Genomic DNA, 144,179 nt, shown 5'->3' on the forward strand with positions numbered 1-144,179 from the left:
TTTTCTGGAATTTACGCAGCTTTTAGTTTACGACTGCCTATCTCATTTCTTGAGGTGCTAAAATGACAGGGCAGTACAAAACCCCCCCAAATGACCCCATTTTGGAAAGTAGACCCCCTAAGGAAATTGATAAGTGGCATGTTGAGCCCATTGAATATTTTATTTTTTTGCCTCAAGCGATTGAATAATGACAAAAAAAAAATTTTTTTTTTTTTTTTACACAAAGTTGTCACTAAATGATATATTGCTCACACATGCTATGGGCGTATGTGAAATGACACCCCAAAATAAATTCTGCTGCTTCTCCTGAGTACGGGGATACCACATATGTGGGACTTTTTGGGAGCCTAGCCGCGTACAGGGCCCCGAAAACCAAGCACCGCCTTCAGGCTTTCTAAGGGCGTAAATTTTTGATTTCACGCCTCACTACCTATTACAGTTTTGAAGGCCATAAAATGCCAAGATGGCACAAAACCCCCACAAATGACCCCATTTTAGAAAGTAGATACCCCAAGCTATTTGCTGAGAGGCATGTTGAGTCCATGGAATATTTTATATTTTGCCACAAGTTGCGGGAAAATTACAAACTTTTTTTTTTTTTTTTTTTTTTTCACAAAGTTGTCACTAAATGATATATTGCTCATGCATGCCATGGGCATATGTGAAATGACACCCCAAAATAAATTCTGCTGCTTCTCCTGAGTACGGGGATACCACATATGTGGGACTTTTTGGGAGCCTAGCCGCGTACGGGGCCCCGAAAACCAAGCACCGCCTTCAGGCTTTCTAAGGGCGTAATTTTTTGAGTTCACTTCTCACTACCTATTACAGTTTTGAAGGCCATAAAATGCCAAGATGGCACAAAACCCCCACAAATGACCCCATTTTAGAAAGTAGACACCCCAAGCTATTTGCTGAGAGGCATGTTGAGTCCATGGAATATTTTATATTTTGCCACAAGTTGCGGGAAAATTACAAACTTTTTTTTTTTTTCACAAAGTTGTCACTAAATGATATATTGCTCACGCATGCCATGGGCATATGTGAAATGACACCCCAAAATAAATTCTGCTGCTTCTCCTGAGTACGGGGATACCACATATGTGGGACTTTTTGGGAGCCTAGCCGCGTACGGGGCCCCAAAAACCAAGCACCGCCTTCAGGCTTTCTAAGGGCGTTACAGTTTTGAAGGCCATAAAATGCCAAGATGGCACAAACCCCCCCCCCCCCCCAAATGACCCCATTTTAGAAAGTAGACACCCCTAAATTTAGGGGTACACTAGTGAGACTAGGTAATAAATGGCGGGTGCCCTGAAACTATAAAAAAATAACTAACCAACCAGCGTCACCTGTAACAGTTATATGGTGATCACTGGTGAAAGGGTTAACTAGGGGGCAATCAGGGGGCTTTATGCGGTAGTATATGGGGGTCCCTGGCGCTATAAAAAGCTGCGGCGAACCTAAATACCTACCTGCCTAACTAGCGTCACCTGTGACACTAATACAGCGATCAGAAAAACGATCGCTTATTAGGCTGGGTTCACACTGGAGCGATGCGGGAACGCCACGAATGCGCGGCGGGTTCCCGCATCGCATGCCTCCCGGCGGCAGTTCACACTGCCCTATGCGAACTGCTGGGAGTGTCAGTGAAATGTTAATGACACCCCCAGATCAGTTCGCATATCGCAGTGCGATCTGCAAACTTGGATCGCATGGTGTGAACACCCATGCGATCCGATTCTGCTGCGGACCAAAAAAAGGGTCCCGTGCGAGTTTGCGGCGGGTGCGGCGGGTGCGACACGAATTCAGCCATACTATCTGTATAGCTGAACTCGAATCGCACAGAGATCGGATGTGATTTGCACTGCAGTGCGGTGCGAATCACATCCGTTCTCATAAACCGCTGCAATGTGAACCCAGCCTTAGTGACACTGGCGACGGGGGGTGATCACGGGGTTAAACCTTTATTGGGGGGGTTAGGGGGGTACCTTAGAACTAAAGGGGGCTAACCCTAACTGCCCTAACAGTTATTAGTCACAAATGACACCTGCCGGGTGATCAGGGGGTTAAACCTTTATTAGGTAATAAATGGCGGGTGCCCTGAAACTATAAAAAAATAACTAACCAACCAGCGTCACCTGTAACAGTTATATGGTGATCACTGGTGAAAGGGTTAACTAGGGGGCAATCAGGGGGCTTTATGCGGTAGTATATGGGGGTCCCTAGCGCTATAAAAAGCTGCGGCGAACCTAAATACCTACCTGCCTAACTAGCGTCACCTGTGACACTAATACGGCGATCAGAAAAATGATCGCTTATTAGGCTGGGTTCACACTGGAGCGATGCGGAAACGCCGCGAATCCGCGGCGGGTTCCCGCATCGCATGCCTCCCGGCGGCAGTTCACACTGCCCTATGCGAACTGCTGGGAGTGTCAGTGAAATGTTACTGACACCCCCAGATCAGTTCGCATATCGCAGTGCGATCTGCAAACTCGGATCGCATGGTGTGAACACCCATGCGATCCGATTCTGCTGCGGGCCAAAAAAAGGGTCCCGTGCGAATTTGCGGCGGGTGCGGCGGGTGTGGCGGGTGCGGCGGGTGCGGCGAATGGCTGAACTCGAATCGCACAGAGATCGGATGTGATTTGCACTGCAGTGCGGTGCGAATCACATTCGTTCTCATAAACCGCTGCAATGTGAACCCAGCCTTAGTGACACTGGCGACGGGGGGTGATCACGGGGTTAAACCTTTATTGGGGGGGTACATTAGAACTAAAGGGGGCTAACCCTAACTGCCCTAACAGTTATTACAGTCACAAATGACACCAATGCAAAAAAAAAAAAAAAAAAAAAAAAATGACATTGGTGTCACTGTGACTGGGGGGCAGGGGTAATTGGGGGGGTGATCGGGGGGTAAAGGGGGGGTGTGAGTGTGCCTGGCATGTTCTACTGTGTGTGGGATGTGTTGGTGCAACTCACTGATCCGCTCTCCTCCGTGTCGGAACGAAAAATACCGACACGGAGGAGAGAATACATCACTTCCTCTCCTGTGTTTACATTACAGGAGAGGAAGTGATGTCACCGGGGATTTCCATTCGTCGGGAGCGATCGCGAGGGGGTGGCCATGAATGAATGGCCGTCCCCTCGTCCGGGATCGCTCCCGAACGAAAACCGACCGCCGCAGGCACCGGGCGGGGGCCCGATCGGGCCCCCGACCCGCGGGAGGCAAAGGACGTACATGTATGTGCTTATGCCTGCCCGTGCCATTCTGCCGACGTACATCGGCGTGCGGCGGTCGGCAAGTGGCTAGAGGAGGTAAACCCTTGATGGGTTTACTTCCTCTTTGTCTCCCTGCAAAGCTAAAGCATAATGGGCTACTACTATGCATCACATAGTAGCCCATTATGTGTCACTTACCTGACACCGGAGCCAGCGATGTCACCGATGTCCCCTGTAGCACGGAGCGTCTATCTTCTTCCGGGTATCGCTGCTCTGGCCACTCACAGCGCCGGAGCAGTGGTAACGTCACTCCCGCGCATGCGCAGGGGAGTCGCCACTAACGGCATATCGCCATTAGCAGCGGCATGCTCAGTGCGCCTGCGCGCCGCTGTCTACGGCGCATGCGTCCTAGACAGCGCTGCCTGTCTTTTTGCAAATATCTCCTAAACCGTGTAGGTTTAGGAGATATTTAATGGACCTACAGGTAAGCCTTAATCTAGGCTTACCTGTAGGTCAAAGAGGTCTATAAGGGTTTACAACCACTTTAAAATAAAATTGCATGTCTGAAGAAGGAGTATAAAAAGACTCCGTAACGCGTAGGCAATATCGAATGCATATGTTTCATTGATAACTATTCTTTGAATACATATATTTCTGTGATTGTTCCGAAATATTACACACTCAAGAACAAAATTTTTTAAACATATGATGTTTTACACACGCCTTTAATTGTTTTTTTTTTTTTGATAATTATTAAATAAAAATGCTTTATACTTTTTTTATAAGTTTGTATGTGTCACAGTTCATACCTATAAAGTCCCGCCCTGTAAGGGGAAACTTTGTACCACATTCAAGATTGGGATGTTGGCTGATATATAGCAGAATCCTGTACAACCATCTTTTTTGATATATTTTCCTTCTATTAAGAATGTCCCAATGTTAGACTAACAGCACAGGGTAAAGAAGCAGACCATTTTACGAGCTGATATGAGTAAACGATATTTGCTGGTCAACCGACCAGGTTGGTTCATTGCAGGTTCTAAAATGTCGCTAATTTATTCTGCAGCAGTAAAGATCCACTTGGTCATTAGTTGGTTTCAGGAAGACATTGTCAAGGGCACCAGCGACAGTTATTTGAACTGATACATTAAAAGTTTGCCCAGCTGCCTGAAGACCTTGTCCCTGCACTCATTGTAGCTCTTCAATCACCTCTAAGCTCATAGTCCTATTTCTAGGTCCGTCAGAATTTTAGGTGTAAAAAGATCAATGGGGCATACACACGATCGGAATATACAATGAAAAGCTCCTGTCGGACTTTTCATTTGTGTGTATGCGGCATAACAGCACAGGGTAAAGAAGCAGACCACTTTATGAGTTGATATGAGTAAACAATATTTGCTGGTCAACCGACCAGGTTCATTGCAGGTTCTAAAATATCGCTAACTCTCCACTCGAATTTATTCCATAGGTGTTCTATCGGGTTGAGGTCTGGACTCTGTGCAGGCCAGTCAAGTGTCTCCACCCCAAACTCGCTCATCCATGTCTTTATGGACCTTGCTTTGTGCACTGGTGAGCAGTCATGTTGGAACAGGAAGGGGCCATCCCCAATCTGTTACCACAAAGTTGGGAGCATGAAATTGACCAAAATGTCTTGGTATGCTGACGCCTTAAGAGTTCCCTTCACTGGAACTAAGGGGCCAAGCCTAACCCCTGAAAAACAACCCCCACACCATAATCCCCCCTCCACCAAACAGGGGCGGACTGACCATTGGGGCACTCGGGCACTGCCCGAGGGCCCCATGCCACTAGGGGGCCCCATCAGGGTTGCCAGCCTTAATAAAATCAGGGACAGTATGTGTCTGTGTGTGTATACTGTATGTGTGCGTGTGTGTGTATACTGTGTGGCCCCATAATCTCCTATTGCCAGGGGGCCCCATAATCTTCTATTGCCCGGGGGCCCCATAATCTCCTATTGCCCGTGGGCCCCATGAGTGGTCAGTCCGCCCCTGCCACCAAATGATTTCGACCAGTGCACAAAGCAAGGTCCATAAAAACATCGATAAACCAGTTTGGGGTGGGGGAACTTTGCTGGCCTGCACCTCAACCCAACAGAACACCTTTGGGAACGAAATTAGACCTTGCATTGTGCCATAAAAATATATTAAACACTGATTAGGTCATCCCACTGTCCGCTCTACTCTTGCCTTCTATTAGGAATGTCCCAATGTTAGACTAATGCCCTGTACACATGACCGGTTTTCCCGTCTGAATAAACTCTGAAGGTTTTTCCGACGGAGTTCCAACGGCATTCCGCTGAAACTGCCTTGCGTACACACGATCACGCCAAAGTCCAATCGTCAAGAACGCGATGACGTACAGCACGTACGACGGGACTAGAAAAAGGAAGTTCAATAGCCAGTAGCCAATAGATTCCGTCTCATACTTGCTTCAGAGCATGCATCATTTTTGGTCCGCCGGAACAGCACACAGACGAGCGGTTTTCCCGATTGGAATTGGTTCAGTCGGAAATATTTAGAACATGTTCTATTTCTAGGTCCGTCAGAATTTTCAACATAAAAAGTCCGATGGGGCATACACACGATCGGAATATACGATGAAAAGCTCCCGTCTGACTTTTTCTATCGGACATTCCGCTTGTGTGTGCGTGAAAACCGCTTGTCTGTGTGCTGTTCCGGCGGACCATAACAGCACAGGGTAAAGGACCAACCATTTTACGAGCTGATATGAGTAATGCCGCGTACACACGATCGAATTGTCCGGCGTACTTAGTCCGCCGAAACGCATTTCACCGGACAATTCGAACATGTGTGGGCTTCAGCGGATTTTTCCATTGTAAAGTCCGACGGACTTAGAAAGTATTTTTGTAGTCCAATCTTTCCGCCGGACTTGGGTTTCAGCGGACAATACATTCGTCAGTGTGCTAGTCCGGCGGACTAAGAATGACGCATGCTCAGAAGCAAGTACGAAAAGGAAGCTATTGGCTACTGGCTATTGGACTTCCTTTTTCTAGTCCCGTCGTACGTGCTGTACGTCATTGCGCTAGCAAACGCCAGACTTTCTGTGTGTCCGTGTGGGGCCAAGTCCATTCGGTAGAAAGTCTGCCGGACTATCCGCCGGATTGTATGTCGGACTAAGTACGCCGGACAATTCGCTCGTGTGTAGACAAAATTTTCTGGTCAACTGACCAGGTTCATTGCAGGTTCTAAAATGTCGCTAATTGATTCTGCAGCAGTAAAGATCCACTTTGTCATTAGTTGGTTTCAGGAAGACATCGTCAAGGGCATCGGCGACAGTCATTTGAACTGATGCATAAGGCCACATACACACGGGCGGACTGTATGGCCAACTAAGTTCGTCAGACAATCCGACAGACAGTCCGTCCTACTTTCGAATGAACGGACTTGACCACACACGATGAACAGACAGTCCGCCGAAAGCTTGCGCGATGACGTGTACAGCACGTACGACGGGACTAGAAATACGACGTCCAATACACTGCAATGCAACCTTCGGCCGTGTAAATCCTTTCTGAGCATGCGCCATACTTAGTCCGTCCAACTTGCCTACTCACGAGCGGACTGTCCGCTGAAACCAAGTTTGGACGGACAATATTACGGAAATTCCGAAAGACTTAGTCCGCCAGACTGTCCGCTGAAAAAGTCCGCTGAAGCCCACACACGAGCGGATTGTCCGCTGAAACACGTTTCAGCGGACCAAGTCCGTCAGACAGTCCGCCCGTGTGTACGCGGCCTTAAAAGTTTGCCCAGCTGCCTGAAGACCTTGCACTCATTGTAGCTCTTCAATCATCTCTAAGCTCATAGAAGCCCTTTCATCTTCTACAGAAGAGGAAGAATAGAACGGAGTATCTGGAAATCTGCTCTTCCCTCCCACTGGCCAACGCAGAAGCCATAACTGTTATCGGAAAAATCAAATACCTTGTCAGCCATTTCTAAAAACACCAGGCTATAGTAAATCATATAATATCTTTTTATTAAACATCTTTTAGAAATCATTTGCACAGCTGTGAGCCGTAATCCACACTACGTTGGCTACACCGTACAGCTCACATATGCATGCATGATCATTTAAAGATGTTTAAATAATTAATTTAGATTCCAAACCTGATTAAGAGGACGTTGAGTGGTGGGTGTTTGTGAAGGCTCGTACCCCCAGTGTGCATACGTGTATTGGCCACAAGGTAAACACGTGTCACCAAACCACACGGGCACCTGCGGTGAACATATGTATCTGAACAGCAGGAACTTTGACATAAATAGCCTATATTTTTTTCTTTCGTCTCAATTTGGAACATATTAAGATGCTAATACTGCATCACCAATGCCAATTGAAACCTATTTTAAGAATACTGTCTTTTTATATTACAGCTATAGTAATCTGGAAATATATATAACATTTTTTTTTATTGTTACTTTGATTTGCATGTGTTAGATCTACTGATTTATTTACAGGACTCCAAGTTGGAGCAATTATTGCCCCTGCTGGCAACCTGGAAGCAATATCTTCTGGAAAAGGTTTAAATCAAATGTTCGGGTCTCTAATTAAATAAGTAGCCTGCAGAAGTTATATTCAGACCAGGCACGTACACTATATTACCAAAAGTATTGGGACGCCTGCCTTTACAAGCATGTGAACTTTAATGGCATCCCAGTCTAAGCCCTTGTACACACGGTCGGAGAATCCGTCGGAATGTGTCCTATCGGACCGTGTTGTCGGATAATCCGACTGTGTGTGGTATGCATCGGACTGATTCCGTCAGAATATCCGTCGGACCAAATTTTACAACTTGTTGGAAATATTTCCCGACCAACTGGTTCGATCGGACATACTCCGATCATGTGTAGAGAATTTTTATCGGACCAAGTGCCACGCATGCTCAGATCAAATTCCTACATCAAAGCTATTGGCTACTAGCCTGAATGTAGTCCCATCATAACAAAATTACGTCATCACGTTCTGAATGATCGGATTTTTCGACAACTTTGTCCGACCGTGTGTATGCAACAGTTTCGGACAAGATCCGATGGACAAAATCCGACGGACAAAATCCGACGGATTTGGTTGTCGAAATCTCTGACCGTGTGTACAGGGGCTTAGACCGTAGGGTTCAATATTGAGTTGGCCCACCCTTTACAGCTATAACAGATTCAACTCTTCTGGGAAGGCCGTCCACAAGGTTTAGGAGTGTGTCTATGGGAATATTTGACCATTATGCCAGAAGATTTGTGGGGTCAGGTACTGATATTGGACAAGAAGGACTGGCTCGGAGTGTTCACTCTAATTCACCCCAAAGGTATTCTATCAGGTTGAGGTCAGGACTCTATGCAGGCCAGTCAAGTTCCTCCACCCCAAACTCATTAATCCATGTCTTTATGGACCTTGCTTTGTGCACTGGTGCGCAGTCATGTTGGGACAAGAAGGGGCCATCCCCAAACTGTTCCCACAAAAGCTGAGAGTGTGAAATTGTCCAAAATGTCTTGGTATACTGACGCCTTAAGAGTTCCCTTTGCTGGAATAAGGGGCCAAGCCTAACCCCTGAAAAACAACCCCCACACCATAATCCCCCCTCCACCAAATGATTTGGACCAGTGCACAAAGTAAGTTCCATAAAGACATTGATAAATGAATTTGGGGTGGAGGAACTTGACTGGCCTGCACCTCACCCCGATAGAACACCTTTGGGATGACTGCGGAGACTGCGAGCCAGGCCGCCAACATCAATGCCTGACCTCACAAATGCACTTCTGGAAGAATGGTCAAACATTCCCATAGACACACTCCTAAACCTTGTGGACGGCCTTCCCAGAAGAGTTGAAGCTGTTATAGCTGCAAAGGGCGGGCCAACTCAATATTGAACCCTACAGACTAAGACGGGGATGCCATTAAAGTTCATGTGTGTGTAAAGGCAGGTGTCCCAATACTTTTGGTAATATAATGTTTATTCGTAAATATGAAACAACATTAATAATTCCTTCAAAAATAACTAATGGCAGAACTTTTTTTCTAGATGTGGTTGGTGTGAAGAGGGATTAGAACATCTGTCAGGTTTTTACTGCTGTATAAAGAGGTGGGTGTTTAGTAGCTTAGGTGGAAATCCCATCTGCACTACAGTGACCTATCAAAAAAACAAGGAAACAACCCGAAACAATGGTTCAGTGGGGTAATTATATGAATTTTCAGGCGTCCTCCACCATACATCAAAAAAAGAAAAAAGAAAAATGAAGAAAAACTCTATTCAGGCGCCCGGGATCCAAAAAGGGGCTGGACGCCTTAATAGGGGGTGGCTACAGCGGCCATGGATAGATTCATGCTATGCATGAATCTATCCATTTTGTATATAGGGGGTGGTGTGACAGAGGGGGCGGTGCCCGTGCGCCCTTAATAGCCGCACCGCTACTGGTCACAGAGCTGGTCCTCTCACATACCTGGACCGGCACCCAGGTCAGCCTGAACCGGCCGCTCCTGCCCCCTCCACAGCCCAGTGTTTCAGTAAGCGTGGGGGAGGGGGGGTCAGAGCAGAGAACCACAGACTGAGAGTCACCAGCTCTCTGCTCAGGGAGCACTGAGAACTGAGTGATCAGTGATGTTTGATTACTCAGTTCTCAGCCTTAGAGCTGGCGGGGGGACAAATGCAGCATCCTCCTATGTAAGTATGATTTTTTTTTTCCCATACCTGACATCTTCACTTTCCTGCAATCTGGCCCACATTACAATTAGCAGCTGCATGGACCTAGTCAAAATTCAAAATTTGATTTGCAGACAGGAATGGATGCATGTATCTAAACGCACAGTGCCTGCTTTTGGATCTGTGCACCCACTTCTATAGGTGAAGCTCTCTGGTGGATGCAGATGCAGCAAAAAAGTGGCTCAGCATACAGGACCTGTCTCAGGGCCTGTCTGAATGAGCCATTAGGGGAATTGATCAAAAATGGAGCAGACAGAATCTGGAGCAGCTGTGCATGGCAACCAATCAGCTCATAGCTGTCATTTTCATAGCTGAGCAAGCTCAAGATAGAAGCTGATTGGTTGCCACGCACAGCTGTTCCAGATTCTGACTGCACCAGTTTTGATAAACTCCCCTCACTGTGTTTCACATTTCTTACTCCTGACTACTGCATTCTAAGTACAGCACGTGCTTTGTTAAAATGGTTGTAAAGGCACACGTTTTTTACCTTAATGCATTCTATGCATGAAGATAAAAAGCCCTCTGTGTGCTGCAGCCCCCCCCCCCCCCCCCAGTCCCACCTATTACTTACCTGAGCCCCCTCTCGATCCAGCAATGTCCACAAGAGCCTTGGCTCTCTGGGGACTTGTACTCCTGATTGGCTTTTGGCAACAGCGGGAGCTATTGGCTGCCTTTGCTGTCAATCACAACCAGTGAGCCAATGAGGAGATGGAGTGGGCGGCAATGCGCCTGCGTGGATGCCCCCATAGGAAGCTGCTTGCTGTGGGGGCACCTGGAAGGAGGGAGAGGCCAGGGGCACCGGCGAGGGACCCGAGAAGATGAGGATCTGGGCTGCTCTGTGCAAAACCATTACACAGAGCAGGCAAGTAAAACATGTTTGTTTTTTTAAAAAGACTTTAACCAATTTCCAACCGCCGCACGCCGATATATGTCGCCACAATGGCAGCGGTGGGCAAATGGGCGTACCTGTCCATCCCCTTTAATTAGTGGGGCTAGCCGCGTACAGCGTGACCGTGCCCATGGGACCCACTAACTCGATGTCCACCTGTCTCCCGGCAATCGTGTCATGGAGCGGCAGAACGGGGAGATGGCTATGTAAACAAGGCATTTCCCCGTTCTGCCTTGTAACATGACAGAGATCTACTGCTCCCTGTCATCAGGTGCAGTGATCGTTGTCATATGAGTGGAAGCCCATCCCCCTCACAGTTAGAATCACTCCCTAGGACACACTGAACCCCTTGATCGCCCCCTAGTGTTTAACCCCATTCCCTGCCAGTGTCATTTACACAGTAATCAATGCATTGTTATAGCAGTGATCGCTACATAAATGACAATGGTCCCAAAATAGTGTCAAAAGTGTCCGATGTGTCCACCATAATGTCTCAGTCGCGATAAAAATCGCAGATCACTGCCATTACTAGTAAAAAAACATTAATAATAAAAATGCAATAAAACTATCCCCTATTTTGTAGACACTATAACTTTTGTGCAAACCAATCAATATACGCTTCAATATACAAAAATCACCTTGTTTAAAGTGGAACTTTAGTCAGAAAATGAAGTACTCCTCGATGACTTCAGGTTGGCCTCTTTTGCAGGTTTAGCCACGTAACACATTATAAATAAGTGTCTATACTGTGTAAAATCCAGTAATACACTGTCTCACCCTACTCTGCACATGCTCAGTTGATCTCCATTTTAGGCATTTTTTAGGCACTGCTGATTTGTAGAGGCCGATCTGCTGACAGCAGAGGCGTAACTAGAACCCTCAGGGCCCCAGTGCAAGAAACCATAAAGGGCCCCCCTTCCATTCAAGCCCGGGACCTTCAGTTCTGGAAGGCCGCCCATGGACATCCTCCCAGAACCCGGCCTCCCGCATGCCCCCTGTGGTGTGCATCCAGCACGTCCTGTGACTGCTGTGTCTTTTGGACACAGCTGATCACAGATTGCATAGCTCCCAACTGTCCCTGATTTGGAACAATGTTCCTCTGTCCCTCATTCCTCTTCATTTGTCCCTAATTTTTTTCTAATCTATATAGTTGTATATAAAATGCACTTTTTATCTTTCAAAAAGTGTTTCCCAGCGCAAAACCTTTCATCCAATTTCTAAATTGCTGCATTTGTACATTTTAAAAGCCAATATAAAGGAATATTAGTTGTCAAAAAAAGTCCTTGTGGATTTAATTGTTTTATATTATTATATTATTAAACTTTATTATAATTATATTATTAAACTTTTTTTTGGTTAATTCTCCTATAACCGGTTCCTGACCAGCGCACGCCGATGTACGTTGGCAGAATGGCACAGGCAGGCAAGTGGGCGTACCTGTATGTCCCTTTAAATTTGCCGCCCTGCCATGCGCGTGCTGGTTGAGACTCCCGTGAGTCCAGTCGCGGGTCCTGCGGACTCGATCGCCGCGGGGATACCCGCGATCGTCTCACGGGGAGGCTGAACGGAGAGATGCCGTTGTAAACAGCATCTCACCGTTCTGCCTAGCAATTAGTGACGCTGATCTCTGCTCCATGTGATTGGAGCAGAGATCAGTGTACACTAAATGAAAGCCCAACCCCCCCACAGTTAGTAACACATCCCTAGGAATACTTAACCCCTACACTGCCACCCGCTGGTTAACCCCTTCACTGCCAGTGTCATTTACACAGGAATTGATTGCTGTATAAATGACAATGGTCCCAAAAATGTGTAAAAAATGTCCGATGTGTCCGCCATAATGTCGCAGTCACAATAAAAATCGCTGATCGCCGCCATTACTAGTAAAGAAAAATAAATTATTAATAAAAATGCCATAAAACTATCCCCTATTTTGTAAATGCTATAACTTTTGTGCAAACCCATCAATAATCGCTTATTGCGATTTTTTTACCAAAAATATGTAGAAGAATACGTATCGGCCTAAACTGAGCGAAAAAAATGTTTTTTTTATATATTTTTTGGGGGATATTTATTATAACAAAAAGTAAAAAATAATGCGTTTTTTTCAAAATTGTCGCTCTATTTTTGTTTATAGCACGAAAAATAAAAACCGCAGGGATGATCAAATACCACCAAAAGAAAGCTCTATTTGTGGGAAAAAAAGGACGTCAATTTTGTTTGGGAGTCACATCGCGTGACCGCGCAATTGTCAGTTAAAGCGACGCAGTGCCAAATAGCAAAAAGTGGCCTGGTCTTTGACCAGCAAAATGGTCCGAGCCTGTAGTGGTTAAGGGGGTGTGGCAGGGGCGTGTCCTACGCCTACATACATTTGTTCATAGGTGTCCCTCATTCCCATCTCAAAATGTTGGGAGGTATGCAGATCGTGGTAAAGGGCCAGTCACAGCGGCACTTTACCATGACCATCAGCTGGTCACATGTAAACAGACTTGCCGGTTATGCCGGACCTTGTGACAGACCCAACCAGGGCAGAGGCTTTTGGAGGGGACTGCAGGCTAGCGTCTTGCCTACTGACTACTATGGACCCTGGCATTTGAGGGGGCTCTATTTTTTGGAAGGTGTGTGCATGGGGGACCTTTGGATTCAAGTCCATGTCTCCCCGAAACACACAGACTCTGAGAACTGGAGGACCCCGGGTACAGATTTGGGGCCTCTGTGTTTTGTTGGGGTTTAGAACCACAGCCCAAACCAGCACTGACTGCTTCAACCCCCTCCTAGACTCAGAGACCCAAAGCAGAATATTATAATCGGCTCAAAACAGCCTGATGCTGGGGTATCCTGATGTTTTATGTAATCTCTTTATTAAGGTGTTACGTGTTTAGTGCTATAATACAGTATCTCAAAAAAGTGAGTACACCCCTCACATTTTTGTAAATATTTTATTCTATCTTTTCATGTGACAATACTGAAGAAATGACACTTTGCTACAATGTAAAGTAGTGAGTGTACAGCTTGTATAACAGTGTAAATTTTCTGTACCCTCAAAATAACTCAACACACAGCCATTAATGTCTAAACCACTGGCAACAAAAGTGAGTACACCCCTAAGTGAAAATGTCCAAATTGTGCCCAATTAGCCGTTTTCCCTCCCTGGTGTCATGTGACTCATTAGTGTTACAAGGTCTCAGTTATGAATGGGGAGCAGGTGTCTTAAATTTGGTGTTCTCGCTCTCAATCTCTCATACTGGTCACTGGAATTTCAACGTGGCACCTCATGGCAAAGAACTCTCTGAGGATCTTAAAAAAGAACTGTGGCTCTACATAAAGATGGCCTAGGCTATAATAAGATTGCCAAGACCCTGAAACTGAGCTGTAGCATGATGGCCAAGACCATACAGTGCTTTAACAAGACAGGTTCCACTCAGACCAGGCCTCACCACGGTTGACCAAAGAAGTTGAGTGCACGTGCTCAGCGTTATATCTGGGAGGTTGTCTTTGGGAAATAGAGGTATGAGTGCTGCCAGCATTACTGCAGAGGTTGAAGGGGTGGGGGGTCAGCCTGTCAGTGCTCAGACCATACGCTGCACACTGCATCAAATTGGTCTGCATGGCTGTCATCCCAGAAAGAAGCCTCTTCTAAAAATGATGCACAAGAAAGCCTGCAAACAGTTTGTTGAAGACAAGCAGACTAAGGACATGGATTACTGGAACCATGTCCTGTGGTCTGATGAGACCAAGATAAACTTATTTGGTTCAGATGGTGTGAAGCGTGTGTGGGGGCAACCAGGCGAGGAGAACAAAGACAAGTGTGTCTTGCCTACAGTGAAGCATGGTGGTGGGAGTGTCATGGTCTGGGACTGCATGAGTGCTGCCAACACTGGGGAGCTACAGATCATTGAGGGAACCATGAATGCCAACATGTACTGTGACATACTGAAGCAAAGCATGACCCCCTCCCTTCAGAGACTGGGCCACAGGGCAGTATTCCAACATGATAACGACCCCAAACACACCTCCAAGATGACCACTGCCTTGCTAAAGAAGCTGAGGGTAAAGGTGATGGACTGGCCAAGCATGTCTCCAGACCTAAACCCTATTGATCATCTGTGGGGCATCCTCAAACAGGAGGAGGAGGTGGAGGAGCATAAGGTCTTTAACACCCACCAGCTCTGTGATGTCCTCATGGAGGAGTGGAAGAGGACTCCAGTGACAACCTGTGAAGCTCTGGTGATCTCCATGCCCAAGAGGGTTAAGGCAGTGCTGAAAAATAATGGTGGCCACACAATATATTGACACTTGAGCCGATTTGGACATTTTCACTTAGGGGTGTACTCACTTTTGTTGGCAGCGGTTTAGACATTAATGGCTGTGTGTTGAGTTATTTTGAGGGGACAGCAAATTTACACTGTTATACAAGCTGCACACTCACTACTTTACATTGTAGCAAATAGTGGTGTCTGGTGCTCAAGATTTTTGGGAGAGAGCAAAAAATTTTGAAAAAAAAAAAAGATCAATTGCAGCCACTGTGCCATCAAATACTGGCACTGTGCCCTGAAATGCAGCCACTGTACCATCAAGTGTTGCCACTGTGCACATCAAGCGCTACCACTGTGCCATCAATTGCTGCCACTGTGCCCAAACGCTGCCACAGTGCCATCTAACGCTGCCACTGTGCCATCTAATACTGCCACTGTGCCATCTAACGCTGCCACTGTGCCATCCAATGCTGCCAGTGTGCCCATGAAATGCTGTCAGTGTGCCCATCATAGGCTGCCAGTGTGCCCATCAAATGATGCCAATATGCCCATAATATGCTGCCAGTGTGCCCATCAAATGCTGCCTGGATCGCGGGACACCCCCCACTCACACAACCCCCCCCTGCAGATAGATCGCAGGACATTCCACTCACACACCCCCCGCAGATAGATCGCAGGACACTCCACTCACACACCCCCCGCAGATGGATCATGGGACACCCCACTCACCCCCCCCCCCCGGAGGGATCACAGGACCCCCCCTACGGATGGATCACAGGACCCCCCCTACGGATGGATTCCCATGCAGGAGTTCCGGTGCTTACCTGGTGTCCTCGTCTCCGGCATCTCCTCTCCAGTCAGCTTCCTTCGCTCTGTCCCACTTCTGTCAAAGTGCTGAGCATCCAATAAGGACGTCTGGCGCTTTGGCCAATCAGGAAACAGTGACCTGCCTCCAGATTGGCAGGGAGGCAATGCAGTGTGAAAATAACAAATATTCATTTGCGAATATTCATTTGCTATGATCACACAATTAGGTGGGATCAGAGCGCACTCTCTGCGCCCCGAACCCACCCTTTTTTGAAGCCTATTAGAGCCCCTGGCTTTAATCAGGTGCTTACAAAAAAATACACCCCCTTCTGCCCCCACCATAGGAATACATGCGTCCTGAAAGGCGCCGGGCGCATGGATAGGGAGGCGGCAACAGGGATGGGGGAGCGGCGCCCATGCACCCACAATGCATGGGCTGTCACTGGTAGCAAAGTGTAATTTCTTCAGTGTTGTCACAAGATATAATAAATGATTTACAAAAATATGAGGGGTGTACTCACTTTTGTGAGCTACTGTATGTACCTGTGTTTACCTGTACTGTCTTGGTGTGAATTGTTTCTCCCATTGTGTAATTTCCCCATTGTGTGCTTCCTAGGTGGGAATTCCCTTTGTTAGTTGAGTCACCTATTGTTTCTGTCTGCTAATCTCCCTGAATATTCCTACAGAATGTGATTAGCCTTGTGCCAACTTTAACTTATTACGTAACCAATGTGGGATGTTTACCCCCAATGTGTATTATTCGTCCTTATTGTTCATGTGGGGAGTGCCCCTGTTTTTGAAGTGTATAAAAACTTGTATTTCTGTTCAATAAAGTCATTCCTTTGGTTTTACCTTAACACCTTGTCTGCGTATGATGCTTGGGGTAAAGGGCTGGTATCAGCTACTGGTCTGCTGGAACAGTTTGGAGGGCATGGGGCACCATTTGGCAGAGGAACCTAGTCAGGATGGCAGGCGGTAGGGTTGTCACCTGCCAAGGATTGACCCGGACAGTTCAGGTTTGCAATCATGTGTCCGGGTTTCAGACAGCCTGAAACCCGGACACATTATTTAGACTGGAATATGGCTTCCCAGCAGTTGCTGGCTGCAGTTGTCTAAGCTGAGAGTGTGCTTTAACTCTTTCACAGTGCCTAGAGCCAGCATTAACACCCCCCCCCCCCCCAAACACACACACACAGATGGGAGAGGAGAGAGGGCTCAATCTGCACCTCACCCCCCACCCCTACTCCTCTGTGTCTGCCCACACTCCAAATTTCCAGCCCCAACTTTCTTTTTATGAGGCATAGCGCCGGGGATTGATGTCCAGCAGCCTCAGATACATCTGGAAAAGAGGTGCTGACTGCCAAAGGGGTGAGTGAGCTCACCATCCATCCCTGTTTGTGACTGAAGTCCCCCTCTTCTCTCTCCTGCCTCCTGCCTCTGAGTAAATACACTAAGACCCCTTTCACACCAGGGCGTTTTGCAGGCGCTATAGCGTTAGAAATAGCGCCTGCAATCCGCCCTAAAGAAGCTGCACCATTGTGTGCAGTGTGAAATCCCCGAGGGCTTTCACACTACAGCAGTGCGCTGGCAGGACGTCAGAAAAAAGTCCTGCCAGCAGCTTCTTTGGAGCGGTGAAGGAGCGGTGTGTTTACCGCTCCTCCACAGCTGCTCCCCATTGAAATCAATGGGGCAGCGCTGTAATGCCGCCGGCAAAACGCCGCTATTGCGGTGTATTGCCGGTGGTTTTAACCCTTTCGCGGCCACTAGCGGGGGGTAAAAGCGCCCCGCTAGCGGCCGAAATGCGCCGCAAATGCTGCGGTAAAACGCCGCTAAAAATAGCGTCGTTTTACCGCCGACGCTATCAGCGGTGTGGTGTGAAAGGGGTCTAAAGCAAATCAGGGTTCTCAGAGCAACCCTTACATCAGAGTTCCCCTTTACACCAGAAGCCACAGTGTTTTCCCTTACATCAGTGTTCTCAATGTTCCCCCTTAAATCTGGGTTCTCAGAGTCCTCCCTTATATTAGAGTCCCCAGAGTTCTACCTTACATCAGAGTCTGCAGAGTCCCCGGTGCACGTTTAGGAGATATTTTCAATACCTATATATATATTCTAGGCTTACCTATAGGCGAATGTCACACAAAGGGGTTTACAACCACTTTAACAATTCAGGGAACCTTACACCAATATATAGGGGGTTATTTACGAAAGGCAAATCCACTTTACACTGAAAGTGCACTTGGAAGTGCAGTCGCTCTAAATCTGAGGGGTAGATCTGAAATGAGGGGAAGCTCTGCTGATTTTATCATCCAATCATGTGCAAGCTAAAATGCAGTTTTTTTTATTTTCCTTGCATGTCCCCCTTTTTTCTTTCAGTGCAAAGTGGATTTTCCTTTAGTAAATAACCCCCATTGTGTTTACTAGATAAGTTTGAGATAAAGGGCGGTGTATACCGGAGTGTTTCCATTATTGACCAAAGTTGATATACATGTGTATCTTGTGTTTTGATACTAGAGTAAACATATTTGAACTGTTTCTTTAATATTGTGTGAGTCTCGATTTACTACCACAGCTGGTGACATGATGGGACCCAGGGTGTCAGAGGTAAGAGAGGATTTGCAGAGTCGAGGTAATCAGTGGGGTACAGAGTCTATTAGCAGCCCTTCAGGGGGTACATATCCATAGGTGACGCTTTAAAAGCCTTTACAGGTTACCACTTTAGATGTACAGAGGAGCAGGGGCGGACTGACAACTCATGGGGCCCCCGGGCAATAGGAGATTATGGGGCCACACAGTATACAAAAACACACACCAACAGTATACAATCACACAGTATACACATTCATGTACACATAGTATACACAGACATGTTTCTATTGGCTGAGAAGGTACTGAAGCCGATTTTTACATACTGTCCCTGGTTTTACTGAGGCTGGCAAGCCTGATGGTGCCCCCTAGTGGCCCGGGGCCCTCGGGCAGTGCCCGAGTGGCTGAATGGTCAGTCCGCCCCTGCAGAAGAGGTCTGGTGCTAGAATTGCTGCCCATGATCTGGCATTCGCGGTGATACCTCACATGTGTGGGATGGTCGTGGTTTGCGTGCATTCAGGGCCGCCGCACGCATTTGACTGTGTGCGCTAGCATGGGGGGGACAGGGGGCACTTTCATTTTTTTTTAGTATTATTAATTTATACTATTTGTTTTTTATTTTACACTGTTGCTTTACTTTTTTTTATCACGTATATTTCTTTCACAAGTAGTGTGAACGTCCCTTGTTACAGTAAAAGGGACGTATCAGGTATTCTTATGGAGGGATCTGGTATCTATAAGACCCCAAATCCCTCCTTCGCACTGGAAAGCATTCAAAACGCCAAGATCAGTGGTTTTGAATCCTTTAATTTTTTTTTTAAACTGGCGCCTTTAAGACTCCAGTAATCCGGAAGTGTCTTTGAATCCGGGTTACTACAGCCGAAGCTGATCCTCGGGTCTCCCGGTGGGGTGGGAGAGACCCGGGCAAGCCACGGAAGGTGGCAGGGGTGGACGACCCCCTCCCCCTGCTTGTAATAACAGCCGAGTGGCTGCTTAGCCGGCATCGGTTGTTATGACTGTCGGCTCTAACAAACGGGACCGGGGTGATGCCCGCAGCTATATACCCCCCCCCCCCCCCCGATACGATCACTTGAAGCCAAATAACGTACAGGTTAATAAAGGGCAAGTGGTTAATTACAGTGGAAGCGCGTTGCCGGCGGCGTGCAAGCTTTCCCTGGACCTGGAAGCGTTGGATCATGTACTAGGTACGTGATCCGGCGTAGCAGTGCCACCTTGCCGCCATGAAAGTAAGTTATACGGGTGGCAAGTGGTTAAATGAATTACAGCGCCATCATCCACATAAAGGAATAGGGACAATGTAAATTAAACAAGTTGAAAAAAAATTGCAAAAAAAACAAAAACCCTGCAAAACAAAGGCATAATCGCATGCTAGCTCATTATGAAATACTTACCTTAGAACGATTCCCTGCAGTGCCGCCCGCACTCCGCTCCCACGACCGACATCTTTACCGGAGTTACTTCTGGTGGCGCGGGCTCTGGCGCTGTAATTGGCCGGAGCCAGGATGACGTCACTCCCACGCATGAGCGTGTGTGCCGCTGGTCACTCCACGGGTCCTGAAGAAACAGCAAGTGCGGGCCGTTCCTTCAGTGCGCATGCGCCGATGGCGCCTAATCATGTCCCTGTTTGTTTTTTGGCTTCAAGTGATCGCACCAGGGTGATATGCGGCTGCAGGCATCACCCCGGTCCCATTTGTTAGAGCCGCCCTACCCCTAATTAAAATAAGGCTCCACCGAAATACAAAAAAGTGACCCTATTCTTTTTTTTTCAAAATGTTATCCTATAGCTCCCAACTGTCCCTGATTTTGGTCTGATTTATAGAGTTGTATATAAAATACACTATTTATGTTTCAAAAAGTCTTTCCCAGCGCTAAACTTTTCATCCAATTTTTTTTTTTATAGCACTCATAGGGAACACATTTAACCTGTTGATTGCCCCTGATGCTAACCCCTTTCCTGCCAGTGTCATTAGTACAGTGACAGTGCATTTTTTTTAGCACTGATCACTGTATTAGTGTCACTGGTCCCCAAAAAGTGTCAAAAGTGCCAGTTAGGTGTCCAATTTGTCTGCCACAATGTTGCAGTCCCGCTAAAAATTGCTGATCGCCACCATTACTAGTAAAGTTTTTTTAGTATAGTATAGTTAGTATAGTTTTTTTTTTTTTACCAAAAATATTTAGTAAATATAGTTACAAATCTAAATCTAAAGTGGTTACATATAGAAAAAGTACGGAATATTTTCCTAAATTGGGATGTAAACACAGATATAAAGATTGTACAGAGGTTTGGAAAACGTTATCACTCTACCAGGGGTGTTGCTAGGTCTACAGAAGATCTGGGGCGAGAGCTCATAGCTGCGTAGTAAAGAAAGTCATATGGTTGGGTGGGCATACACATGTATATACAGTAATGTATGTGCGTGTGTATATGTATCCCCAGAGAGCCCCCCACTTACATCAGGGTCCCCAGAGAGCCCCCCCTTACATCAGGGTCCCTAGACAGCCTCTCCCTTAAATCAGGATCCCCAGAGAGCCTCCCCCTTAAAATCAGGGTCCCCAGAGAGCCTCCACCTTACATTAGGGTCCCCAGAGAGCCTCCCCCTTGCATCAGGGTCCCCAGAGAGCTTCTCCCTTAAATCAGGGTCCCCAGAGAGCCACTCCCTTAAATCAGGGTCTCCAGAGAGCCTCCCCCTTAAAATCAGGGTCCCCAGAGAGCTCCCCACTTGCATCAGGGTCCCCAGAGAACCTCCCCTCCCCTTGGGGACCCCTGCAGAGACTCAGGGCAATGGGCCCTAGATTCGGGGCTATAGCCCCAAAAGCCACCCCCTAGCGACGCCACTGCACTCTACCCAGTAAAAAAAGGTTTTGTCTGGAGTTGGACTTTAGGCCTTGTGCACACTGGATCTTTTTGCCTGTTTTTGGCTTCGGATTTTATTTTTTTTCTAAAGTCAATAAACTCTGCAGTGTGTTATCCTATGTTGCCCTGCACACATTAGTTATCAACTGTTTTTGGCTGGGGCATTTCTTGGCTGTAAAAAAACCCCAAAAACTAGTGGGTTCTGAGAGGAGTTTTTCAGCTGTAAAAATGCCATAATGTCAAAAAATGCCTAAAAACGCCGCTCACTGGCATTTTGTAACCACTTAAGGACCAAGCCTATATCTGAGATTTCGTATTTACACGTTAAAAACAGTTTTTTTTTTTTGCTAGAAAATTACTTAGAACCCCCAAACATTATACATTTTTTTTTCTAACACCCTAGAGCAAGCAGGGGTGCCTCACCTTTTGAAGAGCGAGGGCCACTTAACTGAATTGGTAACTGGTCGCGGGCCACAATGAGCGGTAGGATGACAGGTCCGTGTCCACAGACACAGGCCACTCTAATCTATGGGCCCTCTGATCCCACCGATTCGTCCAGACGGAAGGGGCAGATCCCTTTCTATTTTTTTTTTTTTCAGGTAGGCGGGTGTAAACAGACACAAGTCTGTTTACATCTGCTGCTCCATAGAGGTGAATAGTAAGTCCGATTGGGTCTGACCAATCATGTGAAAGAGGACTAAGGCTGCTTTCACACTGATGCGTTGCTATTTGCCCAAAGCGTGGATGCAGCGCAGTGAACCTGTGGATTTTCTGTGGGTTAGCTGCATTTTGCCATAAACTTTTATTATATCCTGCAGGTGTGGCGCACTTTCTGAAGGCGCAACAAACCCGCAGGTAATAACAGACATCTATGGCTCAATGCAGTGTGAAACCAGCCCAGTAACCACTGCAAAACAGATAGATCCATATCTACTTTGAATTTAGTAGTAAACTTACCTTTAACCACTTCCCGACCAGCGCACGACGATGTACGTCGACAGAATGGCACGGGCAGGCATATTGGCGTACAGGTACGTCCAATATTCGATGCCGCCCTGCCATCGGGAGCGCGCCGCCGGCGGCGCGCTCCCGCGCTGGTCGGGACCCCCGTGAGTCCGGTCGCGGGACCCGCGGACTCGATCGCCACGGGCATCCCCGCGATCGTCTCACGGAGCGGCCGAATGGAGGAAATGCTGTGTAAACAACATTTTTCCATTCTGCCTAGCAACTAGTGACGCTGATCTCTGCTCCATGTGATTGGAGCAGAGATCAGTGTACACTAAATGAAAGCCCAACTCCCCCACAGTTAGCAACACACCCCTAGGAACACTTAACCCCTACACTGCCACCCACTGGTTAACCCTTTCACTGCCAGTGTCATTTACACAGGAATCACTGCATTTATATAGCAGTGATTACTGTATAAATGACAATGGTCCCAAAAATGTGTCAAAAATGTCCGATGGGTCCCCGACAATGTCGCAGTCACAATAAAAATCGCAGATCGCCGCCATTACTAGTAAAAAAAATAATAATAAAAAATTATTAATAAAAATGCTATAAAACTATCCCTATTTTGTAAACGCTATAACTTTTGCGCAAACCAATCAATAATCGCTTATTGCGATTTTTTTTTACCAAAAATATGTAGAAGAATACGTATCGGCCTAAACTGAGGGAAAAAAATGTTTTTTTATATATTTTTGGGGGATATTTATTATAACAAAAAGTAAAAAATAATGCGTTTTTTTCAAAATTGTCGCTCTATTTTTGTTTATAGCGCAAAAAATAAAAACCGCAGGGGTGATCAAATACCACCAAAAGAAAGCTCTATTTGTGGGAAAAAAAGGACGTCAATTTTGTTTGGGAGCCACGTCGCACGACCGCGCAATTGTCAATTAAAGCGACGCAGTGCCGAATCGCAAAAAGTGGTCTGGTCTTTGACCAGCAAATTGGTCCGGTCTGAAAGTGGTTAACCACTTGCCGACCGCCGCACGCCGATGTACGTCGGCAGAATGGCACGGGCAGGCATAAGGGCTTACATGTACGTCCCTTGCCTCCCGCGGGTCGGGGGCCCGATCGGGCCCCCGCCCGGTGCCTGCGGCGGTCGGTATTCGTTCGGGAGCGATCCCGGATGAGGGGACGGCCATTCATTCATGGCCACCCCCTCGCGATCGCTCCCGGCGAATGAAATTGTCCGGTGACATCACTTCCTCTCCTGTAATGTAAACACAGGAGAGGAAGTGATGTATTCTCTCCTCCGTGTCGGTAGTTTTCGTTCCGGCACCGAGGAGAGAGCATCGGTGAGTTGCACAAGCACTACACTACACAGTAGAACATGCCAGGCACACTCACACCCCCCCTTTACCCCCCGATCACCCCCCAATTACCCCTGCCCCCCCCAGTCACAGTGACACCAATTGCTTTTTTTTTTTTTTTTTTTTTTTTTTTTGCATTGGTGTCATTTGTGACTGTAATAACTGTTAGGGCAGTTAGGGTTAGCCCCCTTTAGTTCTAATGTGCCCCCCTAACCCCCCCCAATAATGGTTTAACCCCGTGATCACCCCCCGTCGCCAGTGTCACTAAGGCAGGGTTCACATTGCAGCGGTTTATGAGAACGAATGTGATTCGCACCGCACTGCAGTGCAAATCACATCCGATCTCTGTGCGATTCGAGTTCAGCCATTCGCCACACCCGCCACACCCGCCGCACCCGCCGCAAATTCGCACGGGACCCTTTTTTTGGCCCGCAGCAGAATCGGATCGCATGGGTGTTCACACCATGCGATCCGAGTTTGCAGATCGCACTGCGATATGCGAACTGATCTGGGGGTGTCAGTAACATTTCACTGACACTCCCAGCAGTTCGCATAGGGCAGTGTGAACTGCCGCCGGGAGGCATGCGATGCGGGAACCCGCCGCGGATTCGTGGCGTTTCCGCATCGCTCCAGAGTGAACCCAGCCTAATAAGCGATCGTTTTTCTGATCGCTGTATTAGTGTCACAGGTGACGCTAGTTAGGCAGGTAGGTATTTAGGTTCGCCGCAGCTTTTTATAGCGCCAGGGACCCCCATATACTACCGCATAAAGCCCCCTGATTGCCCCCTAGTTAACCCTTTCACCAGTGATCACCATATAACTGTTACAGGTGACGCTGGTTGGTTAGTTATTTTTTTATAGTTTCAGGGCACCCGCCATTTATTACCTAATAAAGGTTTAACCCCCTGATCACCCGGCGGGTGTCATTTGTGACTGTAATAACTGTTAGGGCAGTTAGGGTTAGCCCCCTTTAGTTCTAAGGTACCCCCCTAACCCCCCCAATAAAGGTTTAACCCCGTGATCACCCCCCGTCGCCAGTGTCACTAAGGCTGGGTTCACATTGCAGCGGTTTATGAGAACGGATGTGATTCGCACCGCACTGCAGTGCAAATCACATCCGATCTCTGTGCGATTCGAGTTCAGCCATACAGATAGTATGGCTGAATTCGTGTCGCACCCGCCGCAAACTCGCACGGGACCCTTTTTTTGGTCCGCAGCAGAATCGGATCGCATGGGTGTTCACACCATGCGATCCGAGTTTGCAGATCGCACTGCGATATGCGAACTGATCTGGGGGTGTCATTAACATTTCACTGACACTCCCAGCAGTTCGCATAGGGCAGTGTGAACTGCCGCCGGGAGGCATGCGATGCGGTAACCCGCCGCGCATTCGTGGCGTTCCCGCATCGCTCCAGTGTGAACCCAGCCTAATAAGCGATCGTTTTTCTGATCGCTGTATTAGTGTCACAGGTGACGCTAGTTAGGCAGGTAGGTATTTAGGTTCGCCGCAGCTTTTTATAGCGCCAGGGACCCCCATATACTACCGCATAAAGCCCCCTGATTGCCCCCTAGTTAACCCTTTCACCAGTGATCACCATATAACTGTTACAGGTGACGCTGATTGGTTAGTTATTTTTTTTATAGTTTCAGGGCACCCGCCATTTATTACCTAGTCTCACTAGTGTACCCCTAAATTTAGGGGTGTCTACTTTCCAAAATGGGGTCATTTGGGGGGGGTTTGTGCCATCTTGGCATTTTATGGCCTTCAAAACTGTAACGCCCTTAGAAAGCCTGAAGGCGGTGCTTGGTTTTCGGGGCCCCGTACGCGGCTAGGCTCCCAAAAAGTCCCACATATGTGGTATCCCCGTACTCAGGAGAAGCAGCAGAATTTATTTTGGCATGTCATTTCACATATGCCCATGGCATGCGTGAGCAATATATCATTTAGTGACAACTTTGTGAAAAAAAAAAAAAAAAAAGTTTGTAATTTTCCCGCAACTTGTGGCAAAATATAAAATATTCCATGGACTCAACATGCCTCTCAGCAAATAGCTTGGGGTGTCTACTTTCTAAAATGGGGTCATTTGTGGGGGTTTTGTGCCATCTTGGCATTTTATGGCCTTCAAAACTGTAATAGGTAGTGAGGAGTGAAGTCAAATATTTACGCCCTTAGAAAACCTGAAGGCGGTTCTTGGCTTTCGGGGCCCCGTACGCGGCTAGGCTCCCAAAAAGTCCCACATATGTGGTATCCCCGTACTCAGGAGAAGCAGCAGAATTTATTTTGGGGTCTCATTTCACATATGCCCATAGCATGTGTGAGCAATATATCATTTAGTGACAACTTTGTGAAAAAAAAATTAAAGTTTGTAATTTTCCCGCAACTTGTGGCAAAATATAAAATATTCCATGGACTCAAAATGCCTCTCAGCAAATAGCTTGGGGTGTCTACTTTCTAAAATGGGGTCATTTGTGGGGGTTTTGTGCCATCTTGGCATTTTATGGCCTTCAAAACTGTAATAGGTAGTGAGGCGTGAAATCAAAAATTTACGCCCTTAGAAAGCCTGAAGGCGGTGCTTGGTTTTCGGGGCCCCGTACGCGGCTAGGCTCCCAAAAAGTCCCCCATATGTGGTGTCATTATTCAATCGCTTGAGGCAAAAAAATAAAATATTCAATGGGCTCAACATGCCACTTATCAATTTCCTCAGGGTGTCTACTTTCCAAAATGGGGTCATTTGGGGGGGTTTTGTACTGCCCTGCCATTTTAGCACCTCAAGAAATGAGATAGGCAGTCGTAAACTAAAAGCTGCGTAAATTACAGAAAACGTACCTTAGTTTTTAGATGTGACAACTTTTGCGCAAACCAATAAATATACAATTATTGACTTTTTTTTTACCAAAGACATGTGGCTGAATACATTTTGGCCTAAATGTATGACTAAAATTGAGTTTATTGGATTTTTCTAATAACAAAAAGTAGAAAATATCATTTTTTTTCAAAATTTGCGGTCTTTTTACGTTTATATCGCAAAAAATAAAAATCGCAGAGGCAATCAAATACCATCAAAAGAAAGCTCTATTTGTGGGAAGAAAAGGACGCAAATTTTGTTTGGGTACAACATTGCATGACCGCGCAATTACCAGTTAAAGCAGCGCAGTGCCAAATTGTAAAAAGACCTCTGGTCATTTACCAGCAAAATGGTCCGGTCTGAAGGTGGTTAATAACCGTCTTCTATTCTGGTATCTCTGGCTGTTGCTGTCCCAGGTGGAGTGCGTTTGGTTTGGCAGGCACTATACAGGAAGCATTGGCTTATGTGGCTCTGCTCCGCATCCACTTGCTTCCACTACCAGTGGCTTCATTCACAAAACTGCTGCTCTGGGATGGCTGGTCGGCAACCCGTGATATGGGCTTGCCAACCTGCCATCTTAAAGCAGGAGGTCGAGGGCCACATCAGAGGGCTCCGTGGGCCACATGTGGCCCCCAGGCCACTGGTTGGGCACCCCTGCCCTAGAGAATAAAATTGCGGTTGTTGTAAAAGTTTCTGTCACACCGTATTTGCACAGCGGTCTTACAATAACACTTTTTTGGGGAGAAAAAAGGTTTTTGCATTAAAAAATAGTAAAGTTAGCACAATTTTTTTTTATATTATGAAACATAATATTACGCGAGTAAATTGATACCCAACATGTCAAGCTTCAAAATTGCACCAGCTCGTGGAATGGCGACAAACTTTTACCCCTTAAAATCTCCATAGGCGACGTTTAAAAAAAATTCTACAGGTTGCATGTTTTGAGTTATGCCGTGTACACACGATCGGAATTCTTGTCGGAAAAATCTTGGATGTTTTTTCTGACGGAATTCCGCTTAAGCTAGGCTTGCATACACACGGTCACACAAACGTTCGCTGAACTTTTGACCGTCAAGAACGCGGTGATGTACAACACTACAATGAGCCGAGAAAATTAAGTTCAATGCTTCTGAGCATGCCTCGAATCGTTTCCGAGCATGCGTAGGAATTTTGCGCGTCGGAATTGGTACAGACGTTCGGAATTTCCGATCGGAACTTTTTACGACCGAGAAATTGAGAACATGCTCTCAATCTTTTACTGGCGGAAGTTCGGCCAGCAAAAGTCCGATGGAGCATACACAAAGTCGCATTTTCCGTCAAAACGCTCTCATCTGTCTTTTTCTGGCTGAAATTCCGATCATGCGTACGCGGCATTACAGAGGAGGTCTAGGGCTAGAATTATTGCTCTTGCTCTACCGATCGCGGCGATACCTCACATGTGTGGTTTGAACATCGTTTTCATATGCAAGCGCTACTCATGTATGTGTTCGCTTCTGCACGCGGGACGGGGCGTGTTTTTTTCTTATTTATTTTACCTTTAATTTTTACACTATTTTAAACACAAAAAAAAATTGTGTGTCACTTGTATTCCTATTACATATAATGTAAACATCCCTTGTAATAGAAAAAAAAGCATGACAGGACCTCTTAAATATGAGATCTGGGGTCAAAAAGACCTCACTTCTCATATTTACACTAAAATGCAATAAAAAACAAACAAATTGTCATTTAAAAAAAAATTTAAAATGCCTTTTTAAGAGCTATGGGTGGAAGTGAAGTATTGATGCCGCTTCCACCCTGCAATGGTATGGAGACCGGTGGGGGCCAGCTGCCCCTCACTCATCTCTATACCCAGACAGCAGAAGGACCCGATCTCCTCCCCCTGCTGCCGACGGCTCCGGTAAGCCGATAAAAGTGATCTTGTGGCAAATCCACCGCAGCGACCACTATTACCGGAAAACGGACCGCCCGCCAAAGAAAAGGATATCGGGGTTATGGCAGATAGCTGCTGCCATAACAAAGATATCCCCCTTAAAATTTAGGACGTATATCGGCGTGCGGCGGTCCAGAAGTAGTTAAACATTTTTGATCCCATTAAAAAAAAAAACGATTAAAAGCGCTGAAAAACTCACTACAAAGCTACCCGCGTTTTTACAACATTATTATACCATCCAGTGTGCAGGGGGTCTTATAGTCAAACTCACAAAATGTAATCACAGCATAAAAGTACAGACTTATCCTAGAAAGCTATAACAATCCTTCCCAAATCAGGCTAAAACTAAACTCACAGAAGACTTTTGAAGAGTTATGCTCTGTGCAGCAGCCATGAAGAATGGGCCGCGCATGGCGTGGAAAGCGGGTGTAATTGCCGCACTTCTCAGATGTTTGCAATAAGTAATAAAAACAAACCATTAAGCTAACCCCTCCACTGTCAGGAAGTATAAAACAGTTCTTGAAATTTTGCAGTTACTAAACAAAAGCTTTTCATAAACTCGGTTTCCTGATCTTCAATAAACATTAACATCAAACTGCCACATGGCAATTAGTTGCCCCTTGAAATCAATAAAAAAAAAAAAAAAACAATTATGAAAGAAGCCGTATAGTACAACTGTCTCATCGTGACCCCCCTTTCCAGGAAGGTCAAAATGTTCAAGAATATGAAATGTGACTGAACATGACCTGAAGAGGTAAAAGGAAAAAAAAATAATTAAAAATCGGACTTGTTTTTATTTATATAGCATTATCACCATATAACTCTATAGAGTAAGGACATGTGCGATTCGGTTCGTAACAAATAGATTTGCATACGAATTTGTTAGTATTTGTACATTTGGATCAATCCGAACATCCGAATAGCTGAAAGAACCAAAATACGAAAATTACGAAATTGGGAATAAGCAAAATAACGAACACGCGAAAATACGGATTTACAAACGGACAAACTTACAGTAAAAGAAGGAAAATTACATCTACAACGAATGCATTTCGTATTTTCAATCCTTTGTCTGTTCGTAGTTTCATATGTTCGTATTTTAATTTGTGTGTTTGTGATTTTGTTTCTTCGTCTGTTCGAAATTTCGTATGTTCTTATTTTAATTTGTGTGTTTGTGATTTTGTTCCTTCATCTGTTCGTAATTTTTTTTTATTTGTATTTTCGTTCGTGTGTTTGTGATTTCGTTTCTTCGTTTGTTTGTAATATCGTATGTTCGTATTTTCATTCATGTGTTCATGATTTCAGTTCTTCGCCTGTTCGTAATTTCGTAGTGGTTCGTATTTTCATTCATGTGTTCGTGATTTCGTTTCTTCATCTTCATAATTTTGTATGTTTGTATTTTCATTCGCGTGTTTGTTATTTAGTTTCTTCATCTATTGGTATGTTCGTATTTTCATTTGTGTATTTGCGATTTAGTTTCTTTGTGTATGTTCGTATTTTCATTTGTGTGTTCGTGATTTAGTTTCTTCGTCTTCGTAATTTCGTATGTTCGTATTTTCATTTGTGTGTTCATGATTTTGTTTCTTCATCTGTTCGTAATTTTGTATGTTCGTATTTTCATTCGCGTGTTTGTTATTTAGTTTCTTCATCTATTGGTATGTTCGTATTTTCATTTGTGTGTTCGTGATTTAGTTTCTTTGTATGTTCGTATTTTCATTTGTGTGTTCGTCATTTAGTTTCTTCGTCTTCGTAATTTCGTATGTTCGTATTTTCATTTGTGTGTTCATGATTTTGTTTCTTCATCTGTTTGTAATTTTGTATGTTCGTATTTTCATTCGTGTGTTCGTGATTTTGTTTCTTCATCTGTTCGTAATTTTGTATGTTCGTATTTTCATTCGTGGGTTTGTGATTTAATTTCTTCATCTGTTCGTAATTTTGTATGTTCGTATTTTCATTCGTGGGTTCGTGATTTAGTTTCTTCGTCTTCGTAATTTCGTATGTTCGTATTTTCATTCGTGTGTTTGTGATTTTGTTTCTTCATCTGTTCGTAATTTCGTATGTTCGTATTTTCATTTGTGTGTTCATGATTTTGGTTGTTTGCCTGTTTGTAATTTCGTAGTGGTTCGTATTTTCATCCGTGTGTTCGTGATTTAGTTTCTTCATCTTCGTAATTTTGTATGTTTGTATTTTCATTCGCGTGTTTGTTATTTAGTTTCTTCATCTATTGGTATGTTCGTATTTTCATTTGTGTATTTGTGATTTAGTTTCTTTGTGTATGTTCGTATTTTCATTTGTGTGTTCGTGATTTAGTTTCTTCGTCTTCGTAATTTCGTATGTTCGTATTTTCATTTGTGTGTTCATGATTTTGTTTCTTCATCTGTTCGTAATTTTGTATGTTCGTATTTTCATTCGCGTGTTTGTTATTTAGTTTCTTCATCTATTGGTATGTTCGTATTTTCATTTGTGTGTTCGTGATTTAGTTTCTTTGTATGTTCGTATTTTCATTTGTGTGTTCGTCATTTAGTTTCTTCGTCTTCGTAATTTCGTATGTTCGTATTTTCATTTGTGTGTTCATGATTTTGTTTCTTCATCTGTTTGTAATTTTGTATGTTCGTATTTTCATTCGTGTGTTCGTGATTTTGTTTCTTCATCTGTTCGTAATTTTGTATGTTCGTATTTTCATTCGTGGGTTTGTGATTTAATTTCTTCATCTGTTCGTAATTTTGTATGTTCGTATTTTCATTCGTGGGTTCGTGATTTAGTTTCTTCGTCTTCGTAATTTCGTATGTTCGTATTTTCATTCGTGTGTTTGTGATTTTGTTTCTTCATCTGTTCGTAATTTCGTATGTTCGTATTTTCATTTGTGTGTTCATGATTTTGGTTGTTTGCCTGTTCGTAATTTCGTATGTTCGTATTTTCATTAGTGTGTTCGTGATTTAGTTTCTTCGTCTTCGTAATTTCGTATGTTCGTATTTTCATTTGTGTGTTTGTGATTTTGTTTTTTCGTCTGTTCGTAATTTCGAATGTTCGTATTTTCATTCGTGTGTTCGTGATTTAGATTCTTCGTCTTCGGAATTTCGTATGCTCATATTTTCATTCGTGTGTTCATGATTTTGTTTGTTCGTCTGTTCGTATGTTCATATTTTCATTTGTGTGTTTGTGATTTTGTTTGTTCGTATGTTCGAATTTTCATTCGTGTGTTCATGATTTTGTTTCTTCGTCTGTTCGTATGTTCATATTTTCATTTGTGTGTTTGTGATTTTGTTTGTTCGTATGTTCGAATTTTCTTTTGTGTGTTCGTGATTTTGTTTCTTCATCTGTTTGTAATTTTGTTTCTTCGTGTTCTCAAATCGTTCTTTTGAATGGACAGTGTAAATGTATCTTAAAGTGGAGTTCCACCCAAAAAAAATAAATGTAATTTATGTGCATAAAAAAATGTAAAAAAACATTTGGAGAATTTTTTCTTTTTTTTACTCACCTCTTAATGCCTCTTGCTAGGGAGTCCCTTGTAATCTGCCTCACTTCCCTCGGCACAGGAAGGGAGATCGTTACAGATCACCAAGTAGTGTCCTTTCACACGTTGCATGTCGGGCTCTCCCCAGCAATAGCTCCTTGGAGGTTGAACAACTCCTTGTTGACAGACCCAGAATCTTTCACCCGCATGGCTGGCCACCTGGAAGATTATTTTAGACTTAATGATACTGATGATATCTCTCCTCAGGTCCTTTGGACAGCCAATAAAGCGGTATTACAAGGCCACCTAGTTGAACTAGCAGTCACCAAAAAAAGACAGACAGGTGCGTTGATCCAGACTCTTACCCGTGATTTAAATAGATTATACCAATCCCATTCCCAAACACATTCCCCAGACACCCTACTACTAATTAACCAAAAGAGAGCCAAATTGGACACTATACTCTCAGAACGCACGGAGAAATCCTTACACTGGTCAAAAGCCAAGTTTCTATTGCATAGTAACACAGCCTCGGGTATGTTCTCTCGTAAACTCCATCAGTCCCTGCAACCCACCCATGTCTATAAATTAAAAAACAACTCCGGCCAAATGGTTACACATCCCAGAGAGGTACTACAAATTTTTACGTCCTTCTACCAGACTTTATTATCTCCTCCCTCGAAAACCCATAGCTCATGATCTAAACCAGTGGTTTGAATCCCTACGCCTCCCAGCCCTTTCAGAATCACAACTCAATAGCCTAAATGCCCCTTGCACTGACCAGGAAGTCATATCCACTATAAAATCACTTAAATCTTCTACCGCCCCTGGCCCAGATGGCTACACCTCTTTATATTACAAAAAACTTGCCCAGATACTTGCCCCCAAGTTAACGAAACTTATAAACCAGACACTATAAGGACACAAACTTCCAGATGAAATGCTTTGTGCCAATATGACATTGATACCCAAACCGAACAAGGACCATTCTCTGCCCCAAAATTATAGACCTATTTCGGTTTTGAATAATGACATAAAAATTTTAGGGAAAATTTTAGCAAATAGATTAGCCCCTATTATCACTACTCTAGTCGGCCCAGAACAAACAGGCTTTATTCCCAATAGGCAGATCACTGATAACATCAGATTGGCCACGAATGCTAATACAGGACGCAAATCTTTTTTCTCGTAAAGTTTTGATTCTGGGATTGGATATCCATAAAGCCTTTGATAGTATCCTATGGCCTTATTTGGACATGATTCTAGCTAAATTTGGGTTTGCAGGGGAGTTCGTGAATGGGTTTAAGGCACTGTATCCCAGACCCCATACTAGAATAAGACTCCCTGGTTGCTCATCAGATTTTTTCCCTTTGGGCAGGGGCACCCGGCAGGGATGTCCCCTGTCCCCCCTGGTGTTCGCCCTTGCCTTGGAGCCCTTGGCCAGGGCGATCATATCCACACATTAGAGGGTACTCGAAGGGGGATGGGGAGTATAAGATAAGTTTATATGCGGACGATGTCCTCCTATTCTTACCCGACCCACTGATATCGCTCCCTAACCTTCTTGGGATCCTCTGAACCTTCCAGGGGCTCTCGGGCCTAGGTGTTAACCTGGCTAAATGTTCTGCCCTCCCTATCAATTTCTCCCCACAAGATATTTCCAACCTCAAAAACTCATTTGGCCTCTCCTTGTCTAACCATACATTGCAATACCTTGGTATTCACATAGCCCCTTCCCTAAAAGACATGTATAACGCCAACTACCCTCCAGCCTTTGTTGGGATCAAACGATGACTGAGGTTGTGGTCGACATACCGCATTTCCCTACTGGGTAGAGTGGTAGCTGTTAAGGTGTTGATTCTGCCAAAGCTGTTGTATTTCTTTAGAGCCCTCCCTTTATATGTCCCTCACCAATCCCTTACTTTGATACAGCGTGACATTAACGCCTTTATATGGCAAGGTAAGAGGCCCAGATTTGGGAAACCCCTGGCGCATCGTCCTCTGCCACAGGGTGGGTTGGGCTTGCCCGATATATGGCTGTATTATCTGGCGGCAAGACTAGCTAGGCTTGTGCAATTCGTTTCGTAACAAATCGAAATTCGGCCGAATTTTTACAACGAATACGAAAGAAATATAACGAATGAATTCGAATGAATTCGACATGATTCGAAATTATTTCAACCGCATTCGAAATTATTTCAACATGATTCGACATTATTTCAACCACATTCGAAAATATTTTGTGACCCGACTTTAGGGCCATGTATCTCGGGGTCACTTGGTGCTAGACACTTCAAATTTGGATATGTTATCGAGCTAGTACTATTGTGTTTGCATACCAAATTTGGGGTTTCTAGCTATAAGTGACCCCGATATAAATGGCCCCAAAATCGGGTCGCAAAATGTCATTCTCTGCTCTATTAACTAATAAGATTTTGCGACCCGATTTTGGGGCCACATATCTCGGGGTCACTTATAGCTAGAAACCCCAAATTTGGTATGCAAACACAATAGTACTAGCACTACAACATATACAAATTTGGAGTTTCTAGCACCAAGTGACCCCGAGATATATGGCCCTAAAATCGGGTCAAAAATATTTTCGAATGTGGTTGAAATAATGTCGAATCATGTTGAAATCATTTAGAATCCGGTAGAAATATTTTCGAATTTCGTTGAAATATTTTCGAATGTGGCCGATTTTTCGAATTCGGTAGAAAACTAAACGAAATCCGAAAACGAATTTAAGGAAGTTAACGAATATAACTAAACGAAATTAATGAATTAACGAATTAAAACGAAACAAAACTAAACAAATTTTTTCCTTTTGCACATGTCTAAGACTAGCCCAAACAGCGCAATGGCATGCCCCCACTGCTGGGGTACTGTGGTTGCAATTTGAAACCCAATCAATACGCCCATACTATCTCCCAGGCACCCTGTGGCAAGAGGGACCCCTTTAATAATATAGTTAGCTGGTCTCTTTATCTTTGGTCACTCTATTACCTTAAATTTATATTACGCCCCACTAGACCTCAGTTAGCATCATTTTGGGGGGATAAGAGATTCCCCCTAGCCTTTGAATTACCTAGTACCTTCCAGTGGTGGACCCAGAAATCTTTAATTACTTTACAAGCACTTTATAATAATGCCAATTTTGTCTCTTTCTTACAACTTCAGGCACACTATAATATTCCGAGGGTGGAATTTTATAAGTTCCTTCAAGTTCGAAATTTTTTTTCAGTCACACTACAAAACCCCTCATGACCCTACAACCACACAATTTGAATCCATATGTTATAGTCACTCCAGGGATAGGGGCATTATTTCAACTATATACAAGTACCTAATTGGGACTCAACAGCCAGAGAAATCACAGGCTATGCGCCTTTGGGAATCTGATTTGTCCACTGAATTCTCTTCTGAGGATTGGCGGGATATGCTCCTGAATATGCATAGATGTTCTCGTTCGATAGCTATAAAAGACACTACAGTGAAACTACATACGCGGTGGTATCTCACACCAGATAGAGTTCACAAATTTTATCCGATGGTCCCTAATCTGTGTTTTAGGGGGTGTCCAACGGTTGGTACCCTACTTCACATTTTTTGGAGCTGCCCTCAGCTCCAACCCATCTGGGATCAGGTTTATACCACGGTAGCTACCATCGTGGGCTCTGGAGTCGAGCTGACGCCCTCACGATGCTTATTGTTTGCCTCAATTCCAGGGATCCGCCAGCCCTCTCAAAGATTGATCAACACCTTGTTTTGCGCCATTCATTGGACTATAGCACTAAATTGGTGCTCACATTTGACTCCCTGGTCCCAGGTCCTTCGGAGGATGGAATCTGTTCGCCTCATGGAGCGGATTCACCAGACGATCATGGATACCATGCACATTCATACTGCTAAATGGGCCAAATGGCCTCTGTGCACAGGGCCCATTGGTGTGGTGCCTCTCCCACCCCCTTTCCCCCGATGGTATTTAGATTTAAGACAGATTTGAGCACCCCAGTGGGGATGGGATGTGGCTCCCAATATCACTGTGACTTGTTACTCCAATCATATGGTATTGGGCTCCCATACACACTGAGCTAAGATGCGGCTCCTCATAGAGGAGTTGGTTTACTTCCTTTATTGTTTCTTTGGTATATGGTCAGTCTTGTTTGTCGGTTCATTGTTGTGTCAGCTCTCTGACAATCTGTCAGATAGACTTACGTTGTATCTCACATTGTAAACAGATTAATGTATGTTTATTTTTGCTACGCTTCGTTTTCCTCTTGAGATACTGAACCCTAACATCTGACGTGAAGTATCCTATTTAATGCACTCTGATATAGCAATGTAACTATTTCATGTTCTGTTTTTTTTCTCACCCAATAAAAATGTTTGTAATAAATCTTCTGCACTTGTTGTTTTAACTTTGGATAGTAATTTTTTTTTTTATTGCCAGTAAATCCCTTATACAGCCCACTTCCTGTTTCTCGTGTGGTCATTGGCCTAGGCTTAAGACATCATGCCCAGTTTGCCAGGAAGGGAGGAGAGGTGAGTCATAAGAGGCCAATGAGAGCTGCAGAGCTGGAGGCATGCCTCTGTGTGTCTGTGTAAATCCAGGAAATGAACAGGCAGCCGCTTCAGCTGCCCTCAGTTAAAAGTGGCACAGCCAGACTCAGTGGTGGGAGACAGGCTTCTAGATAGGCGAGGTCATCTCAAGGTTTCTTTTTTTGGCTCCCCTGTAATCCGCGTAGCAGGCTGTGATTGCTTTGGGCTGTTCTGGGCATTGCAGGTTTTGATTGCTTCCCCCTGTTTTCTGGAGGATACCAGAATATAGTGGGTGGGAGGAGGCAGATCAGCTGCCTGAATATTTTAGACATGTGCACTGCCGAAAAATGTGTTCGTTTTTGTTTTTCGTTTGTTTTCTTTTCGGGTCATCCATTATGAGCGAAATTCATTATGATCGGAATTTATTATAAATCCGAAAATTTTAAAATCAGAAAATTCGAAAATGCGAAAAGTCGGAAATCGAAAATAACATAATAAAATCCAAAATAATAAATAACTGATAATACCTATTACTAACTATTAAATTATAGGTATTGGAATTTCCATTCAAATTTGGCTGTTAGTGAACGGAATGAATAAAAAACTTATCCGAAGTTACGAATCATCCAAAATAAGGAATGCCACGTCTAAACGAATGGAACTTAATGAATAAATAATAACAATAATAAAAAGTTTTTATTATTTATTATTATTAATTTTTTTAAGTTTCATTAGTTTAGAAGCAACATTCGTTATTTGAGATAATTCGTAACTTCAGATAAATTCATAGTAAGTAGTAGTTATTATTAGTCAGTTGCTATTTCAGATTTTTGCATTTTCGGGTTTTCAAATTTTCCTTATTTTCGGATTTTCCTTCTTTTGAATTTTTGGATTTTCATTCTCATTTTCAGAATTTTTTGAATTTTCAAATTTCCCAATATTCAAATTTCGGATTTTTGTTCTTTCGAATTTCCATATTTTCGAATTTTAGTTTTCGTAAAAATCTGTTAAACGGGTTTGCGTAAATTCGGATATTTCCGAATTAACTAATTTGTCAAATTTCATCAAAAAAGAATTTGGAATGAAATGAATTGCACATATAAGAGCTGTGAAAACGTGGAATAGACTCCCTCCAGAGGTGGTTCTGGTCAGCTCAGTAGATTGCTTTAAGAAAGGCCTGGATTCTTTCCTAAATGTACATAATATAACTGGGTACTGACATTTATAGGTAAAGTTGATCTGGGGAAAATCCGATTGCCTCTCGGGGGATCAAGAAGAAATTTTTTCCCCTACTGTAGCAAATTGGATCATGCTTTTCTGGGGTTCTTTTCGCCATCAACTCTGGGTATAGAATTGTGTATATGGGATTGTATGATATTTTTTATTTTATTTTATTTTTGTGGTTGAAGTAGATGGATTTGTGTCTTTTTTCAACCTGACTATGTAACATGTCTAGAATATTTATGTAGCTTCAGCCAATCTCTGCGGAAAAGTGTCAAGAAGGAGGTTGGGGAGTAAATAAATGGTTTGGAGCCTGAGGCAGTCCTGGTCTTGTCCAGGCTGAGAAGTTCCCAGCCTGAATGGCTGCTGCCCTTCTGGGCAGCCAAGCTGCAACTTTCGGTTGGTTGCAGGCTGATTGGGAAGTTGAGCTTGGAATTTCTTTGATTTTTTTTGTGCATGCGTTGCCCTTCCATGTGCTCCTTCCTACAAAGGCCAGTTATAGGCGAGGGCAGTGGCCATTTGTTTACTGCTGAAATATTGGTGAGGGGATGCACTAGAGACCTTTGCTGCCACGTGCTATATTCTGAGTGTCCAGTGCGCCCTTCTGCCTTTAAGAAATGATGAGCTCCCTCCAGGCTCACCTGCCCTCTGCTGATCCATTATAATGCATGTACGTCCACTATGGAGGCTCTCAAAATTTAGAGTTAGAACTACACAAAGTACTGGCGTGCCTTGCTCTGTAGCTTACGCATGTATTTGCAAATGCGTGCAAAACGAAACCCCATACTGTTAGACAGGACAATTTGGTTGGTTGCAGACTGGTCAGGTAAGTTGAGCTGGGAATTTTCTTTGGTTTTGTTTTGCATGAGTTGCCCTTCCATTTGTTTGTTAAGGCTACAACTTTACCTGTGTTCATCAAGGTCCCAGCTGTGGCAGAGATGGGGGGTTTGTTTGCTAAAAGTCTTTGGAGCTGATCAAGGGATTTCACTGAGCATCTGGTCTGGAGAGATCACTGGGAAAATGTCTGATTGGTATTGGAAGGAGGCATCCAAGTATCCAGGGACATTGTGAGCCTTGAGAGTAGGATCCTGGTGGTGATAGTTTGCCGCTACTGTCTCCTGTGCATCAGTACTAGTGCTTGCCTAGTGCTTGCCTGGCCTGAGACGTTTGGTGTCTCGTGATGTCCATTTTTTTGGGCCTTTGCTATAAGGACTATCCTAAGTAGTAGGGACAGGATGTAGAGTGTCCTTTTATCATTGTTCACCTTTCATGAAGTATCCCACAGCTCCCTAAACCCTATGCAAGTTACCAAGTCTTAGCCCTTGTACACACAGTCGGACATTCCGACAACAAAATCCGTCGGATTTTGTCCGAAACTGGTGTTGCATACACACGGTCGGACAAAGTTGTCGGAAAATGCGATCGTTCGTAACATGATGCCGTTATTTCGTTACAATGGGACTACGTTCAGGCTAGTAGCCAATAGCTTTGGTCTAGGAATTTGATCTGAGCATGCGTGGCACTTTGTCCGATCGGAATTCTCTACAAACGATCGGACAAAGTCTGATCGGATCATGTTGTCGGAAAATTTTATAGCCCTGCTCTAAAACTTTGTCGGTCGGATATTCTGACGGAAACAGTCTGATGAAGCCCACACACGGTCGGATTATTCGACAACACGGTCCGATCGGACATTTTCCGTCGGAATGTCCGACCATGTGTACAAGGGCTTAGATGTTCAGGATTTGTCGAATGAGCAAATGAAATTTCACCTATTCGCCTGTGCTGGACCTCCTACTACTGCAGCTGAAAGTCATTCATTTAGTGGTGGAATCACTACCACCACTAAAAGAATGACTTTGTGGCCCACATACTGGCTTATTATTATGCATAATAAAAAAAACTTCCTGGTATCCCAGGTGGCGTCATTGATCAGTTGTTGTCACAGTACATGGCATCAGGCATGTACTGGCCATTGGGGCTACTGGGAGTTTCCCAGTGGGCCGATGGCTCAGTGGGCCACTCTGATGTAAGGGGGCTGGTGATGGGCCACTCTGATGTAAGGGGGCTGCTCATGGAACACTCTAACGTAACGGGGTGCTGATGGGACACTCAAAATGTAAGTGGGCCAGTCTGGATGAAGTCCAGGGCCAAATTTCTGTCCCAGTCCAGCCCTGCATGGCATGCTATGGTCCAGAGGGGCACATGCTCACTGCACCGCTCTTTCCTGGCCAGCCTGCAGGCTCAGATAAGGGTCTTTAAGGATTTTTGGTAGGACCTCATGCTTTTTTTATTTTTTTTTTTTTTATTTTTTTACATGAAGATTATTTTCACAAAGTCTGCTGCTTCAGTGTTTTTAGGCTTTTTTGTCATTAGTTACTATGGTATACTGAAGTATAATTACATGCATTTCACAAGCGTCAAAGGCTTTTATTGACAATTACATATCAATTATGCAGAGAGTCAATATTTGCAGTTTTGACCCTTCTTTTTCAAGACCTCTGCAATTCCTCCTGACATGCTGTCAATAAACTTCTGGGCCACAGCCTGACTGAAGGCCACCCATTCTTGTATAATCAATGCTTTTGTGGGTTTTTTTTTTGTTCAGCCGCCTCTTGAGGATTGACCACAAATTCTCAATGGGATTTATGGTCTGGGGAGCTAACTGGCCATGGACCCAACATTTCAATGCTTTGTTCCCCAAGCCACTTAGTTATCACTTTTTCCTTATGGTAAGGTGCTCCATCATGCAGGAAAAGGCATTGTTCCTCACCAAACTGTTCTTGAATGGTTGGGAGAAGTTGCTCTTGGAGGATGTTTTTCTAACATTCTTTATTAGTTTTTCTAAGTAAAATTGTGAGTGAGCCCTCTCCCTTGGCCGAGAAGCAACCCCACGCATGAATGGTCTCAGAATGCTTTACTGTTGGCAAGACATAGGACTGATGGCAGCGCTCACCTTTTGTTCTCCAGAGAAGGTTTTTTTCCAGATGCCCCAAACAATCGGAAAGGGGCTTCATCAGAGAAAATGACTTTATCCCAGTCCTCAGCAGGCCAATCCCTGTCCCTGATGTTTTTCCTGGAGAGAAGTGGCTTCTTTCCTGCCCTTCTGGACACCAGGCCATCCTCCAAAAGTCTTCTCCTCACTGTCCATGTCCTCACACCTTCCTGCTGTCATTCCCGAACAAGCTCTGCACTGGTGGTTCCCCCGATGCCGCAGCTGAACTAACTGTAGGAGACGGTCCTGGCGTTTGCTGGACTTTCTTGGGCACAAATGCAGTGGAAATGTTTTTTTTTAATGGGGTTAAGTTAAATTTAATGGCAAAAAGGGACTATATATTGCAATTCAAAGTCTTATTAAAAAAAAAAAAAATACTTCCCACTAAATTTTTTACATCTTACTTTTCTTGCACTGGTACATTTTCCCCAGGGCAGTGGCCAGCTACACTTGCCTTTTTTGTTTTATAACAAAAACTTGCAAACGGAGTCGGAGAAACCCAGAAAAAAAAAGTCTCAAACTTCAATGGGGTTCGGGTGCTATGTTTGTGGGTTCTGTATTTTTCAATTTTTAACCACTTCCGGATCGCCGCACATCGATATACATCCTGACATTCAGGCCCGGATTGGCCATAGGGCAAATCGGGCATTTGCCCGGTGGGCCGGGGCTGCCGGGCCGCATGTCCTTGCTTGTGGGGCCAAGGCAGGCTGCTCTTTAAAACCGCACGAGTCCCCTAACCTTTCCGCGGCCGCCCGGCTGCCGGTTCAGCTTAGGCTCAGCCATCGGCACAAGGGGGACTGAGGAATGAAGGGGGGAGGAGCTAGAGGAGAGGCCTCTCCACGGCTGCCAGTAGAGTTAAGCCGTTGGGGCGTGACTATGAAGGGGAGAGGAGCCTGATGCAGTACCGGATCAGAGAGAAAGTAAGTGTGGCCAATTGTAATAGGAGGAGTAGTGGGGTGGCTGCATATAGAAGAATCATTCTCTCCATCTTCCTCTCGCAGTCTTTGGATGCCTGCTTCTGCTCCTCTCCCTCTTGCAGGCTTTCAGGTACTGCGGGAGGAAGATGGAGAGAATAATTCTTCTATATGCAGCCGCCCCACTGCTCCTCCTATCCTGCTCATCTCTACCCCCCCCCCCCCCCCACAGTGCCCTCTACCCCCGCAAAGTGCTCTCTAACCCCCCCACAGTGCTCTCCACCTCCCCCATGCTCTCTGCTGTGCCCTCTGCCTCTCTCTCCCTGTGATATGCACCTCCCCCATGCTCTCTGCTGTGCCCTCTGCCTCTCTCTGCTGTGCCCTCTGCCTCTCTGCTGTGCCCTCTACTTCTCTCTCTGCTGTGCCCTCTGCCTCTCTCTCTGCTGTGCCCCCTGCCTCTTTCTCCCTGTGATATGCACCTCCCCCATGCTCTCTGCTGTGCCCTCTGCCTCTCTCTGCTGTGCCATCTGCCTCTCTCTGCTGTGCCCTCTGCCTCTCTCTCCCTGTGATATCCACCTCCCCCATGCTCTTCGCTGCCCCCTGTGCCTTCCACTTCTCCCCCAGTGCTATCCAGCCCCCCGTGCTCTCCTCCTCCCTCCTGGGCTCTCCACCAAACCCCATGCTCTACAGTGTCCCCCTGTGCCCTCTGCCTCTCCCCCCCTGTGCTTTTTTTACCTCCCCCCCATGCTCTATGCTCTCCTCCTGTGCCCTCCGCCTCTCCCCCCCGTGCTTTTTACCTCCCCCTGTGCTCTCCACCTCCCCCCCCCCCATGCTCTACGCTCTCCCCCTGTGGCTCTTCACCTCCCCCAGTGCTCTCCAGCCCCCCCAGTGCTCTCCACCTTCCCCCATGCTCTCCACTGCCCCCCTGTGCTCTCAGTCTCTCTCCCTGTGCTCTCCACCTCCCCCCATGCTCTCCGCTGCCCCCCGTGCTCTCCACCTCCACCCAGTACTCTCCACCTCCCCCATGCTCTATGCTGCCCCACTGTGCCCTCTGACTCTCCCCCTGTGCTCTCCACCTCTCCCCCTGTGCTCTCCACCTCCTCCCATGTTCTACACTGCCCCCCTGTGCACTTCACCTCCCCCAATGCTCTCTAGCAACCCCAAGTGCTCTCCAGCCGCCCTGTTCTTGTCACTTCCCTCCTGTGCTCTCCACCTTCCCATGCTCTATGCTGCCCCCCTGTGCCCTCCATCTTTCCTCCCATGCTCTCCACCTCCCCCATGCTCTACACTGCCCCCCTGTGCTTTTCACTTTCCCCTGTGATCTCCACCTCCCCCCATGCTCTATGCTGCCCACCTGTGCCCTGCGCCTCACCCCCTGTGCTCTCCACCTCCCCCCATGCTCTACGCTGCCCCCTCTACCTCCCCCCCTGTGCCCTCCACCTCCCCCCATGCTCTACGCTGCCCCCTGTGCCCTGCACCTCACCCCCTGTGCTCTCCACCTCCCCCCATGCCCTGCACCTCACCACCTGTGCTCTCCACCTCCCCCCATGCTCTACGCTGCCCCCTGTGCCCTCTGCCTCTCCCCAGTGCTCTCCAGCCCCCCCCCCCCTGTTCTCCCCACCTCCTCTCATGCTCTCTGCTGCCCTCCACCTCCCCCCAGTGCTCTACAGCCCCCCAGTGATCTCCACCTCCCCCGTTCTCCCCATCTCCTCTCATGCTCTCTGCTGCCCTCCACCACCCCCCCCCCCAGTGCTCTACAGCCCCCCAGTGATCTCCACCTCCCCCCTGTGCTCTCCAGTCCCCCCCATGCTCTTCGGCCCCCTTGTGATCTCCTCTTCCTCCCTGTGTTCTCTGCCTCTCCCCTGTGCTCTCTGCCCCCCCATGCTCTCCGCCTTCCCCCACAGTGCTCTCCAGCCCCCCTGTACTCTCACCCCACCCCATGTTCTCAAGGTTCTTCCCTGTGCTCTCCCCCCCTCCCCTTTGCCGGATTTCCCCCGCCCCTCTCCCGGGGGATTCATCAGGATGGAAAGTGGGAAAGGGACCGGTTATGGTGTCATGGGCTGCTCATTCCAAAATGCCCGGGCCCATTTTTTGACCCAGTCCGGGCCTGCTGATATTGATGGGGGGGATATTGTTGTTATGGCAGCAGCTAGCTGCCATAACCCCAGTATTCTTGTCTTGGACCAGCAGTCCGCTTCAAGATAAATGTGGTCCCTGCAGCGGATTCACTGCAAGATCACTTAACGGCGGTGGAAGAGAGACGCCGCCCCCACCACCACCACCACCACCACCACCACCACGCTCGCTCCGGTGCCCTTCGCCACTTACCGGAGCCGTTGGCAGCAGCATGGGCGATCAGATGTTGTGCCTTCCTTGGCATATAGACGAGTGAGGGGAAGATGGCCCCCACCAGTCTCCATGACATTGCAGGGCGGAAGCGACGTCAAAACATCACTTCCGCCCATAGCTCTTAAAGGGACATTTAAAAAAGAAAAATTTTAATTCCAATTTTTTTTTATTGCATTTTAGTGTAAATATGAGATGTGAGGTCTTTTTGACCCCCAGATCTCATATTTAAGAGGTCCTGCCATGCTTTTTTTTTTTATTACAAGGGATGTTTAAATTCCTTATAATGGTAATAAAAGGGACACAATTTTTATTTTTTTTAAACAGTGTAACAATAAAAAATAAAAGTTAAAATAAATAAGAATTTTTTTTTCCCCAAACGCGCCCCTTCCCACCGAGCTCAGGTGCAGAAGCGAACGCAGACGGGAGTAGCACCTGCATATGAAAACGGTGTTCGAACCACACATGTGAGGTATCGCCGTGATCGGTAGAGCGAGAGCAATAATTCTAGTCCTAGATCTCCTCTGTAACTGAAAACACGCAACCTGTAGAATTTTTTAAACGTCGCCTATGGAGATTTTTAAGGGTAAAATTTTGTCGTCATTCCACGAGCGGGCGCAATTTTGAAGCATGACATGTTGGATATTAATTTAGTCGGCGTAACATTACCTTTCACAATATAAAAAAAAATTGGGCTAACTTTACTGTTGTCTTATTTTTTTAATTAAAAAAAAAGTGTATTTTTTCCCCAAAAAAGTGCCCTTGTAAGACCGCTGTACAAATACGGTGTGACAGAAAGCATTGTAACGACCGCCATTTTATTCTCTAGGGTGTTAGAAATTTTTTTATAATGTTTGGGGTTTCTGAGTAATTTTCTAGCAAAAAAAAAAAAACTGTTTTTAACTTGTAAACACCACATCTAAAAAAAAAAAAAAAAAAAAAAAAAAAAAAAATGAACACACACCCACACCGAGTGAACTAAACTTTGCTCTGTTCGCTCATCACTAGTGCTGAATAACAACAAATAGATGGCAAGGATTTTGGGCTGATTATTAATTTTGGTTGGTCATTGCTATCCATGACCGATATAGGAGGTATCATAAAGAGTAGGAAAAAAAAAAATACCCTGATCTACCCCACCAGCTGCTATACCAAAATCATTAAATAAAATAAGTCTACCTTTGAGCCTACCAGCTACTTTTGAAAAAATCCATAGGGCAATATGCATCAGGGAGATGGGGCTGTATTATATCATCATACCGGAGAGACTGAGAAGGATTTTATCTAGCTGCTTTAGGATGATCTAGCAATACTTTGAGGGCATTATATTATATGATATGATTTTTTAAATAAATATATATAAATATATATATATATTTATTTATTTTTTATTACCTTAGGCAAAAGGATCCTGGCAAAAAAAAAAAATCAGAACGTCGCCCAGCTTATATTTGGAAGAGTAACGTTTGCCTGTGCTATTTGTGATGTTTCTTCTTCAGCTTGTGGAAATCTTTCTAAAAAGGAACTCAATCAGCAGATAAGAGACAGGAAAAGGAAAGGAAAAAGAGATGATCTGCACTGGCCTGTACAGAATGTAATATCATTACACAACCTGTGATAAGGAGTAGAAGTCATGCTTTGTCCCTGGACACCCCCCCCCCCCCCCCCCAAAGCAGTTGCACCTTTTGCAAGCTCTATAGTTGCAACACTAGCCAGGATTAAGATTTCTGTACAGATTTTAAAATGTCGTCCACATAAAATGTATAATCTTACGTAACTTTAGAATTGGGCCAAAAGAAGTTGCTTAATCAGTTGAAAGGAAAAAAAAAAAGAAAAAAGGAAGATGTGGGAGACCAGGGTTATGAAACTAATTCCAGCAAGATGATGGCCACAAAAGAGCACAGTTGCATTGCTAGCAATACAATATTTTATCTAGGGCCGCTACATCAGTGGTCATCAACCTTGTCCTCGGGGCCCACTAACAGGCAACGTTTGCAAGATAACTGAAATCCATCACAGGTGATATCATTTGCTGCTCAGTTACGGCAGTATTCTAGTGTACTTCTCCCCCAAGGTAATGCATAAAACCTGGCCTGTTAGTGGGTCCCGAGGACAGGGTTGATGACCACTGCACTACATGATAGGGCTGTTTTGGTACCATCTTCAAATAAAATTTTCTGTCTCTTCATGTACACTGTGATGACCCTGGTTTTTAGGACCTACCTTGAAGAAAGCCAGCAATTGCACAATTTCAGTACTAGGTTATGTAAAAGGTGACTGCCATAGCTCCATATGTTGCTAGCATTTATGGCCCCGAGGGGTGGGAGCATGTTGCGGCTGCTGCTGAGGCTCTAGGAAAAGTAAGTTGGGCATAGCTAATGGCACACACTGTGCTGGGAAAGACATCCTTCACATGCCTTTGGCGTGTTAAAATTGGGGGTTGAGCAGTGGCGGCCCATCCATGTGGGGCACAGCCCCCCCCCCCCCCAATCCATGTGCCCGTTCCCTAATCTCCACGCAGGGCACTGAATGCATTGATTTCTATATGGGTTTTTTTTTTTCACGTTGATTAGAGCCAGAGGCTCCAAAAAGGGTGAGCTCGGGGCGCAGTGAGCCCACCCACTTGTGTGACATTAGCGAATTAATATTTATGTCTTCCTGATTCTCCTCCTGGAGTCTTAGGATGTGTCTCAGGACCCAGTCTCCTGTTCGGATGGGATGAGAAGCATCCAGTGACCCCAGTAGCAGCAGTCTCTATTAGCCCTACCCTGGATTCAGTAGTGTACCGCCACCTCGTCCTTCTCCCCGCACCTCTACCGCAGTATAATGTAAGGCCGTGGATCACGTGAAGAGGGGGGTAGCGGATTAAGTGCGAGAGGATCCTCGCCTATCAAGCCCCGGGTGGGGGGTGTAGCGCCAGTGGATCACCGCTGTGATTGATCGAGAGGGGGGTTGTGGGTGTGAATGAGGGGGCCAAGGTCTGTTTGCCATCCCACCTCCGAAATTTTGACCACCAGCTGCCGCTGGTGTCAAGGTGACGCCGGATGTGTCACTTGTTTTTGCGGGGTCAGCCAGCTATTTACTGGGTTCACGGTCCTGGGTCAGGATCATTTTAAGATGAAATGAGGCACTTTGAAAGCAACATTAGGGTACAAGGACTTTGTACTGCTAAATTATTATATACAGTAACCTTCCTATTAAAGAATTCACAGTATGGATATTTTATATTAAGATTGGTCCACCTTGGATCAACGTAACTACGTATATAGCATACCTGGCTAAATGAAAAGCATTCTCTAGATGGTGCCAGTGCCGAGTGGCTGACCTCCTGTGTTCAGAAAGCAGCTGGACAGCAATTTAGCATGGGACCTAAGAGCAAGTGGAGATAACGGCTGTAGTGGTGTCTACTTCACCGATTTCCAGATTCTAGGAGGCCAAGTCAGGTATGGTAAATACTGTACATAGTTACAGCTTGGTTCAATGTAGCTATGCAAAAAATACCTGAAATTCTTTAAGAAATGATCTTGGATTGCACTAAAGCCAAGATTAGAATTCACAGAGCAAGTCTTACTTATTTAAAATAAATTCAATTTGTAGTAACTGCTCTAACCAATCTCAGTGACATAATAAATCTCCAGGCAAATATTAACCTCCCTTCTACCCCCGTCTAAGTGATCAGTGGCAAAACAAAACACCCTTAATGCCCCTTTTCTCACCTAAAGCTGTGACCACTTGGCACGCCAGTCCTGAGGATACTTTTTTTTTTTTTTTTTTTAAACAGGAGGTGGCTTCCTTCTTCAGGTTTTCATGTCAATGGGAGTGTTATGTTGAGACTTTCCATTGGCTTTCCAGTGACAGGGGGACCACAATGGCACAACTACAGTGCTGGATTAACCGCCTGCACCAATATAGCAGTAACTTTATATCATGCTTAGTTATTCCTAAATCGTCTTTCCCTCAATTGCTGTGCATTGGAGAGACTTTTCCCAATTTCCTGTGCATTGGGGAGACTTTTCCTAATTTCCTTTGCATTGGGGACACTTTCCCTCATTTCCTGGGCATTAGGGAGACTTTCCCTCATTTGCTGTGCATTGGGGAGACCTCCCCTCACTTCCTGTGCTTTGGGTAGACTTTCCCTCTTCATTGGGGGAGACCTTCCCTCACTTCCTATGAATTGGGTAGACTTTCCCTCAATTCTTGTGCATCAAATGGAGACTTTCCCTCACTTCTTTTCCATTGGGGAGACTATGAACTCCTGTGCACTGGGGAGACTTTCTCACTTCCTGTGCTTTAGGGAGACTTTCCCTCACTTCCTGTGCATTTGGGGGAGACTTTCCCTCACTTCCTGTGCATTTGGGGGAGACTTTCCCTCACTTCCTGTTGATGATAAAGCGCTCAATTGTGGACAGAGTTCAGAAAATACGTTCAGTAAACTGGTAAAGGGTTAGAACCTCTGTCTTCCTGCCCAGATGACAACCATTTTTCTAAATTTGTATCTGCTCTCACAGGAACAGGCAATGCCCCTGTTGAGGTCACAGACAAAAAACAACACACACAACCAATAGTATTTACTCTTAAAGTTGACCCAAAATGAAAAAAAAAATAAAAAAAAAGGGAAGTTGTGTGGAGTTGAGCTTTAAAATACAAAAAGGTTTCTAAAGCGGCATGGGTTACTTTGAAAGTACCACCGGATATTTCATTTACATTCCCAGCTTTGAACCTTTTAACAAATAACAGATCTAGTGTAAAATTTATTGGACATCAGAATATTTAAAACTTCCACAAAAACAGAGACTGAAACATACATAACATTAGAACTGAAGCCAGAACTCCATCATTTATTGGCCAAATCTTGACATTGCAAAAACAACAACAACAAAAAAACAAAAAAAAACAGAATGAAATAATATAGAACAAAGAGCAGTGCCAGAAAACTGGTGAAAAACTAGGAACTATAGACTCACACTAGTGACACCAAGTTTGGTAGGTTGGAAAAGACTCAGCAATAGTGATGGTTATATGCCCTGAACTAGCCCTTCAATGTTGAAGTACCTCTGTTACTTGACTTCAGTATTTCAAATCAAATTAGTACATTGCGGCTTTGAAAATACTCATAGCTACTTTTGTAGAGAGAAAAAATTTGCACAGATTGTCTTTTTGCCATTCCAAAAAAAAAAATTCATTTTGGTCCCCCTTACACACACACACAGGGATACAAACTACCCAACAGCAGAGTGAAGCCTACTACTGATATTGTATACATTTTATTCACGTTTGTACTAGTAGGTGTACCTCACTATTTGGTCATGGTGCATTATTCAGACAGTGAAAATTAGACGGTTACCAGCTCTTAAGGACCAAAAATTATTTGTACTTTTATACACAAGCGGGTGCAAGTTCAGCAATGATATGTATGCATAAAAAAAAAAAAAAAAAGTGGAATCCTGACATTACATGCTGGATGGATACACTGGGGTTGGCTTACCAAGGGCTGTACACTTTGCAAGGCAATTTCCCGGGAAGAGCTTAAGAAGTGTGATGGATTTTCACTTTACTAAGAATACCCAATCATGTTCCAGAAAAAATTTGATTGGATGATGGAAATTCACTAAGCTCTGGGGCAACTTCCCTGGCAAATGGAAACAGCCTATTTTGCCTTTAGCAAAAGCAACTCAACTTTTTCATAAGGCGCTTCTAACTTTTATCATCTGATTTTTATCTAGTAAACTATGGCTATTGTGTAGGAGGTGATATATGGGAGAATATTAAAGTGAATGTGCCCCGGGGTAAAGTAACACTGGCAATAGCAAAACAATGCAACAGCAAATCAGCCTTCAGGAGTTGTGACCATTTTTCTTTCCCCAGCGGACTCCCACCCCTGAAACTGTAAAGATGGCTCACCATTTCTGTGACCACTTCCAATGTCATAGGGAATCCTTCCAGCATACGAGTCTGTTATAATTGATTTACTCATTACACCACAACTATATTACTAAGAATGTACACATGTAGGTGAGGATAGGATGAAGAGCTGTGGCAGTAAGATCAAGTATGAGTAAATGTCAGATGATTGGGAGACATTCTACTGAGGTGGAGCCATAACATGCCCCCCAAGGAGAAGGTTGCCAATATTTTGGGTAATTTATATACACTATATTGCAAAAAAGTATTGGGACGCCTGCCTTTACACACACATGAACTGTAATGGCAGTCTTAGTCCGTAGCATTCAATATTCAGTTGGTCCACTCTTTGCAGCTATAACAGCTTCAACTCTTCTGGGAAGGCCGTCCACAAGGTTTAGGAGTGTGTCTATAGGAATGTTTGACCATTCTTCAAGAATGGGGATCACGACTTTGTGCAGGCCAGTCAAGTTCCTTCACCCTAAACTCGCTCATCCATGTCTTTATGGACCTTGCTTTGTGCACTGGTGCGCAGTCGTGTTGGAACAGGAAGGGACCATCACCAAACTGTTCAAACAAAGTTGGGATCATGAAATTGTCCAAAAATGTCTTGGTATGCTGACGTCTTAAAAGTTACCTTCACTGGAACTGAGGGGCCAAGCCCAACCCGTGAAAAACAACCCCACGCCATAATCCCCCCCTCCACCATACGATTTGGACCAGTGCACAAAGCAAGGTCCATAAAGACATGAATGGGTGAGTTTGGGGTAGAGGAACTTGACTGACCTGCACCCTGACCTCAACCCAATAGAACACCTTTGGGATGAATTAGAGCAGAGCGTGCAAGCCAGACCTTCTCGTACAACATCAGTGCCTGACCTCACAAATGCACTTCTAGAGGAATGGTCAAACATTCCCATAGACACACTCCTAAGCCTTGTGGTCAGCCTTTCCAGAAGAGTTGAAGCCGTTATAGATGCAAAGGGTGGGTCAACTCAATATTGAACCCAATGGCCTAAGACAGGAATGCCATTAAAGTTTGGGTGTGTGTAAAGGCAGGTGTCACAATACATTTGACAACATAGTGTAGTCAGTGGCGGACCGTCCATAAGTGACAGATGGGCGCCTGGTCCCTAATCTACATGCAGGGCACCGGACGCATGGATTTCAAACGGGAGATTTTTTTTTTTTTTCTTTGGCACTGCTCAGAGGAGTCTTGAAACCTCCTTACTCCCAAATAGTGTGGCTATGGCCTTAGACAGACAGCCACACACTGATCACTATTATCTGACAGTCCCTGCCCCTAGAACTCCTGTGATGCATTTTACCCCAACTGGACCTAAAGTGGTTATAGTGGAGACCTCTGGCCCATCCAAAACTAAAATGTCCATTAAATGCCCAGCGCCTAAACAACCGAATGTAGGACTATGCAAAAAGCAAACTGACCAAGATGTAATTTGCATAACCTCTTCACTAGGGTTACAGGCAGCATTTGAGGGATAAATACAATGCAGTTGTATGTGTTGACTGACAGCTCATTCTAGAAGTGTTATATTTTTCCTAAGTTGTATGTTTTGGTGAAGTTTTGAGGGCAATGAAAGTATATGTAAAAGGCAAAACTTTTCTTTCTAGCTTTACATAATGTTAATGGCATTGGTCAATGGTCTTCTTTCATGTCTGTCTCTGCTGGGAAGATTCACCCCTCCGTTTCATCTTCGTGAACATGGCCACCAAGACAAAAAGATGACTGAATAATTTTTTTTTTTTTTTAACCATGACAAAAAAATAAAATAAAAAAGGTGAAAGAGAAATCTTGTGAACCGATAAATTTCTATACTCTCTGCTTGTGCATAGGGAGTGGTTATGGGGAGGAGTTCTAGAGACAAGGAGGAAGAGGAAGAAGAGACGAAGAGGAAGCATTCTAGAGACGAAGAGGAAGCATTCTAGAGAAGAGGAGGAAGCATTCTAGAGAAGAGGAGGAAGCATTCTAGAGAAGAGGAGGAAGCATTCTAGAGAAGAGGAGGAAGCATTCTAGAGAAGAGGAGGAAGCATTCTAGAGAAGAGGAGGAAGCATTCTAGAGAAGAGGAGGAAGCATTCTAGAGAAGAGGAGGAAGCATTCTAGAGAAGAGGAGGAAGCATTCTAGAGAAGAGGAGTTCCAGAGATAAGGAGGAGGAGAGGGGTTCTAGAAGAGGAGGATGGGGAAGGAGGAGAGAGAGAGATGAGGAGTTTCTGCATTCCTGGTAATGCATCAGAAATTAATAAGGCAGGGCTGACACCACATGCTTTAAAACTCAGAGCTGAAAATAGTGTTGTCATGCAAAGAGATTACTGTGTGACCAACCTCTTCTAAAAGGCAGCAGCATCATTTTTTTTTCCTACAAAAGTATCACTTCACATCACACGAATAAGGGGGAAGTGTATTTAATTGTTGGAAATTATGGAAGCACATTTCAAGTACACATTTGATCATAATATCAGCTTCATCATAAATTTTATGGAAAGTTTTTTATATTCTGCTTACAACCCCTTAAAGCCATGTGTAGCAGACTTGAAAACAAGTCAGGTATCTTATCTTGGTGTGTATCTGCTCAGCACCATGTCAGATTAGCAGCTATTGAATATTGAGAAAAATGTTAATTATTCAGACTCTCCATATATTATTTAAGCTGTATTGTATTTTAGGAGCTTAAAAAAAATAAAACAAACAAAATAAAAAAAATAAAAAAATAAAACCAAAACCAAAAAATAACACCAAAACAAAAAACGAAATAAAACCAGAACAAAAAACGAAATAAAACCAAAACAAAAACACACACAAAAAACAGCAGCTCCAGCATATGGCCACAACCCTATAACTACGTATTGAACAGCACAGTACTTTACTGATCAAGTCTACTGGTTCTTAGATGTAGCAGTAAATGTGGGCCAGCTTTTTTTTTTTTTTTTTTTTCCTTTTTATCCAAAAATGTATATTTTATGTAGCTTTTAAAAATGTAAAGGCCTGGCTAGCCAACACCGCAGAATGCCTGAGAATTGCACAATACGATAACCTGTTCTAGTAATTCCCAATATTAAGGTCTTTTGGGCTTTAAACCAAGGACTTCAACAGTAGCATAGAAAAAAAAAAAAAAAAAGTAAAATATTTATCATCATCATCATTTTTTTTTTACCTCCCACGTATAACTTTCAACTTAAATACATCAAATCTGCATTAGGAAACGTATTTACAAACCCTATATTTCTTTTGGATTACATATAAATACAAAACAGCTAATTTTTTTTTTACCTAAAAAAGTGGTTATAATGGAAAATAAATACAAAATAAGAATCTGACCTTATACTTCATGTGCTGGGTACAAAACCCACATAAAATGTACATCTAAAAAAGGAAAAAACAAAAAAAACAAAACAAAAAGGAATATTTCTCAGATTAAAATATTTGTTTCCCAACTTCATTAAATATATATTCAAAACTTTTTTTTTTATAGCATTTTCATTACATAAATAAAGTTTTCGTTGGGAAATATTAAAGTGTCAGCTTTTTTTCTTTTTGTTTTTTTGTGAACGTGTTCGAGTGTGTGTTTATTTTGTAGGTCTGTACTTTGTTTTGTAGGTGTGTACTTTATTAGCGGCACCCACACCCTTCTACAACCATGTCCTGGTAGTTTCTTAACACGACTTTTTCATTTTCATCTAGGTAGAGCATGGAGATGGCGCTCAGTTCTGTCGGGACGCAGCAAGCTTTTGGGATGGACGGATTGACGGAATTTACCAAAGTCTGTACAATAGCGTGATTTGTGGAGTTAAAATGATCTGCCAGGGGAAAGGGGCATTCTCCGTGGCAATAGAAGGCATGGTACCCAGGAGGGGCCACAATCCAGTCATTCCAGCCAACGTCACTGAAGTCTACGTACAGTGGGTGTCTTCTGCAGCTTGACTTGGGCCGTTTTCTTTGCCTGTTCCTAGCTTGGCGTTTTTCTCTTTTGTGGAGAGGGAGTCCTTTGCCATCGTGGCTATAAGTCACTAAAAGTGGCCTTATCTGGGACCATTGGTCTTCATTGGGCAGTATAGATCTGCTAATCCTCACATGTCCCTTAGTGAGGTTTTTCTCGCCGCCCAAATGAGTCACTTCTACAACAAAGCCATGGTTAGGCTGTCTTTGTGCAATCCACCTTATTATAGCTGGTGTGACATCAAAGCTTTCCCATCTGCTTACATTATGATGGATCAGTCGGGTGTCCAACAGTCTCGTGACGGGCCCCCTGGAGGCAGCAGCAGCTGGCTTGACAATATCATAAATATTAATGCGGAGAGTCTTATTGCTGTCACTTTCAATTGGCTCTTGAACCTGCTCTCGAAATATACGAAGCTCAGCTGACGTGATCAGCTCTTCACTAGGGATGGAAGATAAGTTGAAGAAGAAACGCTGTATGGTATTCTCTCCCGAATCAGGAAGCTCAGCCATTGATTCTAATAGGGATAAAAAATAAAAAAAAGGAAAAAAAGGAAAGGAGTTAGGACTTTTATGTAAAGCCATCAATGTTACATGTTTTCAGGCATTTATAGTGAAACCTACAGCCTCTGGTTCAAACAAAGAGAAAGTGATCCCAGGTGTCTTGATTGAAAACAAATCGCATGCATGTGACTTTGTGGGTTGAGCACACCACCACTGGTGAAGTCCAATCAGGAAGTAACGCATACGGAGGAACGGAGGTGACGTTACCCGCAGCCACCGCTATCTTGGTTTTTCATGCTGTTTAACCAGGCACTAGGTTTATAGTGCCATACATGCGAGTTGTATTTTATTACCTTTATAAATAAATACGTTGAGAGGGAGAGCACTATATATTGCTTTTTTATTACATGCGACATTGAATTGGAGCTGGTATATCTTTCTGGTGCATATTGGGGTGCTGCAATTGATCCCAGAGGTGACCCCGTTGATGAAGGGGGAAGGCTCTGTAGACCCTCTGTAATTAAAGGGTCCACCAAGTGAGGTGGGCGGCTAATCAGACCAGTGGTGGAGGTGTGCGCAACCCACGAAGTCACATGCATGCGATTCGTTTTCACTCAAGACACCTGGGATCACTTTCTCTTTGTTTGAACCAGAGACTGTTTACATTCATTTTTATGTGTATTATTTTTTAGCGCTGCATTTATCTGTTTTTATGTTTTAATATAGGGATTTGAATATTGACCCTTAACGTCCAGCTGCTGTTAGTATTTTGTATTTATTGCGCTGATTTGTTTTTCTGTTTATGATTTATAGTCAAACCACAGTAGATAAGGGGGTGTAAAAATAGCACCAGTAAAGCCTACCGAATGGACTGGACTGATGGACCTCTTGTACTTGTGCTCTTGCATAATTAGTTTGGTTGGAAAAAAAGACAATCGATCTAGTGCAATCAATAAAAGGGGGAAATATAATAATACTATACCCACAGTTGATCCAGAGGCAGACCAACCCCCCCCAAAAAAAAAAAAAAACAACCCAGCAAAGCATGATTCAATTTGTTCCAGCATTGGAAAAAATCCTTCCTGATCCCCACCAAGAAGCAAAATCGGACAGTTCCTTGATCAACTTTACCTATAAATGTCAGTACCCAGTTATATTATGTACATTTAGAAAATAATCCAGGCCTTTTTTTTTTTTTTTTTTTTTTTTTTAAACCAATGTACCAAGCTGGACGGAACCAGCTCTTTACTGAGGAGCCAATGAGATCCGTTCAGAACTAATGACATTACAAGGCATTAACCCCCTAGATTTTTTAGGGAGTTTGGACTTTTATAAAAAGGTATGAATGCTATGTGTTTTCAGGCATTTCTAGTCAAACCACAGTAAATAAGGAGTGTAAAAAAAGCACCAGTGAAGCCTACAGAATGGACCACTTTACTTAGGAGTTCCTTGCAGAACTGTTCTCTACTGAAGAGCCAATGAGATCCTCTAAGAGTCATTGCAAGGCATTAATCCATTATCCATAATCCATTAAGTCATTGCAAGGCCCACATGTACAGCAGCCAGTCCGACAGAAGCTGGTCACTAAGCCGGCTTCTGTCGAAGGAGAATGCCCAAAAAAAAAAAAAAAAAAAAAAAAAAGGCTCCACCCCCCCCCCCCCCCCCATAAGAACACAATAGCTCAATGGGGGAGATCGCTGTACTGAAATCACAGTTAGTACAACGGCTGATCTCGAGCTCTTTTTTTTTTTTTTTTTTTCCCCCCATTCAACCCAGCGAGAAAAAAAAACAAATAGAATGTGCTAGGCTTTAGAGAGACAGATGATCAATGTATACAGTGGTTGGCTGTTATGTTTGCATAAAGCATGGGTGCATAACCTATGGCCCTTCAGCTGTTGCAAAACTACAAGTCCCATCATGCTTCTGGCTTTGGGTGTCATGCATGTAGCTGTCAGTCTTGCAATGCCTCATGGGACTTCAGCTGAAGGGGGGGGGGGGGGGGGGGGGCAAAAGGTTGAGCACCCATGGCATAAAGGTAGGCATGACTGTATTGAGACACCAAGCCATCTTAGATCTATGGGAAGGATGACGCCCCTTGTACAGGCTCTGCACTTTTCATCATGCAATTATTTTAGAATGTGCTACCAGAAGCAGCATGCCCTCCACTGTGTATTCACAGCTGCTTTTCAATTGTAAAGACCAAAAGACAAGAGTAATTAGAACTGGTTTCAGGCTTCTTGAACTTAGGTGACTCTCTCTTTCTCAACATACCCCAGCACATACTTCCTCTATAGTTATGTTAAATATCATGAATTTGCTACCACTTAAGAAATACTTTGCTACCAGTGGATCAGTACATGGTTTATTTAGAGAATGCTTGATGACCCAAAATGCTAGGACACTAGGAAAAAGATAAATAAATTCACAATTATAAACACCCATGTTTAGACTCCTATGGCCCTCCATTGTCTGATCGGGTCCTGATAACACAGCTCAATACAAAGATCTGCAAAATAAAGAGAACCACTCCTCATGTTCTGATAAAAAAAAAATAAAAAATATATAATAACCCTGTAAATACTATGGACAAGAAGCTACAGTCCTAGCTATACCACCACTGGTGATTGCAGCACCATATGCTCCCCTTTTACACATACCCTTCTTTCCAAGGATGGAAGTACACTATTGGGGGCGGGGGGGGGGGGGGGGGGAAGAGATTTACTTAAACTGGAGCACTCAGAATCTGGTGCAGCTGTGCATGGTAGCCAATCAGCTTCTAACGGCAGCTTGTTAAATTAAAGTGGTTGTAAACCCTTTACAACCATTTTAACCTACAGATAAGCTGCTTTCACACTGGGGCGGTATTTAGGCGTTACAGCGCTAAAAATAGCGCCTGTGTAGCGCCTGAAAAAAACCGGCCCCTTTCACTCCAGTGTGAAAGCCGAAGGGCTTTTACACTGGAGCGGTGCGCTGGCAGGACAGTGAAAAAAGTCCTGCTAGCCGCATCTTTGGAGCGGTGTATTCACCGCTCCTACCCATTAAAATCAATGGGACAGCGCGGCAATACCGCCGGCATAGCGCCGCTGCAGCGGCGCTATGCGGGTGGTTTTAACCCTTTTTCGGCCGCTAGCGGGGGTTAAAACCACCCCGCTAGCGCCCGCAGACCGCCGCTAAAGCGACGGTAAAGTGCCGCTAAAAATAGCGGCGCTTTACCGCCAACGCCCGCACCGCCCGAGTGTTAAAGGGGCCATAAGCATAGATTAAGGCTTACCTGTAGGTGCTTGAAATATCTCCCAGACCTGCACGATCTAGGGGATATTTTCAAATCAGATAAAAGCAAAAAGGTAAAAACGCTGCGCTAAAGAGAACAATCCGATAGTAAAAAGCTGCCAGCACCATAAAGCCTGATACCAAACTCCAAATAGATAATAAAAAAATATAAGTGCAGCGCTAATGATAAATAAAAAAGACTTTAGTGAAAAATCCCTGGCAACTGGCCAATCCCCAGACGACGTCCTATCGTGACGAAATGCATAGGGAGGTGCCTGTGGCGGTGACAGAGATTGATGGGACATAGTTGGTAGGTGGACTGAAGCCTGTGGAGATGCCGCGAATTCCGAGACTGTTTACTATTACGCTGGTTGATGATGATCCATCTTGTAAGTGCAATTCTTTTACCTTATTAAAATTTGCAAAAAATACTACGCTATGGAAGCCATCTCTGTTTTTGTCTCATGAGCGAAACCGTTATTTCCTCAGCTGTAGAAGCCGGTATAGGTTGCGGGGGAGACCTGAATTTTTTTCCCTAATGCTTGGTGAGACTATCTTTATGGCAGTCATCTGCAGCTGGTAAGAGGCTTTGATACTCACTTTGGTGCGATTGACCTTGGATTCGATATTTTCAAATCGCCGTACAACGATTTCTCCTGCGCATGCTCTGGCGTTAGAAAGGGCGCGCTGTGCCGTTTCTAGCTCAGGTCGCGCCATTAAAGGCGGCTCCCGAGCGCATGTGCGGGAGTGACATCACGTGACTCCGGCCAGTCACAGAGCCGGAGTTTGCGGCCCTGGGAAGAAGAGGGGTGAAGAATGGACGCTCGCTATTAGCGAGGAAGACTGGGACATCGTGGGCTTCTCCTGTGTCAGGCAAGTGACACATAATGGGCTACTATGCAATGAATAGCAGCCCATTATGCTTTACCTTTGCAGGGAAACAAAGAGGAAGTCACACCCATCAGGGTTTACTTCCTCTTAAAGCTACGCTTGTAAAATGACCCACACCTATACAGAATTTATAATTAAAATCTTCATACTTTTGCTTTGTCTTTGCTGGCATTAAAGAGGCAACAAAATGATGGTCAGAGTGCATTTTTATATTTTTAACTTAAAAATTAAATGTTAAATGTGTCAAGGATGGTCAAATTTATTGCAACTAAACCTAAAAAGGCAAAACGTATTTCTATGTTTATATGAGTAAAACCATACCTCCCAACTTTCTGAGATAGGAATGAGGGACATGTATTAGTAAAAGTATGTAGGCATAGGACACACCCTGCCACACCCTCTTAGCCACTTGCCGACCAGCCGCCATCATTATACTGTGGCAGGTCGGCACGATCCCGCAAATCGCTGTAACTGTACGTCAGCTTGTGGGATCGGGATAGCTGCGGGGGTGCCGATGCTCGTGGCCGGCGGTCGTGATGACTGACGGCCACGAGAGGCCGCACAGGGACGTGTGTGTGTGTAAACACACAAATCCCCGTTATGAGAAGCAGATCGTGAGTTCCTAATAGCTAGGAACCATGAGCTGTCATTTCCTACTCTAGTCAGTCCTCTCCCCCTACAGTTAGAAACACACACAGGGAACACAGTTAACCCCTTGATTGCCCCCTAGTGTTGACCTTTCCCTGCCTGTGACATTTTTTTACAGTAATCAGTGCACTTTTATAGCTCTGATCGCTGTATGAATGCCAAAAAAAAAAAAAAAAACGATCGGGGCTGCTTTGTGCAAAACCACTGCACAGAGCAGGTAAGTAGAGCATGTTTATTATTTATTTTAAGCTAAGCTTTAGTAAAACTAACTGCCCACATTCTTAGACAAACCACAGAATGATATGGTAGTATTTCCCACCCCCCTATGATCTTTTTGCCTTAAGAAAAACACTGTACTTGCTTTTTTTAGGGCACTAACATCATAGTGGGCAGAAAAAAAAAATCATACCACATAAACCATGGTACCCTCTGCCATTCAATGGATGGTCTTCCCAATGGAACGACTATGGTGTCCAACACATCCAATAACCATTTCATTAAACAGAATAAATATAACTAAACAGAATAATTTCCTTGCCATAAACTGTCATTATCTGGATCAAATTCAAGATGTCGTTATCTCCATACAAGTATTATATAAGTGAGCGACAGGTCTACAGATAATATGATCACTAAAGAAATGCATTAATCTTGAGAATGTTGCACATTAATTAGCAAGTCACCACCCATAAGTGAAGTTAGATTTCATTCTGTTCAGCTCAAAAGACAAGTTTAATGTCAGGTGGGATTGAAAAGTCATTGTAGGTAGCAGATCACTTTGTAACTGCTCTAAAGAACCCCCCCCAGCAACCTCTGAGGAACCTTAGTTGAGAACACCTGCCGTAGATAATAGTATTTGAAATTTAATTTTTTAGAGATTGCCTTTAACTTTTGAGTCTCTGGGACAGAAAGTAACGGCATATTTAGGTGTATCTCAAGTATAACAGATATCCTCATTTCCCCAGAACCCGATAAGGCGCTACTAAATATGGGTATAGAGGGCTTTCTTCCACACTGTGGTCACCCATGTTCTACTGGCAGCCAGATCATTAATAATTAGCTATTGGAAAACCAATAGGGTGCCTAGAAGCACTAGAAATTGTACATATTCATTACACCTTCAAAACCTTACTAGCCAACAAAAATGGTGCCAGTGTTCGGTCAAAAATAGCCAACGCCTTAACTTCCGGTTTCTTTAAACCATCAGTAATTAGGGATTTTGACAAATTGCAGGTTGGACACAACACCACAACCGAATGGAGTTCGGTTCGCGATATTATGAGCGGTGATTGTTACTCCACACAGGAGGGCACTCTTTATTATTGATTGGATGCTGGGCAAATCATTTAGCCTGCGTTCACATTTGTGTGTGTTGGGCACGCATGCAAAATTGCTTTCCTGACACCACAGAAACGTGCTGCTCTTTAGCAGATACACAGCAGTGCTATTAAATTGTTTGGTACCTTCATGCCTCTACTGCAGTCTGCATATTCACATACACCAAAAAGTCACGGTGCTGTGGCACCATGTTATTTTGAGAAAAGGGTTCCACCTCCAATTTGCTTACCTTTTGCAGAACAGGCTGATGTTAGGCATAACGACCACAGTTGTAGAAAGAACTTTCAAGCATGCCCCTATGTACAAAATGTTTTTTGTGTAGCCATTTACACACACATACATATATATTAGTCAAGCAAGGAGGGAAAAGCGGGGGTCACTGACAATATAAGAAGTGTGTGTGTAAATATATATATATATATATATACATACCGTATATGCCGGTGTATAAGACGACCGGGCATATAAGACGACCCCCTAATCTTACTGTTGTATAAGCATTTTTTTCTTGTACTTACCGTATAAGACGACCCCCTTCCCAGGCTTCCGACGCTTGATATTCCGTCCGTCCTTGCTGAAGCAGGAGCTGGCGCCATATCCTTCTTCCTGCTTTTGCTGGAACCAATCACAGCAAGCGATGTATTCTATTAATGAATACAAAGCCTGCTTGGATTGTCAGAGGCTGTATCATCATCAGCCCACGCCTCTGACTCTCAAAGCCAATCCGAGCAGGCTACAGAGTAGCCTGCTTGGATTGGCAGAGGTTGTTGCTCCAATCCGAGCAGGCTCTGTATTCATTTGAATACATCGCTCGCTGGGATTGGCTCAGCGGTATATACTGTATGTAGCCGAAGCTACATACAGTATTACCGAACCCTCAGCAGGCATCGGAGGGGCTGATCCGGCGTATAAGACGACCCCCGATTTTCGGCCAGTTTTTTTAAGTGTAAAAGGTCGTCTTATACGCCGGCAAATACGGTATATATAAACTACGGCAATTTAGAGGCTTTTTATTTTCTTTATTTGCCCCACACAATTTTGGTCCCATAGCCTTTTTAATGGGAGCCCCTGAAAAATCCACGAACACACATTTTTCAGGTGCTCCCATTAAAGTCTATGGGGTAGGAACATACAATTCTGTCCGAAAAAGAAACGTATGCACATTTTTGAGCTTCATGTGACAAAGAACAGGTGTTAATTGGTCCACTAAGAATAGTGAGATTCTTTATCAAGAGGGATGTCACACTTTGGGAATCGCGCAAGGAAACGGTCATATGTGAATGGGGGCTTACTGCAGACCAGATAAAAGAACTGCAGGTGAACCAGGTGATGAGCTGGTTTGGGGAACCAAAGCACCAATGTTTTATCAGTCTCTTATCAGTGTTGCACTTCATAGACAAAGCTCAGGTTCATTTAAAAATTTCTGTATGCAAACTTTAATTCTTTTGGGTTAAGGAAGAGGCAAATCCAGTAAATTACATTGAAAGTATAGTCACATATATGGCCATCATAGTGTTGTAGAAAAAGAACCAACATGTTTAATCTTGCAATCTATGGTACACATTTTTTTCAGCAAGGATGAGACATACTTCGATACAAAATCAGTTTTCCATATATTCCTATGGGAAATCCACTAGAGGGCACTCTATAGAGAGCTGTCTAAATGAAAGGCTGACAAGCACTGTGGCTGTATGCATTCAAGAACATCTAACAGGTGGGAATCCAGAAAGATGTAAATTTTAGGTGCTGGTGTTTACCAGATAGAAAAGTTTATTTTGTTATATACAGAAATGTAAAGTACACACACATGCATTGTGTGTATAATTTATATATAAAAAATAATTTTTGATTCCCGGCAGATTTTGTACGTTTGCCCACTAAGAAATGAAGTGTCTAATTTTTTTTATTATAGGTGTATTTTAAATGATAGAGACAGAATATCAACCAAAAATCCAGAAGACACGATACAAATGTTAAAAATTGAGTTGCAGTCCATTGGGTAAAAATAGGATTTTTTTGTACTCCCCATAAAATCCTTTTCTCTGTAATTCTCCGACCGACAAAGCTCCTCTCTTAGCCATTGGGTTGTTACGCCACCTTTAGGAGTGGACTAGGCATTACATGTTATGTAAAACACAGAACTTTCCAGTTCCGTCCAATGAGCGGTCCCTTAGGTAACAACCCCACAGCCTGCCATGCAGGCTCAGTACATCAACAAGCAGTATAACGTAAAGATAAAAAGGATGGGCGGGTGCTGTGTCGGTCGGAGAATTACAGAGAAAAGGCTTTTACAGCGAGTACAAAAAATCCTATTTTCTCTTATATTCACTGACTGACACAGCTCCTCTCTTAGCCATTGGGACATCCCCAAGCAGTGCCAAATGAGGGGTGGGAAAACAGCATAAAAACTTCATCCATCATGGCAAGAGGGAACTAGTGTAACCTTACCCACAAAAAACAGTGCGTGGAAAAAAACACCACAAAACCAGGGTACCCTCAACCGCACCAAAAACTGCGGAAATTAATGCAACAGTGCAAAAAAAACAGGAAAAAGAATGATTGCATACACAATTGCAACGATATAGCTGTCTGCAAAACTTTGTGGCCAAAACAGGCAGCCGATGCACTGACGTCTACCTTGTAGAACTTGGTAAACGCGTGGACAGACGACCAGGTCGCCGCTTTACACTTGAGTGACAGACGCTTGGTGTCGGAAGGCCCAAGACATTCCGATTGCCCTTGTGGAGTGGGCCGTGACTGGAAAGGGAGGCACCTGCCCCTTCAAGGCGTAGGCTTGTACTACAATCGGTCTGATCCAACTGGAAATGGTGGCCAACGAGAGCGCCATGCCTTTCTTTGGACCAGCCAATGAAACAAAACGAACTACTTCCGAAAGGGAGCCGCGGCAGACAAATATACCTTTAGAGCCTGAACCACGTCCAGAGCGTGAAGGGCCACCTCCTTAGGATGTGTTGGCTTGGGACACAAGGACGGTAATACAATGTCCTCATTGATGTGAAAAGCCGAGACCACCTTCGGCAAAAAGGACAGTTGCGGCCACAACACCACCTTATCCTTGTGGATCACCAGATAGGGCGACTTGCAGGACAAAGCCGCCAGTTCCGAAACCCTCCTGGCCGATGTGATGGCCACTAGAAAGACCACTTTCTGGGAAAGAGTCAATAGGGGAATGTCCCTGATATTTTCAAATGGTGGTTTTTGAAGCGCCGATAACACCAGGTTCAGATCCCATGGGGGTAACTGTGGACACACCGGAGGGACTACATGTCGCACCCCCTGAACAAAAAGTACTCACTAGTGAGTGAGATGCCAAAGGTCGTTGAAAAAAAAAGACAGCCGAGGCTGATATTTGTCCTTTAAATGATGCTGAATGCCAATTTCTGGTCCACCCCTTTCTGAAGAAACAGCAGGATCCTGGATATAGAAAAGGAGCGCGGATGCCATCCTTTCCCCTCACACATGGAGATGTAGGCCTTCCCGGTACGATGATTTATCTTCCGAGAAGAAGATTTCCGTGCTCTGAGCATAGTAGGGATCACCGAGTCCGACAGACCCCGGTTCCCCAACCACTGGCTCTCAATAGCCATGCCGTTAAAGCAGGATGGCAGAATCGGACCTTAAGACAGAAGTTCCTCTCGCAACGGCAGTCGCCATGGGGCGTCTGCCACCAGGTGCACTAGGTCTGCGTACCAAGGACGCTGAGGCCAATCTGGGGCAACCAGAATTACTGGGATCCCCTCGACTTCCACTCCGCGAAGCAGACGTGGTAACAGTTTTAGTGGAGGAAAGGCGTAGATCAGCTGGTACTGATCCCACAAAGTCATCAGTGCGACTGACCCGCCTGCCCAAAGATCTCTTGTCCTGGACACTAACCTCTGGACCTTCTGATTGCGACAGGAGGCCAGAAGATCCACATCTGGCGTGCCCCAATGCAGGCACAGTAGCCTGAATACCTCCGGATGCAACGCCCATTCTCCTGGGTCCAGCATCTGTAGGTAGTCCGCCTGCCAGTTTTCCACTCCCGGGATGTAAATGGCCGACAGGGCCGGTACATGTCGCTCTGCCCACTGAAGTATGTGAGCGACCTCCCGTGCGGCGGCTGAGCTTCCGGTTCACACCTAAGATGGCCGCTGACACAAACCATGAGGGACAGAGCAGAAAAAAATGGCGGTGATAAGCGCTGCAAGAGACACAGGCACAGCCTCCTCACAGGCACCCCCAGGGACAAGAGAAACAGGACTCAGGACACAGCAAGCCAGTGCAGCCCCCCCACAGATGAGAGCCCTCCCCAGAGAGCCCCTGCACATGACACACACACACACTGCTCAGCAGCCACATGCAGCATCCCCCACAGGGAGGGGGGAGGGAAGATAGGGACAGGGAGAGAGGAGAGGGAGGTGAGGGACCCCCGAATCGACATCCCAGGGAATGCCCAGCTGCTTAGCCCCACTGAGGCAGGGAGAGCTGTACTTACCAGTCCTGAAGAGCTGGGAGACATTCCATTACAAACCCACTCACTGATCAGTACAGGGTGGCTGCTGGCCTCGGCACACTGCGAGGCAGACATCAGTAGCCCGGTCATATGTGTGCCCCGGAGCAGAGCTCTGGTCTGCGCACGCTCGATGGTCAGGCTGGGGAGACTACAAGGATAAGGGTATCCAGCCTGTCACCCAGCTGGCTATTGATAGCAGATCACAGGATCTATCATCTTGCACAAAAAGCAAAGCTTCTGCAGAAAAAAAAAAAAAAAAAAAAAAAAAGAAGACAGACCGATGGGCCAGTCAGGGTTCCTAGGTCCTTCTCCTTCACTAGGCAAAATAAAACAGATGACTGCATGGCAAGCTGTGGGGTTGTTACCTAAGGGACCGCCCCTTGGGCGGAACTGGAAAGTTCTGTTTTACATAACATGTAATGCCTAGTATTCTCCTAAAGGTGGCGTAACAACCCAATGGCTAAGAGAGGAGCTGTGTCGGTCGGTGAATATAAGAGAAATAAGTATTTGATCCCCAACCAACAATAATTCTGGCTCCCACAGATTGGCTACAGTAGGTGCTCATGTGGTACACAGATTAGTCCTGTCAATGTAAGAAGGTGCTCCTACTGGTTATGTGTATAAGAGACACCTGTACACAGAATCTCATTCTTCTATTCAAACCTCATCGTGGGCAAGACCAAAGAGCTGTTAAAAGGATGTCATGGACAAGATTGTAGACCTGCACAAGGCTGGAATGGGCTAAAGACCATCAGAAAGAAGATTGGTGAGAAGGATACAACTGTTGGAATGATTATTTGCAAATGTAAGAAATACAAAATAACTATCAATCATCCTCAGTTTGGAGCGCCATGCAAGATTTCTCTCCATGGGGTAAGGATGACCATGAGAAAAGTGAGGGATCAGCCAGAACCACACGGTAGGAGCTTGTGAATGATCTCACGGCAGTTGGGACCACAGTTACCAAACAAACCATTGGTAACACAATACACCGCCATGGATTGAAATCCTGCAGGGCCTGAAAAGGCCCCCTTCCCCAAGAAGGCACATGTACAGGCCCGTCTGAAGTTTGTCAATGAACATCTAAATTGATGATTCAGAGAAGGACTGGGAGAAAGTGCTGTGGTCAGATGAGACCAAAATTTAGCTTTTTTGGCATTAACTCCACTCACTGTGTTCGGAGAAAGAAAAATGCTGACTATGACCCCCCCCCCCCCCCCAAGAACAACATCCCTACAGTCAAGCACGGAGGTGGAAACATGATGCTTTAGGGCTGTTTCTCTGCTAAAGGCACAGACTGACTTTGCCACATTGAGAGGCCAATGGATGGGACCATGTATGGTAAAATCTTGGATGAGAACCTTCTTCCCTCAGCCAGAACACTAAAGATGGGTCATGGATGGGTCTTCCAGCATGACAAGGACCCAAAACAACAAAAGGAGTGGCTCAAGAAGAAGCATATTAAAAGTTATGGGGTGGCCTAGAAAAAGTCTCCAGACCTTAATCCTATAAAAAAAATAAAAAAATAAAAAAAAATTTTATGGAGGGAGCTGACACCGAGTTGCCAAGCGACAGCCGAGAAACCTTAAGGATATAGAGAAGATCTGTAAAGAAGAGTGGACCAAAATCCCTCCTGAGATGTGTGCAGACCTGGTCACCAACTACAAAAAACATTACCTCTGTTCTTGCCAACAAGGGTTTCTCCACTAAGTACCAAGTCATGTTTTGCTTGGGGATCAAATACTTATTTTACTCACTGAACTGCAACTCTATTTATAACATTTGCATCATGTGTTTTTCTGGATTTCTGATTGATATTCTGTCTCTATCATTTAAAATACACCTATGATAAAAATGATAGACCTTTCATTACTTCGTAAGTGGGCCAACTTACAAAATCTGCCAAGGATCACATAACTCATTTCCCCCACTGTGTGTAATAAATATATATCACACACACACACACACACACACACATTTACATTTAAGATTGCATCGAGACCTTCTCAGAATGTTCTATCAAAGCAAAGATTATTATCTTGTAAATATATATCTTGGCTCTAGGTTAAAGACGATTAAACACTAAGACTCTGTAAACTCCGACTCCAAAGCAGAGCTGGCCGGAATGAATCACACACCAAAACTCAACTGTTTATTACGGAACTGTTTACTTTCATACCTAGAAATACACAAACCACATAAGAGGAGCACGTTTTACCAGTCTCATCCTTAACAAGCTCAAGCCTCTTCAACAGAACAATCAGAGAACTCCATAAAAGGGCTTTTGGTGTAATTAAAGTGTAATCATGGCTGATTATATGTTAAAGTTGGACTTCAAGAGATCCTTAAATTAAAAAAAAAAAAGAATGAAAAGCGACCCGGCCATAATAAAAGTCTTTAAGGAAGGGCCATACCTGTAAAGAGGAGGCTGAATACTTCTGCTGCAGCCCACACCACTCAACACTGCTCTATTGCAGAGAAGTGGTTCTCCCAAGTCCACCATGAAACCATTAATTCCAGGAGTTCCAGAATTCCATGGCTCCAAGCAGTTATGGTTCTTCTCTGACTTCACATCACTGCTGTGTCCTATTCAAGGGACCCAGGAGATCAATATTCCAAGAAGTGTTGGTTTTCCAAGTAGATTTCACTTACACAGCCTACTGCACTACTTTATTTTTAGACAACTGGTCCTCTGAAGTCCACTATGAAACCATCCCTTCCAGGAGTGTCAATCTGTGGCTCTCAATGATTCCTCTATCTGACCCAACATCCCTACTATTATACTATTCAAATGAGAATGTGGCCTGGTGCACCCAGTGATGTTCCTCCATCCCTTCGTTAATATCTCCATACAACCAATTTATTTGTCCTGGGACTTCAAACGAGGAACAGCACATACGACCAATGAATAACTAGTTTCCAACATTGTTGTTTAATAAATTAATATTGCATTCATAAAAGGAGGATACAATTGTAACAAACTGATTTGTAATGATTCCATATTAATGCTTTTCATACATAAAGATAGTGTTGACCATATACAAGCCAACTGGCAATGCATATTTAAACAAAAATTGCACCGATAAACTCAACACGTTTTGCGACTTTGTTCTTCCTTCAGGAGTAGATGCACACACAATATAAATCAACTAATAGATATGACCATTTTTGAAAACATCAATTGCCAGGGGAGTCTCACCCAGGAGCTGTGGAAGTAAGATTCAGCGAGAACTCGAGGAATCAAACAGGAAGCAGATTCAAAGTGGATGGGCAATCCATGATGGCATATAAAGTAGTTGCAGGAATCAAGAGCTGTGAGGCCGCGTACACACGGGCGGACTGTTCGCCCAACTTAGTTCGTCAAACAATCCGACAAACAGTCCGCTCAAAATTTGCATGAACGGACTTGACCACACACGATGAACGAACAGTCCGCTGAAAGCGTGCGCGATGACGTGAACGGCACGTACGACGGGACGAGAAATTCGACGTCCAATACACTGCAATGCAACCTTCGCCTTGTAAATCCTTTCTGAGCATGCGTGAAACTTAGTTTGTCGAACAAGCCTACACACGAGCGGACTGTCCGCTGAAACCAAGTTTCAGCGGACTGTCTTACGGAAATTCCGAAAAACTTTGTTCGTCAGACTGTCCGCTGAAACAGTCCGCTGAAGCCCCACACACGAGAGGACTGTCCGCTGAAACACTGTTCAGCGGACAAAGTTGGGCGAACAGTCCGCCCGTGTGTACGCGGCCTGAGCCCAACTGTTGCTCGTCAATATCCTCATGGACTTTTCTTTTTAAATGTTTTTGTTTTATTTAGGGATCGCCCGTTGGATTGTATATGGTCAACGCTATATTTAATTATGTATGAAATGCAATATGGATTTACAAACCAGCTTGTTACCATTTCATTCTGTGTTTTATGCAATATTTATTAATTTATTAAACAATGTGCTGGGCCTCAATTAAAGTCCCAGGACAAATAAAATGAGTTGTATACTGTATCCTATTTGGGGGAGCCAGGAGATCGACGTCCCTGAAAGTGTTGGTTTTCCAGCAGACTTCACTTAAAATACACACAAAAAATAATAAAAAATTGTCAAGTCTTTCAGGAAAGCCTATACCTGTAAAGAGGCTGAATACTTCTCCAGCCCACACCACTCAACACTGTTCCACTGCAAACAGGTCCCCTGAAGTCCAATATGAAACCATTACTTCCAGGAGAGTCCATCTGTATAGCACTCAATGGTTCCTCTCTCTGATTTAACATCTCTACTGTACCCTACACAGGAAACTGGAGGAGATCAACATGCCTGAAAGACTTGGTTTCCCAGCAAACGTCGGGGGAACACTTGTCTGAAACTGAGCACTGCTTGGTGGTATGGGAGGCAGAAGTATTCAGCCTCTTCTTTACAGGTATGGGCTTTCCTGAAAGATGTAAAAACTATTACATGGAAAGGTTTCTTTTGATGGTTCCTCCCTTTGATTTCATGTCAGTAATTTGCTCTATTCATGGACTCAGAACATCAACATTCCCGAAAGTGTGGATTTCCAAGCATACTTTAGGCGTCCAGCTGTTGGCAGTGAAGCACTGCTTAGTGGGCTGCAGGAGAATTATTCAGCCTCTTCTTTACAGATATGGGCTTTTCTGAAGGACAAATTACATAAAAGGGGGTTTGATGTCACTACTATATCTCATTTGGAAGACCCAGGAGATCAACATTTCTGAAAGTGTTGGTTTCCCAGTAGAATCCACACACACTAGTTCCATATAAAAATACACCAACAAAAATAATAAGTCTTTGAGGAAAACCCATACCTGTGAAGAGTCTAAATACTTCTCCTGCAGTCCACATTACTCAACGATGCTCCACTGCAGACAACTGGTCCCCTGAAATCTGTCACTTCTGTATCATATGCGATGGACCCAGGAGGTCAACATTTTTTAAAGTATTGGTTGTTAGTTGCCCAGCAGGCTATAGGGCACCAATTAACTGCAATGGAGTGTTTAGTGGCGTTGGCTGCAAGAAAAGCGTTTAGCCTCTTCTTGACAGGTATGGGCTTGCTGGAAAGACGTATCACTTGAAAAGGTTTCTTTGATTGTATTTTTCAATAGAACTATGCTAAGTACATGAGATTGTCTGTTTGACTATGTGTAATCCCCTGAACAGCTGGATGCAGACTAGAAGCCAATCAGGCTCCACTCCAGTCCACATGGGCTGGCAGAAGCATGCTGAGAGAAGGCAGGAGCAGAGTGATTACGACTCAGCACAGTGTGTTGTTCCTTTATTGCTGTCCAATCAGCAAGTCTGGAGTGGGTTACACAGCTGGTATTACTAATATTGCTGGAGGTTGAGGATCTGGCTATATTAACTAATTGAGGGAGTGCCTGATCATAACTATAAATCCTTTGACAGTTAAAACAAATTCCCAAAGTATTTAAATCCTCCCCTCCCAACATAGCAATGGCTACCTGCTCGCTATGTCTAGGGGTGCTGGAATCAAAAGCAATACTTACCTTACTCGCTGCTCTGGCTGGCTCTCTCGATATGTGCAATCTGTCCTGCGCTGCCTCCTCCTCCCTAAGGCACTTCTGACCACAGCTCCCAATGGTCCCCAATTTCGAGGGACTGTCCTTGATTTGGAACAAAGTCCCTCTGTCCCTCTTTCTGGTCTGATCTTTACAATTGTATATAAAAAGCACCATTTATCTTTCAGAAAGTGTTTCCCAGTGCTAAACCTTTCATCCAAATTCTAAAATTACAGCATTTGTAAATTTCAAAAAGCCAATATAAAAGGAATAGTAGTGGTAAAAAAAATAAAAAATAAAAAAGAGCACTTATATTTTTTGTAGAATTCTCCTCCAAGTGGCAGGGCAGGGGGTGTGTCCCACGCCTACATACTTTTGCTACTAGGTGTCGCTCTTTCCCCTTTCAAAAAGTTAAAAGGTGTGCCCCAGCCTACTTCACTTACAATGCAGGGTTAATAGGCAGGGATTATAACAAGGGACTGCAAACACCCCAGAGAACAAGGTAAAGGAGAAGAGCACCAGAACCAGCTGCAGAGATGAGGGCAAGTAAGCTTGTCCTAGACCTAACAAGCATTTAACCCTTGCAGTGTGTGAGAGCCCCAATTCAAAGGGTACATTTTGCTTAATTCATAAGACCCCTTTCACACGAGGCAGTTTTCAAGCATTTTAGTAGCGCCTGTAAAGCGCCTCCCCTGCCACCCCAGTGTGAAAGCCTGAGTGCTTTCACGCTAGGGTGGTGTGCTTGCGGGACGTAAAAAAAAAATAAAATAAAAAAAGTCCTGCAAGCAGCATCTTTGGGGCTGTGTAGGAGCCGTGTATACACTGCTTCTAAACCACCCCTGCCATTGAAATCAATGGGCAGCACTGCCGAAGTGCCTGCAAAGCGCTTCGGCAGCGGTGCTTTGCAGGCGGTTTTGACCCTTTCCTCGGCCGCTAGCTGGGGTCAAAAGTGCCCCGCTAGTGGCCAAAAAGAGCTGCTATAACAGCGGTAAATCGACGTGCTGACACCAACACGCCAGCAGTGTGAAAAGGGTATTAAGTGTCCACTCATGCTGTTCCAGGTGTTGCATTTAAATACACAATGATCCATGGTGCAACAACGCGTGTTGTATGAACTTTATGACTAAAGGCCTATGTAAAGAGGTCTTTGATGGATTATATAAAGAGATCAATTTTTAAATGCCAAGACGTCCTGGTACCGGATTTTTGCTCTCTTCATTGGATTTTAGGCATTTAGTATTATGTGAATCTGGGCACAGATGTCTATCTCATCCGGTGTATCCTTATTGGATTTTCATGTTTCAACACTTCCTTTGTTGTATGAGCAGCCATTTGTTTCTGATGGGACCTCAATGCACATACTGGCACCATAGCTCCCAACTGTCCCCAATTTCGAGGGACTGTCCCTCTTTCCGGTCTGATCTATATAGGATATATGGAGAGATTATACACACACACACATACATATACATATACATATACATATATATATATATATATATATATATATATATATATATATAAAAAATGCACTTTTTATCTTATGCGTTTCCCAGCGCTAAACCTTTCAACTGATTTCTAAATTGCTGCATTTGTAAAATTCCAAAAGCCAATATAAAAAGGAATAGTAGTGTTAAAAAAAAGCACTTGTACGTTTAACAAATCTTGTTTTTTTTGCACAATTCTCCTTTAAGGGGGCGTGACAAGGGGCGTGTCCTATGCCTGCATACTTTTGCTGATAGGTGTCCCTCATTCCATTTTAAAAAGTTGGGCGGTATGCTGGCACTCATAGGGCATGCACAGGGGGTGTGCCAGGTATGCCTGGGCACACCTTAATCACTATGTGCATTGCCAATTCCTCCTACTCCCAAGGCTTTCCTCCCATTGTTGGCCCACCTGCCTGCAGTGCTGTTGGCTTCCCTCCTCTCCCCCCCGACTGCTGCAGAGGAGGTTTCAGGATGGAGGAGAGCAGGGGAAGGGGCTATTAAATAGTTCCTTTTCAAAATGAACACTGAACACTCGCTCACTGTGTTCATTCATAACTGAAGCACACTAAACTGTGTTTACTATTCTTCAGTTTGTGATTGAACAGGAATCCCCTTCGCACAGAGCACTTCTCATTCATTCACTGTCTCGTGCAGCTGGGGCTGCAGAGAAAGGCATGTGTGTTTGAGTTTTGGGGTGCACACCCCAAGGGCCAGTACACACCAAATGCAGTTCTGTGCACTTTTTTCCTGCACTAAAACTGCATGCACAGTGTTTTCCATGTATTCCAATGGCTCTAGTTTTTGCACCGAAAACGAACTGCATGGTGTGAACTAGAGCGATTTGAATACATGGCAAACATTGTGCATACATTTTTAGTGCAGAAGAAAAAAAAAAAAAAAGTGCACGGAACTGCATCTGGTGTGAACTGGCCCTTATGCAATAGGCCGCGCACACCTATGCTGGCACTAACCAAACTCACCATTCCCGTAGCGCACAGCAATGCATATAATAGAGATTACTGGTGCAGACTTGCAGTTTGTTGAGGAGAAATTAAACAAGGTATGTTTTTCGGTCTGCAAATGGGCATTGAGGGGCCCATAGGAAATCAATGAACCCATTCATCTCAACACATGTTGATGCACCAAAAAAAGATACACCAAAAAAAAGAAATCTACATGATTACGGACTGAACAGTGTGAATAGGCTGCAAAAGGATAAGGATGCCTTTCATCCATAATGAGGAAAACCAAAGCCTACCACACAAGGAAAACGCTCAACCTTTTTAACATGGTCGAAGCCTTTAAACAACATAATCTTAGGGAACCCCTGCTTACAATTAGTATATTGATAACCATCCCACTAACGCACAGTGAGCTAAGGGAAAGAATGCACTTTACATTTGTGGTCAGTGGAAAGAAACCCCCCCTTACAGATCGTTAAAAATATCATTGCGTCAATGGCAAGTTTACCTGAGAGGTAGAAATTGCTCCTTGCTCAATGAAGCTCTAACAATCTATGGTGGATCCCTAGGGTTCCAATGCACCCTGGTAGAGAAAGATGACAGGGTATCTCATAAGTGGTGCCTGCCACTGGAGTTTGTGTTGAGATGAAGATCAGCAAAATTTGCTATTGGCTGTACAGCATGAGGACCTGCCGTGTTAGTTACAATTTAAATTAATAGAGAATACATGAAAAAAAAAAACAGCCAAGTGTGGGACTTTAACAGTGTCAGTAAATAAGGAATATAGTATTTTTGATTATAAAATATTTTATTGTCATTAAAAACATTTAAAAAAAAAAAAATCCCTCATTTGCATGTCAAGTTCAAATCATATTTGTACAAACACTACAGCGCTACATGTTTCGCTTCAAATGAGCTTCTTCTGGAGATTCTAGAGTGCTGTATGAAAATGATTACTAAAAAAAAAAAAAAAAATTTATATATATATATATATATATATATATATATATATATATATATATATATATATATATATATATACACACATACAAACATGAGACACATGCTGGCAACATATATATATATATATATATATATATATATATATATATATATATATATATATATATATATATATATATATATATATATATATATATAAAATGTCATACAGCACTCTAGAAAAATTCCTGAAGAAGCTCAAAGCGAAATATGTAGAGCGGTAGTGTTTGTACAAATATATGATTTGAACTTGACATGCAAAATTAGGGTTTTTTTATGAAAAGTTTTTAATGACATTACTAAAATATTTATAAAAATACTATATTCCTTATTTACGGACACCGTTAAAGTCCCACAATTGGCTGTTTTTTCATGTTGTCTTCATATATTAAAAAAAAAAAAAAAAAGGGGGATATGGTGTCCTCTGAGCCGGTAACCCTCCCTCCATCTTTCTTGATGAATTAAAATAGTTTAGGTAGACTTTTACATTACTTAACCATTTTGGTTATTCGGAGAAATCAAAATCTGACTGCGTGTGGTCAGCTTTAGTGTCATAACACACGGTTACAAGTTGATCTTCTAGCATTCTCCAACTTCCTGACGGTTTATGACTTTTTTTTCCAGACCCTAAAGCTGCCTCAGGCCAAGGGTGTGTGCGAATTCTGGAGCACAATTACACTGCACATAATCAAGCTTTTGGTTAATTATGGGACTGACAACTCCACTGACTATGTACGTACAGTACACCGACCAGCCACCCCAAATCAAACCTGCACTCATTTTATCAAGCCCCATCATTTTCAAGATCAAGAGTCACGACAGTTCAAACAGAGAAGGTTGGGAGGGAAGCATATTCCACATAAAGAACCAGAGATTAAATAAGGACAGTAGCATTAAATCGCCATATGCCACACTTTCAGATAGCATGTGAGGCAATACGTATAGACACTAAATATGCGTGTATAATAGACCAAAAATAATTGATATACTATGCGAGAATCAAAATATATGTGAACAATGTCCAATAAAGTGAAGGGGAAAAAAATCCTTTTAAAACAAATTATAGTCCTTAGTGTTCAGATGAACACTAAACCAAACAAATTGTAGATATCCAAAATGTGGTTCAAAATAACTGACACTTGAACTGGATAACGATGTGACAAAAGAAAACCCATGCCCAAACTTGATAAGGGATCCACCACCAGAGAGTCAAAAGGCTTACCGGAGCAATTGAACCCAAACCAGTGCACCCAATGGGTCAATCACGCTTGTAGGGCCACACACCCAGGAGAGACTGTCACAGAGGACACGACTTCCAACCAGAAGACCAACTCCAACAATGGACATCAATGGGATAAATAATGGACAGAAAGCCACAGGGATAGTTGCTCCAATAAAACATTTATGAAAAGGAAAAAAAGTAGGCACATAGTGTAATCCCATTTTAATCAGAAGTAATTTATTCAATAAAAAAAGGAGGAGGAGGAAATACACTCAGAGTAGATAAAAAAACGCTTTGGAACAAAACTGACTTCAGCAGAGCAACCCGACGCGTTTCATCTTAAAATACATCATCTGAGGTCTTTAGATCTTTCACACTTTCAGGTAGTTCTGACAAGCAGAGGGGCAGCATATGGAGAACAGAAAAGTGGTGTTTTTTTTTTGTTTTGTTTTTTTAAATATGGGGTCTATGTAGTAGTAACACTTGTGGCATGGATAGACCTAGCATATCATTGTTATAGGATTGGAGTATAGGTTTGATCTGGAGCCATCAAACTGATGTAGATGGCCACTTTTTCAATGTCACATCCATAATTGTTCAAAGCAATGTTCCCTCATTTCTAATTGTTCTCCAAAGCTAGCTACGTGCCCTGGGATCAAGGTGAATTTATGCTCTGGATCAAGGCAATCTGGCTACAGGTCACTATAAACAAAACTATGGGTCAGATCTACCACAATTATAACATGTAAAAAGGACTTTAGTAAACTATCCAATTAGGCATGCCCTTGCACTACATACTTGTTGGTAGATCTAAAGAAGAAGACTGTACACACAGATTGTAACATGCATTTTGAGCTTTAGGGCTACAGAGAATTAGGTTAAGGGCCTTCCATATTGGATACAAAATTGATTAGATCATTGAGGTAGGGCAATTATTGCAAAATGTTGGTAAATCTGAAGTGGATTTTACAGGAATTGTAACACGTATAGTGACCCTATAACTTAACAGGACAAATCCCGGTCACAATGACGACAAAAAAAATAAAAAATACATTTTAAAAAAGCTGTCTGGAGACCCAGTAATTAGTATTGCTTCACACCACTTTGACGCCGACATCCCTATATGTCTTGCATAGGACTTAACCAGAAGTCAATGCAAGTCGTGATGAAGTCACCCTAAAGTAGCGCACACAACGATTAGAACCGTTCCATTGCCGTTAATAATCATGCGACTTTGTCGCATGACAAGTCGCGGCAGTGTGAACGAGGGCTTAAAGTCTTCCTTCAAAGTTTTTTTTTTTTTTTTTTTTGTAAAATCTTTTTTATTGAGTTTTTCAATAGCATAGAAAATTGCCCACACCCGGGCCAACAGTACCCACGCAGGGGCAACTTCCTTCAAAGTTTCATTGACCTTCCAATTTCCTTAGCCACCACTAGCTGGAGACCAGAAAAAATAAATAAAAGTAGTCAATGACCAACACGGCAGGCTCTTCAGTATAACCAAGTATAACTAAGGTCTTTGTATGGGGGGAATGTTTCAACTAACAGCAATTATTACTATTTGTTGGTTATATACGTAGCACCAGCTCCTGAAGAGCATGCGCCATGTGTTTTTGAAATTTAATGTTTCACCTAAACTGCAGTTTGGTTTTGGTTCAATAACTCCAAATTTTGATCTCAGCATCAGTCTGACTAGACTACAGGATGTTCTGCCTAGCCACAGGGGGCGCTGTCACTTCTGGCAGGTATGGAAACAGTCTGGCTGGGTGCTTTAAGGTTATTTTCTCTCGGAGCCCGTCCAGTGGGAGTGTCACTCTTGCTGTGCTTTCTGGGAGAGGCTACTTAAGATGCGGATGTCACGTGTTTCGGGGTTTTGGTCCAGAAGTATGTTCTGACTGCATGGTCCTGGTCCTCCTGATCAGCCTCCAGGACGTCTATGGCCTGGGGTGCGGATCCACCTGACTTTATGTCTCGGGTCTGGCTAGCCCGAGGCAAGGAAACTAAAAGGAAGGATTTAGAGGTGGTCCGGTGCCATCTCAAGTTGTGGTGAGGCCCAGCAACTTTGAAGTTGTCCAGGGGAGGACTCTTCGGGAGGAGGCCACGCGGGGGTTGACTTCTCAACAAGACCCTGGTAAAGCTGAAGGACCTAAGCGAATTCAATCTTGTGCGGTATCGCCGGACTGGCTGCAAGATTCAGGTACCACACGAGCATTCTACAAGTTTTTCCCAGTTTCCTTACACATGTTCTATAAAAAAGTCAGTGGCAAAGACTTTAAGATTTAAGCACACTGATGGCTGCTAGGCCTGGTGAGAGAAGGACTATCCAACTAGGGTGGAGGATCCAGCGGTGAATGGCTATTCTCTGGATTTTATTCAAAGTTCTTTTATACTGACTTTGACACTTAGCTCCTGTACACACGGTCGGAGATTTCGACAACCAAATCCGTCGGATCTTGCCCGTCGGATCTTGTCCGAAACTGTTGCATACACACGGTCGGACTAAGTTTTCGAAAAATCCGATCATTCAGAACGTGATGACGCAATTTCGTTACGATGGGACTAGGTTCAGGCTAGTAGCCAATAGCTTTGATGTAGGAATTTAATCTGAACATGCGTGGCACTTTGTCCGATCAAAATTCTCTACACATGATCGGAGTATGTCCGATCGAACCAGTTGGTCGGAAAATATTTCCAACAAGTTGGAAAATTGGGTCCGACGGATATCCTGACGGAATCAGTCCGATGCATACCACACACAGTCGGATTATCCGACAACGCGGTCCGATAGGACACATTCCGACGGATTCTCCGACCGTGTGTATAAGGCTCAAGAGTACCTGGACTTTCCACCTAAACCCTCTGATCCTATACTGAGACTGTTTAATTACCTTTTTTGCAAATAAAAATCCCTTTAAGCGGATCGGTCGTCAGTCTCTATAGTTTTTGGGCCATTTACCACAGGAAACCCCTAGACGCATACGAGGAACAGAAGGTAACGGTAAGCCCAATAAAGCCAGCCACTCATTCGGGAGTCAGTGCTACATATGTGTGTGCACTCACAGGAGACACGATGCAGCAGTTACATATGTGTGCATGCAGAGGACATTATGCATCAGTTACATGTGTGTGCATGCAAGGGACACTGGGGTCGATATACTAAAAAGGCAAAAAACAGCAGTTGCTCCAGAGCATAGTAAATGAGCAGAAACTCTGCTGACTGCCAACATCCAATCGCATGCAAGGAAAAATGCATTTGTTTTTCTTTTCTTGCATGTGATTGGGTATGCTTTGTAAAGTGAAGCTTTACCTCATTTGCTAAACTCTGGAGCAACTGCACTTGCAGAGTGCACAGTCCATTTGCCTTTAGTAAATCCACCCCTATGCATCAGTTATGTGTGCATGCAGAGGACACTATGCGTCAATTATGTGTGTGTGTGTGTGTGTGTGTGTGTGTGTGTGTGTGTGTGTGTGTGTGTGTGTGTGTGTGTGTCTATGCATAAGTTATATGTGTATGCACACATGGGACACTATGCATCAGATATGTGCGCATGCACATGGGAGACTAAGCAACAGGTACATTAATTGTTTACATGTGTATGCATCAGTTACATGTATGTGCATGCGGGGGGACACCATGTATCAGTTACGTGTGTGTGTGCGCGAGCACGTGTGAGGGGCACTATGCATCAGTTACCTGTGTTTGTGCACTATTTATATGCATGCAGAGGACACTATGCATCAGTTAAATGTGTTTGAATGCAGGGTGCACTTAAGGCCGTCTAAGGCAGGGCAAAAAGGGCAGATGCTCTGGGCCCTGTCATTGTTGGGGGGCCCAAAGCAGCTGCCTCATACTTGCCAACTATGCCAGTTTAAATTCCCTTGAAGTTTTAGTCCTGTGCTGTGTCCCGATATCTTAGTGTGCAGTGCTGGTATTAATGCTGCCCAGCTCTGCCCTATTGTTGTGTACAGATGACTCACCTGCAGACCTTGTTTAGATGTAAAAAACCGCCATTCATATATAAAATAGCTGCAGCCCACAGCATTGATATGTAAATAAAGGTGGCATTCATATGTATATCATGCTCCCCTGCAGTGAGGAGATGACGTTCTGTAACCTCTAGCAACCAATCAGTGAGCAGTATTACTGTACAGTAATCTATAGCAACCAATTAAAGAGCAGAAATAATTTGCTGTGACTTCTAGCAACTAATCAGTGAGCCGTAATGTGTGCTGTAACCTCTAGCAACCAGTCATTAAGCAGTAATGCTATGCTCTAACCACTGGCAACCAATCACAATAGCTGACTGATCTGATACAGTAAACGGAGAGCAGGTGGAGAGTGAAATTGCATGGAGGGGCCCCAAGAAAATTTTTGGCCAGGGTCCAATCACTATTAAAGACGGCCCTGGGTGCACTATGCATCAGTTATATGTATGTGCATGCAGGGGTACACTAAGCATCAGTTACATGCGTTTATGAATTATTTACAGGTGTATGCATGCAGGGTGCACTGTGTGTCAGTTACATGTTTGTGCATACAGGAGGCACTATGCATCAGTTACATGTTTGTGCATACAGGGGGCACTATGCATCAGTTACATGTTTGTGCATACAGGGGGCACTATGAATCAGTTACATGTTTGTGCATACAGGGGGCACTATGTGCTAGCCACAGTGGTTACAAAGGGTCATAGAAATTATATAAAAACAGTCAATGGTACAATATGTATCTAAATTAGATGCACTTGAACAAGCTCACGTATATTGTAGTGGCATCGCAAGCAAAACATTCCATAGAAGTAGTAAAAAACAAAAGACAGAACTGTGTCTCTAGAAACCTCCTGCTTAAAATGGCTGGTCTTGTTGATATGCATCAATATTACAATTGTTATAGATACATGATTGACCTTCTCATAACACCCCTGAGGAAAGACATTGATACTCTTAAAACGCATCGGGTGAACCCAGAGAATTTCATAGGGCAATCTGTGTGGCGAATCTGTGTACAGCAACTGTACTCATTCCAATGCATTTTACTTTTTTTTGTATTACGTCTAATAAACTAATTTTTTTCAAATAATCCACTTAGTCAGTGCCTTTAAAGTCCACTTAGGGGTTATCTTTTTTGTATTTAACTAGTTTTGACGTTGGCACCCCATAGGAACATGACTACCCATACAAAATCATTTCATTAACCATTTAGGAGGTGACTTAGATAAAAGGGGGAGGCGCCACCGGGTACCCCTAATGGACGGGCCACTACAGGCTAACAGCATGAGAATTAAATATAATCAATGTTGATTGGGAGAGTGAAGTGCTACACTAATTTCTAAAATAAAGAAGAATTAAAGTGTACATTTGGTAACTAGCTACAAGAAGTAAAGTCCTGAGAAATACATATGTTCCAAAATTAAAAAGACAAATTGGTATATGGAAAAATAAAAAATAAATAAAAAAAGAAGGAGAAATACATATGTTCCAAAATGTAAAAAAAAATATAAAAATCGGGAATATAAAAAAATAAAAAACAAATACAAAAAAATATAAAAATGTTCCTGACTAACAGGAGCCTAGGTACACAATGAAAGCCTATAAAGCAGCCAGCCAAAAGCCTGGGAAGCAAGGAGTACATTGCAGATTTCCTACATGTGAGGAGAAACAGCAATCCAAACACTTTGAGGAAGTTGAGGAATTAGTGGTACATGTGGCAGCAAACTTTAAAAGACATCCTGTGGGCTACTTAGTACTCACAACAGAGAAGGCTGAAAAAATGGGCCAGTACAACGAAGAGACCCCCTCCCGTTCCTTCACTTATTTCTCAGGCGTCTGCCAATAAATGAGGTCATGGACAGACATACATGGACAATTTTTTTTAAAAATTTATATATATATATATATATATATATATATATATATATATATATATATATATATATATATATAATAAAATATATATATATATAATAATATATATATATATATATATATATATATATATATATAATAAAATATATATATATATAATAATATATATATATATATATATATATATATATATATATATATATATATATATATATATATATATATATATATATATATATATATATATATATATATATATATATATATATATATATAATAATATATATATATATATATATATATATATCTCTCACCAAACATGAGACACATACTGGCAACCTTTAATCCTAATTATTTTGCATACTTGTAAAAAAAAAAAAAAAAAAAATAATAAATCTTATGACTGTGAACATGAAACGAGCACATTAACAGGAAGTAAGAGAAGCGAATATCAGCACATTGAGCTTGGACATGAAATCATCTGTAGAACACATGAGACCAGAACAACACGGAGAGAAAAAAGTGAAGAGATTCGGAGAAGAGTAAAAAACAGAATTCTATACATGAAAAAAGTAGAACAGCATCATTCATTCCTAGCATGTCAGGGTAGACATCCCTAGTAGGTGTCTGTAGGCACTCATAGCTCCCAACTGTCCCCGATTTGGAAAAAAGTCCCTCTTTCCTCCTCAGGCGCTGAGAGCCTGAGCCGGGTGTTCTCAACCCCACCACAGCCCAGCGCCCCAGGGGGTGCAGAGCAGACAGTGGTGACTGAGTCATCCGCTCTATTCTCAGGGAGCCCCGAGAACCAAGTGATTGGCTGTGTTTGATCAATCGGTTTTTAGTCCTAAAGCAGGCAGGGGACAGATGCAGCATTGGGCCAAGCCCACCCACTTGTGACATTAGTGAATATTCACCATTGTCTTCCAGCTTCTCCTCCTGGCCAATTAGGACAGGAAGAGTACCCCAAGACTGGACTGGCTGGGAGGAGAAGCTGCCAAAGCCACCCGTGACCTGGATAGGGTAAGTGCGGACTTCACCGGGGGGGGGGGGGGGTGTTTGCCTCTACTGCCCCCCTAAAATAATAGGAGCAGCAGCCGCCATTGTTCTCTTTTAAAATGTATTCACCATCAACAAGAAAAGAAGACTGACATAGCCCACCAAAATATTTGACCACAAACACCCCTCTGTCAATCCTTATGTTCACTGTATATCAGTAAAGAACTGTAAATCGCCCCAGATTCCTCCATCTGCACAAGCAAGGAGGATGGAAGCACAGACGGCAAGCAATAGCCAACTTGCTCAGCTATTGCAACAAACTTGTGAAGCCTGGAAAGTCTGGCTTCACAAGTTTGTTGCACAATTGCAGCAAGTCCGCATTGTAGGACTCCAGATCAACCTTTCTTTGAAAACATTCTGCAAGCCTGATGAAAGTTGTGGTTCAGTTGTGGTGTACAATAGTCATCCCACCACAGGGGTCATTGTTGCTGAATTTTCACACTTTAGACTTGCAAAGCTCATGCTGTAGACTCGCCACAGAAACTTTGCTCTCGTTAGAAACTTGCCACGCAAATTTACTACAAATCGGAAAAGCGTCAGCTAGAACTTGTACTTCAAGTGCTCTGCAAGTGTACAACTTGCCAATGAAAAATGTGCAGAAAGTTAACAAGAAGTACAATTCCACACTGTCACAAAATTTGTGCAAGTTATCCTTTGCACTCTGGGAGATGGAAGATGGCGGAAGCAGGAACCCCCGACCACATCGTGAAAAGAGGATATTCTGACAGCAGGTCTCTTCATTATTTTTTTAAATTTTAATTTATTATAAGTACTCATTTACACAGCGCTTTACACATATAGATTGTACATTCACATCAGTCCCTGCCCTCAAGGAGCTTACTAAGGTCCCTAACTCACATTCATACATACACATACTTGGGCCAATATAGAGAGGAGCCAATTATCCTACCAGCATGTCTTTGGAGTGTGGGAGGAAATACCGGAATACCCAGAGAGGAAACCCACACGGAACCAAAATGTGGCCAGTACCTGCTGAATTAGCCGGATTACAATCCATCATTACGTAGCATTAGTTGGTGGTGGGGTTGAGCTTGAAGCCTTACTGCTCCAGTAGCTGGAGTGGATTTGTTATTCAAAAACAGACCATTAGTTAAAGTAGTTGTAAACCCTTACAACACACTTTGACCTACAGGTAAGCCTAGATTAAGGCTTACCTGTAGGTCCAAGAAATATCTCCTAAACCTATACGGTTTAGGAGATATTTGCTGAAAGACGGGCACCGCTGTCTACGGCGCATGCGCCGTAGACAGCGGTGCGTAGGCGCACTGAGCGCAGCACCGTCAGCGGTGAATATGCCGCGCGTGGCGGCTCCCATGCGCGGGAGTGACGTCATCGTGGCTTCGCCGAATGACAGCGGCGGAGCAGCGAGACCCACCGAGAAGATGGATGCGCCGGACTACAGGGGACAGCGGTGACTACTGTGCGATGCATAGTAGTCCATTATGCTTTACCTTTGCAGGGAATGAAAGAGGAAGTAAACTCATCAGGGTTTACTTACTCTTTAACCTACAATAAAATCATGCAGCTCATTGCCTTGTATGTTTGAAGAAGACCTGATGACTGCAGACAGAGAGACATGGAGGAGGGTCTTACAGAGTAAGATCTTAGGGAACTATGGTAAGAGTTATTTATTTTAGGTACTGATATAGCACTGTCAATTTACTCTGTGCAATATATATATATATATATATATATATATATATATATATATATATACACACACACACACACACACACACACACACACATATATATATATACACACACATCATTAACATCAGTCCCTGCCCTCAAGGAGCTTACAATCTACAGCCACCTACACATAGTACAGTACACTAGGACCAATTTAGACAGGAGCCAATTAACCTACCCGGTCTTTGGAGTGTGGGAAGAAAGCAGAGTACCCGGAGGAAACCTGCACAGGGAGAACATGCAAACTCCAGGCAGGTAGTGTCATGGTTGGGATTCAAGGAAATAGAACTAAGGGATGGGACTATAGCAGTGCAAGGAACAAACCAAAAGTAAAATATGTTAAGTTAAACATTTCAAAATGTATTCTATATTTAAAATGGAGTCATCATTTTATAAAGACATGGGCTTAAACCTAAGGATATGGCTCATAAATTAGTTTAAAGCGGCATAGTGTTGAATCCAGTCATGTTTCACCCTATGTATTGGGCTTCCTCAGGAGATGCTATCTGCATGGGGTGTCAGCCCTCCTGTATTTCTGAAATGGCACTTAAGCCTCATACACACTATAGGACTTTGTACAAACTTTTTCTTGGATTTTTGTACAAAGGGCGTCGGCCCTGAACTTGTATTGCATACACACAGCAGGACTTTTTCAGCCAACTTTCACCAAATTATGTGTTTTTTCTGCTCTTTACCGCCACCTTTGGTCAACTTCTGTATTGTTGTCTGATCTTTTGCATTGGTTCTGAGCATGCCTGTTTGTACTTTCTACAAAAGTCCTATGGTTTTCTGTACACACGATCAGACTTTGCTCCATCTGACTTTTGTTGCCAGAAAGTTTGTCCGCTCGCACAGCCAACAAAAGTCAGATGAAAACCAAAAAAGTTTGTCCGATGGAGCGTGCATACGGTCGGATGTTGCTCCAAAACAGCCAATTTGCATGTTTGTTGTCAAAAAGTCTGATCGTGTGTATGGGCCTTTAGAATGAAAATGTATGAATGTATTAAAAAAAAAAAAAAAAAACCTCAATGAAGTGCTAAATCCACGGATCAGCCTACAGGTGGCCAGGAGGCAAACGCGGACTAAATTAAAGTGATCGTAAGTGCTCATGCACACGGACGTTTTAAAAAACTGGCTGCAAAGCTAGCTCCGACGGAAAGGATACACAATACATTCAAATACAACACCCCACAATTCATTCAGGGGCAGATCAGGATGTTAATGTATATGCAAACCCAATTACTAATATCTCATAAAATCCTTAACTTCTTAGCATAGTTTCCAAAATCAATATTAAATATTTAAATGTGCAACTTTCATTACCATAATACCTGGAGATCCCGCCATGAAGGTCCTTGATCACCCACTTCCTGTTATAGGATGATAACCCTTTGTCCTTCACCAACTATACCCTTGTGTAGTCACCCTGCCACAGTGGTCACCAATAAAGACTAAAAGTGGTCATTTTAAGACGCATTACCTAGGCATGGTCCACTCTTGCCACCGTCTGAAAACATGCCATGAAAAATGCAGTTCAGTCATTGCTGAGGTAGATGAATGTGGACAAGTAAGGGCTGCAAGAGATCAGCATTACTGAGATGCCGTAAAGTGTGACAAAAAACAAAACAAAAAAAAAAAAAAAAAAAATTTGCTTTGGCAAACTCAGTTGGGGTTTACGTCTACTTTAACCTCTTGGCACCGACCACAAGCAAATACATGGCCTTGGCGCCGAGCGCTCGCAGATTTTGCTTACATTAGTGCAAATACAGCTGTGCCGAGAGCGTGCGCGCTGCGCATTCCCTGCACTGATACTGGAGGACTGTGTACAAGGGCTAATAAAGAATGCCCACTGAGGAAATCATATACCAGCAAGCTCTAATACAATGAATCCACCCATTGCTGATGGACTTGTTCAACCATTATCCATTTTGACCATCTCCAATGCATGTATCCAATTACTGAGCGTGTGCTCACATAATGGCAACACAGCTGGAATTTGGTTGCCAATGCTTAAAAATGTTCCCCCATTTCAAGTCCACATTGCACAGAGCAACCAAACATTTCCGTTCAATCTCTAACCTGCAGTAGAAACCAAACGTTTTCAGTTGTCTGGTCTCATACCAACCTGATCATCTAGTGTTGGGGGGGAAAAAAAAAAAAAAAAAAAAAACACAACTTGAAAGAAACCTCAGATTGTCTATAGCTAGTGTAAAAAAAAAAAAAAAAAAAAAAAAAAAAACAATTAGCCACAACATAAATCAAGAAAGACCTTGTAGTGACCATTTTCTGGTAATAACATGGATTCCTACAAAGAGATTTCAAGACCATAAAACACTCAATGATTTGAAGGGCTGCCAAAGACAGTGCAGCTAAACATGTTATTAGCAGCAAAGCCAGGAGTAGTAATCAGTGTTTACTGCGGAATAAAGTGCTCATGTCACACACCTGCTTAGTATCTACAGGACTAGGCAAAGAAAGATCACCTTGGATTTTTCAGGTCTCCAGATATCTGTATGAACATTTCTATCCATAAAAGGTGCGTGTCCTAAGCTGCCGAATGAAATGCAACTAGGGTTGCACGGAACACTAGGGTTCTTCCAGCATTTGCTAGGGGTTCCATAAACAACTTCTGCTTTTCAGAGGAGTATCCACTAAATTATTATTTTTTTTAGCCAAAAGAAAGATTACATCCAATAAAAACAACAAATATAAAAAGACACATTCTTTACACTGACAATCGTGCTTATGTATCATAAGCTGTAGATACAGTAAAATTATTTGCAGTGGTTCCCTTAGGCCAGAAAGTGAATTCAAATAGTCTTCCATGTTAAAAGTTTGAGAAAACTGGTCCAGATTGACCAAAAATTAAGTATTAAAGCTGCAAAAACTCAAAAGCATAGCGACAGCCTGATGGAGGAATACATCACAAAAGGTACAAGTGGTCTTAACAGCGCTATAACCCGTCACACTGCCAGTTAACAGGCACAGGTTGGATCCCCCTCGTTAATCTTATCTGTTGCGGCTGCAGGGTCTCACTAGGAGACAGGTCCCAGATCAGAATAGGTCACAAACAATGAAGAACCCACTCATTTCGAGTTTTCAGAAACAGTATGGCAAATTCTCACAATTACATCAGTAGTTGACAGCACCTTCCCCAACCCTATAGCTACCCCCAACTAGGGTTTCTTGACATCTATTGTATGGACAACTTCATGATTTCCCAGCGGGGAAATACCTCAGACTTCCAGGGCTACATGCTTATTAATAGAGCCCCAACCAATCCCATGGAGGCCAACCGCCCACATGGACTCCTCACTAGCTCGCATTTCTGCCCAAACGCTCAATCTTATGCCGCGTACACACATTCGAAATTCCGGCCAGAAAAAAAAGACAGAGAGCAGCTTTCCATCTGAAAATGTAACCGTGTGTATGCTCCATCGGAATTTAGCTGTCCGAATTTCCGCCAGCCAAAAATTGATAGCATGTTCTCAATTTTCCAGACGGAAAAACTTTCTATCGGTAATTCCGATCGTGTGTATGCAATTCTGACACTCCAAAAAAAATCACGCATGCTCAGATTCAACTATGAGACAGAAGCTATTGGCTACTGGCTATTGTACTTCCTTTTTCTAGTTCCGTCATAAGTGTTGTACGTCACCGCATTCTAAACTATCGGAATTTGGTGTGACCGTGTGTAAGTAAGACAGCTTGAGCAGAATTCCGTCTGGAAAAACCATCAGAGCTTCTTCCTACGAGAATTCCGATCGTGTGTACGTGGCATTACTCTGCACACACTTTTATAACCTAAGAGGATACCGCCAAGTGGCAAATTGAGAAATGTCTACCATCCCATTACAAACCTGCCAGAAACTAGAAGCGATATAAAGGCCCTACTATTGCATTATTTTGAAGGTCTATGTTTTGTGTTTTTTCCTTCTCAATTCCACAAGTGTAAAAACCAACAGGCTAGTGCAGCAGCCAAGCAGCTAGCTTTTTTAGTAGAAAGCACTACCAAATCCTGTTAGAGGCTGCCATGCCAGCTGCTGAGGAGATCTGAAGATTATCTCAATGGATAAAATTATTATTCAAGGTTCAGTAATTCAGTCTCGAGACCTTGGTTCCCCTAAAAGGCATTGCATATTCCTTTTCTGGTCCCTTTGACCCTTACTGGAATAAAGTTTTGTAGTATGTCACATCCATTTTTCTTCTTACGGTTTTTCACCACAAACCAAGGATGCCGTCATGTTGAGATCCACTGAGTTGTAAAAGCTGCCTGCCTAGTAACGAGATTATACCAACATCGTTACAATACTATTGGATAGCAACATCAATTGGACAACGTTGTAGGCTCAGTGCTGTCTTGCCACCTTCCCTAGAAATCTTAATATTCATTGCCTGTGTCTAGTGCTTCATCTTTGTGCCCAAGTACAACACACAATGAGCTCAGAAGCAGTCATGCCTTGTGTTCTAGAACAGGGGTCTCCAAGCTTTCTAAACAAAGCGCTGGTTTACTGTCCATCAACCTTTAGGAGGGCCAGTGAGAGTAGAAAATACCCCAGAGTCAGTGGGTGTAGACAATGTTTTAGGCTTGGTGGTCAGTGGAAGCAAAAAATGATATAGCGTCTGGTCAGCAGGAAGAGGAATGGTGCCCGTATCAGTGGGAGGATTGGTGCTTCATCATTGGTGTCCATTGAGGGGGGGGGGGGGGGGGGGAATAGTGACCCATCACTGTGGCAGTGGAAGGATTAGTGCCCCATTATTGGTGTCAATGGAAGTAAAAATTCCCCATCATTGGGGTCAGTGGAAGGAAACATGCCTCGGGGTAAAAGTGTCCCAAGGGCCACTTACAGGAAAGCAAAGGGCCACGAAAGATACTACTTGGCCTCCAGAATAGGGGTTGGGTACAAGGCTATCACTCCCATCATGTACAGAAAAAAAAAAAAAAAAAAAAAAAAAGGTTGAGAAGCCTAAAGGCTGGAAGCAAGGTCCTTCATGGGTTGTACCATTTGGTGCAAGAAAGAAAGATACTCGCTATTACACATCTACAGTTTGGAGACCACTGTTCTTGTATAACAGCATGCACGAAGATCCTCCTATTAGCATATTACAACCATATTAAAAAGGCACAAGGACCACTGGAGATCAAACACTGCACCTTACCTGTGCATTTATTTTTCACTAATGGTTTTGCCTAGGAAACCAAAATCATTAAACCCTACTCAAGCAAGCCCTCCTTACTAATATATAGGGGCGGGTTTATAAAGCAGAGAATTCAGCAAACAAACAGTCTATGGAGGTAAATCTTCCATGTTCATGTATTCTAAATGGAAGTGGCTTAATTCTCCACCAGAGAATGTTTGGTAAAATTCACACTTGTCTTAAATATAGACCCCCCCCCCCCCCCCCCCCCCCAAGGGATAACAACAGATATTTTGGTAACACCAGTTACCCCTTTACGATATCACATGGTGATGTGATGTGGAGCGAAACCTGAGGTACAGTTTATCCATGGGGTTAGTCATCCTCGGAATGTCTCCTGCAAGGAACCAGACAAGGCTCTATTCACACTTACACGACTCCAAAGTTGCGCCAACTTTGGAGTGCAACTTTGACACAACTTTGGATGGGTGCAACTTTGATACCACTTTGGCTTTAACCAGTGATAATGGACAACTGTTACACACAAGTTGCATTGTATAACATCCAGGTATGACTTTCATGCAACTTTTGGAGGGTTAACATTGAAGTCTATGACCCTCAAGTTGCATGAAAGTCGGACCAAAGTAGTGCATGAACTACTTTAAAGTCGCAGCAACTTTAAGTCGCACATGGTTATTATTGGAAAAACCATGGGGAATGACTTGTCATGCGACAGATGTCCAAAGTTGCATGACAAGTCGCACAAGCGTGAATGGAGCCCAAGAGATACTACTTGGCTTCCAGAACAGGGGTTGGATATAAGGCTATCACTCCCATCATGTACATATAAAAAGGTTGAGAAGCTTAAAAGCTGGAAGCAAGGTCCTTCATGGGTTGTACCATTTGGTCAAAGAAATAAAGATACCCGCTATTACACGGCCACAAGGACAGAGGCCAGTTTGAAGGCCTCTCAAAGTGCCGGCATATACCTTCCCATGTATTTACCTGCAATCTTCCCAATTCAGCCATGGCCTATATATTCTCAGCCAAAATGTCTGCTAGCATTCCGAAGTGAAAAGTACACACCTAGTAATAGCCTTAGCAGGAATAAGAATAGCCTAAAAACCTTTTTGGGTTTGTTTTTTGCAAACTGCAAAATTAGCCTTTAAAATTAGTAAAGCATTTGCTCCTGGCAACATATATAACTTGCTAAAACACATGCTGCCAGACACATGGCATATTCAGTATACATGTTAGTAGTGTTCAAAAGGTGCAAACCATGAAATTCTTATGCCCCGTACACATGTTCCGATTATCGTAAGACAGATCGCTCACATTTTGTTGCATACAACTAAGATCGAATACAACAGTGCAAAACGAGTGTAAGATTTGTCATATACGATTCTGGAAAAATCTTCCGTTGTGCGTAGCTACGTATTTTAAATGATGTCAAACACGTGTGACCCGTGTGTCCTTCTGGTTTATTTTCGATCATGCGTGGCGTTTTCCGAACGACTTTTAATCGGAAGCATACTGTACGGACTACACGATTGTCGTACCATGGGCTGTCATCCGACCAAAGTTTTCCCGTTTGTCCCTTTCGGATTTGGTTGGACGGACTGTCGTGATCGGCTGTCGAAAGCTGTGTACTAACGATCAGATTATTGAAGGATCTGTACGAAAGTGACTTTTGTGGCCCGATAATCGGAATGTGTGTATGGGGCATTAAAATAAAGTCTTTACATTTTTATTTTATTATTTATTTTTGTTTAATAAATGAATCACAACCACTGGTCTTTTAAAAGGAAACAATCAAGCTATAAAAACAGAAAAACTCAAATAATAAAAATAGTAAAAATACTAATATTAAAAGTAATCTAAACTCTAGAGTTCAGGGGTTATACCCCAAAACACAAGTTAGGTCAACATGGACATCTCAAATTTTTACACATCAACTTTTTTTTTTTTTTTTTTAAGCCATTAAAAGTCTCTGCATCTATTAATACTAAACTAACAAACTGCCGCTGGTTGCTAGTTACATGAACGGCCCCAACGTATACAATGAAGCCACTAGAACTATATATAACATGGATCTATAGCCAGGAGCTCAGCAAGGATGACAGGAATTAAGCCGCAGATTGCTGTACCCCATACTAGACCTTAAGTAGGGAAAAAAAAAATATACAATTTTGGAGTTCTGTCAAGATTTACACAGTGTATCCGTTGATATTGTTGCGTCTGCTGATTACAGGCTCTCCGTAACGCCATCAATGGCCCTCTGTTCACCTAGGGGTTTTTTTTTTTTCCCCAAAGCCCATTTTATAAAGAAGGCAGAAATGTTTCACTATTGCCCTGCATAATAAACAAATGCCTCTTCTTGCTATTGAACAATAAATCTCCAACCCAATAAAAATAATTAAAGGGCTGCTAAACATAAATGACACAATGTTTTGTGTGAAACACTTTTTAATAAAATCCATATATAAATAGGAAAACATTTCTGGACCTTATCAACACTTTAGGTATTTAAAGTTACACAGCGGGGGGAACAAAATCTCATGACATGCAGGCTACTTCCTATCCAGTGTTCCATGGAAGAATGCTTCCAGATTTAAAAGGATTTCTTCACAATTGCCCGATGTGTTACCGCACGCACATTAGCGTACTGTATTTCATGCATTACCGCAGCCTGTTCGTTTTGAATGAGCTGCCAATTCATTACAACATGCAAACTGGACACACACTTTTTCCAACACACTACCCCCCCACCCCAAGGTACAGATGGTTCAGGTTTGTGCATTGGCAAGAATTATTGAGGTGCCATTCAAAATGAAGGGCACTGCGATATACCATAGGTCACGTACTACTGTGGCAACGTGGTAAAATTTGTGTTACTAAAAAGCATAGCTGCGAAACCAGCCTTAAAGGGTTAGTTCACTTTTAAATTTGCAGTTTTCCTGACAAAAAAAAAAAAAAAAACAATATTTTCCCAGCATTCCCCACATATTACATACATTTTTTTATAATATATATATATATATATATACATACATACATACATGTCCCCAGCACATTACATACCACTCCTCCATGTATTACAACATCCCTAGCACATTATATACACCACGTCTCCAAAAAAATGCCATATGTATTCCAGCATCCCCAGCGCGTTACATACCACTCCAAAAAAATAAAAATAAAAAATCATCCCTCATGTATTCCAGAATTTCTGGCAAATTACATACCACTCCAAAAAAATCCCCCATGTATTCTATTCCTGCATCGCCAGCACATTATATACCACTTTAAAAAAAAAAAAAAAAAAACCCTCATGTATTCCAGCATCTCTAGCACATTACATACCACTCCTCTAATAAATCTCAGGTATTCCAGCACCCCAGAACATTACATACTACTCCTCAAAAGAAATCCCCAATGTATTCCAGCATCCCCAACACTATGCATACTATTTCTCCTCCGTTCAAATATTTGCTCCTGTCCTCCTCCATACATGTAGGCTGTCCACAGCCTGTCCGAAAAAAAAAACCTTAGTAGCCATTACCCCTTCTGCAAAAAGGCAGACCTGACCCAGTGTGACCTTTTTGTGGAACGCCAGGCTGAGAATTAGAAGTGTGCCCCCAGTGGCTGCTCTGGCTCATTTAAACACCAAGCCTGTACAGTGCATTCTGTACAAGCATACAGTACAGTGCACACTAAGTGTACAAGCCTGTACAGTGCAGGCACTGCTGCTACAAAGGGGCATTGGGCCTGCCCTGCTTTGGTGGTGGGGGGGAGGGGTCATCTACCAAGGAGCTTTTAAAGACAGGCTGTGCACAGGAGGGGAGAAGGACAGCAGCAACTATGAACAGAAGGGAAGAGAAATGGCGTGTAATAAGTTGGGAGTGTATGAGGGATTACCTAAAAACTGGCCATTAAAAAGGTGGCCTAACCCTTTAACCTTACTTCAGCCTGTAATTGCCATGACCATAGAACAATAGAAATATAAAAGGAATGTATGCCCAACTTTGAACTAGGGAACATCCAGAAATGTTAATTACTCTGCAAAAATCAATCTTCTGCCTTTACAAAGTAGAAAGCATCCCAATAACTCTCCAGTTACACCCCCCAGCTCAGATCCATTCAGTAATAAATTTACTCTCAAATAGGTTTTTTTTGGCGGTCACATGACTGCTCTGGCCATTCTCTGTACAGTGGAGGGTCTGCCAATGGTGCCGATCCCAATGGGAGGCCATAAATCCCAGGATTGCCAAGCATTGTCGCTTGAGAGAAGAGTTCCTACCACAAGCCACAGAGATCGAGAAGGAAGCCAGCGAGAGATTTGTGGTCACATGACCTCAAAAAAAAAAAAAAAAAAAAAAAAAAGAAAAGAAAAAAAGTGCCTCATTACAAATTAGAGCAAAGCTAAAGGTGAGCACAAAGTAGAATTTCTGTATTCAGAAAAGACGTAATCCATGAGTGTATATGGATGCATGAAAGCATTGGTGTATACCCAAATACAGCTGTGCACAACTATTAATTTCTATGGCTGGCTGAATGTGCCACATACCACTAATGGGACACAATTCCTCCCAGTGGCACCAATGATAAAAAAAACACTATTGCACCCCCCCACAGACACCAAAGGGGCACAACTGCCCCCCACAGACACCAACAAAGGGGCACAACTGCCCCCCCACAGACACCAACAAAGGGGCACAACTGCCCCCCCACAGACACCAACAAAGGGGCACAACTGCCCCCCCACAGACACCAAAAGGGGCACTATTCTTCCCACTGACACCAACGATGAAACATTATTCCTTCCACTGATGCCAATGATAGTGCACCATTTTACCCCCCCCCAATGCCAAAGACACAGCGTTTGCTAGATGGACTTGTGCCTTGTTTCAACCTATGTAACTGCTCCTAGTCTCACAAGATTTGGAGCAAGGATGTAGTATGTCACTATTGCCCACCATGTCTACTGCCCACCATTGCAGCAAGCTGTACCTGAGCTTGTGCAGTGCACGTATCTCCTTGCTTCATTCACGCAGTAGTTGCTTGATTATTCCTACACCAAACATTGGTGGGGGGGGGGGTCCTCTTAAAAGCCCAAGTTCACCTTTTACAGAAACTGGCCAATACAGATGAGAGGCTCCATTAGTTTTTAATGCACTGTGCAGTTTGTTAAAGTACACGTAGATGCAGATACCCTAGCTGTAGGCTATTTCTATTGCCCATAATCCTGCCAATGTTTGCATTCTTACATCCTGGCACACAACAACAACTGCTTACGTTCACCTCTAGCATCGCAGGAGCAATGACATTTCTGGTCTCAAAAGCCATGCATGCACAATGACCTCTCCCCATCAACCTAACCTAACAGCTTCTGAGCTTAGCGTTGCTGGGAATAGGTGATGAGAGCCGACTGCCGCTCTGTTGCTCAACTGGTTCCCGACGGGCTCACGCAGATATACTGTGGCAGAATGGGTCCCCTGGGCGAAATCCCATACAGGTACGTCATTCCCTTTGTTTCTGGCCACCAAAAGGTGCCTGCCCCATTAATTCTGGGCCATACAGCAGTGCACACCCTCGCTTCTTAGGTCTTTTACCCATCAGCGATTTGGGGAGCCTCATTGGGGGCTGACAAAAATGTTGTCAAGGGGCGACTTATTTTAGACAAATTTATAAAAACCCCACCCTCAGCCTTTGGGGGAAGTGGATGTATACATAACATCCCCTCACTGTGTAACAATTTTTGAAAGAATGTGCCGTGAGCTACATTGTCAGCAAAAGACCCGTAAATTGCTGCCAATCTAGCTTGGCATCTCTAAGCGTTCCTACCTTATATATATGGAGGAGTGCTGGTGACAAGAATTACCACGCCATCGCTACTTCCTGCTCTCCCCCCCATGAAAGTTCTGTAACAACAGAAACTGGAAACGCGTTGGGTTTGGGATACCAATCAGAGTATTAGTGATTCTTGTATAAGAATTTTTTGTGCAAATTTCTATGATTGTATATTTCATTGGAGACTTTTTTGCCTGGGTGTCTCCTTTTTTACCATTTTGTACTGTATAAACATAAGTATACATTTAGAATACGCAATTAACCCCTTGATCGCCTCCTAGTGTTAACCCCTTCCCTGCCAGTGACATTTACACAATAATCAGTGCATTTTTTTTTTGGACTGATTGCTGTATAAATGCCAAAAGGTCCAAAAAAAAAAAAAAAAAAGTGTCAAAAGTCTCCGATCTGTCCGTTACAATACCACAAAAAACAAAAAAAACAAATGGCAGCTCACTGCCATTACTAGGAAAAAATTAAATAAAATTGCCATCAATCTTTCTCATAGCTTGTAGACACTATAACCTTTGCACAAACCAATCAATATACACTTATTGCGATTTTTTTTATTTACCAAAAATATGAAGAATACATATCGGCCTAAACTGATGAAGAATTATTATTTTTTTTAATTTACAAGGATATTTTTTATAGCAAAAAAAAAATAAAAAAATAATATATATATATATATATATATATATATATATATATATATATATATATATATATATATATATATATATATATATATATATATATATATAATTTTTTATTTTTTATTTTTTAATTGTCATTTTTTTTGTTTATAGTGCAAAAAATAAAAACTGCAGGGGTGATCAAATACCACCAAAAGAAAGCTCTATTTGTGGGGGGGGGGGGCGCAAATTTCGTTTGGGTACAGCATTGAACGACCGCGCAATTGTCAGTTAAAGCGTCGCAGTGCCAAATTGTAAAAAGTGCTCTGGTCAGGAAGGGGGCAAAATCTTCCGGGGCTGAAGTGGTTTAATATGGTCCTCCCGTGTCTGCTGGGAAAATTTACACCTCCAAGAGTGTTGGTCTTGTGTGTCCCCATGCAGCTCTCACCATTTTCCCCAGCCAACCTCCAAGTCAGCCCTTCTCAAGCAGGGTTCTATTGAACCTTAGGGTTCCTCCAGGAGGGTGCTAGGGGGTTCAATGAGTAATTACTGCCTCTAAGATGAGTAACTACTGACACCATTGACCTTTTTAACTATCTGTAAGGGGAGATTCTTCCCAATGTCCACAAATGTCTGGAGCATTCTTTCCACTGACCCCCATACTAATATACTCTGAGCTGCAGATAAATAAGTATCAGGCGTTCCCTGAAAACCCTGTAAAACTCAAGGGTCCCGCCATGATAAACAGGTTGAGAAAGGTTGATACACATTAATACTGTGTCCTGTAGTGATGCCGAGGTGGGTAGGAGGAACCCGGGTTTACAGCAAGGAACACAGAAACTCAACCCAATGTTCTTGTGACAACATTTGCATTTCCCTTAATTTTCTGTACGAGATCTCCCCAGGAGGAAACCAAAATAAAAACATAAACAAAAAAAAAAAAAAAAACACACACACACACACACACACACACACACACACACACCCCAAAATGTAGGGTTGGCTTTATATACACTTCTAGAGTGATTTAAATTAACATCAGAAATTCTGAGAAATTGTCTGTCAGAGCCTTTCTTTCTATCTATCATTGCGTCTAGGACACATGTTGGTGAGGGTGATGGGTTCATGTACCTTTGGGAAACATGTGCATGAATTTGGGGCAGGAACCCTGCATATAAAACACGCCGAGGCCAGATTTGGGCATTCCATCCTCAGTGCAGCTGAGCTCTCTCCCACCATTGCACCGGCCACATAGACAGTGGCCAAAGACTTTTGAAGCCGGCTGGGCAAAACCCAATGGGGACACTAGTCCCTCATAATGTCTGCTCCCTCCTTGTGTTTGACAGCAGCCAGTGGGTTTGATCCATAGCCAAAATCAGGCTATTGGTCCACCCAATGCCTGCGGTCAATCACAAGGACTAAGCAGACATTATGGGGGGGGGGGGCGGGATCTAGTCCCTCAGCTTGGCCTTCAGGTTCTGCCCACTGTTAGCATCTCTGGTTGTTATAAGCTTGTTAACTGTGAAGCCCAGAGCCTCCTAAACAACCACAGAGGTGGGGGTAAACATGCCACTCTGCTACACATCATACAGGGACAGGTACTCTGCCCGTCTACTCTGTAGGCCAAGTTTAGGTTGGTCTTGATTACCTCCAGCTTCATTATCTACACACTGGAGGTAATTATTTTGGGGAATTTGGTGCAGCCAAAGTGCTGATACTAAGAATTAGTATAAATAAGGGAAACCTCAGCATAGGTGCCGAAGTTAAGAAAAAAATAACTAAATAAAACACCAGGTTACTGCAGGCGACACAAGTGGCTAAAAGTATGAGGTAAACATAGTATAAAAATACAATTTTAGTAAGTATCAATAATGGCCAAAATAGTATATCTAGACAATTTTTTATTTTATATAACACACTAAAAATTACTTTACATGAAAGACATAGTGGTATTTTTGAACTTAGAAACACGTCCATATAAGTGGCACCATCAGCTGTATCATCGCCAACCTGCCCAAGTAGGATCGAGCATATGATGTATACAGCTTTAGGTGGGTGGGTGGGGAGTCCCTCCAAAAAAATAAATAAAAATAATATGTGATGTTAGGGCTTTATTGAATTTCCTTCATTAAGTCAACAATTTACTTTCAAAATTTCTTAACATTTTGTCAAGACCTGCTGTCTGAATGGAATCCCAAACATATTAAAAATGTTTCATCGCAATAGGTTATGATTTTCCTCAAGCAAAAACCACATTCAGAATTTTATTTAAAAAAATAAAAATAGATTTTTCAAAGAATAGTGGGAGTTAGATCGATTGAATGTTCTCAAATTAAAAATTCTACTGGTGTGTGGCCAGATTAAAGCCCAAACCTGGGAAACTTGAAGTTTTCACCTGCATTGGGCCTGCACCAGCACTGCAAGGGTTGCTTGTTTAGGTCTGGAGGGAAGACATTTTATTTACCCAACCCTCTGCAATGCTAGGCTGGTCCTTGCAGAGCCTTCTCCCCCACACTTCAGTGGTCTAATACCCTAAAGCAGTGATGGCGAACCTTGGCACCCCTGATGTTTTGGAACTACATTTCCCATGATGCTCAAGGCCTCTGCAGTGTGGTTGAGCATCATGGGAAATGTAGTTCCAAAACATCTGGAGTGCCAAGGTTCGCCATCACTGCCCTAAAGTCAGGATGACGACACCAAGGGACAGTCTACTGTTGAAGTGTAGGGGAGCGCCATCTGCTGGGGGGAGCATCAGGTGAGTAAAGTTGCTCCTCCTCTCCAATAGACCTAAACAAGCAGCTAACCCTTTCAGGGTGGGCACAGCCCCACTGCAAGGGATAATTTTCAAGTTTCCCAGGGTTGGGCTATAAGTTCTGACAAAAAAAAACCCCCACGACTAGTACTGTCTCAATTAGGCGATCACTCATGGCCTGCTTGGAATACTTGCAAGATTACAGGAAAGGATTTCTACCCAATAAAAAGATGCCGTGTGAATAGAATCTTCCACATGTCCGTACAATAATCATTTCATCTGCGTTCAGAGATGCACCAGAGCCAAGAACACAGCTGCTGCAAGTCCATTATCAGGCTGTTTTGGAGATTTATCTTATATCCTCAGAGAGACCATCCAAAGACTCAACAGAAGACAAAAAAAGTCATTGTAAAAAAAAACAAGGCATTTACAAATTGTCTAAATATCTCACGAGGATTAGATAAGGATTAGAAAACGCTACAAACAACCTCAGATCAACTGTAAATTAGAGGATTTGCTTTGCGTTTAGCATTAAAAGATGAAATCTTTCGGTGGGAATTCTTGAGTTTGGAACTCAAACCGAGGGACTCACGAGGGTCAAAGGAGTGGATAAACTTCACAAGGTAGAAATTAGCGGTGAAACTGAAGCTTCACTAATCGGAGATGAAGGCAGCACAGGCTCCACACATGTAAAACGTGTTCAGAAGCAATTAAGAACCAGCTTTATCAAACCTTAAACTGCCAGGACTTAGCAAAGCCCCTGGAGTGGACCATGGAGGCAACAAGATATCTGATGGAAGGGTGGGCATTGGACTCATTTACACAAGCGTTGAACTGAGCAAAGCCCATGTAGAAAAGATGGGCAATGATGGAAGAGTGGGCACACACTTAGGGGCTCATTTATACAAGCGTTGGCTCTTTGAAGAGCAATCTTTGGTGGATCGGTTTTTAAAGGGCGTTTGACAGGTGGCAAGGAGGTGTCATGTTTGGTAAATCAATTGAATGGGCCACATCTGTTGGGCGGTATTGTCCAACGAACGCAACAGAAGAAATCCTTTTTGCCACGTTGTGATGCAAAGAATCACGCCCAAGGAATGTGTATACCCCTGTACGACTGCCTTTGCAGTGTTTTTATTGCCCCAACCCCCCAAACGCAATTATAAGCTAAGCCACAGGCAGTGCTGCATTTCTTCTGCTCCACATTCACATACGCGGTAAACATGCCACGACTGTGTTGCAGCTATGATGTTCACCAATCTTTTTTAGTAAAAATGAGAACCACATGAAGTCTACCATGATGGCGGCACTGTGAATCCACAGAGTAGAATTGGCTGCAGGGAAGACAGTTCTAGACTCCTTGGGCTGGCAAATAGAAAACCTATACTATAGCTGCTGATACCACCCTGGATGAACTTCCATATCACCTACCACACTGGGTGTTTAAAGCCCAACTCTAGAGATGAGAAGAAAAAAAACAAAAAAACAACACACTACAATAGCAGGGACACCCACCCCACCATAAATGCTCAGTCTAGAGGAGCAGAACTAAGTAGTAATACTTACCTTATTCCCTGCTCCAGTGGCGCGAATGGTTCCCCCAGCAGACTCAAGGACAATCCTGGTGGCAGTTGCATGCTCCCCCCCCAGCATGTATAATTCAGGGTTAATATCCCTGCATTGTACACAATGGCGCAGAGGGACCATCCAAAGACTGATGCTTCGAGGAGGTGCTGGATGTGGTACATAATCCTGTCCGTTTCTGTACCTAGATAGTGTGGCCCCATTGCAAGGGTGGATTTTTTTTCCCCTAATGGCTGGAGTTGGGCTTTAAAGAGGAAGTAAACCCTGATGAGTTTACTTCCTCTTTTTTTCCCCTGCAAAGGTAAAGCATAATGGACTACTATGCATCGCATAGTAGTCCATTATGTGTCACTTACCTGACACAGGAGCCAGCGAAGTCGCCGCTGTCCCCTGTAGTCCGCCGCATCCATCTTGCTGGTGGCGTCTCGCAGCTCCGCCGCTGTCATTCGGCGAAGCCGCGATGACGTCACTCCCGCGCATGCGCACGGTAATCGACAAATGCGGCAGCTCCATTCTTGGAACTGCCGCGTTTAGTGCGCCTGCGCGTCGCTGTCTACGGCGCATGCGCCGTAGACAGCGGTGCCCATTTTCGGGCAAATATCTCCTAAACCATATAGGTTTAGGAGATATTGCTTGGACCTACAGGTAAGCCTTAATCTAGGCTTACCTGTAGGTCAAAGTGGTTTGTAAGGGTTTATAACCACTTTAAGGGCCTGTTCAAATCAGCAGCATGCACCACCGTACGTCACATTTTTTTTTTTTTTTTTTTTTTTTTTTTAAGAACTTGGAGGTCTGAGAACACTCACGACACCTCTATGTAGACCAGTGATTCTCAACCAGAGTACCTTCAGCATTGGGCCGTTTCTGCCTCTCAAATAAGTTCCCACCGACACCATTGATCTTTTTAGCTATCTGTAAGGAGGTAATTCTTCCCAATGACCACAAGTGTAAGGAGCGTTCTTCCCACTGACCATCACACTAATGTATTATGAGTTATAGATTTCTAATTTTTAGCAGGGGTTCTCCGAGAGCGGAGAACCATTTCAAGGGTTCCTCTGGGTTGAAAAGGTTGAGAAAGGCTGATGTAGACAGAGAGGACTCTAGTAATGATGCTGCGGCAGCTGCCATGTAGCAGACAAACTGCACCTAAAATGTACTAAAACCTTAGCGTATAAATACATAAAAGTATAACTCCGCTATATATATATATAAAAAAAATACACATTATATTATAATAAATATATATATATATATATATATATATTAGTAAAAATGCAATATTACAAGGGATGGTGGGGAAGCACTATGTACACTGCATCTGGAAAGTATTCACAGCGCTTCACATTTTCAACATTTTGTTATGTTACAGCCTTATTCCAAAATGGATTAAATTCATTATTTTCCTCAAAATTCTACAAACGAAACCCCATAATGACAATGTGAGAGAAGTTTGTATTAAACCTTGGCAAAATTTATTAAAAATAAAAAAACTCCATGTACATAAATATTCACAGCCTTTGCCAAGACACTCCAAATTGAGCTCAGGTACATCCTGTTTCCACTGATCATCCTTGAGACCTTTCTACAACTTCATTGGAGTCCCCCTGTCAGTTGATTGGACATGATTTGGAAAGGCACACACCTGTCTATAGAAGGTCCCACATTTAACAGTGCATGTCAGAGCACAAACCAAGCCATGAAGTCCAAGGAATTGTCTGTAGCCCTCCAAGACAGGATTGTATGGAGGCACAGATCTGGGGAAGGGTACAGAAAAATGTCTGCAGCATTGAAGGTCCCAATGAGCACAGTGGCCTCCATCATCCATAAATGGAAGGAGTTGGGGACCACCAGGACTCTTCCTAGAGCGGGCCATCTGGCCAAACTGAGCGATCGGGGGAGAAGGACCTTAGTCAGGAAAGTGACAGAGAACCCAATGGTCACTCTGACAGAGCTTCAGCATTTCTCTGTGGAGAGAGGAAAACCTTCCAGAGGAACAACTATCTCTGCACCACCTCACTCACCAATCAGGCATGTATGGTGGAGTGGCCAGACGGAAGCCACTCCTCAGTAAGACACACATGACAGCCCGCCTGGAGTTTGCCAAAGGCACCTATAAGACTCTCAGATCGTGAGAAACAAAATTTTCTGGTCTGATGAAACAAAGATTGAACTCTTTGGCCCGAATGGCAAGCGTTATGTCTGGAGGAAACCAGGCACCGCTCATCACCTGGCCAATACGATCCCTACAGTGAAGCATGGTGGTGGCAGACTCATGCTGTGGGGAAGTTTTTCATTGGCAGGAACTGGCAAAATAGTCAGAATCGAGGGAAAGATGAATGCAGCAATGTACAGAGACATCCTTGATGAAAACCTGCTCCAGAGCACTCTGGACCTCAGACTGGGGCAAAGGTTCATCTTTCAACAGGACAACCACCCTAAGCACACAGCCAAGATAACACAGGCGTGGCTACGGGACAACTCTGGGAATGTCCTTGAATGGCCCAGCCAGAGCCCAGACTTGAACCCAATTGAACATCTCTGGAGAGATCTGAAAATGGCTGTGCACCGACGCTCCCCATCCAACCTGATGGAGCTTGAGAGGTCCTGCAAAAGAAGAATGGGAGAAACTGACTAAAAATTGGTGGGCCGAGCTTGTAGCTTCATACTTAAAAAGAAGTGAGGCTGTAATTGGTGCCAAACATTCTTCAACAAAGTTTTGAGCAATGGCTGTGAATACTTATGTACATTGCAAATTTATTAAAAAGAAAAAAAAAATCCAAAGATTTCAAATAAACGTCTTTCATGTTATCATTATGGGGTATTGTTTATAGAATTTTGAGCAAAATAATGAATTTAATCCATTTTGGAATAAGGCTGTAACATAACAAAATGTGGAAAAAGTGAAGTGCTGTGAATACTTTCCGGATGCACTGCATACTGTAAATAGCATCCATCTCGGGTTTAATTTGATTTGAGTAAAGTCTTGCTGTCATTGCCCAATAGGAAATATTTGCCTTTTCCTTACAGGATATATAAAACCAAAAATGTAATGTATCGCAGTGCAAAAATCCTGAGATGCATGGTGGCTGCATTAGTTCAGAAAATGGTGGCATGGTGGCTGCATTTAGCACAGAAAATACTTGTTGATTCTGCCAGAAATAATGCGCCATAAACGACTAACCCGCCCTATGCACAGTGGCTGAGTGGGTCGCACTTAGTCAGCCTTTAAGCACTGGGGTGCTTGGTTCAAATATGGAATAGGACACTGCCTGCATGGAGTTTGTATGTTGTCTCTGCGATTCCACCTACACTACAAAAATAACTGCTGGCAGGTTAATTGGCCCTAGTATGTGTATGGATGCATGCAGATTGGAAGCTCCTAAGGGCAGGGACTGGTGTGAATGAGCTTAGGAGTGTTCGGATCCTACAGTAGTTTGAACTGGCCTGAATGATCCTGCCAGAAAGCCATCAGTGCTTACCACCAATTATCAGCAGCGTTTCCCACCCTACAGCCAGTCATATAGAAGGGGCGTGCAAACGTGTGACTGCGGGGCAGGTAGTGACTTGGCTGCTGATGCCTGGCTGCTTCCTGGCGGTATAGCTCAGGTGGGTTCAGAATGGGATCCAAAAACAGGCCTGAGCTCATCCCTACTGGTCGGTTAACTGGCTCAACTGAGTGTGCCCAAAATGGCTGCCTCACCTCCAAAGCGCTTTGACCCCCAATGGAGAAAAATGCCAGAGAAATACAAATGAAATGTAATAAACAATTTTTAAAACAGGTATTACTATAGAGCTGACAATTTAGACAGCACAGTACTTACTGTACATTCACTTCACTCCCCACCCTCAAGGAGCTTGTAACCCAAGGTCTCTATCACATCTATACATACACATACCAGGATAAAAAAAAAACCTACAAGCATGTCTTTGGAGTGCGGGAGGAAACCGGAGTACCCAGAAGAAACTCACGCAGGCCAAAGGAGAACATGCAGATATAGTAGCCTGGTTGGGATTCTCAAAACAAAGACCCCAGTGCTGCAGGGCAAGAATACCAACCGCCTTATGTACACTAAATGTTTAGACCCAGTGCATGAGGCTCTGGCGTTTAGATGTGGGAAGAGGCCACAGGTGCAACATCAAGCCCTGTTGCCAGCAGCCTGGCAAACTCTAGGAGAGGCCCCCATTGGGGGAAGCCTTGGCAAACTCTAAGAGAGGCTGGCAGATGCTGTGGCTGAATAGTGGTAGCGGTACTTATTAGTGCCATATGCGCCCAGGGACAAATGCTTGGAATGAAGACTGCTTGAGTTTTTTGAGCATTCTCACACAATGGGCGTTTAGCTATGGGTGGAAGATACAGGTGTACCACCCATCCGTAGCAGCTGTCAGACCTTCCATAGTTTAACAGGCCGCCAGCAGCAGGACTGGATGGTGCACACCTGTGCCCTCCGCTAAACTCCCAGTTCGCATGAGGTCCAAGCCACTGCACTGCCCATGTAAAGAAAGTCATGCCTGAAGTCCAGCCTGGGTGACATACACTATATTACCAAAATTATTGGGACATCATCCTTTATGCATACATGAACTTTAATGGCATCCCAGTCTTAGTCCGTAGGGTTCAATATTGAGCTGGCACACCCTTTGCAGCTATAACAGCTTCACCTCTTCTGGGAAGGCTGTCCACAAGGTTTACGAGTGCGTCTATGGCAGTGATAGCGACCCTTGGCAACCCAGATGTTTTGGAACTACATTTCCCACGATGCTCCACTACACTGCATCATGGGAAATGTAGTTCGAAAACATCTGGAGTGCCAGGGTTTGCCATCACTGGTTTATGGGAAAGTTTGACTATTCTTCTAGAAGCAGTCGGGAGGTAAGGCACTGATGTGGATGAGAAGGCCTGGCTAGCAGTCTCTGCTCTAATTCTAAGGTGTTCTTTCAGGTTAAGGTCAGGACTCTGAGCAGGCCAGTCAAGTTCCTCCACTTTAAACTCGCTCATCCATATATCTTTATGGACCTTACTTTGTGCACTGGTGCGCAGTCATGTTGGAACAGGATGGGCCATCTCACAAAGTTGGGAGCATGAAATTGTCCAAAATGTCTTGGTATGCTGAAGCCTTAAGCGTTCCCTTCACTGGAACTAAGGGGCCAAGCCCAACCCCTGAAAAAAAAAAAAACCCACACCATAATCCCCTCTCCACGAAATGATTTGGATGAGGGCACAAAGCAAGGTCCATAATAACATGGATGAGCGAGTTTGGGATGGAGGAACTTGGCTGGCCTGTTGAGTCCTGACCTCAACACCTTTGGGACGAATTAGAGTGGAGACTGCAAGCCAGACTTTCTCGTCCAACATTAGTGCCTGGCCTTGGATACCTCCACTCCTAAACCTTGTGGACAGCCTTCACAGGCATCCCAATACTTTTGGTAATATAGTATATATGGCTCCCTCCAGAGATACGGTGGAGTGAGTGACCAACTCGTAGCCAACTCAGGAAGTGCGTTATTCTTAGGATCGCCAGAATACTTGAATAGCGCAAGCAAAAAGATAAGCCTGAAAAACGACAACCTCTTCTAAGGACCGTTAAGCCGCAATATATTACATTGTAATTTTTGAGTTCTTGCATTTCGCAAGTCTCTGATTAACCACAACTAACCGAGGCAACAAATTGATTTTATCCACAGTTTTCTTCTCCAAAACATGAACATTTCTCACTGGACATGATGGATACTGAGCACTTGAATGTGTCTCACTGGTCACAATGGCCACCTCAAGGGTCATCAACAAAAACTATTACTATTTTTGAACATATTATGTTGCAATAATTTGCCTGAAAGACTTTTTAATGATCATGATCGAAACACTAAAATTAGCAAACTGCTGCCAACACATGCCAAGTCAGAGAGAAGGAGAAAAGATCTGGCTTGGATCATCTACAACCATAAAGCTACTCAAGAACCACAAGTCCCAGCATACCCTTTTTTTACGCTGGGTCTTGCAATCCCTTAGTAGATACAAGGCTGCAGACTTTCTTTGCCTGGAAACGAACTGTGGGAAGGGGTTTTTTTTTTTTTTCTTTTTTGTTACCTTCATGGTGGAAGCTCCTGACTGTATTTGCTCGGCTGGCTGCACGCTCCTTCTGATAATCCATGGGGGGCTTGTCTTGGTTCTCAGCCAGCTGGGCCGAGTGCAGGTGGTACAATTCCAGCATGTAGTGAGGGATTACAGCGTCTTGGCCAGGGGTCGGCCTTCTCTTCAAACCAAACATGTTAAGCAAGCGAAGTTCAAACTGGTTGAGGATGCCCTGTGACTCCTGGGGAGACGCCCGGCCAGACTCGGTGTACTTCCTCCTTTCCACTTCAGGGATCAGACCGGTGCAACAACCCAGCAGCACCTGATAAAGCAGCAGAAGGAGCAGAGAGCGGATCCCAGCTACCATGGTCAACCTAGAGTAGAGGCAGGAAGAGACACAGACATAAGTAACCGCCATAGGCCAATGCAGGTAGATAGATTGTTAGTATGGTGGTCTTCAACCAACAACTTGGAAGACACACGGAGCACTCAGCAAGCACTTAGTATGTGTTTGAGTACTGCAGGCTGATTTAATAAGGTAGTGCAATAGGTATGTGCAAGGTGTCACCATCAGGTTTCCTTTTGATGTAGACAAATTGCTTAAAAAAAGAAAGAAGAAGAGAAAAAAAAAAAGGGGGGGGGGGGATGCAGCATGCTGTAATGTTTGAAAATGCATATGGAAGCAACACATTGGTGTAGGCCCACTGAAATCTATTTAATATTTCTTGGATATGCATTTAAATTGCATTTTAAAGCTCATTTGATTGCATCTGGTGTAAGCGAGCTCTAATATATTTTATTTCAATTTTTAAAATCTATTTTACACCAATGTGTTGTATCTATATGCATTTATTTTTTTTAAATAGCAGCATGATGCATTTTTTCTTTGCATGTGAATACATCGCAAACACACTTGTATTTCTAATAAAAATGTAAAAATAAAACACACACACTTAAAAAAAAAAGGGGGGGGGGGGAGGAGGAGATATATATATATATACACACACACATAATAATAATAAAAAAAAATATATATATATACATATACACACACACACAATAAAAATAAAATTGGTATGCAAATAATGTTAATAATCATTGAATATAGGGATTACAATGTGAACAAGCCCTAAGCCAGATCACTATGGGTGAATGAAACCTGCACTTTACACCACTATATTATATAAGTCTGCATTGCACATACTTATCTAACCAAGAAAAATTGCATAATTTACACCATACCGTACCATTAAAATAACTTAAAACTTTTCCAAAAAGTATAACTAAAAGGCAAAACTTTGCGTTTTAGATTTGGATAGAGCAGTGAGGAGGGGAGGGGGGTTAGAACACCTGTTGGATTTTTATCGTTGCTTGTGTCCCCATTAGGGAGATTCGCTCTCCTGATCACCTGTGTCACCGTAATGAAACGAAGGGTAAATCCAAAACTTTAGAGAGGAATAAAGGAGGAAGTCTTCCAACGGGGGCAACTGTTTCATGACACCTAGGAGGGGGATTGCCCTCACTTTGAAAAGATATCCTCTCACTTCCTGATGAGCAAACAGGAGGTGAAGGGAAATCTCCCTAATTAACACAGGTGGCAAAAGAAAAACCGGCAGCAGTTTTAACCCTCCCCTATCCAAAATGGAGGGGGAGGGAAGGTTTGGCTGAAGTATTTATAGTACAACTTCCCATATTTAGCACTTTTTATAACTGCTTATGACTTTTCTAAGTAAAAACTGTGGACCTCTGCACTAGTAGAGCATTGAGTACGTCATCTAAATAATTTAAAAAAGGGAACAAGTGCAAAACATTCTGCAAACTTTTTTTTTTTTCTTTTTCGGGTTAATAAGGAAGTTAAAAACAATACAACCAAATGTGAAGATTTAAAGGGAAAGTAGAAAGTACTATTTCTAGTGTGTGACTGTTTTTGTTCGTTTTTTTTCTTGTGGTATAATAATACTAGAAAAGTACTTTTACTTAGTGTGGGCCTTTTCTCTTTGTGGCAATAATAATATAATTATTTTTTCTCATTAGGAAAACTGACCGTCCCCAGCAACCATAACCACCATCAGAAATATAAATGATCTGCATTATTTATATAATTATACCTGTATAATAAAAGCAATCCCATAAATGGTATTCGGAATTAGTATTCTAGAGGTTGTCTATTTTTAATTACAAAAGTAACATTAAGCCCAGGTTCACACTGACAGCGTTAATTAAATCGTCCGAGTTCAGCTGAACTCTCATGATTTCATTCCAGCCTTCGGCGGCGATTTCAGAGACATCTCTGCGGGTTTCTGCACTGATGTCTATTGAAACCGCACCCCGAAGTCACCAAAAGTAGTACAGAAACGACTTTTGGGAATTAAATTTAGGGTTGCCACCTCATCCCTTTAAACTCAAACACATATGAATTACACAGGTTCTGTGGCTGATTAAGATGGTAATTAAACACACTTGGTGTCTTATCTGCATTAAAGTGGTTGTAAACCCTTACAAACCACTTTGACCTACAGGTAAGCCTAGATTAAGGCTTACCTGTAGGTCCAAGAAATATCTCCTAAACCTATAGGGTTTAGGAGATATTTACTGTAGACAGCGGTGCGCAGGCGCACTATCGCCGTTAGCAGCATACCGCTGCTAACGGCGATATGCTATTAGTGGTGGCTCCCATGCGCACGCGCGGGAGTGACGTCATCGTTGCTCCAGCGCTGTGAGTGGCCGGAGCAGAGATACCTGGAAGAAGATGGAGGCTGCGGACTACAGGGGACAGCGGTGACTTCGCTGGCTCCTGTGGCAGGTAAGTGACACATAATGGGCTACTATGAGATGCATAGTAGTCCATTATGCTTTACCCATCAGGGTTTACTTCCTCTTTAAACGGGCCTCATAATCTGTGTAATTCATATGTGTTCAGGTTTAAAGGGATGAGGTGTGAACCCTAGTGCCATTGCCGGCAATAGCCGCCGATTTGGCATGCAATCGTTGCAGTGTAAACCAGGGCTTAGGCTCGGTTCACACTTGTGAGACCCCCAAGTCACATTAAATCCCATGTTAGTCAATGAGAGCGGTCTTAATCAGCACTATTGAAGTCGCTCCAACTTTAGAAGAGGTTCCTGTACTACTTCAAGCTGCCTTCTATCCGACTTGTGTCCATATACTTTAATGGAAGTCGCCTCCAAGTCGGATCCTAATCTATACTGATGTGAATGCACTGTGGGCGCTATGTAATAATAATAATAATAGTGATCTGGATCTGACATTACAGGAAGATTACCTAGGCATTTCCTGCAGTGTAGTCTCTCCCACACATTAGTCGCATCAAAGTAGTACTCAAGTGGCCAGCAAATCACCAGGAAGTCGCCTGGCAAAGTTGCACGACTTTCAGGTCGCAGTAGCGTGAACCGAGATAGTTTCTGAACATTTAGGAAATGAACGCCTTGGGAGTTATTTACTAAAGGCAAATCCACTTTGCACTACAAGTGAACTGGGAAGTATTGTCGCTTTAGATATAAGGGGGACATGCAAGGAAAATAATAAACGGCATTTTTGCTTGTACATGATTGGGTGATAAAATCAGAAGAGCTTCCCCTCTTTTCAGATCCTCCCCCCAGAACTAACGTGAGTGCACTTGTAGTGCAAAGTGGATTTACCTTTTGGTAAATTACCCCCAGTGACCTAAAACTAGTACCGGTGCTCTGCCGAGATGTGTCCCCCCCCCATCGGAGAGTGTCCGCCCTGTACTGCGCAGGCGCAGCGCTTGCGCAGTACAGAGGACAAGGAGACGCCGAAAGTCTCCGAAGATGAACGGCGCCTGCGCACTTAATAGTTTCTGGCTTGAGGCCAGGTTCAAGCCCCACCATGCAAGTGGTCATAGATGATGTAAAACAGCACTTAGTAACAGGGCCCCTCACCACGCTTTGGGCACGGCCTTGCTTGGCAAACTTTTATTCTAACTCTATGTCCACCTGCATGGTGGGGCTTGAACTTGGACAGAAGGTACCATGAAGTGCGCAGGCACCGTTCATCTTCAAAGACTTTCGGCGTCTCCTTGTCCTCCGTACCGCGCAACCGCAGTACAGGGTGGCCACTATTAGACGGGGGGACAGTATTCGACAAGACACCGGCAATAACTTTCTGTGTGCGTTTCAGAGATACTCTATTTCTAGATTGTAAGCTCTAACGAGCAGGGCCCTCTAGTCCCTCCTGTATTGATTTGTATTGTAAGTGTACTGTCTGCCCTCATGTTGTAAAGCGCTGCGCAAACTGTTGGCGCGATATAAATCCTGTATTATAATAATAATAATATTCAGAATAAAAAGAAAATGGGGAAAAAAAATATTCAGGCCAATGCTAATTAACTTCACTGCTTATAGTGCATCACTTATTTAAATCTAGAAATAAGACGCAGGTCTAGTAAAAGGACGCCGTGAAAGACCTGCAAGGAGGGTTATTTAATGCTTCCCCCACCCTAATTTTTTTTTTTTTTTTTTGAGGAAACCTGTATTGAAAGACATACACAGGCTGCCATTGCTGTACTGCTTTCCAAAATTCTAGGTACCTTGTTTTTTTTTCTGACCTCAACAGTCACTGACCTGGAACAGGCAAGCAGCCAATGAAATAAGACACCCCCTGCAAGCCAATTCCAGGTCTTGCTGAAGCCACTGGATCGGTATGACAGCCAGACGAGTAGTATTGTTCAGAAGCAGAGTCCAGCAATGGCAGCAGGGCTCCTCAGGCAGATGAATTGTGGGGGGTGGGGGGGGGGAGCCGCCTGCACGTGTGCTCCAGTCTGTTTCCCCTCTACACACAGAAGGTGTTGTGTCTGAGTGCAGGATTAGATCACAAGGTTACACACTGTACAGGTGTTACCAGCCCTCTGCAACTACAAGATCCTTTATTGGCCACAGGAGGGAAAAATCAAAGAGGACAGAAGGGAAAAAAAAAATCAAAAAAAAAAAAATCAAAGAGTCACAGCAGAAGGGAACTCTTTAGAAGTGAGAGATCCTCTGGATGATAATGGACTGTGCAGTGCAAAAGGGGCCAGTATTATAGGTGATAAATATTGGTATATAGAAATATTATTATTATTTAGGATTTTTATTGTGCCAACAGTACAATGCAGAACTAAAATATTTATATAGATGCATAATATGCATGAATATATTCTCAGCTCCCAAGCTAGGAGGATCTGACATTTGTAACAAAAAAATGATGATCATGCATATTATATTGTCAGCTGCCCCAAGCTGGCTGGATCTGTCTCTAGAAATCTCCTCTAATGTCCCATTGGTCTGCTATTGCATTGTATAGAGAAATACATGTTTAACAAATATTTATATATTGCAACATTTTATGTAGATACATAATTTGCAATGATCATAAATCTACTGTCAGATGCCCCAAGCTGGGTGGATCTATCTCTAGAAATCTCCTCTAATGTCCCATTGGTCTGCTATTGTATTTGTATACAGAAATACATGTGTAACAAATATTTATATATTGCAACATTTTATGTAGATACATAATATGCAATGATCATAAATCTACTGTCAGCTGCCCCAAGCTGGGTGGATCTATCTCTAGAAATCTCCTCTAATTTTCCATTGGTCTGTTGTTGTGTTTGTATACAGAAATACATGTGTAACACATATTTATATATTGCAACATTTTATGTCGATGCAAAATATATTCATGATCGTTGCATATTATGCATCTACATAAATGTTGCAATATATAAATATTTGTTACACATGTATTTCTGTATACATTTATGTTGATACATAATATGCAATGATCATAAATATACTGTCAGTTGCCCCAAGATGGGAGGATCTGTCTCGACAAATCTCCACTGTCTATCCTTTCCCCTCAATCTGGTATGATATTTGTATAAAGAAATACATTTGTAACAATTATTTATATATTGCAACATTTATGTAGTTGCATAATATGCAGTGATCATGAATATATTATTAGCTGCCTCAAGCTGGGTGGATCTATCTCTAGAAATCTCCTCTAATTTTCCATTGGTCTGTTGTCGTGTTTGTATACAGAAATACATGCGTAACACATATTCATATATTGCAACATTTATGTCGATACATAGTATGCAATGATCATAAATATATTATCAGCTGCCCCAAGCTGGGATGATCTGTCTCTAGAAATCTCCCCTGTCTATCCTTTTCCCCTCAATCTGGTATGATATTTGTATAAAGAAATACATTTGTAACAATTATTTATATTATGCACCATTATGTATTTGCATATAATGCAGTGATCATGAGATAGATCCACCCAGCTTAGCTGCCCCAAGCTGGGTGGATCTATCTCTAGAAATCTCCTCTAATTTTCCATCGGGCTGTTGTTGTGTTTGTATACAGAAATACACGTGTAACACATATATATTGCAACATTTATGTCAATACATAGTATGCAATGATCATAAATCTACTGTCAGCTGCCCCAAGCTGGGAGGGTCTGTCTCAAGAAATCTCCCCTGTCTATCCTTTCCCCTCAATCTGGTATGGTATTTGTATAAAGAAATACATTTGTCACAATTATTTATATATTGCAACATTTATGTAGTTGCATAATATGCAGTGATCATGAATATATTATTAACTGCCCCAAGCTGGGTGGATCTATCTCTAGAAATCTCCTTTAATTTTCCATTGGGCTGTTGTCGTGTTTGTATACAGAAATACATGTGTAACAATTATTTATATATTGCAACATATATGTTGATGCATAATATATTTATGATCGTTGCATATTATGCATCTACATAAATGTTTCAATATATAAATAATTGTTACAAATGTATTTCTTTATACAAATACCATACCAGATTGAGGGGAAAGGAAAGACTGGGGAGATTTCTAGAGACAGATCCTCCCAGCTTGGGGCAGCTGGCAGTATATTTATGATCATTGCATACTATGTATTGACATAAATGTTGCAATATATAAATATGTGTTATAAATGTATTTCTGTATACAATACCAGATTGGTGGGAAAAGGATAGACAGGGGAGATTTCTAGAGACAGATCCTCCCAGCTTGGGGTAGCTGATAATATGCAATGATCATGAATATATTATCAGCTGCCCCAAGCTGGGAGGATCTGTCTCTAGAAATCTCCCCAGTCTATCCTTTCCCATCAAACTGGTAATTGTATAAAGAAATACATTTGTAACAATTATTTTTATATTGCAACATTTATGTAGTTGCATAATATGCAATGATCATGAATATATTATTAGCTGCCCCAAGCTGGGTGGATCTGTCTCTAGAAATCTCCTCTGATTTCCCATTGGTCTGTTGTTGTATTTGTATACAGAAATACATGTGTAACAAATATTTATATATTGCAACATTTATGTAGATGCAAAATCTATTCATGATCGTTGTATATTATACAACGATGTATACATAAATGTTGCAATATATAAATATTTGTTATAACTGTATTTCTGTATACAATACCAGATTGGTGGGAGATTTCTAGATACAGATCCTCCCAGCTTGGGGCAGCTGATAATATGCAATGATCATGGGGCGACACAGTGGTGTAGTGGTTAGCACTCTTACCTAGCAGTAAGACGGGTCGCTGGTTTGAATCCCAACTATGACACTACCTGCCTGGAGTTTGCATGTTCTTCCTGTGCCTGCGTGTGTTTCCTCCGGGTACTCTGGTTTCCACCCACACTCCAAAGACATGCTGGTAGGTAAATTGTCCCTAGTATATGAAGGGGGACCTTGGATTGTGGGCTCCTTGAAGGTAGGGACCAATGTGAGTGTGCAATGTATAGGGATAGGGGCAGTTGTAGAAACTCACTCAGGTTGAACTGGATGGGCTGGTGTCTTTATTCAACCTTAATAACTATGAATATATTATCAGCTGCCCCAAGCTGGGAGGATCTGTCTCTAGAAATCTCCCCTGTCTATCCTTTTCCCATCAATCTGGTATTGTATTTGTATAAAGAAATATATTTGTAACAAATATTTATATGTTGTAACATTTATGTAAACATATATAAAGGGCAATGATCATGCTTATATTCGTGCCAAGCTGTCCTTGGAAATTGCCCCTGTCTATTCCTTTCCAGTCATCCGTTACTGAATTTGTATAATGAAATTTCTAAAGATATTGATGTAACTTTTATGTCAATTTATAATAGGCAATGGCCATGCTTATTTTGTTGACTGTCCCAAACTAAGCCCAACTTATCCCTTGAAATCCCCCCCCCCCACCCCCCTTTTCAATGTCTCACCTTTCCCATCAATTAATTACTGAATCTGTATCCCAAAAACATGAATGTATTAAAAGAACGCCTGCCTTGCAGCACCGGGGTCCTCTGTTCATATCCTAACCAGGAGGCTACCTGCATGGAGTTTGTATGTCCATCCCTGTGCTTGTGTGGATTTCCTCCCACACTCCAAAGACATGCTGGTAGGCTAATTGGCCCTCCTATGTCTCTGGATACATAGGAGATAAGAACTTTAGATTGTAAGCTCCTAAGGGCAGGGACTGATGTGAATGTACAAACATTGGATTGCTGGTGCTATATAATTACCTGTAATAGATCATTGTATGTAAATATGTAGTATGTAATGTTATGTTAGCTGCCCCATTATGGGAGGATCTGTCCCTAGAAATACCCCTGTCTGTCTATCCAATTACTATTACTGATCTTGGGTTGTTACATTTTATATAAAGAATTCCATCCATGGTCTAACTATCAATGTATTGTAACTTTTATGTAAATGTATAATAACAGATGGTCATGCTTATATTGTCAGCTGCCCCAAGCTGGGAGTAGCTGTCCCTGGAAATGTCCCCTGGCTTTCTGTCTATTCTTCCCCATCTATTATTGATATTGGGTTACATTTGTTTAAAGAAATCCATTCACAGCAAAACTATTTTATATCTTGTAACTTTTATACTACTATAATAATAGGCAATGACCATAATTATATTATCCACCCCAATCTGGGAGTATCTGCCCCTATTCTTCCTGCCAAATGTATTTATGTAATATAACTATATGATGTGCAGTGGCCATGCTTCCATTGGCTGCCCCAGGCTGGGGGGCTCTGTCCCTAGAAATCTCTCCTGGCTCTATTTTACCTTTCCATTCAATCTAAGGCTGGGATTCACACCTATGCATGTTTAGTGCTTTTTTGCAGATTTGCACTACAATCCATTTATCATGGTTTCCTATGGAACACATTCTGTAGTACATTTCAGCACAATGAAAAAAGTACAAAAAATGCATAGATGTGAATCCAGCCTAAGACTGAATTTGTATAAAGCAGCAGGGCCCTCCTATCCCCTCTGTATTGAACTCAGTTGTAATTGCACTGCCCCCCACCCCTTCTTTATATTGTAAAGTGCTTCACAAACTGTTGGCGATATATAAATACTGTATAATCATAATAAATAGAATAACAGAAAAAAAAAGCATGTATTGGAGGAGATTTACTAAAACTGGTGCAGCTGGGGTAGTAACCAATCAGCTCCCAGGTTTATGTCCAAGCATAATTGAACACACTGAAGTTACAAGCTGATTGGTTACTGTTGTAGCTGCACCAGATTCTGTGGGCTCCAGTTTTAGTAAATCTCCCCCACTGTAAGGCAATGATCATGCTTCTATTATCCCTTGTCCCAAGCTGGTTGAATTTGTCCCTAGAAAAAAAGTTCTGTCTAGAACCTTTCACTACAAATCCCACTACCCCCCCCCCCCACACACACACACACACAAACACACACACACATCCATCTAGTACTGTATTTATATACATAAATACAATATGTATTGCAATAATTTATGTGAATACATAATTGGCAATAGTCATGTTTTATATTGTGGTCTGTCCCAAGTTGGCTGCATTTGATTGGAAATCCCCCCTGGCTCCCTGACTATCCTTTAAAGTTTAATCTAAAAAAAAAAAAATATATATATATATATATATATATATATATATATATATATATATATATATATATACAATTTTAAAAAAAAATATATATATATATATATATATATATATATATATATATATTTTTTTTTTTTTTTAAATTGTGTATATATATATATAAGAAATACATGTACACAGAAATTATGTATTGCTACATTTGTGACAATGCCACTTGCAATGGACATTCTTATATTGTGAGGATCCTCCTTATTGGTAGGATCTGTCCCTGGAAATCTCCCCTGGCTCCCTGTCTATCCTTTTGAACATCAATCTATTATGAATTTGTATAAAGAAATATAATATATACATATACTAATATTTGAAACGATAACGTATGCAATGGGCATGCTTATATTTTCAGCTGGGATGATCTGTCCCTGGAAATCTCCCCTGGCTCTCTGTCTATCCTTTAACATCAATTTATTAGAAAGTTGCATAAATAAATGTATAATACAAAAAAAAAAACAAAAAAAAAAAACGTGATATACTGTAACATTTGAGAGCAATGGCCATGCTTATATGCTTATATTGTCAGCTGTCCTGAGCTTGGAGGATCTGTCCTTGGAAATCTCCCCTGGCTCCCTACCCATCTTTTAACACCAATCGTTTATGAATTTGTATAAAAAAAATAAATGTATAATAAAAAAAAGTGATGTACTGTAACATCTAAGACGATATCTTATGCAATGGCCATGATTATATTGTCGGCTGTCCCAAGCTGGGATAAGCTGTCCCTGGAAATCTCCCTCTGGCCTCATGTCTATCCTTTAACATCGATCTATTATAAATTTGTATAACCAAAAAACGTGTAATAAAACAAAAATAAAATAATATACTGTAAGATCTGAGACTATATCCTATGCAGTGGCCATGCTTATATTTTCAGCTGCCCCAAGCTGGGAAGATCTGTCCCTGGAAATCTCCCCTGGCTCCCTACCTATTATACATTTGTATAAGGCAATGCATGTGTAATAATACAAATCTATATAGTCTCAAATATTACAAATATATATCATATACAAAGGCCATGCTTATATTGTCGGCTGTCCCAAGCTGGACCTAGAACTGTCCCTGGAAATCTTCCCTGGCTCCATGTCTATCCTTTAACATCAATCTATTAAAAATGTGTATCAAGTAAAACGTGTAATCAAACAAAAAAGGGATATATTGTAACAGCTGAGACTATATCCTATGCAGTGGTCATGCTTCTATTGTCGGCTGTCCCAAGCTGGGAGGCTCAGTCCCTGGAAAAGGTATAGATGTGTATGGAATGTCATCCTTTGAGGTGTCCTGATTGTGTCCCTGGCAGTCCATTGCTGTCCATTACCTGTGTGCTGGATCTGGATGAGAGTATTGGGCTCTCTGTGTGTCCTCCACATCACTGGCTGCCCCTTGTCCTCCTTCCCAGGACTGCTGAGCGATCCCCCGGGCTGGTCCTGAGCACAGTCCTCCTCTTTTTATACATGGTACAGATGGAGGAAAGCAATCTCCTTCCCAGGCTGGGAAAAGTCCCGACTTTCTGTCCTGAAGTCAAAGTTCCTGGTCAGCCTATAAGGTGAGCTGTGATCTTCTCCAGCTGGGGGGACTCATCTCCATACAGTGGTGGGGTGGGAGGCTGACCCTCTGCTGTGCAGGCTCTCTATCCCATGTGCAGCAACAAGCAGCCTTGGAGGATAGTCCTCTGTCCATGACCGGTGAGCTTGTTCCCTTTGCTCACCAGCAATGTGTTTCTCTTTTTTTTTTTTTTTTTCCAGTCTCTCTCTGATGTCATAGAAGCTCTCTGCCAATCAGAAGCTTGACAAGGGAGCTGGCAGGGCGTGAAGGTAAGCTGAGTGTAAGGAGCAGCGCTGTGATCTCCCCCCTCCTCCCTCTGCTCCTTCCCTGCTATCAGGCTGTAGAAGAGATGTGCCACCTGCCGGAGAGACTTGGAACTGCACTCTAACCCCTACCTGACAGCTTAAAGCAGAATTAAGCCCAAAAGCAAACATTACTGTACTTTTATAAGCAGTTACAGCAACAGTTTTTGTTTTGTTTTGTTTCTTTTGGGATAAAGGGTTTTACATATATGAATAAAAGATGACCATTTGTAAGCATCCCCTGTCGGTGGTAAATGGTTTGTTTCATCCCTCTAATTGCTATATGGCAGGATTACCAGATGAAAATAAAGGAAAGAAAGTCAAAAAAAATGCAGCCACCGCCTGTAAGAATTAGACCCCTTTCACACTTGTGCGACTTGGCCTGTGACTTGGGACTGCAAAGTCGCATGACCAGTCGTACCCCATGAATTCCAATGGGTACCGTTCATATCTGTGCGACTTCAAAGTAACCCCCTGTACTGCTTTGATCTGACTTTGATGTAATTTGAAGTCCACAGACCTCAAGATAACACAGACGTTACCTTAAGTTGTGGCAAAATCACAACAAAGTCGCATGACTTTCAGGTTGCACAAGTGTGAAAGGGGCATTAGCAGCAGCGGCCCATTCATATGCGCTTGGCCTCCTAATCTACATCACGGTGCTGAATGAACGGATTCCAATGGGGTTATATATATATATATATATATATATATATATATATATATATATATATATATATATATATATAACATTTTTTAAATATATATAATATTTATATAAAAAGTTTTTAAGCACATGTGTGTGTGTGTGTGTGTATATATATATATATATATATATATATATATATATATATATATATATATATATATATATATATATACATCATGTGCTTAAAAAAAATTATATATATATAAATATTATATATATTTAAAAAAATTATATATATATATATATAAATAATAATAATTTTAAATATATATAATATTTATATTTTTATATATACTTTTTTATATATACTGCCAGAAAATGTATTTTTTGGGGGGGGGGGGGGGGGGCAATTTATCGGGTAAATGGCTGGTGTTGGTGCAGCAATCCTGGCACCATGGTTGTTATGGTGTCAGGATGATTGAAGCGCATTATTACTATTATTACATTGTTATATAAAATGAAATATTTCAACTCACCATAATGCAGAATTGGTGGGAGCCCCGAGCGTGTCATTTGCCACCGTCGCCTGCCACATGTTGTGGAGTGTCACTTGCCACATTGCCTGTCACCAGATGCGGATTATCACTTGATATGCCACCTGTCACACATTGCGGATTGTCACTTGCCACGTCGTCTGCCCCCAGATGCGGATTATCACTTGATATGCCACCTGTCACACATTGCGGATTGTCACTTGCCACGTCGTCTGCCCCCAGATGCAGATTGTCACTTGATATGTCGCCTGCCACACATTGTGGATTGTCAGTTGCCACGTCGCCTGCCATACGTTGCAGATTGTCACTTGCCTGCTACATTTGTCACTTGCTGTGTCACTTTCCTGCTAAGGTGGTCTCTTGCTGTGTCCAGGCAGCAGATTACCATCATCTCGCTGCTGCCCGCGGCTGCCTGCACAGTGCGGGTGGAACTGCAGGGATGTAGGGCGGGTGGTGAGAGATGATGTCATCTCTCTGCTCCCCCTGCCCGTCGGCTCCCTGATTGGCCAGCAGCCCGCTCACACACCGAGCCACCCAGCTGCTCACCCACTCTCTCAAACGCCTACTCACCAACCGAGAGTCCCGCCCGCTCTCTCACTTGCAGAGCCACCCACCCGCTCTCTCCCGCGGAACTGCCCACTCCCTCACCCACACACTCTGTGAGGGCAATTGCCCCATTCCCCCCCCCCCCCAGATCCGCCTCTGCTTCCAACTGTAGCAGGTACACAATACTGGTTGGCTGCTTCAGCTGACTTGTAGACTCATGGTAACCACTTGTACACTACATTACTACAACTATTGGGATGACTGCCTTTACACACACATGAACTTTAATGGTATCCCAGTCTTAGTCCGTAGGGTTGAATATTGAGTTGGCCCACCCTTTGCTGCAATAACAGCTTCAACTCTTCTGGGAAGGCCGTCCACAAGGTTTATAACTGTCTATGGGAACGTTTGACCATTCTTCCAGAAGCACATATGTGAGGTCAGGCACTGATGTTGGACGAGAAGGTCTGGCTCCAGGACTCTGCAGAAGTCAAACATTCCCATAGATGCACTCCTAAACCTTGTGGACGGCCTTTCCAGAAGAGTCAAAGCTGTTATAGCTGCAAAGGGTGGACCAACTCAATATTGAACCCCACGGACTAAGACTGGGATGCCATTAAAGTTCATGTGTGTGTAAAGGCAGGTGTCCCTATACTTTTGGTAATACAGTATATCTTCAAAGTGCATAAACTCTTGGTACTGCTATCTTCATCACATGCTTGACAAAGGGGTCCTGCGTGACTCTGAAATGTACTGCATTCTCTTCGTGTTGTGATCATGCAATAAATAATCTGTTTGGATGCTACTTCGTGTCAATCCATGGTGTGCTGGCAAATATCTACCTTGTGACTTGAACCAGTATCCAGCTGGTTGTTGCTGCAGCACCCCAACTTTGAGAGTTTATCCAGGAATGTGTGCAATGGGAATATGAAGTATTTCATACCCCAATGCACTCGGTAATCCAAAGCTGTAGAAATGTGCCAGTTAATTGCATTGCACTCCTTTAGTAACTACAGACCAGGCAAGGACAAAATTTCAAAAGTTTTACTTATAAAGATGGTGCAAAAACATCACAAAGTCCAACATGCGAGAACCGTTCTTTTATCTACATCCCTAATCCTAACTCTAACTGCTACCCCAGCATACCTGGAAAGATAGAGTCCATGTAATGGAAGAGTCCACCAGTGACATTCCCCAGTGGTTGGTGTCTTTGGGGACAAACCCTAGGTCCCAATCACCTCCTACATCGTGGCAGTTGAAGAGTAAATAACACTCTCGCTTGTTAATCTTAAGGCTCCAGGCCAGCGGCTCTCTGGCTCTTGACCACTTTCCCCATTTTTATATCACAGAACCAATGGTTTGGATCCAAAGAAAGCCTGTCAAGCAGAAAGATTGGAAAAAACCTTAACCCTCACCCTTCCGCCCGGGGCAGCATCTAACTTAGTTCAATTGCAACCCGTGCACATGCATAGAGCACTTACACCCGTAAAGTGGTTGTAAACCTCAGACATAAAATATGAACAAATATAACCCTCTTGCCAGGGCTGGGCTCAGCCCTTCCTTTTCTGAGCTGGCCACTCAGCTGTCGGCTAATTGCCAGCTCCTATCTCTCTACAGTTACTCACCTGTTGATGATATCCTGCTCCTCAGTCCTGCCTACTTAAACCATCCAGCCCAGAGGATCTCTGCCTCAGCCTTGGTCAACATCCACAGAGACTATCTCCTGCATTCCTGTTAAAAGACTTGCTTGGCTGACAGCCCTTCTGGCTCCAGATCCTGCTTGCTGTTTTACTACGCTCATCTCCGACTTTCTGACGCTTGGCTTGTCTGACTATCGGTTCCGGTCCCTGAACTCTGGCTATGTTTTGACTATGTTTGTTCTATTTACTTTTATTATTAAACAAGTGTGATTTAACTGTACTTCTGTCTCGGTTTAATTTCATGGTTTCTGACACCTCTATAGCATGAGTCCCGTGATCCATGGCCCTCTGGGAGCCAGGCTATGCAATGGGGGTTGGCGGCAGGCAGAGAAAGCTGGAACAACCTACTGCCACCCTCTGATCACCAGAGGGCGCCCACTTCCCTTCTTATAGCACCACTACCCCCTCCGCTCTCTGTCTTCACAAAGGAGAAGAGGAGGGAGGAAAACCAGGTCAGTGACAGGATCTCATAGCACTGGGGAGGTTCAGGCTGCAACCATCACCCCCCCCCCCCCCCCCAGGTGAAAAGTACAGATTCTCCCACCCAAATCACACCTTGTGGCACGAAACACATCAAATTTTCCTTCTTGGCACAAATACCTCCACCCACTCCCAAATTTCACCCCCCCCCCCCTTCCAAGTGCATTTGTAGTGCAAAGTGGATTTGCCTTTAGTAAATCAACCCCATAGTATTGCAATCACCGCCATTTTATTCTCTAGGGTGTCTGAAAAAAAAAAAGTAATGTTTGGGGGTTCTAAGCAATTTTCAAGCAAGAAAAAATTATTTTAACTTGTTAACAACAAGTGTAAAGATTAGGCCGTGTCCTTAAGTGGTTAATGCACATTTTTCCTTCCATTAGCTCATTCCACTGTTCTGTGCTAGGGGAGCACTTACTGTACACTCTCGGCACCGGTAGCTGATGATAACCGTTAATGACTGAAAGCCAATGGATGGGGCTTTGAATCATGTGATGGCTGCAACAGCCAATCACAATGGTTACTTGAATAGAAACACCGCCTACAGTCTTTCAGGACCACTTAAATGGCCAATGGGAGCTGAAACCAAGGGGTTAACCTGAAAAAAATAAAAATAAAAAATAGTGTTTTTGTTATGCAGGACTTGCATGGGTCGAATTCCGAACACATTTTCTTTTGAAAATCTAAATTTTTGTGTTTTTGTGATCCGATGGTACTGCCATTGATTTAAAAATTACACCAACCAAGCCTTCAATTTCACCAACCGAGCCTTCAATTTCACCTCATGTTCCTACAGAAAATTATTTTCGTGGCCGGGAATTTTCTCTTTTGGGATTTTTCTTTTCCTTTGCTCATGCGCATTTCTTTTTCAATTTTATATTTCTCTCATGATTCGCCCATCATTGATCAGAAAATCGCTAATTTTTTTTCAAAGAATTTCCACTTTGGAAAGATTTTCAAAAGTTAAAATCTTTTGGTTTTCGACCCATGTATGACCGGCCTTACTGTTCATTTTTATTGACCCAGAACTTTCCTATGACACACTGCAGTGCATGGATACGGATGGGTCTGATTTTTGGTTTGATATGACAAATCGGTGTATGTTGTGGTTTTCCTGTTTTAGCTGACCGAATTATACCGCTGGGACCCACTTAGATGTGAATTCAGCCATTCAACTGAGTTCCGTGTGAAAGGGCCCTAAACCCTTAATTTTTAAGCACTTTCAGCAGCTGATGTAATCACTTACTGAGCATTAGACCTGTACAATTCGTTACATTTCGTTCCGAGTTAGTTTTTTCATGAAATTCGACAAATTAACAAAAGGCCATTTAACAATTATTATTTTTTTCGAAAATGCGAAAAAAAATAAGAATGAAAATCCAAAAGTTCAAAAGAAGATAAATCCGAAAAAATAAGAACGAAAATTCTAAAACCCGACCATTCGAAAATATGAAATAATAACTAGCTGATAATAATTAACTATTACTAACTATTAAATTATAGTTATTGGAATTTCCTTTTAAAATTTTGGCTGTTTGGCAGTGAACGTAATGAATTCATCAGAAATAACGAATGCCACATCTAAACAAATGGAACATAACAAAATAATAATAAAAACTTTATTATTATTATTTTTTTTATTATTAGTTTGTTATGTTACATTAATTTTTAGATATGGCATTTGTGATTTTGGATCATTCGTAACTTTGGATAAATTTGTATTCGTTACGTTCACTAACAGCCAAATTTGAAAGGAAATTCCAATACTTATATTTTAACAGTTATTACTTAGTTCTTTCGGATTTTCGTCCCTATTTAAATTTTTTTTGAATTATCAACATAATGAATACCGCATCTAAACAAATGGAACATAACTATTTAGAATTTTTCCGAAGTTATGAATTTATTCAAAATGACAAATTTTGATCATAACGAATGACCCGAAAAAACGTATGAAATTAAAACTAATTTTTCAGCAAAGCACACGTCTACTGAGTATGCAGCTTCTTTATATATTAATCCGTCCCCGTGTTCCGCTATAAGTTGGTGCTCTGATCACTGCTCCAGGTTACTTTTTTCAGGGTGACTACTTTCTCCTGCAGCTTCCTATGGAGCCACCCTTGCATGCAGGGACTAGAAATGTCTCCCTACACTGTTAGCATTGGACATGAGCAGAACAAAAAAAAATAGTTTTCGTTATTTTAATAGTTTTTTTATTTTTTATTCTTTATTTATAAAAAAATTTTATCATTACAAAACTAAGAGGAAGAGAAGAAACAACACATTTAAAACATAAGGGAGAGAGCACCATTATACCCCTCACCCATTACATCTAATAACACAATCACCTATACACATTCTTTACTTCCTTATTTCTTGTTATCCATTTCCCCTGTCCCCTCATAACTTCCTACCCTCCTTTCCCTTTACCTCCCCTCTTTCCACCCCCCACCCCTTTTTAAATATATGGCACCAATGGGCAAAAGAGGACCTCCTACCCATCTTCTCTCTACAACCTAAACACCTCACTATATTTCCTCGTTAACTTAAACATTTTCCATCTCTCCCACCTTCCCTGGGTGGCATTGTCTATCCCGAGACATTCCATCCTGTATATATCGTCTATTTTCTCATTTGGGGGAATTGTCCAAAGATTAAAAGATATTGGGGGGACATATTAAGTTATGTAAAAGAGATAACTAATACCCAGGTTCCCGAAAACCCCTGGGTGGGCATAGAAGGAAGTAGAAAGTCCCACGATAAAAGAATGGCTTAATAGTTTTGTTTTTAAATTCATTGAATTTTGTTTTCTGAATTTTTTTCTCTTTTTTTTGTTTTTTTTAAAAGGAAAAAAAAGTCACACAAAACCAAATTATCAAAAACTCACGTTCTTTGCATTATAATAACAAAATTAACAGACTCTCAGGTCTCTGCCATCCTGACTATACGATGATCCAAAAAACAAAATACGGATATAACCTAAATCTATGCAAAAAAAATAAAAGTGAAAGGGAGAGAGAGAGGGAAAAAGAAAAAAGGGGAGGGTAAAGGGAGGAGATAGACCCTTATTCCCCCTCCACTAGTGCATACCTATAGTCCTTGGAACAGGTAAAGAGGGACCAATTGGTCAATGTTTGTTAAATGTCTCCTCTTTTCCTTGCATAGTTGCAGTCATATTTTCCATGGCATGTATATCAGCTATCTTAGTAAGCCAAAGCAAAATCGAGGGGGGTGATTCCTGCTTCCATAGGGCCAGTATGCCATTGAGTTTTTATATTTACGCTTTGAGAGATCTGAGAGGTAGAGAAGATATCTGGCCCGGGTTGGAATCCCAAATCAAGTTCAGTGAGTTGTTTTGTAATGTCTCGCACTTTAGAGCAGAACCTCTCCAATTTTGGGCAAGATCAAAAAATATGCAGCATGGTTACCCTCTGCCTCCCTGCAGCACCAGTAGGTGTTTGTTGCGTCGGGATAGATTTTATGTAAGAGAGATGGGACCCTGTACCACCGTGTAAGGATCTTATAGCTCAGTTCTTGATATTTACTAGCCACTGAAGAGTAGTGAGTACAGTAAAGGATATGTTCCTGCTGCTCATAAGAGAATGTGGTGTCCAGATCTCTCTCCCATTTCCGAAAAAATCCCGGGACAAATCCCTCGGGAGGTTGTATTAGAACTTTATAGGCCTCAGATACCCCATGTGCAGAGGGAGCCTCTATCGGACATAAATTTTCTAATACCCTAATACCCCTTTTATGGCCAATTATTTCCATATAAGCCTTCAAAATGGGCACTAGATTTTTCCTGTTTGGCTCCCATAGACTTCAATGGGCCTCGCCATTCGAGTTAGAACACTTCCCCTGTTCGTGAGCTCTACTGTGATCCGAACAGGGGGGTGTTCGGCCCATCCCTGGTCTCTAGTCTAAAAAATTAGCTTATGCTTATATCTGCAAATGTGTGCAAAATAAACCCTCTGTTTTTAACGTAAACTGTTGAGGTCAAATTGGTTGTTTTGCAGGCTAGCTGGTAATTGTGCTGGGAAATCTTTGTTTGTGATGTGCATTACCCTTCCATGTGTAGCTTACTGTAAAGGCTAGTTATAAGTTTGGGTGGTTGCCACTTTTTTTGTACAGTTGATTAACTTGGATGCATGGATGCACTGGATGCCTTCCCTGCCATTGTGCTTTTCCAGGGTGACCCATGTGTCCCTATGCCTTTGAGGGGTGAACGCCCTCCATGCATCCCTGCCCTAATCTATCCATGGCTATATGTGCTCCAACTTGGTAGACTGCAAATTATAGGGTTAGGACCGCAGTACACAGAGCAGCCTTGATGTAGGCACTGTAGCTTATGCATATATTTGCAAATGTGTGAAAACTCTAGACGTGCACTGCCGAAAAATGTGTTCGTTTTTCGTTTTTTTATTTATTTTTATTTTTTCCGTTTTTCAGGTCATCCGTTATGATCACAATTCTTAAATTCGTAAATTCGAAGATAAGAAATACAATCTGAAATAATTACTAATAATAACGTAACTATTAAATTATAGGTATTGGAATTTCCTTTTTAAATTTGGCTGTTGGTGAACGTCAGGAATACAAATTTGTCTGAAGTTACCAATTATCTGAAATAATGAATGCTACATTTAAACATATAATAAAATAACAATTATAAAGACTTTTTATTATTATTATTTATTAATAATTTGCTCCATTTGTTTAGACGTGGCATTCGTTATTTTGGATAATTCGTATTCGCTGCGTTCGCTAACGAATGCCACATCTAAACAAATGGAATTAATTATTAATAAATAATAATAATAAAAAGTCTTTATAATTGTTATTTTATTATTATTAATTAGTTACATTCCATTCATTTAGATGCAGCATTCGTTGTTTCAGATAATTTGTAACTTCGGATAAATTGGTATTCGTTCCGTTCACTAAGAGCCACATTTGAAAGGAAATTCCAATACCTGTAATTTAATAGTTAGTAATAATTACGTTGTTAGAAGTTATTTCAGATTTTTTAATTTTCAGGTCTTTCGGGTTTTCGAATTTCTGAATATTCAAATTTGTGTAGGGGCAGCTCCTGAAGAGCACGTGCTATGCGTTTTTCAAAGTTAAACTTCTGCTTAAACCGCAGTTTGGTTTAGGTGCAATTGTCTAAATTGGACTTCAGCATCAATCTGACTGGACTGTGAGATGTTCAGCCTGGCCACAAGGGGCACTGTCTCTTCTGGCAGGCATGGAACTATGGTCTGGTTAGGTGCTTAAGTTACTCTCTCTCTGAGGCGGCCAGTGGGAGGGGCACTCTCTCTGTGCTTTCTGGAAGGGGGTATTTAAGATGCGGATGTCACGTGGTTCGGGGTCCCGGTCCAGAATGATGTGCTGACTTCATGGTCCTGGTCCTCCTGACCAGCCCCCAGGAAGGCTATGGCCTGGGGTGCGGATCCACCCGACTTTAATGTCTCGGGGCTGGCTAGCCCGAGGCAAGGAAACTAAAGGAAAGATTCTGAGGTGGTTGGGTGCCGTCTCCAGTTTGGGAGAGACCCAGTGTACTTCAAGCATTCCAGGGGAGGACTCTTCAGAAGAACACCACGTACAGGTTGGTTTTCTTAGCAAGAGCCTGGAAGGGCTGAAGTAACCAAAAGAATCCGGTCTTGGGTCTTGTGGATATCGCCAAGCAGGCTGAGAGATCCAGGTATCCTACAAGTGTTTTCAAGTTTAGTTTCCGGCAGCACTAGCTTCCGCTGTCCTCTCTGACTCCTCTCTGTCTAGCAAACTCTTTTTTAACGTGAATTGTTAGCCGGGTCCAATTCTTCGCTTTGCTGGTTGGCTTCTAAGTGTGCTGGGAAAGCTTTTGTTTGTAAAGTGTGTCTCTATTCCATCTCCCTGGAAAGCTGAAATCAACCACTGAGCACTAGATGGGGGGGGCTCTCCTGAAGGAGAGGAAGGAACCTAATGGCCACCCAAGTGCTGTGACCAAGGCGGTGTGCTGAAACGCATTAACTAATTGTATCTTTTTACATGTACCAATAAACGTTTTAATTTGGATATGGACATGGAGTACCTAGTTTGACTAATAGCCACACACCCTCTCCCTAGACTTTAAGCTAGGCCTGAGGACCCACACCCTCAATCCTAAGTGAAAGGAAAAACACATATATACAAAAGAACATAGAATAAAAATAGGTACACATGCATTGGCAAGGCCATGCGGCCTGGTGACAGAAATTGCCCCAGTCAAGGCCAAAAGGCTTGTGTGATAGTTGGCCATCATCAGTGGAAACCATGGCTTCAATGGAGTAGGGCTTCAGACCCAATGAGACAGAATAACTAAATAGGTTAGGGGAGAAGCTGTGCGGTGGAGCTTAATTTTCTGAAATATCACTTAAATCATAAATCTGGATCACAAATAAGTCCCTTCCTTCAAGGAACCCCCTTTTACCATGTGCAGTCTCCCTTTTGAGCAGGTACACTTCTTAAAATCCTCTATAATTAATATTCCCTGGAAGGCATATATCTAAAAGATGGCACATCCAATGAATATGTAATGCAATATATAAATTTTAATTAATTTCTGGCAGAACACCACTTAACCGGGACTATGGGGGTACAAAACCCTTCAACAGTCTGGAGTGTTCAGTGCTTTTATAGCATAAAAAAAAAAACATCATTACTAGATTTCAGTGGACAGTTATCCTGTAGCAATAAATATACTGACTAAAAACCATTTAAAAAAAATACTACATTTAGGTTTTTTTCCCCCCATTTACCAAGGTATGATAACCCCCATATAAATCCCTCCAACCCCCTTTTTTTCCCTTAAAGGAGAACTCTCCATAATCATTGTTTACAATATTATGATATATTCATGGTTTGGACTATACGGGATTTGTCTATACAAGCACTTTTTTTTTCGTCCCCCGGAGATTGGATTGACAGTACTGTTGAAAACAACATTTGGGATAGCTATCCTTGGAGGGAAAAGAGGGTAGGGGTTGGTTAGATTTTTATGGAGGGTTGGTATAACTTGGAATCTTTATGTATTTTTGTACAATAAAATATCTCTAAATGGGATGTGGGGGCATGGCCAATTTTTGGTGAGTGAAGATCAATTTAGACAGGCCTAGGCCTGTTTGTTTTGATCTGTGTGGGGCTGGGAGTGGCTCAGAGTAGACTGTGACAAACAGATCGTGTCACTTCTTGGTTACCTCCCTCTGGCTTCTAGAGGATTCTAGAAGAGAGGAGGGGCAGAGAGGTGGAGCTGTCTGAGGTGTTCCAAGGAGCCCTGACCAATCCCCAACTAGGATTGGCAGGGGGCAGGCCTCCAGAGTCAGCCCAGCTGGGGAGTTGTTGTCAGGTAGAAGTACTAAGGATGGAGTACTAGGCTGTCAGGGGCCTTTGAGGCCGATCCCCATTCTTGGGGGGGGGGTATTGACCTTGGGCCTGGGACTCGGGTGCAGCAGGAAGGATCTGGGCAGAAGGAATGGAGAGGACAGCGGAAGCTAGTGCTGCCGGGCAAGTCTTCAGGAGGTAACCACCAGAATATGTGCAGCCAGGAGGGCTGGTGAGTGACTATGCTATCTGAAGTACTGGATAGGCATGCCAGAGAGGACTGAACAAATTATAAAAAAATGCATATATTTTAATATAATATAATATAATATAATACATATATATATATATATTCTTTTTTAAAATTAGGTCTTTAAAAAAAAAAAAAATAACAAAAAATAACTGCAGAGGTGATCAAATACCCCCAAAAGAAACCTCTATTTGTGGGATAAAAATTATAAAAATGTAATTTGGTTACAGTGTTGTATGACTGTGAAATTGTCATTCAAAGTGCATCAGAGCTTAAAGCTGAAAATTGGTCTGGACAGGAGAGGGGTTTAAGTGCCCAGTAAGCAAGTGGTTAAAAAGACATGTGATACCAAAATCTCATTATCATTCACAACACAGAATGCAATTGAAAGGTCAATGTAGTATTTTATTGAATTAAGATCTTGATTGCTTTTGCAACAGGATAATTGTTTAGTGAAGAGACTAGAATCGGTGCATTCATTTTATTTGCCTTTGTGACAAAATAACGCTTATTATTATTATTTTTATTATTATTATTATTATTATTATTATTGTAACTGCTTTAACAAACTAACTTATATAAAAAATGTTTTTGCCAATCCCATTTTACACTTTATAAAAGCTGAAATGAATGTTACATTTAATGGTATATTTATCAATGTTTTCACACAAGATTCACTTTTTTTTTTTTTTTTTACGTAAATCCACATGAGTGAATTTTGGCTGAAAGTTGTGGGAATCGATGTTAAAACATAGATAAGTAGACCGCTTAATGTGTTCATAAAAATAAATTATTAATACAATTTTTGTTAGTGTTTCTACTTCTAGAGCCTTCCAATCCTATTTACAAACCATAACCCGGAGCATGACAGCATGGCACTGTGATCGGCTCATGTTTGGAGAGTCTCTATATTCTGTCTGAAGCTTCATCGCTTTTCCATAAGCTTTCATAAACATGACTCGGAGTTATTGGTCGATACGATGTGACAGGGTTAGGATTCACATTTGGCATGAAAAATGGAAAACCCAGCTTCATTCCAAGTATTCTCAATACGGTCATTTTCCCAAGATTTCATTTTCATAAGTTATTAAATTTTTCCAATCATTAAGGTGAACTTTTTATTAGATTGTGGCACATTTATTGGTATCTGGCCACATTTTCTATTTAAATTAATTTTCTTATAGGATAATCTAAATATTCTGCCACACACTGCACGTTTGCTAGATTTGTGTGTTATCTATAAGTTTCTGATATCCATCCGTTGTCTGGATAATGTGCAATACCCACCTACCCCTCCTATATAAAAATTTTTTACCTTCTTTCCTATATGTATTACTATTACAATTTTGATTTAAAACAAATAGTTGTTGTTTTTTTTTTTTTCTATGGTACTAAAAAAAAATAAAAAATAAAAATGACTAAATTTTTACTTTTTTATTTATTTTTTTGTATGTAAGAAAAGTTCATAATATTGCTAACAGTAAGCAAATTTATATGTGAGAATATTTTTAGGGAAAAATTGTTTTATTTTTTATTTTATTTTTATTTATTTTTTGTAACTACAAATTTAATTAGGATGTTTCATTTATTTAAAGTATTAAAAAATAAAAAAAATATTTAAAAGTAGTATTTTAGAGTTAGCTCAGTACTTTTCAGTTTAATTATTCCATTTTAAATTAAGGGGATACATTAATAAAATGTGTCGTTTGTATAATCTATTGGGGACGTGTGTGTGTGGGGGGGGGGGGGAATATATATATATATATATATATATATATATATATATATATATATATATATATATATATATATATATATATATACATATATTTATATTTATTATATACAGTATCTCACAAAAGTGAGTACTCACCTCACATTTTTGTAAATATTTTATTCTATCTTTTCATGTGACAACACTGAAGAAATGACACTTTGCTGTAATGTAAAGTAGTGAGTGTACAGCTTGTATAACAGTGTAAATTTGCTGTCCCCTGAAAATAACTCAACACACAGCCATTAATGTCTAAACTGGCAGAAAAAGTGAGTACACCCCTAAGTGAAAATGTCCAAATTGGGCCCAAAGTGTCAATATTTTGTGTGGCCACCATTATTTTCCAGCACTGCCTTAACCCTCTTGGGCATGGAGTTCACCAGAGCTTCACAGGTTGCCACTGGAGTTCTCTTCCCCTCCCCCATGACAACATCACGGAGCTGGTGGCTGTTAGAGACCTTCTGTTTGAGGATGCCCCACAGATGCTCAATAGGGTTTGGGTCTGGAGACATGCTTGGCCAGTCCATCACCTTTACCCTCAGCTTCTTTAACAAGGCAGTGGTCATATTGGAGGTGTGTTTGGGGTCGTTATGTTGGAATACTGCCCTGTCACCCAGTCTCTGAAGAGAGGGGATCATGCTCTGCTTCAGTAGGTCACAGTACATGTTGGCATTCATGATTCCCTCAATGAACTGTAGCTCCCCAGTGTTGGCAGAACTCATGCAGCCCCAGACCATGACACTCCCACCACCATGGTTGACTGTAGGCAAGACACACTTGTCTTTTTACTCCTCACCTGGTTGCCCCCACACACGAAGAAATGACACTTTGCTACAATGTAAAGTAGTGAGTGTACAGCTTGTATAACAGTGTAAATTTGCTGTCCCCTCAAAATAACTCAACACACAGCCATTAATGTCTAAACTGCTGTCAACACAAGTGAGTACACCCCTAAGTGAAAATGTCCAAATTGTGCCCAATTAGCCATTTTCCCTCCCCGGAGTCATGTGACTCATTAGTGTTACAAGGTCTCAGGTGTGAATGGGGAGCAGGTGTGTTAAATTTGGTGTTATCGCTCTCACTCTCATACTGGTCACTGGACGTTCAACATGGCACCTCATGGCAAAGAACTCTCCAAGGATCTGAAAAAAATTATTGTTGCTCTACATAAAGATGGCCTAGGCTATAAAATGATTGCCAAGACCCTGAAACTGAGCTGCAGCATGGTGGTCAAGACCATACAATGGTTTAACAGGACAGGTTCCATTCAGAACAGGTCTTGCCATGGTCGACCAAAGAAGTTGAGTGCATGGGCTCAGCGTCATATCCAGAGGTTGTCTTTGGGAAATATACATATGAGTGCTGCCAGCATTGCTGCAGAGGTTGAAGGGGTGGGGGGGGGGGGGTCAGCCTGTCAGTGCTCAGACCATATGCCGCACACTGCATCAAATTGTTCTGCATGGCTGTCATTCCAGAAGGAAGACTCTTCTAAAGATGATGCACAAGAAAACCTGCAAACAGTTTGCTGAAGACAAGAAGACTAAAGACATGGATTACTGGAACCATGTCCTGTGGTCTGATGAGACCAAGATAAACTTATTTTTCATTCAGATGGTGTCAAGCGTGTGTGGGGGCAACCAGGTGAGGAGTAAAAAGACAAGTGTGTCTTGCCTACAGTCAACCATGGTGGTGGGAGTGTCATGGTCTGGGGCTGCATGAGTTCTGCCAACACTGGGGAGCTACAGTTCATTGAGGGAATCATGAATGCCAACATGTACTGTGACCTACTGAAGCAGAGCATGATCCCCTCTCTTCAGAGACTGGGTGACAGGGCAGTATTCCAACATAACGACCCCAAACACACCTCCAATATGACCACTGCCTTGTTAAAGAAGCTGAGGGTAAAGGTGATGGACTGGCCAAGCATGTCTCCAGACCCAAACCCTATTGAGCATCTGTGGGGCATCCTCAAACAGAAGGTCTCTAACAGCCACCAGCTCCGTGATGTTGTCATGGGGGAGGGGAAGAGAACTCCAGTGGCAACCTGTGAAGCTCTGGTGAACTCCATGCCCAAGAGGGTTAAGGCAGTGCTGGAAAATAATGGTGGCCACACAAAATATTGACACTTTGGGCCCAATTTGGACATTTTCACTTAGGGGTGTACTCACTTTTTCTGCCAGTTTAGACATTAATGGCTGTGTGTTGAGTTATTTTCAGGGGACAGCAAATTTACACTGTTATACAAGCTGTACACTCACTACTTTACATTACAGCAAAGTGTCATTTCTTCAGTGTTGTCACATGAAAAGATAGAAGAAAATATTTACAAAAATGTGATTCAGTATGTGTATGTATGTATATGTGTCTGTATGTGTGTATATATATATATATATATATATATATATATATATATATATATATATATATATATATATATATATATATATATATTATTATTATTATTATTATATATATATATTTTTTTTTTTTAGATAAAAAGTATTAAAGCAAATCCTAAACATTTTTTATTATTATTATTTACCAAAATGCACACAAATTGTCAATTCTGCTTCAATAAGAAATTCAATGAAAAATCCCCAGAAAGGAAAGCTTACCTTGAGCAAGTCGTATTCGCATCACCCTGGGAAGCTGTTACCAATTCCCAACATATTATACATTTTTTTTTATTTCTACCCTTATTCCATATATACCTTATTTGAAACGGATGACTTCACTAAAGCTAAGTTACAAGTTTGTGTCAAGTAGATTTTATCCAAATATCAAACAAGTTAAAAATGCTTCACAGAAAAAGTGATTCATAGCAGGTGTTATAATGTCACTTGTGCCCAAAGGATGTTGCAAGAATTTAACCTGCTCTTGGGATTTTACAGTAGGTCAAGTGAAAATATTATGAGGATTATTAATACTTCAAAGACACAAACATAAAATATTTTAAAGTGTTATAGTGAGGGCTTTAATTTTAGTAAAATACTTAATAAAAAAAAGTTTTTTTTTGTTTTTTTTTATTCTTTACGTAAACCACTTAGTCTTTTTTCCATGGGTTTAGTACACGGAAGTACTTATATTCTTACATTGTAAATGTCCTGCTCTGCTAACATGGTAGACTTTGTATCTTTACACACATACCTTCTTTTTTCCTTTTTCTTTTTTTATTTTACTTGAGAACCCCACGATATACTCAGATTTTAAGTTGCAACAAGTGTCAGTTAATCCAGTACTAAGCAATGACGGTAAATGAAATTTGTCGAATTTTTGTCCCCACAAATAGAGCTTTCTCTTGGTGATATTTGAACACCACTGATTTTTTATTTTTTTGTTTTTTTTTTACAAAAAAATGACCGACTATTTTGAAAACAAAAATAAAATAATTTTACTTTCTGCTATAAAACATAGCCAATAAAAAAAAAATGTAAAAAAATAAATAAAATGTCTTTATAAATTTAGGCCAAGTAGAAATGTAATAGTCATTTATTTGTTTTCTTTAACAGCCATGTGCCGAGCAGGCGTGCCAGGTACTACATATGGATGTATTGTAAATGTGTATGCTGTTCTTGACAATTACTCAATTAGATTGTATAGTGTATATTTACAGTTCTTGTTTTGATCTGTTGTATATTAAGGCTTGTGTATGTGTGTAATTTTTTTAAACGTTGTTAAAAATAAAGTATTAAAAACAAAACAAAAAAATCCCAATAAGCATATATCGATTCACACAAATGTTTATAGTATCTACAAATTATGGTGTGTGTGTGTGTGTGTATGTATGTATGTATGTATGTATGTATATATATAAATATATATATAAATATATATATATATATATATATATATATATATATATATTTACTGGAATTTTTATTCATTTTTTTTTATACTAGTAATGACTTCAATCAGCATCTTACAGGAGGACTGCAAAATTGCGACGGATATTCTGACCCTCTGTGGGAACCAGTAACACTAATACAATGATCAGCGCTAAAAATATGCACTGCTACTGTACTAATGACACTGGCTGTGAAGGGTTTAACCATCTAGTAATCAAAGGGTTACAAATGTGCCTAACCAGTGTTTTATGTGTGCACTTTTAATAAGGGATGCACTGGATTTTGGTCCCTGCTTTGCAGAGAAACAAAATCGAGCACATCCCAGCTGACAGGACAGAACTCTACCTTGCTTACATAGGCAGAGCTCCATCCACCCTGTCTCCCTGCTGATCAGCAGGTGTTGGTGGTCATCCATTGGCCGGCACCTACTGATCGGCTTCTGCTGTGACTAATCACAGCAAAAGTGTCACGTTGGCGGCTTGCGCTCAGCCCCCTACCTAGAAGAGCAAAATCACGTGTGTTTATATACCTGATTTGGAGCAGAGTGGCTGCCCTGTAGTAGTAAAGATACTGGGGAGGTCGCTAAATGATTAAAAAAGTAAAACTGAAGGCAACATTTTATTTTTATTTTTTTATTTTGGGTAAAATAACCCCTGTCAGATTCATTTGGTCATTTGTGTCTCATTGTGGAGAATTCCCTCCACTTCCTCTCCCATAAATAAAACAGGAAGTGAAAGGAAATCCCTCCAACATGAAGAATTTTAGTTACCTCCAAACAGCGGCATTGCTAGGTCTACAAAAAATCTGGGGCTAGAGCCCATAGCAGCATAGTAAAGAAAGTCATGCACTTGGGAGGGCATACACATGTATATACAGTAATATACGTGTGTGTGTGTGTGTGTGTATATCCGCAGAGAGCCCCCCACTTACATCAGGGAACCCAGAGAGCCTCCCCCCTTGCATCAGGGTCCCCAGAGAGCCCCCCCTTGCATCAGGGTCCCCAGAAAGCCTCCCCCTTAGCATCAGGGTCCCCAGATATCCCCCCCACTTACATCAGGGTCCTCAGAAAGCCTCCCCTCCCCTTGGGGACCCCTGCAGAGACTTGGGGCTATGGGCCCCAGATTCGGGGCTATAGCCCCAAAAGCCACCCCCTACCGATGCCACTGCCACCTAATCACAGTATAGGAGTTCATTTTTTTGACCTGTATAAGTTGCAGTCATGGAATTCCTGAGGACACCAAAAAAAAAAAAAGCACTTACGGAGGTGAAAGGTATATTTGTAGTTTTGTTCTAGGATAAAAAAGGGAGGCATAAGCGTGAAATACACTTGTTCCTTCCAAAAACAGCTGCTTCACAGACACAAGAAATGATACAATTTTCTGAGAATTGGATTATAAGCATAATGGAAAATTAGATGAAATAACTTGCAGGACACCTCATCTTTCTAAAGTCCTCAAACACATCACATCACTCCTTGTTCTCTCCAACGTTTTATTTTTTCATAAAATTGTATTCTAGATCAGGATAGCCGATATTACCATCTTTAATGGCATCAAATAATTTTATGTATGTCTAAACCCAAAATCTGAAATTCAATGTATTGCAGCTTAATGGTCCTTAGACCTGGTGGGGGCATTGGTATTTTCTTTTATTTGCACCTGGTAATCCTACCAGTAACACATTTTCATCCTAGGGTGACAACACTTGCTCATTGTATTGTTTCTATTGAGGATGAAACAATGGCAGTTGGCAGGGAACACGGGTATCTAACCCTCCAAGTGTCAGGAGTGTGTGCGCTCCTGCTCCATAATGGTTACTGGTTCCAGCATCCTGGTTTAGGTTGTGGCATTCTCCTTTTATATCTTTCCACCTACAAACTGATGTGGTTAGTCCCTGGGTGGAGACCAAAACTGATTTAAGCCGGCCAAGCCTGCAGTCTCATGCTTGTGATAGAGTGTGCAATACCTGATCAAGCTACCTGTTTGTCTGCCCTGCTCTGCTAGATTGGATAACCTCGTTGATGACCTCGGCTTGGATATTGACTAATCTCTGACCTCTGCCTGCCATTGGCTTCGGATTTGGACCCTGGCTAGTCTGAACATTGCCAGTCTGCAACCGCAAATAGCTGTTTGCTTTGCTCGGTTTGCGCCTGCCCTGGTGTGGTAGCTAGACACTATAGCATTGTGTATAAGTCCTGGGTACAACCAAGGATCGGTAGGCCTGCTTGCCTTATAGGAAAGGGGGCTGCTATAGGTGAAGAACAGAGAAGCCAGCTATAGTGTTTGCCCACCTGCATTAGGGGTGAGTGTGAGACCAAGATGTGCTGATGTCAGAAAACATGAATCAGACAGATATACAGTTAAATCATAATTGTTTAATAATAATAAGGTAAACAGAGTAAACATAGTAAAAACATCCAGAGTTCAGGAACCGGAATGGATAGTCAGACAAGACAAAATGACAGGGAGCCAGAGATGAGCGTAGTAGAACAGCAAGCAGGATCTGGAGCCAGAAGGAATGTCATCCAAGCAAGTCTTTAACAGGAACACAGGAAAGTGTCTCTAGAGATGTGACCAAGGTGAAAGCAGAGATCATCTGGGTTGGACTGCTTAAGTAGGCAGGACTGAGGAGCAGTATATCATCAACAGGTGAGTCACTGTGGAGAGAAAGGAGCTGGCAATTAGCCGACAGCTGAGCGGCCAGCTCAGAGAAGGAAGGGCTGAGCCCAGCCCTGACAGCTGAATGCTGAAGGGGCTGGTGGAGTCTGCAGCACAGGAATGGAGAGGAGGTAAAAGTTATGGGAAACCATAGAGGCAAGAATACTACCTCTTCTCTTGCAGGAGATTTTTGGCTGGAAATTTCTAAAATAAACTATTTTATTTTAATGTGAGTGACTTGTATAACGCTACCTATGCGAACTGAATCACTTCAGGGCACTTTCTTGCCACCAGAGTCCATCTGTGGCTTTTGTGTGGTCCTTACCCCGTAAAGTCCTGACACGCTTATAACACATGCAACATTGACATACACATACACATATTAAGGCCAATTTTGTTTAGACAAGGTCTAATTAACCTACCAGCATCTCTTTGGAGTGTGGGAGGAAACCGGAGTACCCGGAGGAAACCCACGTAGGCACAGGGAGAACATGCAAACTCCAGGCAGATGGTGTCGTGGTCGGTATTTGAACCAGCGACCCTTCTTACTGCTAGGTGAAAGTGCTAACCACTACACCACTGTGCCGCCCTCCAAAGAAAGAAGACTATTTCCTATTTCTGTTAGGCACTTCATTATGGTTAAACATCATTCAAAGAGCAACTTTTCTTTTGCACCATGTCTGGTCTTGTTATGGTCCATATTTGTTTTGTTTTGCATAGAGCATTTTTTCCTGTGGGTGTGTGTGACCCCCGTGGAGTGATTACTTGTTTCTCTTCACTGTGACACCCTTTCTGTTTCAATATTTTTATTAAAAATTTGTCCAAGAATAGGATCCACAACACAGGTGGTGCACTTTAAAACATTAATACCAGGTATAAAAAGGGGAATCAAATATTATACCTCCAGCCACTCCCGACCCAAGGGGATGCCAGATAAAGTAGGAATTTGACATAAAGAAAAGAGTCTTATGGAGAAAACAGCCACCCCACTCGGAAAACCTCCCCCTGGGAAAAATATTAGAACCCAAATTTCGCCGCCACCCACCGGTACCCCGGAATGGGCCGTGAGTAAACATAATGAGCAACCACAAATGGTAGCAACACAACTAGATAAAAAAAGGAAGTGTGAATCCAAGAACGGAAAGGGGGAGGGGGAGAAGTAGAAATGAAGGAAAGGAAGAAGAATGAGAAAAAGCAAAAGGACTGTCCGAACACCCGCCTCCACCGCCCACATTCCTCAGTCAGCTGTAAGTTGGAGATACTAAATCCAAGGATCCCAAACACGGTCAAACTTAGCAGTTAGGGATGAGCTCTGGCGTGTTCGCATATTCCACGTACAGAGCCCACCAGCGATGTGCTAATCACAGGCAGTGAGACATTGCCCGATCTCTACAGCCGCACATCGGGGTAATGTCTCACTGCCTGTGATTAGCGCAGCACTGCGCCGACGTCCTGGAGGGCTCTGCACGTGGAGTATGCGAACACGCCTGAGCTCATCCTTACTAGCAGTTTTATCCTGCAAAATACTGACCAGCTTTTCAACGAGCATGATCCATGTCAGTTTATTTTTAAAAAAAGCTAAATCTACCACTGGTTTCTTCCAAGAGGTCGCTATAGCGGTTTTTCTCTGCAAGAAACAATGTGGATTAAAATTTGAACGTGCTTGGGAATATCAACATCAGGCTCGTTAAAAGCCACCTTAGGGTTTTTAACTATATTCCCCATGGTCACAGAATAGATCAGGGAATGAACTCTAATCCAAAACCGGCAAACCTTGGCACAGGTCCACCATAGGTGAAACATCATACCAGGTTGACCACATCCCCGAAAACACAAGAGATGAAGCCTCCTGGTACATTTTTGAGAAGCGGTCAGGCACCAGGTACCATCTAGAAAGCAACTTTATATCCTCCCTCCGCCAGTGCTGTGTTCATGATACCCTTTACATGTACAAGACCACTTCCACCAATCAATCTCCTCCCCTGAGTCCAGCTCCCACGCCAGCCTATACGGCAATTTTGCAGACTGGTAAGCAAACCATGTGTACAGCATCGAGATGCCCCCACCCCCCCAGGCCTCCCCCTGGAAGCATCTGCATTCAAAAGCAGTGTGCCTAGTAATATCAGATGTAGATATCTGCAACGAACGCAAAGTGCAGGAGCTGCTGAAAATGGAAATGCTCCAATGGAAGGTGACACCCTTTCAAGGGTGACAATGAGTTGTCATTGGGGCAAAAAAGGCATGGACAGAAACAAAAACATTCTTCAGGTTCTAACCCATGGGTGCTCAACCTGTGGCCCTTCAGCTGTTGCTGAACTACAAGTCCAATCATGTATCTGCCTTTGGGAGTCATACTTCTAACTGTCAGCCATGAAATTCCTCATGGGACTTGCAGGTTTGCAACAGCTGGAGGGCCACGGGTTGAGTACCCATGTCAATCTATCTGTTCCCCACTCTAGTAAAAAGTTTGCTTTTGTTTGTGTCCCTGATGGAGAGATTTCCAATCACTTCCTATCCAAGTGAGCGGAACCCTCCCTAATAGGTATGTCAAACGACAAACAAAAAATTCCCAGATCACTTACCAGCCTGCAACAAACGGAAATTACCCTGTCCAGCAATTCACTTTAAACAAGAGGTTTAGTTTGCACACATCTGCAAATAAATGCGTAAGCTGCATGGGCCACTTCATGGTACTCCAGTATTATCTGCAGTCCTAACTCTATAAATTTGAGAGCCTTCATAATTGGAGCACATATAAAATTGGGGTTCACAATAAAATCTTTGTTGGTAAAAAAAAAAAAAAATTGGGGTGGTTGCCATTTGTTGCCATTTACCAATTCGGATTGGGGTGGTCGCCATTTGTTTGGCGGCATCAGGCATGCCTGCTCTGTCCAAACTATCCAAAGTTAACTAAAAGTTGTGGCTTGAGTTGGGCTTTAGGGCTAAGGGGGGCAAAACGGTACATCAGCTTTCTGTGACCTCCATCAGCTGAATGAATTCAGTATCCGAGACTCTGATTTCTGTCCTCTGTTGGATTTGACCAATAATAGAAACCGACATTGCATGCCCCTCCCCATTGTACCCAAAAATTGCTATTTTTTTTTTTTTTTCCTGGTGGCAGAGACCAATGCCCTCAATGATGGGCTGCTATTTTCTCTTCAAGGTCTCAGTCAATGGGCTACAAGATTGATGTATTCAAACCCAGCTAAAATAGACTATAATGCCAAAAGTATTGTGACACCTGCCTTTTACACACACATTACCTTTTAATATCATCCCCGTCTTAGTCTGTAGGGTTCAATATTGAGTTGGCCCACCCTTTGCAGCTCCAACTTTTCTGGGAAGCCTGTTCACAAGGTTTAGGAGTGTGTCTATGGGCATGTTTGACCATTCTTCCAGAAGCGCATTTGTGAGGTCAGGCTCTGATGTTGGGTGAGAAGGCTTGGCTCGCAGTCTTTGCTCTAATTCATCCCAAAGGTGTTCCATCGGGTGGCGGTCAGGACTCTGTGCAGGCCAGTCAAGTTCTTCCACCCCAAACTCTCTCATCCATGTCTTTATGGGCCTTGCTTTGTGCACTGGTCCAAGTCATTTGGTGGAGGGGGGATTATGGTGTGGAGTTGTTTTTCAGGGGTTGGGCTCGGCCCCTTAGTTCTAGTGAAGGGAATTCTTAAGGTGTCAGCATACCAAGACATACTCCCAACTTTGTGGGAACAGTTTGGGGATGGCCTCTTCTTGTTCCAACATTACTGCGCACCAGTGCACAAAGCAAGGTCCATAAAGACATGGATGAGCGAGTTTGGAGTAGAACACATTTGAGATGAATTAGAGCGGAGACTGCGAGCCGGGCCTTGTCAGAAATACACTTCTGGAAGAATGGTCAAACATTCCCATAGACACACTTCTAAACCTTGTGGACGACCTTCCCAGAAGAGTTGAAGCTGTTATAGCTGCAAAAGGTGGGCCAACTCAATATTGAACCCTACAGACTAAGACTGGGATGTCATTAAAGTTCATGTGCATGTAAAGGCAGGTGTCCCAATACTTTTGGTATATATTATATATAGATACGTATACTTATATACAGATACACTATATATATTATATATAGTGTAGCTGTGGATTGTATTTAGCAAACCACCAAAATAAATAATTATAGAAGGTTCACTCACCTCTGCTCAAAATCATAAAAAAACAAAATGTACAACCTAGATGACTGTATATTCTTGAGGTTAACGGTAGCGATGCACCGAAATTTCAGCCGCTGATAATTATCGGCCAGAAATAGGATTTTCAGCATTGCTAAAAGAAAAAAAAGCGCAGATAATGTCTGCCAAAAACGCCTGCAATTTTGCCGTGATTTTACAGTGCTTATGGTGTGTGTTTCATAGGTCACGTGACTCAAAAAATGCATTTAAAATGCAACACATACATTTTTGCTGCATTTTCAATGCATTTCAATGGGGAAGTGCATTTTTGTTGTGCTGTTTTTTTTTTGTTTGTTTTTTTTTTTTTCTTGGTGCATAACTGACTGAATATGCACAAAAATGCAGCAAGCAGGATTTTTAACACTTACAAAGGTGCCGATAATGAATTTAAATAAATATGAATTTATTATATTAATAAAAAAAAAATATATATAATACAATTATTTATATATAATATATATATATATATATATATATATATATATATAAATTATTTAAAAAAACGCCAATTTTGGTTTTGGCCAAGTGCCTCCTGAGTTTTCAGTTTCGGCACCAGAATTTTAATTTTGGTGCACCGCTAGTTAACCACTTCAGCCCCGGAAGAATTTAACCCCTTACTGACCAGAGCACTGCGTCGCTTTAACTAACAATTGCACAGTAATGCGACGCTGTACCCAAACAAATTTTTTTTTCCACAAATAGAGCTTTCTTTTCGCGGTATTTGATCTCCTCTGTGGTTTTTATTTTTTGTGCTATAAACAAAAAAAGGGACAATTTTGATAAAAACACATTTATTTTTTACTTTTTGCTATAATAAATATCCCCCAAAAATATATAAAAAATGTTTCCTCGATTATGCATTCTTCTACATATTTTTGGTAAAAAAAATTGCAATAAGCGTATATTGATTGGTTTGCAGAAAAGTTATAGCGTCTACAAAATAAGGGATAAAGGGATAGATTTATGGCATTTTTATTATTATTTTTTTAGTAATGGCAGCGATCTGCGATTTTTATCGTGACTATGACATTATGGCGGACACATCGGACAATTTTGAGGACCATTGGCATTAATAATAATGATAATAATAACACAGCAATCAGTGCTATAAAATTGCATTGATTACTGTAAAAATAGTACTGGCAGTGAAGGGGTTAACACTAGGGGGGATGGAAGGGTTAACTGTGTTCCCTGGGAGGTGATTCTAACTCAAGGGGGAGGGGTTGGACTAGAGCAAGTGATGGATCGTGGTTCCTAGCTAATAGGAACACAAGATCTGTCACTCCTCTCAGAATAGGGAAGTGTGTGTTTACACACACTTCCCTGTTCTGTCTCTCCTGCTCACGATCGCTCGTGGCCGGCGGTCATCGCACCGGCACCCCTGCTGTGTCGGAAAGCAGTTAAAGGTGTTCTGTGAGCAGTGTATATTATAATATTCCAGCATCTAAACCTTCTTTTCAAAAGTTTTGCCATTCCCACTACTCTATTTGTACTGGTGACTGTCATTGAAACAAAACATGAAGGGGAAATCCATCATTTTAGAAATGGCCAGAGAACAAGACGCCCAAGACGAGATTTTCCAAATGGGCAATTATCTAAAAGGGAGTTCCCTTCACTTTGGGAAATTTCAACTAACATTCTGTCGCTTCTTTGGGACAAGAAGTAAAGGGAAATTTACCCAATGGTACACAGACAGCTATTTCCTCTTGAAGTTCTGAGTGAATGCTGACAGACATTTGGCTACCAGATTAACCACTTTCAGACCGGACCATTTTGCTGGCTTAAGACCAGACCCCTTTTTGCGATTCGGCACTGCGTCGCTTTAACTGACAATTGCGCAGTCATGCGACGTGGCTCCCAAACAAAACTGACGTCCTTTTTTTCCCACAAATAGAGCTTTCTTTTGGTGGTATTTGATCACCCCTGCAGTTTTTATTTTTTGCTCTATAAACAAAAATAAAGCGACAATTTTGAAAAAAAATGCATTATTTTTTACTTTTTGCTATAATAAATATCCCCCAAAAATATATAAAAAACATTTTTTTCCCTCAGTTTAGGCCGATATGTATTCTTCTACATATTTTCGGTTTGTGCAAAAGTTATAGCGTTTACAAAATAGGGGATAGTTGTATGGCATTTTTATTAATAATTTTTTTTTTTTACTAGTAATGGTGGTGATCAGCGATTTTTAAATGACACTGGCAGTGAAGGGGTTAACCAGTAGGTGGCAGTGTAGGAGTTAAGTGTTCCTAGGGGTGTGTTACTAACTGTGGGTGGCTGGGCTTTGTGTTAGTGAACACTGATCTCTGCTCCAATCACAAGGAGCAGAGATCAGCCTCACTTGTTGCTAGGCAGAACGTTTACAACGGCATCTCCCTGTTCAGCTGCCCCGTGAGACGATCGCGGGTATCTCCACGGCGATCGAGTCCGCGGGACCCGCGACCGGACTCACGGGGGTCCCGACCGGCATGTGAGCATGCCCCCCGGCGGCACGCATGCAATGGCAGGGCGGCATATTAAAATGCACGTGCCTG

At 42.7% G+C, this 144,179-nt stretch overlaps 1 protein-coding gene across 1 annotated transcript; it reads right to left on the bottom strand.

The window, feature by feature from the left end:
• Positions 1-48,728: 48,728 nt before the first annotated feature.
• On the bottom strand, positions 48,729-117,529 carry BMP2 (bone morphogenetic protein 2). Its single transcript, XM_077485493.1, has 3 exons — positions 117,122-117,529; positions 105,821-106,179; positions 48,729-54,295 (listed from the first exon to the last, which is right to left on the bottom strand). The coding sequence occupies exons 2-3, from the start codon at positions 106,170-106,172 to the stop codon at positions 53,451-53,453; spliced, it is 1,197 nt and encodes a 398-aa protein (XP_077341619.1). The 5' UTR covers positions 106,173-106,179; positions 117,122-117,529; the 3' UTR covers positions 48,729-53,450.
• Positions 117,530-144,179: the final 26,650 nt, after the last annotated feature.

This window comes from Lithobates pipiens, unplaced genomic scaffold, assembly GCF_037356315.1.
Source record: "Lithobates pipiens isolate NorthernLeopardFrog02 unplaced genomic scaffold, aLitPip1_a1.2 Scaffold_18, whole genome shotgun sequence".
NCBI lineage: Eukaryota > Metazoa > Chordata > Amphibia > Anura > Ranidae > Lithobates > Lithobates pipiens.

Excerpts from the sequence above, each read along its gene's own strand:
- BMP2 (XM_077485493.1), bottom strand. The coding sequence starts at position 106,172 with ATGGTAGCTGGGATCCGCTCTCTGCTCCTTCTGCTGCTTTATCAGGTG. Across the intron at positions 54,296-105,820 it reads CAGGAGCTTCCACCATGAAG|AATCAATGGCTGAGCTTCCT; the intron begins GTAACAAAAAAG and ends TATCCCTATTAG.